We start from the raw sequence: 121896 nt of genomic DNA on the forward strand, positions 1-121896 counted from the left end.
TCAGCTAAACAGAATGTGCTTGATCGTAGCATTGTGCTGTGTAAATATCATGGTTGGTTAGATGAGATAAAGGTGGCAAGATAAATCTAAGGTCATAGTTTGTTAAAACCAAAGGGTTAGCCTCTGTCCAAGGAAAAGATCAAATGTCTTTGTGAGTAATTGATAAACTGACCAAGATAGTTGGCATATTTGTGATGTTTGCTATTGATCAAACAGATCAAATTGCTGGAGACTGGACAGTGTCAAAGTTTGAATACACTGTCTTGACTGAATAGAAAACGACTACAAGAAAGTGTGCCCCAGAGTGATAGCTAGCTAATTCAGGACAGGGTCATCTGATCAGTGACTGGACGATGAGGTCAAGCATGATGATCCTGAGACAAGTGCATGTAAACTGGGTCACTTGTGATTGTAGGCATTGTATGAATGAAAATTGTCTGTGTATTTTGCTTTAAGGAAGAACATATATTCTGGTAATTGGACTGCTCTCGGTTTTTGACATTCAGAGTAAATCTGATGGACTGGGGAAACAAGGACTAAAAGCTGACATTACATTTTCAATTTTCATGATTTTTTCAATGTACGTTCATTGAAAAAAGTTCAGCCCAAGGTATGTGACATATTCCAGCCTCTCGGTATACTGCAGCTGAAAGCCATAGAGAGTAAACTTTCCCCATGATGGCAATATGTGGCTGCCTCAAGCTTCATGCATCCTTTAGCACACAGACCGAGATTTTGGAACATGCCAGTCTGCAACATTCAATCAAGAGCAACACTGTGCAATAGAAAACCAGCTGGTTTTGGGACACCAAAGAGTGTCTTTCCCTGAGTTGAAGGTCTTTCAGATGAAGCTCTTTCCAAAACGTTGTGGCAAAGGCGCATTCCACCAGGACCTCACCTGAAGTGATAATTAGCTTCGCATCCCATTGTTGGAGGGGAATGAATGCATGAAGGACATGCTGCTATTTGCTATATACCAATTTCAAACTTCATAGAGTTATAGAGCTGTACAGCATAGAAACAGACCCTTCAGTCCAACTCATCTATGCCAACCAGATATCCTAAATTAATCTAGGTCTATTTGCCACTATTTGGCCCATATCCCTCTCAACCTTCTTATTCATGTCCCCATCCAGATGCCTTTTAAATGTAATTGTACTTCTGGCAGCTCAATCCATACATGCACCACCCTCTGCGTGAAAAACTTGCCCCCACGTCCCTTTTAAATCTTTCCCCTATTACCTTAAATCTATGCCATCGGCTTTTGGACTCCCTGACCTCGGGGAAAAGACTTTGTCTATTAAACCTATCCATGCCCCTGATGACATTATAAACCACTGTAAGGTCACCTCTCAGTCTCTGATGATCCAGGGAAAATAGACCCAGTCTATTCAGCCTCTCCCGATGGCTCTAACCCTCCAACCCTGGCAACGTCCTTGTAAATATTTTCTGAATCCTTTCAAGTTTCACAACATTCTTCCAAGAACAGTATTTCAATAGTGGCCTAACCAATGTCCTGTATAGCTGCAACATGACCTCCCAACTCCTATACTCAATGTACTGACCCATAAAGGCAAGCATATAAACTTCTTCTTCACTATCCTCTCTACCTGTGGAATCACTTTCAAGGGACTATGAGCCTGCACTCCAACGTCTCTTTGTTCAGCAACACTCCCCAGGACCTCACCGTTAAGTGTACAAGTCCTGCCCTGATTTGCCTTTCCAAAATGCAGCGCATCACATTAAATTAAACTCCACCTAAATTAAACTCCATCTGCCACTCCTTGGCCCATTAGATCAAGATCCCATTGTACTCTGAAGTAACCTTCGCTGCCCACTTCACCTCCAATTTTGGTGTCGTCTGCAGACTTATTAACCTTACCTCCTATGTTCACATCCAAATTGTTTATTTATACAGGTGACCGGAAGCAGTGGACCCAGCACCAATCCTTGTGGCCACTAGTCACAAGCCTACAGTCTGAAAAACTGCCCTCCATCACCATGTTCTGTCTCACACCCTCAAGCCAGTCCTGTATCCAAATACTTCTCCCTCTATTCCATGTGATCTAACTTGCTAGCTAGTCTACCATGAGGAACCTTGTCAAATGTCTTACTGAAATCCATATAGATCATGCCCACCCCTCTGCCCCTATCAAACCTCTTTGTTACTTCTTCATAAAACTCAATCAAATTAATGAGACACGATTTCCCATGCACAGAGCCATGTTGACTATCCCTAATCAATCCTTGTCTTTCCAAACACATTTAAATCCTGTCCCTCAGGATTCCCTCCACCAATTTGCTCACCGCCTCAAGGGTCTATAGTTTCCTGGCTTTTCCTTACTACCTTTCTTAAATAATGGCACCACATTGGCCAACCTCCAGTCTTCCAGCCCCTTGCCTGTAGCTATTGAAGATACAAATATCTGATACTAACACCACCACAATATTGAAGAGTTCAAAAAAATTACAGGTCTAAAGAGAAAATGCAGAGGTGTGGGAGTACCTGAGTAGCTCCTACAAAAATCTGTTACAGTCATGAAGGACTGAATGTAACCATTCAATGATCCCATGACTACAAGTATTGCAGCTACTTTGTCAGCTCAGTAAGTGATAGACAATAAACATGCCATCATTGAGATCATTCATAACACAAGATTTAAACAGTAATAGATATGTAGACTTCTGTCCTCAGTCATTCTGCAGAAGGCAATAGTATAATCATGCACCACTGTATGGAAGTCCTATTTTTTGACACTATCTTAGAACATGGTTCCTGGATGATGAGGAATGGTTGGTGTATGGACATTGGGCGAGGAGAGCATTGCACTTGACTCTGCATCTTCCTCATGCTCCAATAGTCCACCAACGTTTGCATACGATATGTCGCTGCCTGAGCAAGGCACTAGAGCATAGCTGACAGCCAAACATGTCTCCAGCATGTGTCAATACTTCAGAAGCACAGAAGGAAAAACACATCAGATTGAGCCCCAAACCGATGGTGAAACAGTTGAGCTAAGGAATGCGAATCCAAGGCCATGGGGAAAATGAGGCCATACATTGCATCAGACTTTTGGCTAAAGGTGGGAGGTGTGAGATACACCTGAGAAAAGAAAACAATTATCAATGTCATAAAATGCGTCTTAGCAAAAGCAGCTAAGATACATTAGAATTAGTTTTATTGTCACAGACTCAAATGAGTACGGTGACAAGTTTACAAGTTGCCGCTTACAAAGCTATCTTAGATACAATGGTAGCTAGGTACAGATTCTTTACACAGATATTTTATATGCAACTTTATAAGTAATGCTGGTGCAGCATGATATAAATTGAAAATACACATTCAGAATAGTAGCACTCAAGTCTGTGGTCCAAAATGTTATGCCATGGAATTGTATGATCCAAATTCACAACCATTACCTCCAAGCCAATGTCAATGTTTATTAAAGGAAGGCTTTGTGCGAAGCGTATATTTTTCAACTAAACAATTGGGGTTTTTCAATACAGATTGGCACTGGCAAGTTCTTTATTTGGAAACTTAGCCTTCAAGCGCCTCCTCACAGAGGGAAAGGGAGAAAAAAGCAAGTGCTGGATTGTGATTGGAACAGATAAGGCAGGTCATTTGCATACTTTTGTACAGTTCAATCAAACAGAAGCGTGTCAAACCTCTGGCATCTGGTTACCTATCCATCATCCTGGTGCCTCAAAACAAGAGATGAAACAGGTTGTGTTATAAAAATCAGCACTTCTCCAAAAATGTAAGTATTGTGTTCAATTTTTTGTTTATTTATGTGGTACTGGGGTAGGGGCGTCCAAAACTATAGGACATAGGTATAAGGTGAGAAGGGTAAGATGTAAGAGGGACCTAAGAGGCAACATTTTCACACAGAGAGTGGTGCGTGTATGGATTGAACTGCCAGAGGTGATGGAGGCTGGTACAATTACAACATTTAAAAAGCATCTGGATGGGTATATGAATAAGAAGGGTTCAGAAGGATATGGGCCAAATGCTGGCAAATAGGACTAGATTAATTTAAGATATCTGATGGACATGGGTGAGTTGGACCGAAGGGTCAGTTTCAGTACTGTACAGCTCTCTGACTCCGATGGTAGCTAATAAATTCACTCATTACACTTTATCTCACAAAAGCCCTGGTTAAATTGGCTTCTTTTAAAGTATAAATATATTTGGGCTGGGAAAAGGTATTCATGAGGTAAGGGATCCTTTTCAAAATAAACCTTGTGGTGGCCAACTGAGCGACAGGCTGTATAAAGAGGGGAGACCGCTCATTCCTCCTCACCTGGGAGAATAATTAATCTAAGGCCCTCCAGCTGGGACCAGTTCATAAAACAAAAGGATTCCATCTTATTCTAGTAAAGCTGCTCTTGGAATTTTGTTCCGTTTTTCTAAAGTACTGAAACAAAGGCAAGCTTATTTCAGCAAACCTCTTCCAGACAATTAGGTCAAATTCAAATTAGTTCCAGCTCATTGCATCACACAATAAAATGCATTAATTTCAGCCGAATGGAACCAAAATTGAACAAAATTTATTGTTTACAGCTTCAGACCATTTTCAACCTTGACACCTCACTGTTTTACCTTGAATAATTTTACTGTCTTGCAGAACTCACAATGCAAAATTCTACCAGCTTCTGCTAACCTCTCTGCAGTGGCAAAATCTTCAACTTCCTGAGGCAGCACCAAGGTCCCACCAGCTTTACTTCCAGCCTCAAGGTAAAGCCCAGCGCAGACTCCCAGCCCTGAGGAAGCCCAGCACTTCTAGCGTCAAGGTATATCCCAGTGTGGACACTCAGCCTCGAGGTAAGCCCAGCACAGACTCCCAATCTCGAGGTGAAGCCCAACACAAACCCGTCTGCCCCATCTGCTTTAATATTTTTCTCCTTTTCACTGCTTTGGAAGGATTTTATTTATTTAATTTTCTAATTTATACCTAAGATTTTGTATCTAGTCTTCTTTGTACCTAAGATGGTGCTGGAAATGGTGAATTTTTACATTTTTCTCTACACTCATGTATCCCTGTACTTGAGTCGAACAAAATTTTAATTTTAATTCTACCCTTGGTTTTCACTAACTCACATACATACAGGCTGCCACTTTTGCTCTACTCACTTCCCTACCTAGATTCCCACTTTTCCATTGCCCACCACTGGATTCTGTTTTTGTTGTTCTCTCTGTCCTGCAGAATTCCTAGCTTGCATTCACTAGCTGCTCTGATTCCCACGCTGGCACTTACACCTTTCAGCTCTCGCTCCTGCCGACTGAGACCTCACCCATTCGCTCCAATTAAAAACCAAAAGAACTGCGGATGCCGTAAATCAGGAACAAAAACAAAGTTGCTGGAAAGGCTCAGCAGGTCTGGCAGCATCTGTGGAGGAGAAAACAGAGTTAACGTTTCGGGTCAGGTGACCCAGATTGCTATTTCAGCATACCCACACAAACCTACAAAACTGATGGACAGGAAAATGCTCTCTAACCCACCAAGATCATCTATGCAGTGGTGATGCCTAAAGACCCTACATCCAGACACATTCCAAACTGAGGGGTATAATCTGATAAGAGTCATCTCGACCTGAAATGTGGGCTTGCTGTCTCTCCATGGATACTGTTTGACCTGCTGTGATCTCCAGCACTTTTTGTTTTCATTCCCATTAATTAAAATCATGGGCAATCTGATTTGCAATACCAAATCCATATTCCAGCATACTCCCAATAACCTCTCACCCCTTTTTTTAACAAGAAGCTATTCAGCACTGCCTTAAAAATATTGTGGGTCTCTGCTCACCCACCAGCTTTTCAAGAGGAGTGTTCCAAAGATTCACAATCCTCTGACAGAAAAACAACCACTTCATCTATGTTTTAACTAGGTGGCCACCTGATTTTGAAACATTAAGATGAAGCTCTAGATTCTCCATAAGGAGAAGCACTGTCTCCATAACTACCCTGCCAAGCCCTCAGGATCTAAGATTTTTCAATCCGGTCACCTCTGATTCTTCTAAACTCCAGTAGGTTTCCTCGGAGAAACAATTATTAGTTATCTTCATTTTTTTAAATCAATTTTGATCCAGGCAATGTCTCGGCACCAGCCATTTGAAGAGTTGATACAATTTAAATATTGTAATCAGTCCTAAAACTTTTTAGGTTTTGTTTCCCCTTCCACAAGCCTGTATTACTTATCCACTTCATTACTTTTTTGTGGCTGACTATGTAAACTTATCTGGTTATTTCAACATGTGTCCATTGTCGGTGTGTTTTTTACATTCACTCACAGGATGTGGGTGTTACTGGCTGAGCCAGCATTTATTGTCTATCCATTAATTAACCATTGACCCTGCTTCAGCAATGCCACAGGGTATGCACTAGTATATCTTACAACTAAAACAAGGCTGTTGTATCATATATGCAGTCAGATCAAGTGGGGGCCCCACCCGCATCCCACACTAATCTGTGCAGTCAGCCTTTAGGGAAAGACTGTGACATTTGTCTTTTAAGCTTCTTGTTTTTTTTCGGACCTATGGTTATACTGCGTATAGCTGTAATGTAACTGTTTTTTAATCATTTCTCTACTCTGTAACTAAGGATTGTACCTAGGTACTCTGTACCTAAGATGGTGCCATGTGTTGGTGACAGTGTTACGCTGTAACTTTAAATCCATATAAAAATCTTTGTACCTATACACAGTCATGAATGCAGTTCTGTTCTTTATAGTTTCATATCAAAGAAACAAACAAAACACTGGAGTTTGAACTCCAAAACAAAATGAAGACCTCTCTTTTGCAAAAATAAACTTTATTCATTGAAAAATCTCTTTGTATATACACATTGTTACAAGTGCAGTTCAGTCCTGTACAGTATCATGTCAAGTAAACAAACAAACATTTCAGCTTGAGTAAACCTTCTGAGTTCTAAGGAAGGGTCACTCAACCAAAAATGCTAAGCCTGATTTTTCTCCACAGATACTGCAAGACTTGCTGAGCTTTTCCAGCAATCTGTATTTTTGTTTCTGCTTTATGGGAGTTCTTTTCAGTTTTTAAATTTGAGTTTGACTCTATCCTAACAAACCAAAGGTCTGTCTTATGCATACAAGATTATATTTACATACATTAGGCACTTAGGAGGGTCTGATAACTGAACAGAACTAATCTTGTGACTGAAGAAGCTGGGCATAGGTACCTTTGTATCTAAGGTGGTACTGAAAGTGGCAACATAAATTTCTCACTGTACTCATTTGAGTACATGTAGCTAATTCAATAAAGCTAATTCAATACAATATGTTGCATTTTAAATGTTCACACTTGGTGAGAGAAAGAAAACCAATTATTGGTCTGGAGCTTAAAGTTTACAAATAGTTAAAAATGTAAGTTTGCAAAATTAGAGGCATAGCCTTAAAGAGGCAGATCAGATTAGCAGGTGCATATTGGCAGATGACAGGAATATGATCTGACCATTCATCCCCTTGAATCTGGTTCACCATTTTGTCTGTACCTCAATCTGTGTCACTTTGTCCTAGATCCACCCATCAGGGATAATAATATCTTCCTATCAGCCCTATTGAATCATTTGAACATTTTAATTATTTCCATCCTCAATACATATCCTAGATTTAATGGAATACAAACAAGGGTTGTGTAGCCATTGGTCATAATTTAATCATTTGAATCCAGGTGTTGTATCCTGGGCCACTCATGAGCAATTCGACGAGGGATACAGTATGCATTAAGAACTCACAAAAGTGCATCTCCTAAAACATTGTGAAGACATTCCACACTCCCATTCATAGGAACTTTTCTATCTGTTAAGTTTATGGGGAGCTCATGATCCCATCCTTAAATTTGCAACTAAAATTGCAGGCTCAAGACAGGTATTGAGGCATCACAAGGAATACCTTTTGCATTATGTCTGATTTTATTTGAAGAGAGCAACACATAATATTTTGGGAATTGACTTTCCATTTTACTCATAGCCCTTTGATTTTAAGGCAATATTTCATATTTTCTTTGTCACATCTAAGGTGACTTGCACTGAGTAATGTTCTGTTGTTGGAACGATTCCCAATCCTGACAAGTTCAGGCCTGAGTCCTGAGTTCCCTGGATCACTTAAGAATGTTGGGTCATTGCCACTTTAAGACAAAATAGTACAATTCTCTGGGTGGTTATGTGACTCATTTGGTTGAACTACTTTGATGACTGAATCACAAGTAGACACAATGCTTAAAAGTAAATTTATTTCAGGAGGATATTTTATGGTTCCATCTACTGTTATTTGTGCATGGTTATACTTATCACCAGGAATTCAGGGCAAGGCATCTAGACAAGAAGATTTAATAAGCCCTTTAATTCACTTAGCCTCTCTGTCTTTCTGTGCCACTCTCTCCTCCCTTAAAATATTCCTTAAAAGCTGTTTCTTTGACCAAGTTTTTGGTCACTTGTCCAAATATTGCCTCAGTGGGTCAGTGTCCAGATTTGTTCAGTGTGATGTGCCTTGTACTGTTTTACCGTATTAAAACCACTAGATAAGTGCAGGTTATCATTATGCCTGCTGTTTGTTTCTGATTCTGCTTTAAACAATGACTAGAATCTGTGGGAGAAGAAGCTGTTCCTATGGACTAATTAGCAACAGGAAACACCAGAAGACCTGACAATCAAAGTTAGAACGAACTTGGAAAGGGATTCATCTTAATGAATATAAGTTTTGAAGAGCTAATTATGTGGAAGGGTGGAAAAAATATATAATAATTAACATGAAGTATGAAACCTGAAAAAGAAGTGTACAAATTAGATTTCTACTCTGCCCCAATATTTTTCCAACAGTTCCTGAAGTTGCCAAGAGATACTGTAGCATTTTTTAAATTCCATCACAATTGTTGGCAATGAACAGCAATGCCAGCATTTATTGCCTGTCTCCAATTACCCTTGAGAAGGTGATAGTGAGCTGTGTTACTGAACATAACTGAGTGATCTGCTCAGCTAGTTAAAAGTCAACCACTTAGTTGAGGGTCTACAATCACATGTAGGCCCGATTTTCTTCCCGAAACATGATGAATGAAACTGATTTTTTAATGGAATTCCAGTAGTTTGTGGTTCCCATTATGAACAGATTTTTTAAAATTCAACATGTATTTAGTTGTCTGAATTTAGATTCCCCAGCCACTGTGGTCAGATTTGAACTCATCACACTGAGTCTTTGAGACCCTTTGATTGCTGGTGATAGAGCTACTTTGCTGCCATAATCTTTTCACATTTCCTGGACCGCTATTGCTCATGTGCTAGCCAAAACTGTTTGAAATACTGTTTGACTGCAGGGAGCATCACAATTAAGATATATTCTGTCATCACCCATGCACTTTCCAACAGATGTCGCAAGTTATAACAGAAGAGAACAATCAGGATTAGAATCATTCCCCTCTCAATTGCTTATGGATCACAGAAATCCCAGATTTAATCCCTTGCCTGACATATCCAGGCAAAAGTATTAGGTTCTAAGTAGAGGACAAAAAGGTGGTGAAGCAAAGACAGGTTGGCAAGAGTGCTTCAGGGGTTTGAGACAAGGCTGCTAGTTTTAGGGTGAAGAATTGGAGGAAATATTAAAGAATAGAGTTAGGGGGACTCAAGTATTCTAGTGAGTTGCAGGTTTGAAGAAGGTTACAGAGATGGACAAGGCCATCAAGGAATTGAAGATGAGGCTGGGAATGTTAAAAATCAATGACATGGATCTTCCGTGGAGCAGTGATGATCAATGGATACCCGAGTTTTTACCTGAACTGACACTAGTCCACATTCTCAAGCCTGGTCTTCCAAGCCCAGCCTCTCCAGAAACACAGAGCCAAGTCTCCCTCAGTGTTCCATCACCGCACTGAATTAGCAGGGAGAAGAGGAGCGAGACCTTAGGAAGGATGTTTTGGGCTTGGAGAGAGTTTAATACAAATTTACAAGGATGATACCTGGACTTTAGGGGTGAAGTTATGAGGAGAGATTAGACAGGTTAGACCTTTATTGTCTAGAATTTAGAAGGTTAAGGGGTGATCTAATCGAGGTCTTCAGGATATTAACAGTAAAATAAGGTAAATAAAACCAAAACATTTTCAATAGCTGAAGATTCTAGAACTGGGGGGTATAGTCTAAAAATTAGGGCCAGGCTATTAAGGAGGGATGTTGGAAAGCATTTCTAACAAAGATTAGTGGAGGTTTGGAACTGTCTTCCTCAAATGGTAGCCGATGCTACTTCATTGTTAAATTTAAATCTGAGGTAGATAAATATTAATTAAACTAAGGTATAAAGGGATGTAGATCCAAAGCAGATGGAATTGAACCAAAGATTGACCACCATCTTATTGAATGGCAGAGCAGGCTCGAGGGGCTAAGTGGCCACCTCCTGTTCCTATGTTCCCAAAATACCATACTACAGTGAAAATACCATGGTGTTATGGCAAGTTTGATTTTCCTCATCACTTGATTGATCAATTCAACAATCTTCTTCAAATAATGGTCATCTCCTTCACCAAAAACTGGGAAAAAGACTAATTTGAGGAATGTCAGCTTTTGTCAGCTGTGGTGTACAGCAAACTTGGTGAGCTTTTGCTAAGTTCGTCATATTGAATTAGACTATAGCCAACCTGCATGTGCAAACAAATCTAACTGTTTGTTAGAGTTGAGATAGTCAGATTTTTCATTAGTAATGCGTTATGGACATTGAGTAGGAGAGTGGAGTTGAGGCCAAGATGAGATCAAGCAAGATTGTATTAAATGACAGAAGAGACTTGAGGGGATGAAATGCCTTTTGCTTCTAGTTCTTGTGCTCTTACAAATAAAACAACCACCCTGTGCCTCTTGCAAACCAGTGCAAGCATTCTGGATGTTTGAGGAGAAGCTTTTGGGTCAGTGAGAATCAACCCAACAGATTGAATGAACTAAGACAGCAGAATTGTTTATTCAGTTTTCCTACTGTCCATGTGTTTATCCCCTGTTGTCTGTGTATGCATTTATAGAATTGTTTAAATGTATTAATTAATTAATGAGTAGTGTTGAAGAGCACAGAGATCTAGGGGTTCATTTACATAATTCTTTGAAGTTTGCATCACATATAGACAGGGTGGTTGAGAAGATATTTAGCACACTTGCCTTCATTTCTCAGATCTTTGAGTACAGGAGTTGGGACATTATGCTGAGGTTGTATAAGATGTTGGTGAGGCCTTTTCTGGTGTACTGTGTCCCGTTCTCATTGCCCTGTTATAGGAAAGGTATAATTAAGCTGAAGAGGGTTCAGATGAGATTTACCAGGGTTTTGCTGGGAATGGAGGGTTTGAATTATAAAGGGAGGCTGGATGGGCCAGGATGTTTTTCACTGGAGCGTATGAGGTTGAGGAGTGACATTATAGAAGTTTGGAAGATCATAAGGGGGATAGATAAGGGGGGGGAGGATTTCAAGACTAGGGGACCATATCTTTAAGGTGAGAGGAGAAAGATTTAATCAAAGATACAAGGGCAATCTTTTTACAGAGAGAGTGGCTCGTGTGTGGAATGAACTTACAGAAGAAGTGGTGGATCGAGGTACAGTTATAACATTTAAAAGAATTTTAGATATGTAAATGAATAAGAAATGTTTGGAAAGATATGGGCCAAATGCAGGCAGGTGGGACTAGTGTAGTTTGGGATTATGGTTGACATGGACTGGTAGGACCGAAGGGTCTGTTTCTGTGCAGTTTGATTCTATGTCTCTATGATGATGTAGAAGAACGTCACTGGGCACTGTGTTTTTTTTAGTCATTCACAGTATGTGGGTGTCACTGGCTAGACCAGCATTTATCGATCATCCTTAATTCTCCAAGAGGCAGTTAAGTGTCAACCACATTGCTGTGGACCTGGAGTCACATATAGGGATGACCATGTAAAAACAGCAACTTTTTTTGTGTGAAAGGACATTACTGAACTAGCTGGGTGTTTCACATGACGGCAACAGTTTTGTGATCACCATTAGACTGTCAATTCCAGATTTGCTACTGAATTCCGATTGCAACATCTGCTGTGGCAGGATTCAAATCCCCAACACATTACCTGGGACTCTGGATTAATAAACTAGTGATAATGACACGAGGCCATCACCTTCCCTGACTTCAGTGCGGTCACATGACAAGTACAAAATGGCACTGTTGCCAACACCACTGACATCATGTTACCTTTCATGGCAAAACAGGTTCTCAGTGGAAGGCGATCACGAATACATTGAAACATCCTGGAAACGTGCATTTTAAAAACAGCACTGACTTATTCAGTCACCAAAGAATTCAACAGTCAGGATCATCGGGACATGGAGAAAATAGAAGTTAGTATTCTGTTTTGCAGAATTGTTAAAGATGAACATCAAGAAAAAAAGCAACAACCTCCTGAATTTTGTTCATTTGGTCACCTCGTACTCATCAACTGGATCATTGCCTATCCACTTCCTTCATATCTCCTTAGCCCAATCTGACTTCAACCAAAAGGATTATTAGGAAAAGTTGCATATTCATGGCCAGCTCGCCAGACCTTAATAAGATCTTGTTTGGAAAAGATGGGAAAGTTCTGGAGCCAAGGCAGGAGGTTGGATATCATATAGAGTTTGGCCAATAGGATAGTGAACAGACTTGAGGGGCTGAATGACCTTCTCCTATTCCTTTGTTTTTTTGGCAGTGTTTGGTGATTCCCATGTTTAATCTTTGGCTTGTTGGGTTTAGTTGATGGCTGCAAACGAGGCTGGAACAATCCCAAATGATTGTCTCATTTTGCCAGACTTTCACAACCCCCACCCGCATTAAGATGGAATGTTCCCCTGCTCACCACCCCACTTTATCTGCACAGGGCTCCCCCATCATGGAATAACTGAGAATGGGAGATTATCCTGCAGTGCTCTTTACTCACTAACGCCTGTTGAACTACACCATATCAGAAAGTATTGGCACTCTATTGTTCTGCCTGAGATATTGTTTGGTCAATTTTAGTCTAAATGTAAATTTTAACCTCCCCAGTATCTAAAAGTCAACACAGTTTCATATCTTAAAATGGATTTGCAATTGGTCTCACTCTTTTCACTCATGAATCCAACCCCTATCACTCCCCAACAATAACAATTGGGCTAATGTTTTTATCTACAGAATATACAAAGATCAAGGGGAGGAATTGGATGAAGAAGCCTCTTGAGCCCATTTGATCTAATTATTTCAAAACTGGGACATTACTATCCTCCTATGAGATTAGATTTGCACACAGAGTAGTGAATGTCCACAGCATCGATTGTGATAACTTGAGGGGTTCACAGTTTGATAAAGGTAGGAGTGACATATCATATCAGCTCTGACTCACTGGGCAGCATTTTCACCAATGGGAAGACTATGAGTTTTCAGTTCATGTTTCAAGTGTAGTGAATAGTCCACGTCACACTCCAGTACTGCACTGAGAGACTGCGGCACTGCCAAACCTGCTACGTTTAAACCTGTTGGACAATAACCTGGCATTGTGTGATTTTTAACCTTATCCACCCTAGATGATCACAGGGACCTCCACATCATGTTTTTAATTAAGACAGGATTCCATGGGCCCCTCTTAGGTGGATATAACAGGTTACAAGACAATAATTCAAACAATAATAGGAGACATCTTCACTAAACACAAATAATCACATTGTTCTTTGTGGGATCTTGCCATGCAGAGAACTGGCTGCAACGTTTTCTAGATTTCTACACTTCAGAGGTGCTTTGTTGGCTGTTAAGTCTGTCAGGAAATCCTTGTGGCATGAAAGGTGCAATGGAAATGCAGAGTTCTTCACTATGTGCTGCTTTTATGTTGAGTCCATCTGACTGAAATAAATGGGATGTCATTAAATAAAGCATGCACAGGAATAAAGCATAAATATGATGGACATTCAAACAGAAATCTTGCTGATCAGAAGATCTACTATTTGTGATAATAGCAAGACAGCCAAGAACAATGAGGTAATTGCATTCAGTTCCATCAATCAAGCCTCACATTCTCTGATTGAATTGCTGATAAATGAGTCACCCACAGTTTTAAAATAAATAAATCTCAGGCGAATATGTGAAGCGAAAACTTCTACTAAGATCTGTTTTGTGTTTCTCTGTGGCACACATCACGATCTCAGCATGCATCAATGCTTTTTCTAGGCTTTGAAAGGGATGAAAAGCATTTAGACATTCCGTAAATCAATTTCACACTTGACTGAATAAAAATCTTGTTCTTCATCAAACACAACTGATGCCTGTCTTTAGTTTACCAAACGATGATGATGAACCTAGGCACAAACTATCAAAGGCAGAAAAGTTTAAAAGTTTAATTGTGTTCTTCCCTTCTCAATGAATTGAGGATCAAAATGTAAAGAGAAAAGATGTTTCAGTTCATATTCTAAGTTTATTGTGACTTGATGTAGTACTCTGCCTAATTTATCCTGATGTAAAGCAATCAAATCCTTTAATGTCAATTATATTGATAACTTGTTTCTCATTGTCTAATGATTTTAGTGTAATCTCTACAACATTCTTAGACCTTGCCACAGTAGGAGTTACCAACTATCGAATAGCAATTTGCCTTTCAAAAAGCAATGTTGCTCACTTGGTGTTTTGCTCAATGAACAGGGCTGGAAATGTACCTTTTGATTATTTGCTATTTGTGGGATCTTGCTGTGTAAAAATGGCTGTTATGTTTCCTACAATATAGGAGTGATTACACTTCAAAAAGTCTTTGCTTGGCTGGGAAGCTTCTTGGGCTATCCTAAGGTTGACACAGTTGCTATATAGGGAAGGCAGCGACATAGTGGTATTGTCACTGGCAAAGCAGTCCCATGTCCCAAGTTAGTGTTCTGGGGACGTGGGTTCGAATCCCACCATGACACATGGTTAAAATTTGAACTCAATAAACTAAAACTGTCTTAAGGGTGACTGTATGACTTCTGTTGATTTATCATAAAAATCCATCCAGTTCCATTGACTCTATCTACACTTCTCATTGCCTCAGAAAGACAGTCAACATAATCCCACCCCAGTTATACTCCCTTCCATCAGGAAGAAAATACAGAAGTTTAAATGCACAGATGAACAGATTCAAGAACAGCTCCTTCCCTGCTGTTGTTAGACTTCTGAATGGACCTTTGAAATTTCAAATTTATTGTTGATCTCATTCTCTGTGCATCTTCTCTGCAGCCGTAACATTACATTCCTCTCTCTGTTCTAACACCTTAATGCGCTTTGTATGGTATGATCTGCCTATACTACACACAAAACAAAACTTTTCACTGCATATAGGCACATAGAGTCATAGAAATGTACAGTATGGAAACAGACCCTTCGGCCCAACTCGTTCATGCTGATCAGATATCCACATGTAATAAATCAAATCAAATCAAATAATGGGAAGAAAATTTGCCATCCTCACCTGCTGTGACCTACATATGACTCCAGTCCCATAACATTATTGGCTCTCAACTCTAATAAATTCTGGCCTGGCCAGCAATGCAAACATCCTGTGAGTTAGCAATATTAAAACAAATGGACAGTAAATGTTCCCAACTAATCAATAATCAGCAACAACAATTGATCAACATTAATCATCAAATCAACAATAAACATCATTGATGTTGTGAAATGATGGCCTGGTTTTGAATTCAGTCTGGAAACTTATTCTCTGTCAACAGTCCCTAGTTAAATGAAATTATTCACAAAAAAACTGGTACCTTTAGAACACATAAAAATCTCACCCATAGTCTATAAACAGCTATATTTTTAGGTGTAATCCTGCAACCAATCCACAATGAACACTTACTGATTCACTTCAGACATGTGCAATCAGTTCAGCGGTGTTAGAAATTGATTATTGTTCCATGTGGACAATACCAAAGCGCACATTTCTGAAGACTTAAAAAAATCACGCAACCATAAATAATTGTAGACTGACTGTTCTGACAAATTGCATCACAAAATGGAAGGATAAATTTTCGGCTCATGGTGACCATTTTTGCATTTGATGCTTTCAGGTCAATTTCATATTTTCAGAATGATGAAATTTGCTACCTGCAAGCCTGTTTATGTTGCCTACAATACAATTTAAATGACACAAGAATCAAAATGATTGGGATGGAATTTTTGCTGGGACTTGTAATGGAATAATATGAAATGCTTTTATTCAAGATTTTTACTCTTGAAGGGCCAAAATTTCCATTAATTCCACCCCTTCTCCTAATGCACACATTTCTGTGCCTTTGCTCCATATTCCTTCACCCAACCAAAATCTACCAATGTCAGAATCAACAGCTATTTCAGAATCTAAATTCCCACCTCTTTTTGAGTTCTAATGTTCTAATTTTACACCTATATGACCTAGCTTGAATTTGATATTATTGCCCTGTGTTCTTTATTTTGGATTCCTCGACCAAGGGAAATAGTTTCACTGTACTGATGCTATCAAATTTATTATAACTTTAAACCCCTTGATTAAACCACCCATCATCCTTCTAAACTCAAGGGAATACCAGTCAGCTTTATGCTTTATTGTTCTGATGAAGCTGCACTGTAATCCATCCAAAGATGCAATGGCCAAAATTGATGGCAGTCTTCCTGATAAGGTCTGAGCAAAGCTCTGTCCAACCCGAGAAATTTCTTGTCCATTGAATTCCTGTCTTTGAGCTGAAAGTAAGCAGTTGCTTAGCTACTTGGGTTACTTTTTGTGCCTGTATTCTAACTGGGAACGATTTTTGTTTGCAGGCACTTAAATCTCTTTGATCCTCCATAGGTTCTGAGCTGTCATCTATAAGAAAATATATTTATGTGCACTGGGCATGACTATTCTGGATAGTCTTTCACTGCAGATGCAGTCCATGTGCTGTAGATAAACCCAAATGCCACTAAGTAGGGAGCTCCAGGTGACACACTGACAGTGACAGAATGACGGTATAGTTCTAAGTCACCATGATATGTGGTCGGGAGGGGTACCTGCAATTTGTGGTGTAGCCATGTGTTAGCTGCCATTGTCCTTCTTGAGATTGGAGGAGCAGGAGCTTTGGCGATCTAGTGCATTGAATCTTGTCAATGGTACACACTGCTGCCACTGTGTATGAGTGGTGGAGTGAGTGGATGTTTAAAGTGATGAATGGGTGCCTGTCAAGCAGACAACTTGATTCTGGATGGTGAAAAGCTCTTGAGTATTGTTGGAGCTGCACTTGGCCAGGCAATTGGACAGTATTTGATCACTGCTTATCCACCCAATCTGGCCAGTTAGCTCAATTGGCTGGATGGCTGATGTGTGATGCCAGCAGCGTGGGTTCAATTCCTGCATTGGCAGAGGTCACCAAGCAGGTCCCACCTTCTCAACCTTGTCCCTCACCTGATGCATGGTGACGCTCAGGTTAAACTCACTAAGTAACTCACTACTTTACCTATCCAACCAACCATGCGAAAACATGACATTGGGTGAAGCTACTACAGTATTACACTCTTTCAGAAGCGTTATGTGTACAACAAAGAAGTGGGGTTATTCATCACAGAATTTCCACCCTGACTTGCTCTTGTAACTACAGTATTTATGTGGCTGCAAACAAAAACAGAAATTGCTGGGAAAAGCCAGCAGATCTGCAGCATCTGTTAATGTTCAGGGTCCAGCGACCCTACTCCAGAACAGTACTGAAGAAGTGCCAGTCCCATGGACTCTGCCCAGCAATTTCTGTTTTTGTTTGTGATTTCCAGCATCACAGTTCTTTCAGTTTTTATTTAAATGGCTGCTCCAGTTAAGTTTCTGATCAATGATAAAGCCTTCAGAATGTTAATGGTGGGAAATTCTGCGATAACAATTGCTGAATGTCAATGCAAGTTGGTTAAACATTTTTCTCTCTTTACAGCTCAATGATCTGTAGAACCATTTCGTCTTATGTCCTTTTTGTAGCAACAATGACAAGATATGTTTCTCAATACTCCACTCTTTCTCCTCCTCCAGGCCCTTCATTCATACAAACCTCACTGTCGACTAATATTTATATTGTGTTTCTTTACATTTCATTAGTTCAAACTGAATGCCAGACACTGTTCAATTATGTGAAACCCTTTAAGCTAAATCCCTCTCCTTGACATATGTTGCTTCCCACACAAATTTACACAACCTCCACTGAGATTCTGACTAATTAATAAATGTTATAGACAGCTGAGGTGATACAATTGATTCTGTAGGATTCCATTGGTCTCTGTTGCTGAGCTAAAACAATCCCTGAAACGATTGTTTTCTGCTGCTTATTGTTAACCCAATTCTCTATCTGAGCTGCCACTTCATCAATGATTCATGAACGTTTACCTTTGTTGTACATCTTTTAGACAGGGGCATGTTAGATGTCTTCTGAAGGTCAAGACAGACAACACTAACAATATTACTTCAATAGCTTAATGCTGATGTATTGTCACAGCTCACATGGGGTGGTAGGGTGTGGGGGGTTGATGGGGGGAAGATAATGGAGATAGTGGAGACCAGAAGCTATAAATATGAGATAGTTATTAACAAATCTAAAAGCAAATTCAGGATAATCTTCAAGTAGAGAGAGGTTAGAATTTGGAACTCACTACCATAAACGGGCTGGCCTGGATGCACTCAAGGGGCAACTAGATAAACACATTAGGGAAAGAGAAACAAAATGATATGTTGATAGGGTGAGATAAAGAGAGGCAGGAGAGTGCTCATTAATTTAAATATTGTTTGTAAGTAGGACGTAATATCCTCACATCCTCCTTCAACGTTTATGACTCCAGTGCAGATTCCTGATAATCACTTCACATGGCCACTTGTTGCAGAACTGCCCCTGACAAATTAATCTCTTCAGTTTAAGAGAATCTCCAGAGGATTTAATTTGCTATTTGTCCATCATCTCACAGAAATGGAAGGATGCTGACAGCTAAGAACAGACCACAGATCCCAAATGGACCTGCCAATTCTCCAGTTTGTGTCTCTTCTCCCTTTATTGATGGTCTTCCACTCAACTGGTCTTTACGAAAATGAGGAGCTTTGAACTCAAATTACCAGTTTGTTTTAATTCAATCTTTAAAGAAATCTGTTCTTTTGGGTTTTCACATAATTGGAGATGTGACAGAAAGATTACAAAAAGCAGCTTTGGATGTGTGAGGCATTCCACCTCTCATTTCTCATCAATTTCAAACCAATCTAAAGCGTGTTGACCACAACATTCTGAGGAATGTTCTGAGGAAGGGTGACCAGACCTGAAACATTAACTCTGTTTTCTCCTCCACAGATGCTGCCAGACCTGCTGAGCTTTTCCAGCAACCTTGTTTTTGTTCTTGATCACAACAGTGTGTCATTTAAATGATGAGACAACAAGGTGTGGAGCTGGATGAACACAGCAGGCCAAGTAGCATCTTAGGAGACGGAAGGCTGACGTTTGGGCCTAGACCCTTCATCAGAAATGATGAAATGTCTAGGCCTGAAACGTCAGCTTTCCTGCTCCTAAGATACTGCTTGGGCTGCTGTGTTCATCCAGTTCTGCACCTTGTTGTCTCTGATTCTCTTGCATCTGCAGTTCCTATTATCTCTGTCATTTAAATGATTCCTGGATTTTTGATCCCATAACTTGTTTGGAAGTTTATTTCATGCATTGAACACCCTTCAAATGAAGAAAGTCTTGCTGACCTCGTTCTGAAATCTGTTCCATCTTGTAGCTGTGGTGACCTTTGTTCTGCTGTGAGAACACTTCAGGTTTTTCACTGTTTGAAACTCCAATAACTACACATTGAGCAGCTCCTGTGCTATCCCATCAGTGCTGTGCTTTGTGTGTTAAACGGTTGGCTACAGAAAGTCTGGGAATAAATCTGATGCAGAACTGTTCCTGGAACATTACCTGGTTCTGTTCCAATGACAATGAGAATTTGTAATGATAGGCCCTATGCCCAGACTGCATTCAGGATCTCACTGGGACCACTCTCAAAGTTAAGCTTTACAGAAACAGGGCATCCTCCTCACTATTCATAGAAGAAGTTTCAAAACGAGTTGCTCTCTCCAGATTAAGGAGCCTTTCACTCCATTCAAGAGGAATGCATTTGGAGCATGTTGTTTTTCCTCACAGACAACACAATACTGTATATTGTCAGAAAAGAAAAATACTGTGGAGGTTGGAAATTGGAGATAAAAACAGAAAATGTTACAACTACTTGGGACATCAAGCAGCATTTGTGAAGAGAGAAACAGAGTGATTGCTTTAGCTCAGGGTCCTTTCACCAATTTCCAACTTTCACCACCCTCCCAAATTTTAGCTTGTACCTGCACCATGGAACTTCTCATCTTGAATGTTAGTTTCTCCAATGAGCAAGTCACTTCCAATATATATATCTATGCCTCTGCCACTGTAACTATTTCCAAATTCAGGACCCTAATCACTCTTTTTGTAGTTTAGAGGTTCTGTCTTTCTATACCTGTGCACCACCAGGACTAGACAACATGAAAAAGCCCCCTGCTTCTTCTACCGATCTCCCCCTGACTGATCCTGACCCCACATTGAGCAAAATTCTGCAGATAATCGATCTAAAATGTTAACTCTATCTTTCTTTCTCCACAGACACCTGTCAGACTTGCTCAGTATTCCTACCATTTTCTTTTTTTTTGAAAAACATCTGTTGTCTAGTTTACACAGTATTTTGCTTTTGTTTTATAATTCATGTTTAAGATGTTTATTATGCAAATTGGTCACTGGCGGGCACGAACTTTAGACAGCGATTGAAGTAACAATGCTCATGGCCAACCTTGAAGGAAGCTGCCCACAAAGAGTTAATAATTCCCAAAGCAAGCAGCAGATCAATGTATCAGTGATAATGGGAACTGCAGATGCTGGAGAATCCAAGATAATAAAGTGTGAAGCTGAATGAACACAGCAGGCCAAGCAGCATCTCAGGAGCACAAAAGCTGACGTTTCGGGCCTCGACCCTTCATCAGATGAAGGGTCTAGGCCCGAAACGTCAGCTTTTGTGCTCCCGAGATGCTGCTTGGCCTGCTGTGTTCATCCAGCTTCACACTTTATTATCTTATAGCAGATCAATGTATCTGTTGTTACTAGTTTACACTGAGGCAGCTCAAAGTTCATTGCTGCAATTGCACAGAATCACATAAGCTTCACAGTGGATTTGACCAGTAGGTATGGCATCATGGAATTTTATAGCATAGAAAGTGAAGTGACTGTAATAAAGGTCAGTCAGGTGGACCTCATAGAAAATGAGTTTCCTGATTAGGGTTGTTAACCTGGTCCAATCAGACAGCTCTGGCTGACAGACATAAACAGGAATGTTAGAGGCTCTGCTCACTCTGAGAGCTGGCTCTAAGGAAATCAGACCAGTATTAAGTACTGTGCACGTGTATAATTAACGGTGACTTGGTGACAGGATATCAGCCTCTATGCAGTTATTTCAGAGCCACGCAGCTTATTGTGTTTGTCCTAATTCTTTGGTACTCGTCCCACTTTGTTCTGCTTTCTCCATTGCCCCCTATATGTCATGTCTGATATTTGTCCAGCTCCAACAGCCATCAGGCAGTGTGTTCCAGACTCTGATGAGTAAAGGTAAAGCTGCTGTAGTCCCACTGTCTCAGGGGATAGAAGGAGAGCGAGATGATTGGTGGTGATTTAACCTGAGGGTCACCACACTTCAGGTGAGGGGAGGGGCTGAGAAGGTGGGACCTTCATGGTAACAGCAGTGGGTGCAGGAATTGAACCCATGGTTTGCGGTTGCCCTGCAATGCAAACCAAGTGTCCAGCCAACTGGTCTAACCAATCCCCTCCCCCAGCCTGGAAAGCCAGCGAATGGAGAAAGATTTTCTTCTGTCAGTTAAACTCCTTCTCTAAATCTCCTTAAACCTGTGTCCTCTGGTTTTCCGCCCTCAGCAAACAGTTCTTCCTCATTCACTAAGAATCAGCAAAGGAAACAGACCCTTCGGTCCATCTCGTCCATCCTGACCAGATGTCCTAAAATTACTCTAGTCCTATTTGCCAGCATTTGGCCCATATCCCTCCAAACCCTTCCAATTCATGTACCCATTTGGATGCCTTTTGAATGTTGTAATTGTACCAGCCTCCACCACTTTGGCAGCTTATTCCATACACACACCACCCTTTGTGTGAAAAAGTTGACCTTTAGGTCCACTTGATCAAAACTCTTCAAAATCTTGAATATCTTTATCAAATTACCCTTATCTAAAAGAAATGCAGTTTCTCTGGATAACCAAAGACTTTCATCTAATAAATCACTTGCACTGAGTAATTTACAGCATACGGGAAAATTCAGTCCCAACAGGTCTATCATGTGCTGCACACCTTAAGTTTGAGAAGTGCATTTAACTACCTCAACTGTAAAATTTCCTTTAAAACTGTTTCTTACAAAGGTTTAAAACATTTAATTAATCATGGCATTAAAAAGGGAAATAAATGAACTTGGTGAAACACAGGCTGATCTGAATAAAAACAAAACAATACTGGCAGTACCCAGCATGTCCCACAGCATTTGTAAAAAGAGAAACAGAGATTAACATTTCAAGTCGATGATCTTTTATCAAAACTAAACAGAAAATTTTCTCTTATCTTTTAAGCAGCCCCACAAGAAATAAGCCCTTAAAAGACTACTTCTGAGTGCTCCATTCTGTGGAAAACATTAGTACAAGGCAAACATTTTGAACAATCTGCAAAGAAACCAATAATCTCACCCAGACAGTGACATCCCATCCAAACATTGTCACTGTGGTTCAACACACGACAGTGGAAAGTAACAGAAATCTGCAATCTCTACGAAAGCCATCTTCAAAATAAAACATTAATTTTGTTTCTTCTGCAAAGAACTGGAATACTAACTATATGGTTACTAAATTTTCTGATGGCACCAACATAGGCAGGAAAGTAGAATTCTTAAGAGTTGACAAAGGATTATCACTTGAATAAAAGCAAAAATACTGTGGTTGCTGGAAATCTGAAACAAACAGAGGATGGACTGGTCTTATGGTCTAAGACAGGAGAAACTCAGCAGGTCTGGCAGCATCCATGGAGAGAGCTACAGTTAACATTTTGTATGTCTCTTCTTCAAAACTCAGTCGTAATACAGTGCTGATGTCCCTACATCTGAGCTAGGAGGCATGGGTTCAAGGCCCACTTGCTCCGGAACAAGTTGCCCTGAAAATATATAAATTCAAGCAGTGTTGCTGTGGGGGGTTAAAAGGAGATATGTGATTGAGAAGTGACTGCAGTGTGGTTGACTCTTAACTGCCGTCTGAGCAATAAGGGATGGGCAATAAATGTTGAGCTAGCCAGGCACACTCTTGTCCTGTGAATGATAAAAGAAAAAGAAGTTAAATCTTACTAATGTTAATTACACACACAGATTAGGTACTTCAAAATGATGTATATTTAGATTATTAGCAGGTTTAAGTCTGTTCTGATCTAAATTCTTTATTGAATTGTTGATTTAATGTTGGACAGTGATGGTTTACTTAGTCAAGTCTGTGCAAACTGCAGGTGTGAAAGGATAGGTTCAATCATCTCTGTTTGTGCTGCTTGATTGTGTGATAATTACCCAGTCAGCAGCAACACACCCTTCACATTTACCAGTGGATACCTAGCCTTTCAGCAGCTGCAGAGTTCCCACCAGGCAGTTCACATTGCAGCATGTCATCAGCTTCACATTGCACGAGATCAAGGCAGAACCATATCTATCCACAGATCAGGGTCTTACTTTATCTTTGAACACTTTTAATTCCTTAGCTATGCCAGGAATTCCATACAACACACCAGTCGACTGAGCTCTGTTGAGAACTTGTTTGAGCTCCTAAAACAAAATTAACAGATCTGGGATAGTGGGAACTGCAGATGCTGGAGAATCCAAGATAACAAGGTGCAGAGCTGGATGAACACAGCATGCCAAGCAGCATCAGAGGAGCAGGAAGGCTGACGTTTCAGGCCTAGACCCTTCTTCATTTCTGAAGAAACTAACATTGGTTAGGCCATTTTCTGAATACTTCATTCAATTTTGGTCTCCCTGCTATTGGAAAGATGTGGTAAAACTTGAAAGGATTCACAGAACATTTACAAGAATGTTGCCAAAGTTGGAGGGTTTGAGCCATACGGAGAGGTTGAATAGGCTGGGGCTTTATTCCCTGGAGTGTCGGAGGCTGAGGGGAGATTTATAAAATCATGAGGGGAATGGATAGGTTAAATAGTCAAGATAGTTTCCCCAGGGTAGGGGAATCCAAATTTAGATAGCTCAGATTTAAGGTGAGAGGGGAAAATTTTAAACGAGACCCAACGGGGAACTTTTTCAGTGGGCAGTGCACACATGGAATGAGCTGCCAGAGGAAGTGGTGGACGCTGGTACAATTACAACATGTAAAAGGCATCTGGATGGGTATATGAGTAGGAAGGGTTAAGAGGGATATGGGCCAAATTCTGGCAAATGGGACTAGATTAATTTAGGATATCTGGTCAGCATGGACGAGTTGGACCGAAGGGTCTGTTTGCATGCTGTGCAACTCAATGACTCTATCAACTTTGCAGTTTAGTTTATAGTCATGAAAAAACATATGTATCTCACAACAACACTGTTTGTGGCTGTGCCTTTAACTGCCCGAGCCCTAAGCTCAGAATCTCCCTCCAGAAACGCCTCTACCTCTTTCATTTCCCCTAAGATACTTGAGACTGGGAGGATTGAGCAGTAAGTCAGCATCATTATAAGGCAGAGTGGGAAAACTGACCAGAGTGGGATTTGGCTCGGAAATAAGGATAACATTTTTCTAGTCTGCAGTCTGGTCTGACTTGAGAGTGAGCTGGTCAGAGTGGTAACAAGAGCTTTCTGATAAACCCTGAGAGGTGAGACCCAGACTGAGCTCTGTAACATACAAGGCTACAGGCCAGGTGCTGAAAAATGGGACTGACACAAGCAGGTGCTTGATGGCCAGTACATGCACAATGGGCAAAAGGGCCTCTTTCCATCCCTTAAAACTCCATGACAATAACTTCATGAAACCTTCCACTTGATTTAATTTGATTTACTTGTTGTCACATGTATTTTGTTACAAAATACAGTGAATAGTGTTGTATGGTGTTGCCACTCTATGACATCATCTTAAACCACAGAAAAAAATCCCTCCTCATGTAGTTCAGTGTCCAGGCTTGTTCAATAATCTCTCCATTTTACTGCATTAAAGGTAGCATATAAATGCAAATTACTGTTGTTTGGAGATATAGCCTTAAAATAAGCACGAGGCCATTCAGGACTGAAACTGGGTTTACATACACAGGGGAAGGGAAATCTGAAACTCCCCCTTAAAATTGCTGCTGGTTGGAGCTTTCAGAGTGAAGCAGGGTCAAGGGACTGACATACAGATCACATGTAACCTGTGAAGCAGGTTCAAGGAGCCAGGTGGTGTCCTCCAGTTCCTAACAGACATCAGGATCACCTTGTCAACTGACCTTCTGTAAAGATTACGGTCCCCTCCCCTTTAAATAAAAATGCAGCTCTTTGACAGTGGCAGACTCAAAAGATGTTGTTTATGCAGAGAACAATACAATTGATCATTTCCCATTCCCCAGTGTCAGGTTGTTGTCAAGCTTTCCTGTGCTGCGGTAATTTGAGTTATGGGACAGGCAACCTGTTTTTTAATCAGTCATAGCTGTATATTTAATGTACTTCTACTTTGCGTAATTAATTGACATACTATTCCTAATTGCACACACTCATGAAGGCTCAATTAAATTTATAGTTAGCGAAACCTATTAACTAATGTGCCAAATTATGTAAATGAATTATATTAATTAGTTAGAGGTGGTTAAAATCTTCCCATTTAATCAAAGTAAACTATGCTTTACCCAACAACTGTCCTCTCTTTAGTCTCTCTTGTAACAGCAGAAGAAATAGGAGCAGCAGTATGTTGTTCAACTCCTCCAGCCTGCTCTGCTATTCAACAGGATCATGGTTGATCCAACACCCCTCGCATCCATTTTCCTGTGTTTCCCCTGCAATTCCCCGACCAATCAAGAATCTGTTTATCTCAGTTATACACAGTGACTCTGTGGCCAGGAGTTCCAAAGTCTCACAACACTCCAAGAGATGCAATTCCTCCTCACCTCTGTTTTAAATTGTCTCACCACCTCTTACCCCACTTTATGCTGAGATTATGTTGTCTGGTCCTAGACTGTCCCATGAAGGGTAACATCCTCTCAGCCCATCAAAGCCTTTCAGAATCCTATGTTTCAATGAGATCATCTCTTATCCTTTTAAATGCCAATGGAAATATGTGGGAAATGTAAGGAAAACTGGAGTAGCCATGATTTTCCACACTTCCACCTCTTTATGCATTTATAAAGAAAGTCTGGACAGAGGAGATGAGTTTTATTGAGGTTTGTCCTAAATGCAGATTCCATAATGCAGACTCCTACGTTTTACAAGCTGTTCCTAGAGACACACACACAATCAACAACTATGCCTGGAGGACCATCAATGGTGGCTCAGTGGTTAGCACTGCTGCCTCACAGCGTCAGGGACCCGGGTTCGATTCCACCCCTGGGTAACTGTGTGAAGTGTGCACATTCTGCGTGGGTTTCCTCCCACAGTCCCAAGATGTGCAGGGTAGGTGGATTGGCCATGCTAAATTACCCGTAGTGTTCAGGGATGTGGAGATTAGGGGTTAGGTCTGGGTGGGATGCCTGTGAGTCGGTGTGGACTTGTTGGGCCAGATGGCCTGTTGCCACACTGTAGGGGATTCTGTGAATGCAGTGAAAGACTCACCTTGGTCTGCCTGAAACCTACAAGCCATTTAGTGAAAAAAGCTGAAATCAACCAAGAGTCACAGACTGGCACATTCCAAGACCCAGAGTGATGTGTTAAGGGATACACTAAAGACTGAGGTAGCTGCAGCTGCAATGGGGAAGGGCTACTATTAAAGACCCTCCTGACATTGTAAATGGAGGGGCAGGAAACTATTAAAAACCTTCATGCTGTATTTTTGACATGAAATTAATATGATAAGTATAAACTGTAATATTTCGTGAGGCACTTTAGAAAGCCTCGGAAGAATTAGAGGTTATATAATTGATACATGTATAATTCTTGAAGGCTTGACAGGAACAGAGTGACCCAGGTGTATATGCACGTAAGTCATTATAAGTGGCAGGACAAGTTGAGTAGGTAGTTAATAAAGTATACTGCAACCTGGGCTTTATGGAACACAGCAGTAAGGAGGTTATGTTGAACTTGTATAAGACACTAGTTTGGCTTCAGCTGGAGAGTTGCGTACAGTTCTGGACACCTCATTTTAGGAAGGATGTGAAGACATTGCTGACAGTACAGAACAGGGACTGTTCTCTTTGGAGAAGAGAAAGCTGAGGAGATCTGATTGAAGTACCAAAAATCATCGGCGATCTGGACAGAGTAAATGGACAGAAAATTTTCCACTTATGAAGGGATCAAGAACAAGAGAGCACAGATCTAAAGTAAATGGTATGAAAAGCAAAGGTAATGTGAGGAAAAATGTCTACAAGTAGTGAGCAAGTGCTGAAAGGAAGCAAGAACCAAAAGAACTGCAGATGCTGTAAATCAGGAACAAAAACAAAGTCGCTGGAAAAGCTCAGCAGGTCTGGCAGCATCTGTGGAGGAGAAAACAGAGTTAACGTTTCGGGTCCAGTGACCCTTCCTCAGAACTTACTTGGTTGTATGACGTGAGGCATCTCACAGAAATCAGTAAAATTCTAACAGGACTAGTCAGGAAGGAAGATCCTGATGACAAGAGAGTCCAGAACCACAATCACAGTCTAACATACAGTGTAGGCCACTTAAGACTGGAATGAAGAGAAATTTTTTCATCCAGAGATTAGTGAGCCTGTGGAATCCTATGGCACAGAAAGCAGCCATGAAAGCAGGTTCAAGGGGCCAAATGGCCTACTCCTATTTTCTATGTTTCTATGATTAGATGTGAAATGGACTCGTTGAGAGCATGGTGGATGCAAGATTCAATCAAGACATTCACAAGGGAATTAGAAGATTACATGAAAGGAAGTAGGATGATGGGGACAAGGTAGGAGAATGGCACTGAGATGCTCACTGGGACGCCTGTGTAGGCATGATGAACTGAAGGCCCTTCTCTGGCCGTGTAACAATTTTACTTTGATACTGGAAAGTGGTTTCCTCTGTTTGGGCAGTTTAATACCAGCAGCCATGGATATTGATCAGGAGATCACAGAGCACATGGAATTTCTTCAGAGGTAATTTCTAAATCTTTGAATTATACACTAATTCACATGGTTCCATTAAGGTGGCATCTGTCTTATTTTAAAACAGTAATTAACTTCTTCAAAGTAAATGAATTAAGAATGGAACACCTAATGCACTAAAAACAGCAGAGAAATTAATTAATAGTAATACTAATTAACATCCTTTGGGTAAAATCAGATCATGCGACACCAATTTAGTGAATTTCTAACATGAACAGTTGAAGCTATTAGTCTACTTTAAGGTCATTGTATCATTGACAGACTCTTAAATGTCATAATTTGGACTCGAACATTTCACATTCACCTCTGGTATTTTGAGTAGAGGTTGTGTGCTTGTTGTGTGATTTGCTGCCCTCTGTCTTTGGACTCTATATTCATGCACAATACTTATTACAAAGAGACAGAGGTCCTTGAGAAAGATAGCAAGAACTGCCGATGCTGGAGTCAGAGATAACACAGTTATGTGTGGAGCTGGATGAACACAACAGGCCAGGCAGCATCAGAGGGGCAGGAAAGTTGATGTTTCGGGTCGGGAACCTTCTTCAGAAATGGGGAGGGGGAAGGAAGCTGGGAAATAAATAGAGGGGAGGTGGAGCTGGGGAAGGTAGGTGGGATGGTGATAGGTGAGTGCAGGTAGGGAGTGGTAGGAATTGGTCAGTAGGATGTGTGGGGCAGATAGGTGGAGAGGAAGGTTACATCAGGTCAAGGAGGCATGATGGAGGATGGGTGGGGCTGGGGAAAAGTAGATGGGGTGGTGACTGGTGGTTGCAGGTAGGGGGTAGTGGGGATGGTCAGGGGGAAGGGTGGGATTGGTAGGTGGGGTGGAATGTGCACAGGTTGCGTCAGGTCAAGGAGGGTGGGGTGAGAGGGTCAGTCGGGCATTGGATGAGCCCGGGGGTGGGGAGATTTTAAAACTTGTGAATTGTACATTCAGGCCACCAAGCTGTAGGCTCCTGAAGCATCTGTGTCTTTACACGATAATCGGCAACACCTTCCTGTTGCCAACCATTTTAACTCCCCCTCCCACTCCCTGGATGACATATCCATCCTGAGCCCCTCCAGTGCCATAATGACACCACTTGGAGGCTGTGCAGCCTCTGGTAATTAAGATATTTTTTAAGAGGGTTAATTATAAAGAATAGGAATTGCTATTCCATAGCTGGTATTGCAAAAAGCACTGTCCATCTAATTCACCTTCAATCATCCTAGTCAAGTAATCCAACAATCATGGAGTTGCTGACTAATCACAATAATTAATCACTTTCTTTGAGTCGACTACAGATCCAGGCCAAGTGAGGAATCTGTCTCTTAACCATCACCCACCTCCAAACCCCCATGCTGGAGTGCTTTAGGAACCTAGAAATCACAAGTCCAAAATCACCTGTTGCTCCAAACATGCTACACTCACCATATATTCTCCAATTAAATACTAGCAAGGCTGAAGACACTGGTTTCACTCCCTGCTCCAAACTGTGTACTCAAATTACAGATTTCATCCACCTCTCAGCAACTATCTAAGGTGAAGCCAGTCATTCACAATCTCAATGCTACATTTGATTTTGGGATGAGCTTCCAACCTCATATTCATCTCCAAGACCAATTTCCACCTCTGGAACATCACCTGACCTCACCAATCACAGCTCACCTGCTGTTGAAACTCTTATTCTCACCTTCACGATCTCTAGAGCCAAACAGCCAATGTATCTCTGGCTGGTCTCCCACATTATACCCTCTAGAAATCCAAAACCCTACTCCTCACATCCTGAATCACACCAGCTTCGATTTCCCTACCATTGTGTTTTCTGACTGCTTGAGCAATGGCTTGATTTTAAAATTTTCACCTTTGTTTTAAAATCTCTTCATGGCAGTACTCATTTTAAAAAAAACAACCTGATTCAGACATCTTATCACACACTTCCAGAGCAGGTGGGATTTGAATGCAGGCCTCCTGGCTCACAGGTAATGACATTGCCATTGTACCACAACGGCCTGCCAAGGCTATGCTCCTATCGTTGTAATCTCCCCCAACTCCACAATTCTCTAAGATCATCGTGCTCCTCCAACTCCAGCCTCGTGGATTTCCTCAATTTTACATGCACCATCATTGGTGGCTTTGGCTTCAGTTGCCAAGGTCCCAAGCTCTACAATACCCTCCCTGCACCACTTTCCTCCTCATTCACTTTGTTGTAAGGCACTTCCCAAAGCCTGCACCTTTCACAAGCATCTAGTCATCTGACCCAACATCTTATAATGTGACATACTTTGTAATACAGTTCACCAGAGAAACAATTTAGGATGTTTCCAGTATCAGTTTTTATTTTGTTGACTCTCTCATCCTGCATCCCAAATATTATTTCACTGGGAGGAATCAATTAAATTTACAAATCAAGAGCCCATTATTAAGGTTGAGATTGTGGAGTACTTAGAAGTGCATGGTGCAATTGGGCTGAGTCAGCAAGGCATTGTCAAGGGGAGGTCAGGCCTAACGAATCTGCTGGAATTCTTTGAGGAGGTAACAGACAAGTTAGGCAAGGGAGAGCCAGTGGGTGTGATCCATTTGGATTTCCAAAAGGCCCTTGTCAAGATGCCAGACAGGAGGCTACTTAACGGAATAAGAGGCCGTGGAGTTAGGGGCAAGTTACTGACATGGATTGAGAGTTAGCTGACTGGCAGAAGGCAGAGAGAAAATAAATGGGGTCTTTTCCAGGATGGCAGCTGATGACCAGTGAAGTTTTGAAGTGGTCAGTGTTGGGTCCACATTATTCACATAATTTATTAGTGACCTAGGGGAAGAAACAGGATGTTGTTGCTAAGTTTGCAGATAGCACAAAGATAGGTGGAGTGTCAGGGAGTATTGAGGAAGTGGGAGACTACAGAAGGACTTGGACAGGCTAGGAGTGTGGCAGATGAAATATAATGTGGGAAAGTGTAAGGTTCTGCACTTCAGCAGGGAAAATAGAGGCACAGACTATTTTCTAAATGGGGCAGGTTTCAGAAATCTGGACCACAAAAGGACTTGGGAATCCTAGTTCAGCATTATCTTAAGGTTATTGAGCAGGTTGACTTGGCAGTTAGGAAGACAAATGCAATGTTAACATTCATTTCAAGAGGGCTAGAATACAGGAGCAGAGATGTGCTATTGAGGCTGTGTAAGGCTCTGGTCAGATCGCACTTGGAATAATGCAAGCAGTTTTGGAAAGATGAGCTGGCATTGGAAGGGGTCCAGAGGAGGTTTACAATAAAGATCCTGGGGATGAAGGGCTTGTTTTATGAGTAGCAGTTGAGAGCTCTGGCCTGTACTCAATGGACTTTGGTAGAGTTTGATTGAAACTTACAGAATACTGAGAGGTCTGGAGAGTGGACATGGGGATGGATAGACAGGGACCTTAGGGCACAACCTCAGAGTGAATGGACAACTCTTTATATCTGAGGAGGAATTTCTTCAGCCAAAGGATGGTTAATGTGTGAAACTCATTGTCACAGAAGGCTGTGGAGGCTAAGTCATTAAGTACATTTAAGGCAGAGATAGGTTCGTGATCAGTAAGATCAAGTGATATCGGGAGCAGGCAGGAGAATGGGGTTGAGAAACATATGAGCTATGATCAAATAGCAGAGCAGACTCAATGGGCCAAATGGCCTAATTCTGCTCCTATTTTTTATGGTTTTCTGTGGGGATTCCACCCAGCACCAACCTCCCCACATCCCCAAACTTCAGGTGGAGCTGTGTGTTCTGGGTCTAGTTGGTCAGGGTCCTGTTTGAAAACCTGCCATTCCATTAGCTCCTGAATCTCTCACTCCCAGTGAGAACATGCCAGTTCACATCACCAAGTCCTCCTGTCCCCTCGATCATTCGGCTTGGTCTGATACTACATTTGTTTGATGCGGACCACAAATTCCCAACCTGTTCAAGCACAGTCACTCCGAATGAACTCTCAAGTGGCAGTACAACCTCGCCACTTTGGCTCAACATTGATTTTCAATACCTCCATCAATATTTCTTTGCTTGCTGTCTCAATGAGCATCTGTTGCAACAAATCCATTTATTGTCAGTCTGCACTCTCCAATCCCCTGAACTGACTTTGTGCATCATTTTCTTTCAGGTCACAGAACCCCACAATATTTTTTAATTCCAATAATACACTTCCACATCATATTCCGTCCTACTTCCTCAATTCCGCAAATAAATTTAAATAATTTATCCGGTTTAGTTTTGGATTCTACTACCAGTATTATTTCACATCATTTGCAAATTTAGCTCTGTGCTTACAACCTCAGATTGATTCCCATGATGATGAGCAAAATAAAAGTCTTCAAATGGATCCCCCTGGTAACAGTCTCCTGCAGTTCCATTCTGGGTCCTAGCCATCAATTAGCTGCCCCCAGTTGAGGACTGATTGAGAATCTGAAATGCTAATTAACATAAATTACTCTTTGCTTTTAGAGTGTACAATACCAACAGTGATTGATTGCTTTGTAGAAGAAGCTGATGGCAGGCTTTTTTTTAGAAAATCTAATCACTACCTTTCTTTTCAGCTGTGTAGATGTAATGTGCACTGATGTGCACAGATACAGAGGGTGCTCATTACTCCTACTGTAAAGCACTCAGTTTCCACATAATTCAAACAGACTGTGACTTAATCAACCCTCTCACTAATACACAAATATAACTCCTTATGGTGAGGGTTGCGAGGGGAAGGGTGGTTCTGTTGTGGTGCAGTGGTAATGTTGCTACCTCTGGGACAGAAGGTTTGGGTTTAAATTCAGATGAGTGTAATAACATGTCTTAACAGAGTGATTTAAAAATATCTGTTAAAAACTTTGAAATCAGAGTAAAGGTCACACTGGAAAGATGCAGATAAACATTACAATCTGCAGGAAAAATGAAACATTACTCAACTCTTCCATCACCATACATCCAGGACCCTGATTAATAAAACAAGTGGCTTCACCTATAATCAGGAAGTCGAGAGATTGTGGAGAATGGTTCAAATTCCATTTCCTCTAAAAAGTTGTAATAATATTTCTGGACAGGTTAGAACCTAAGAATTAGGATCATGAGTAGGCAGTTTGGTCTTTGAGACTGCGCTACTGTTTTATATGATCATGGCTGATCTCACCTCAGCCTCAACCTACTTTCCTCCCCACTCTCCATGCTGCTTCAACTCATTTCTTATTAAAAAATCTGTCCATCTCCTATTTAAATTTACTCAATATCCTGACATCCATCACATTCTAGTGCAGTGAATTCCACTGATTCACTTTTTAAGAGAAGAAATTTCTCATCTTGATTTAAATCTGCTACCCGTTATCCTAAAGTTATGACCTCATTCTAGACTATACCACATGAAGAAACATTTCTTTACACCTACTTTATCAATGCCCTTTCACATTTCAATTAGATCTCCTCTCATATTTCTAAGTTCTATAGAGTATAGGCCTAAAACTGCTCAATCTCTCTTCATAAGACAAACCCCAGATCTTGGGAATCAATCTAGTGAACCTACTCTGAACTGCCTCCAATGCAACAACATCTCTCCTCAAGTAAGGGGACCATAAATTGTTCACAATACTCCAGATATGGTCAATTGTCTTCAAACGTATTGACACACCCCAAGGTGTTTTCCCAAATCATAATGAAACAAAATTTGACCGGAAGCCACACGAGGAGACATTAGGATGGAAGACCAAAGACCAGCTTAAAGAAATCCGTTTTACGCTGCCTATTAGAGGGAGATGCAGAGTGTGTGTGAACAATTTCCAGCAATTAGGGTCCAAACAGCCGGACAGAGCAATGAAATCAAGAGGCTGGGTTTGAAAGAAGGCAGCAAAGCGTTGGTCGCAGTAACAGATGGGAACCTAGTCAATTCACTTAAAACATGAAGCCTTTCCTTTCCTTCTATCCTGCTAACAACTCCATTGAAAACCAGGACAGAGATTGGGAGATTTCAGACTAAAAGCATTCAGAAGTTGAACTTGTGTGTGTTGAGAAACAGGAGTAATCACCATCAGTTCCAGGCAGCCTTGGTGAGGAGCTGGTACCAAAGTGGCTACATTTCTGCTGGTCTGAGCAACATGGATCTGGAAGAGACAGTTTCCTGCCCACACTTCTGACCTTCTTGAATTTATATTAACAAGTTTTCACCATTTAGAGAAAAAAAAGTAAATAGTTTCAACAGCTAAAGGCACGCAGTATTGCCTAAGCTCGGTCCTAAATGTGAAGGGAGATACAAATATATGAACAAGGAGCAGGAGTGGACCTGATGGATTGCAGTGGTTCAAGGCAGTAGCTCACCACCACCTTCTCATGGACAACAAGGGACAGACAATAAATGCTGACCCAGCTGGTAGCCCACATGCTCTATTTTTTAAAACTCCACAAAGGATTTCATTGGCTGCAAGGCACTTTGGGACCTAACCTGATGTTGTTAAAGGAGCTACAGAAATGTAACTTCTTTTGCAGGCAGTCTTCTGACTTCAGTGAGACAGCTTTGCTGAAAAAGCTGCAAAGAAGAAATGCCGCAGTGGAATAAGTTAACAAAGATGTATTTACGCTGGAATCAAATGACATTTCCATTTACATTGCCTCATCATGGTACACACTCCACCGCGGATATTAAATTAACATATTCTGAAAAGCTTTCATCTCTGAAACTTCACCATCTCAAATTACAGGTCAGGTGGTTTGCATGGCTGTATTTGTTTCAGACTGTTTCTCTAGTTAAGTATTTACAGGAGCCTTTGAATTTAGGATGATGACTGTTCCATCCATCAATCCATGAAAGAGCACAAGTTTAATTCATTAGTTGATTGCAGTTTATGGTCCACGTGTTGCACATTAGTTTGAAAGTACTCATTACAGTGTACTATGCACATTGAGTGCAATCAGAAAAGGAGGCAGCCTCTCTTATAAATATTCGTTCCAAAGTTCAGTAAAATGTACATTTACCCACAAAAAAATGCACAAACAGATACTTAAAATATATAAAATTCTCAAGAGCTTAACAGGATTATCATCAAGAGGATTTTTTACCCCCTATTTGAACTTTCCACAACCGGGGGTCACAAAGCTTGTGATGTGTAAGGCACGTAAAATGGGGGAGGTTTTGGATCCACACGACATCCAGGACAGTCATATCTGCCTATGGTGCCAACAATGTAGCTAATTTGGAACAGCAACTCTCCTCACTGCACATCATACAAGGAGAAAGGTATAGTCACACGAGAGAATGGTCATCCACATCACGATAGGCAGACGTGGAGGAATGCAGAGACGACAAGTGAATGGGTGACCATCTGCTGTAAAGAAAGGAGACAGCAGTTGGAGATGTCTAACAGCAATAAAATTTTAATGCCAATTTAGTGAGCTGGTGGTGGATGACCTGATGGAAAACCACATTACCATGCTGCCCGAGGCTGGTCTGGGAAAAGAGAGGCTGATAGGCAGTATAGTAATGGTGGTGAGTGACTCAATAGTTTGAGGGGTCGACAGTCTAGTTTGTAGCCAAGATCATGAGTCCCGTATGATCTGTTGCCTCCCAGCTGCAAGGGTTCAGGACATAACAAAATGACCGAATAATGGAATGACTTCTGGAAGGGGAGAGTGAGTTACCAGTGTTTGTGGTTCATAAGGAGAGCAACACAAAAGGAGGGATAGCTTGAAGGTCTTTCAGGATCAGTTTTGAGTTGGAATAGTTTGATCTCAGAAATACTCCCTGTGCTATGAGCTTCATCATTTAGGCAAAGGCGAATCAGAACGTGTGGCTTGAGGGGTGGTGTAGAAGGGGAGAGGCTCACATTTTTGGGACATTGGGAGGGCAAAAAAGAGAGGAGGTGAATGGGGCAAAGGAAGTGAGGAAAGGCTTCATTGAACAAAGAAATGATTGCCTTCACACAGGCAAAAAAAAGGGTACGGTTAAATAGAATACCAGTAAATTCACAGTGAACAAAATTGGGGAACTGGAAGCAGAAATTGCTCTGGGGGATATGACATAGTAGTATTCATAGAAACATGGCTAAAGCCAGAACAGTTCTGAATACTTAACAGCCCAGGTTATAAGGCTTTCAGTAGAAGCAGACTGGGAGGGGAGGAGGTGTAGCAGTCTTGGTCAAAGATAGTATCGTTGCCCTCGAATAAGATATAGTTCTTGAATTAGAATCTATATGGATGGAGGTCAGAAACAGTAAGGGAGCAACGACCTTGTTAGATATTTATTAAAGACCTCCAAATGGTGGGAAGGAAGTAGAAGAGAACATCTGTAGGCAGATTATGGAAATCTGAAGGACAAGTAGGATTGAGAGATTTGGTAATTTAAACTACCCAAGGGTAGACTGGGGAAAAGGCAGTGTTGGGCACAGAAGGGGAGAAATTCCTGCAATATGTGCAGGACAAATTTCTGGAATAGTACATCCGTAAACACAATCAATGTGATATTGTATCAGGGCAATTTCAGTTGAATTTTAATTGGAGTTTTCAATACCAAATTACGCTACACGATTCATGTCAACAAAGCTGAAATAGTTTAGCTTTTAGACTTGATGCAAATTATAATTTAACTGCCTTAAAATATAAAGTAGAAATTGCAACGGAGGTTGTTCTCATAAAAACCAATTGCTTGTGTCAAATAACAATCCACAATTTTTATAACAAGCATTAATGCAAAAACTTAAGTACCTTAAACCAAGTAGAATTCCTATAATTTTCTGAATCTATTTGCTAACCAAATAGCATCCAATGAGAATCAATATAATCTCAACATTTTATGTTCTAATTGTTGGTACACACAACTCACATACCACAATAATACTAGTAATTGAAATCAGGAGGATTATCTCAAATTCAGAAGTGAGACTAAGGCTGGAATAAGGAAGGCTAATAAGAAGCATGAGGACAGGATGGCAGGCTGTGCTAAAACAAATAGTAAAATGTCTGGAAGTGTATTCAAAGTATAAGATTAATCAAGGATAGACTGGGGTCCATGAGGAACAAGCAGGATAAGCTGTTCGCTGAAGCAAAGGATACGGCAGCGGTACTTAATACAGCCTCCGCCAGATATCCTCCTACTCAAGGACCATAACATGACCCCTCCATTGATCCACAATGTCCTCAACTTCATCTCTTGCATTTCCCACACACTGCTGTCAAACTCCCTCCCCCCCCCAACAGAAATAAGTATAGATCCTCTCATACCACCTCACCAACTTCCGTATCAAGTGCATCATCCTACACCACCTGCAATCTAACCTCACCACCAGAGATATTTCCCTCCCCACGCCTATCTCTCATAGGGACCGTTCACTCCATGATGCCCTTGTTCACTCAACACTCCCTACAAACCCCACCACACCTGGCACCTTTCCCTACAACGGCAGGAGGTGCTACACCTGCCCCTACACTTCCATTGAAGGCACCGGCCAAACTTTCCAAATCCAAAAGGGATTCACCTGTACAGCCTCCAATGTGATCTACGGTATTCGTTGCTCCTGATGTGACCTCCTTTACATCGGTGAGACCAAGCATAGACTCGGTGACTGATTCATGGAACATCTGCGCTCTGAACACTATAATCAACACCTTCCAGTTGCCAACCATTTTAACCTCCCCTCCCATTCCCTTGGTGGCATGTCCATCCTGGGTCTCCTCCAGTGGCACAATGACGCCACATGCAAACTGGAGGAACAACACCTCATATTATGCCTCAGGAGCCTACTGTCCAATGGCTTCAACACAGAATTCACCAGTTTCAAAATTTCTCCACCCCCAGTCTCATCCCATGTTCAGCCCTCCCTCTCACCCCCGCCTCCTTGACCTAACACAACCTGTCCACCTTCTTTCCCACCTACTTGCTCCACGCTTCCCACCGACCAATCCCCGCTACCCCTACCTTCATCCACCTACCTTCCCCCAGCCTCTCTCCTCCTCCCTCTATTTATTTCCCAGCTCCGTACCCCTCCCCAGTCCTGATGACAGGTGTCAACACAAAACATCAACTTTCCTGCAGCTTCACTGATACCAGCATCTGCAGTTCTTGATATCTCAGAATAGTTAATACATAGCTTGCTTTTGTCTTCATCAAATTAGAAGACACTAACATTGGCCTAGTTGAAAGGATGAGTGTTGAGCAACTGAACATTGTAGTAATAAAGAGGTGCTAAAAAGGCTGGCAGCACTCCAGCTACAGAAGTGCAGATGGGGTACATCCTAGAGATAATAGCATATGCTGCTCAAAGTTAAGGAAGCAAATTGCATAGCTATTAGCAGAGGCTTTCCATGCCTCTCTGAACACAGGACTAATCCCAGAAGTCTGGAGAATTTCAAATATGACACTCTTGGGACAAAGGATAACCCAGGAAATTACAGGCCTGTCAGCTTGACGTCAATAGTTAGAACATAGAACACCACAGCGCAGTACAGGCCCTTCGGCCCTCAATGTTGCGCCGACCTGTGAAACCAAACTGAAGGCCACCCAACCTACATTATTCCATTATTATCCATTTGTTTATCCAATGATCATTTAAATGCCCTTAAACTTGGTGAGTCTACTACTGTTGCTGGCAGGGCATTCCACACCCTACTCTCTGAGTAAAGAACCTATCTCTGACATCTGTCCTATATCTATCACCCTTCAATTTAAAGCTATGTCCCCTCATGCTAGCCATCTCCATCCGAGGAAAAAGGCTCTCACTGTCCACCCTATCTAATCCTCTGATCATCTTGTATGTCTCTATTAGGTCACCTCTTAACCTTTCTTTCTCTAACGAAAGCAGCCTCAAGCCCCTCAGCCTTCCTCACAAGACCTTCCTTCCATACCAGTCAACATCCTGGTAAGTCTCCTCTGCACCCTTTCCAATGCTTCCACATCCTTCCTATAATGCGGCGACGAGAACTATACGCAATACTCCAAGTGTGGCCGCACCAGAGTTTTGTACAGCTGCAACATGATCTTTTGGTTCTGAAACGCAATCCCTCTACAAGTAAAACCTAACACACCGTACACCTTCTTAACAACCCTATCAACCTGGGTGGCAACTTTCAGGGATCTACGCACATGGACACCGACATGTCTGCTTATCCACACTACCAAGAATCTTACCATTAGTATTCCTGTTACTCCTTCCAAAGTGAATCACCTCACACTTTTCCACATTAAACTCCATTTGCCACCTCTCAGCCCAGCTCTGCAGCTTATCTATGTCCCTCTGTAACCTGCAACATCCTTCCGCACTATCCACAACTCCACCGACTTTATTGTCATCCATAAATTTACTAACCCATCCTTCTACGGCCTCATCCAAGTCATTTATAAGAATGACAAACATCAGTGGCCCCAAAACAGATCCTTGCGGTACACCACTAGTAACTGAACTCCAAGATGAATATTTCCCATCAATCACCACCCTCTGTCTTCTTACAGCTAGCCTATTTCTGATCCAAACTGCTAAATCACCCTCAATCCCATGCCTCTGTATCTTCTGCAGTGTCCTACTGTGGGGAACCTTATCAAACACTTTACTGAAATCCATATACACCACATCAACTGCTTTACCCTCATCCACCTGTTTGGTCACCTTCTCGAAGAACTCAGTAAGGTTTGTAAAGCATGACTTAGCCTTCACAAAATCATGTTGACTATCCCTAATCAAATTATTCCTTTCTAGATGATTATAAATTCTCTCTCTCATAATCCTCTACAACACCTGACCCCACAACTGAATTAAGGCTCACAGGTCTATAATTACCAGGGTTGTCTCTGCTCCCCTTCTTGAACAAGGGGACAACATTTGCTATCCTCCAGTCTTCTGGCACTGTTCCTGTAGACAATGACAACATAAAGATCAAAGCCAAAGGCTCTGCAATCTCCTCCCTAGCTTCCCAGAGAATCCGAGGATAAATGTTGGAAAACCATTAGAGGTCATAAGACAAGAGGAGGTAAATATACACTTAGAGAAAAGTTAACACTCGGCAGTCAACGTAGTTTTGTGAAGGGCAGGTCATGTCTGGCAAAATTAATTGAATTTGTTGATGCAATTATATAGGCAGTAGATGAGGGTAGTGCTGTCAATATGATGTATTTAGAAAGCATTTGATCTGGCACCAGATGGCAGGTTGGTTAGCAACTTAGAAATGCTTGGGATCAACAGGTCCACTGCAGCACGGATTAGAAGTTGGTTATGGCTAAAAAAAAGGAAACAGAGGATAGGTACAGATGAGGACATTTCTCAGATTGGAGACGGCATGAAAGTGGTGTCTCACAGGGATCGTGTTGGGACCTCTGCTTTTTCTGTTTTACATAAATGATTTGGAGATAGGTGTTGAGGGCAAACTCTCTAAATTTGCAGATGACACTAAGCTAGGGATGATAATGAATTGCGAGGATCATGCTGAACGACTTCAGATGGACAATGACAAGTTGGCCAAATGGGCAGACACCTGGCAAATGAATTTCAATGCAAAGAAACACATGGTAATGTATTTCAGCAGAAGAAATACAGGGTCAATGGTACAAATCTGAGGGGAGTCGAGGGACAGTGGCTTCAGGGATCAGGTACACGATTCTCTGAAGGTGGACAGGCAAGTTGAAACAGTTGCTAAGAAAGGTTATGGGATCCTTGGGTTTATACATAGAGGTCTGGAGTAGAAAAGCAAGGAAGTGATGCTACATCTCTACAAATCACTGCTCAGACCACATTTACAGAGTATCCTGTTCAGTTCTGAGCATCTTATTTACAGAAGGATGTTAAAGCTCTGGAGAGAATTCAAAGGAGTTTTACTAAAATGATACCAGCAATGAAGTATTTTACATGCAAGGAATGTTTAGAGAGATTTGGAATGCACTACCTCGGAGTGTGGTGTGGGAGGCACATTCCATAGGAGGTTTCGAGAGAGAGCTGGACATATATTTGAAAGGGGTGAAGATAGAGAAATTACAGAGTGGGACTAGCTGCATGGCTTTTTCAGGAGCTGGTACAGAATCAGCCAAATGGCCTTTCTATATCGCAAAATTCCATGATTCTATAATTCTAGGGGACCAACTACTTAGGACAGAGAAGAAATTTCTTCTGAATTTCGTGAATGTTGACAGTTTTTTATCCTAAAGAGTTGTGAACACCAAGTGAATCAAGGGATGTAGGAAAAAGGCAGGAAAGAGAAGTTGAGGTACACAATCAAGATCACATTGAATGGCAGAGTAAAATTGAGGGATCGCATGACCTACCCACACTTCTATGACAAATGCTTTGTTCAATGTTATGACTGTTTCTCAAGTAGCAAGAAAGAGCAGTCACGAAACAATATAATTCTCAAAAAGATTTTACTGGAATATATAAACTGAAGGTTTTTATATACATGCATTAGACAACTCTCACCAAATCCTAATGCATGAATCTGAGCATCAAACCGGACCTTACAGTTAGAACTGCAAGATCACACAGCAGTATCTATCAGTACACATACAGACTTAAGGATGTCCACAGGCTCACTTGTAACACAACGCATTTAAGAAGTCTGAATATTGTGCAACATCAATCAGATACAAATACAGATGACGGAATCTTAGAAAATAATCTTTATTTTACATAGCTCTCTCCGTTTGCAAGACTGACCTACAAAAGACATTTATTTTGGAATGTGCAGCAAACTAACAGCCCATTTGCTGTGGCAGAACCAAATTAAACCAGGGTTGATAGAATGTGAGTCCAGCTGAACCATCCAGGTCTTCCTTCCTGGCGATTTCACAATCAACATTGGCCATAAAGGTTTTTCCATGCATGATTGGTGCAGGAACAGAGCTGCACCTTAGAATAACTGTTGGGATACCCCTCCACTGCCATTCAGAGATTTTTCATGCTTTTGTGAATCACTGCAGTCCTCTGTGCAGGATGGCATGAAGATCAAGTAGTAGTCAGTGTCGCCATGGCGCAGTGAATAAATTTCTGTAAAGTGAGCTCTGATTAACCAGCAAAAGTTTCAATGACATGTAGTTCGATACAGGGCTTGAAGACACAATTGATCACCCTTCCCCTGGTTTGATACTTATCCGCACAGACTAAAACGATTCTGGGCCTGAGCTAACTGGTCTCAACCCACACAGGCACAGCAGCACCCTCTCAACCAGGATTGCCACTTGCTCGTTGGTTATTGGTTCCAAACTTCATAGTGTGCACACGATAGAGTTCGCACAGGAACAATGGTTAAACAGAAAATTATTATAAAAAGGCCACTCAAATCTGTTAAATTTACCTCCCATTGTGAGGCAGCACCTTCAGGAGAGTAGGAAGAAAGAAGAGATAAAATAATATTGGATCTCTCAAATTGTCAGAAGGAATAAATTGCCTTGTTCTTCAAAACTCAATGACAGCAATTTTCTTCTTCCTTAGGGATGAAGTGAGTTGGGAAACGGAACTGTTGTTTCATCATCAGTATTAAGCACACAGTTGTGAGCCATTACGAACTAAACCATTGACATGAATTTCTTTCACAAGCAGGATAAAACTCCAGACATGCAGCATCAATACATTGAAACCCAGCTTCTTAAATCATCAAGAGCTGAAAAATGTCACAGAAGTTTTTGGTTATCCAGGAACTAGTGTTCAAAACTAGTCCAATCCCAGTCCAGTCTTGGGTAAAAGCATCCAAAACATCAAAATGTTGAAACTTGCTAACTACAGATAATCATGAGCAGAAAGTTATATTGATTGAATGCTCCTCTTTAAAATAAAAACTGGAAGATTGAAGAAGAAGCAAGTCATTTGTTTTAACCCAAAGTGACAACTCCCCCACCAGAAATCCAGGGGGAGAATGAATAGGCATTAATGCTGAAGTCCACTAAAAAGGTTTAAAGATGGCACCAGGAACTTCGCTGTTACATGTACAACTGGCAGTGTTGTTGATTGATTCATCTGTACAAAAAAAAAGTTACATATGCAAAACAAAATTTCAAAAAAAAATATACCACAATAGCCAGGGGATAAAGTCACTTCAATTACCAAAGTCACACAGCTTTGCGATGATACTCAGGTGGTGCAACTTCATAATCACCTGGACTAAAGAGACTCGAAGCATTCTTCACCAAGTACCTGAAGGATTAGGGATGAGAGAAAGAGTTGTTGAGTTGCTAACACAGCAATCGAACAAAATTACTGACAGGGTCAGTGACAACTTAGTTACCCCCTCTGTACTTAATGAGACCTTTCTGGAACTTCAAATATCACAGAGCTGAGTCTCAATTTCAAGGGCAGTACAATTAGAGAGGTACAGCAGGAAAACGTCTAATTACACAAGTACTACAAAAGTGCATGCATTGCATACATTTCTGGTCACTACGCTACCAGAAGGATGTGGATGTTTTGGGAAAAAACAAAGAGTAAAGGTTTACCACGACATTGCCTGGTATGGGGAATTTTGCTATGAACAAAGATTGGCTAGACTGGGTTTGGTTTCAGTGGAATGTAGGAGGTTATGGGGCAACTTAATAGAAATTTATAAGATTGTGAATAGAAGCGGAAAGCGTAAGGCTTTTTCAAGAACGAACGGGTCAATTACTAGGGGACACAGGTTCAAGGTGGGTGGGAAGTTTAAAACAAATGTGCAAGGCAAGATTGCCACACGAAGGGTGGGGTGAATGCCTGAAACATGCTGCCAGAGGTACTGGTGGAAGGAGACACACAGGCAGCATTCAAGAAACATCTGGACGAATACATGAATAGGAAGGGAATACAGGGATACGGATCCTGTAAGTGAAGACAGTTTTAGGATGGAAGGGCAAAATGTCAGTGCATGCTTGGAGGACTGAAGGGCCTGTTTCGATGTTGTACTGCTCTTTTGACTTGCATTACAAAAATTTAAATGCAAGTATGAGAAAGCCAGGTGATCCTTTGAGCCTGTTTCAAATAATATCATGGAGGTCTCAACTCCACTTTCCTGCCCTCTCCCTGAGCTTTCCTGTTCCCTGACACATTAAAAGGTCCAGCAGAATTGCTGCATGCTACACTTTAAAAACAGCCACTTCACCTTGTCTATCTAGGAATTACTGCATTTTGATTATTGGATGTGGAAAAGCAGATTCACTTTCTCAGCAAAGGAGGCTGATATTAGGTATAGACAATTGGCATCAAGCGAATCTTGAAGAGTTCAAGGGATGTCAGAGAAATCCTATCAGGGAAATCAGAAGGGCAAAGAGGGGATATGGGACAGCCTTGGCAGATAAGGTTCAAGATAATACAATAAGATTCTAGAATTAAGAGCAAAAGTGCAGCTAGGGTGAGATTAGGGCCCCTTAAAGATCAACAAGGTAGTCAGTGTGTGGAACTACAGGAGTTGGGAGAGATATTCAATGAATATTTCATGTCAGTTTTTACTGTGAAAAAATAAATGGAGGCTACAAAACTCAGGGAAATAAATACTGATATCTTGAAAAAAAGTCCACATTACAGAAGAGGAAGCACAGCAGGTCTTAAAACACAAAGGTGGATAAATCTCAATGTCCACGAGACCAAATCCTTATGTAAAGTTAGGCAAGAAATTGTGGGACCCCAGTAGAAATACCTGTATCATCCAAAAACATGGGTGAGGTACTGGAAGAGTTCAGGGTAGCTAATCTTGTGTCATTAAGAAAAGCTGTCAGCAGCAGCCTGGGAACTACAGGCATGTAAGTCTCACATGAGTGGTAGGTTGAAGGGGATTCTGACAGATAGGACTTACATGCATTTGAAGGGACAAAAGCTAATTAGGGATGGGCAACAAAGCTGTGCAAGAGGGAAATCATGTCTTTCAAACTTGATTGAGTTGTTTGAGGACGCAACTAAAAAGATTGGGGCAGTGGTAGAGGTCATCCAAGTGAACTTCAGTAAAGCCTTTGACGAGGTTCTGCACAGTAGACTAATTAGTAAAGTTAGATCACATGGGATTCAGGGAAGCCTGCCAATTGTATACAAAATTGGCCTGAAAGTAGGAGACAGATGGTGGTGGTGTACGGTTGCTTTCTGCATTGGGAGGCCAGTGACTAGCTGTGTTTTTCAGGGATTGGTACTGGGTCCACTTTTGTTTATAATTCATATAAACAATGTGGATGAGAATCTAGGAGGCATGGCTATTAAGTTTGTGGATGACAACAAAATCGGTGATATTGTTGACAGTGAGGTCATCTAAGATTACAAGGGATCGTCATAAATTGCACCAATGAATGGCAGATGGAGTTTAATTTAGATAAATGCAAGGTATCACATTTTGGTAAAACTAACTAGGGTAGGACCAATAAAGTTAATGGTAGGGCCCCGGACAGTGTTGTCATGCAGAGAGACCTATGGGTTCAGGTACATCATTCTTTGAAAGGTGCATTACATGTAGACAGAGGTTTAGAAGGTGTTTGGCACACGTGACTTCATTGCTCTGATCAGTGAGTACAAGAATTGTGGGCATCATGATGAGATTGTATAGGATGTTGGTGAGGCCACTTTTGGAGTACTGTGTACAGTTCTGGTCACCCTAATACAGGAAGATTATTATTAAATTGAAGAGGGTTCAGAAATGATTTACCATGATGTTGCTGGGAACGGAGGGTTCGAGTTATCATGATAGGCTGGGGCTTCTCTCACTGTATAGGAGATTGAGGGATGGCCTATTTAGAGGTTTATAAAATCATGAGGGACATAGATAAGGTGAATAGCCAAGGTATTTTCCGTAGGGTGAATGATGTCAAAACTAGGGGGCATATTTTTAAGCTGAGGTGAGAAAGATTTATTTGGGACCCGAGGGACAACTTTCTCCCCCCCAGAGGGTGGTTTGTGAGTGGAATGATCTGCCAGATGAAGCAGTAGATGCAGGTATAGTTAAAATATTTAAAAGACAATTAGATACGTACATGAGTAGGCAAGGTTTAGAGGGATATTAGTTTATTTGGGAAACTCAGTCAGTTTAGAACCAATGGATCAGTTGGACTGAATGGTCTGTTTCCATGCTGCGTAACTATGACTTGTATTTGGTGAAGCCAAAACTGAAGATGGTGTACTTGGATCAAGTGCAAGAAAAAAAGCTGTCAAATGACCACTGTTGCTCTATTGCATATATGTTAAAGGATGTAAAAGTTGCTGAAATAGGTTGTCACTTGAAGGTATTGAAATTTTATTATATCTCAATGGCTAATGCAGCTGAACATCTACAAGTTCTAAAAGAGTGAACAAACCTCTGAAAGCTTACAAAATGAAAACAAATGTAAAATGTGTGAAAGTTACAAAGTTTAGAAGAAATAAGGGTGGGAAAATAGTGGTGACGATAAAAAGTCAAGAGCCAGAACAGCTATCTCAAGTAGCATCTTGTCATGAGATGGTTATGGTCATAAAGAAATCCAAGCTGGAACAGTGATGATGAAAAGGTATTCTCCAAACAAGGAACTGCTTCATGGAAGGAACAGTAAAAATCTTAAGAATAATCCGAGCTGCCGTTTACAGTGTCTTGATTTCTGAGGTTGAAACGTGGTCTCATGATATCTTTTACAGAAAACACAATAGAATGAGTTACTATGCTTTGAAGGAGGATGTATGGTACAGGCTTTGCAGTCAATATGGATTTACCAAAGCATCACTGGACTTGATTGCTACATTTACTAGGGACTGAGTAACAAGTGAATAGTCTGCTAGGAAGTATTCCTCTGGCACATGGTTCTAAACGTTACTACAGTTAAATAGCTCTACCTTGATACTTTTCCCTGTGTAGTTGGTGCCTTGAAGCTACAAAGTTGAAAAATGAAACCACCTCATTTAAAAACTGAAGAGACTTCACGGTAATCCCTAACCCAATTACCTGCTCTGAAATAACAAGGTGTGGCGCTGAATACAACCTGCTCTGAAAACTGTTCTCATTCTGAAAGCTATGATAAAGTTCAATGTAGCAGCTAAGATAATCACCATTTTAAAATCAAACAACCCACAGTTATCTTTGAAGACCAATTTGCCCTATCTTTCTACTGCTAATGGGTAGATCCTTCGAAAAATTCTTGGATCTGCATTTAGATCTGTAACTTGCCTGAAAACCAAACTAATTTTTCCTTTGACTGTGCCATGTGTGTCCACAAAGTTTCATTAAATTCTACCCAGTCGTTTTTCAAAGATTGTTTACAAACAGGTCAAGAAATGGGCAGAAACATTATAACTACACTGAAAGTGAACAGAGATAATGAGATAGGATTAATGTGTATTGAGATCTAACTGTCACCCTACTGAGGTTTTAAAAGTGGCTGCAGAGACTGTGAATGCACTCTTACACCTTACATAATTTCCTCAGTTCTCAAGTGGTAACTGGACAGGAAAGTAGCAGCTCAAATGCTGCAGTTCAAGAAAGGAGGAAGACAAAACTAGGTTGTTGTTAATCTGGCATTAGTGTAGAGAAATGTTAGAATTTACTGTCAGGAATGTACCACCAGAGAATTCGGAAAACAACTATTGGGTAGAACCAACAGTTGTTTGGGAAGAATACTGTTTGTCACATTTTGTAACAGCATGAGCCGTATGATGGCTCAGTGGCTTGCACTGCTGCCTCACAGCACCAAGGGCCCAGGTTTGATTCCAGCCTTGGGTCACTGTCTGCGTGCAGTATGCACACATTCTCCCTGCGTCTGCATGGGTTTCCTCCTGGTGCTCCAGTTTTCTCCACAGTTCAAAGATGAGCCGGTCAGGTGGAGTGGCCATGCTAAATTGCCCATAGGGACGCACAGGCTAAGTGGATTTGCCATGGAAAGTGTAGGATTACAGGTACAGGGTAATGGGAGGGCTCTGGGTGGGCCACTGTTCGGAAGGTCAGAGACTCGATGGGGCAAATGGCTTGTTTCCACATTGTAGGGATTCTATGATCTGATCTGTGAACAACATTTTTGAGATTGAGACTGAAAGCACAGGTGAGACAAAGCCACTAAACGTAATATACTTCGATTTTCAGAAGACATTCTGTGTCTTGGTAGACTGTTGTTTCAGTACAAGACCATCAGACATAGGAGCAGGAGCAGGCCATTCAGTTCATTGAGTCTGCTGTCATTCAGGGCGGCACGGTGGCTCAGTGGTTAGCACTGCAGCCTCACAGCGCCAGGGACCCAGGTTCGATTCCAGCCTCGGGTAACTGCCTGTGTGGAGTTTGCACATTCTCCCGGTGTCTGCGTGGGTTTCCTCCGGGTGCTCCGGTTTCCTCCCACAGTCCAAAGATGTGCAGCCTAGGTGGATCAGCCATGCTAAATTTCCCTTAGTGTTCAGGGGTGTGTGGGTTATAGGGGGTCTGGGTGGGATGCTCCAAGGGGCGGTGTGGACTTGTTGGGCTGAAGGGCCTGTTCCACACTGTAGGGAATCTAATCAGAATCTAATCTTAACGGCTGATATGGTGTCCTCAACCCCACTTTCCTGCCTTTTCCCATAATCCTGTCTGTCTCGGTCTTGAATATACTTAACGACCCAGCTTCAACAGCCATCTGATAAAGAATTCCAATGATTCACAGGCCCCTGAAAGAAATTCCTCATCTGTCTTCAGTGTGCGACCCTTATTCTACCACATGGGGAAACAACCTTTCCGCATCTATCCTGTCGCGTTCTCTAAGAATCACGTACGATTTGGTAAGACTATTTCATGTTTCCTTATTTGAATGCATGCAGGCCTAATCTACTCAAACTCTCCTCATAAGACAGTCCCTCCATACCTGGTATCCGCCTAGTGGTCCTTCTCTCAACTGCCTCCAATGCCAGTATATCCTAAGAGGCTCAAAACTGTTCACAACTTTCAAATTATGTCCAAGTTTTAAATGACTTCATCGCCATCTTATATGCCACCCTTTCATGAGTGAAGAGTGTGAGGAGTTCAATATGCAGATCCTCTCTTTATATCTGTAGATATTATATTAATATACAGAACAGGGTTCAGAAAAGATTTACCAACATGTTGCCAGGAATGGAAGGTTTGAGTTATAAAGATAGGCTGTGACTTTTTTTTGACTGGAGGATGAGGTTGAGGAGTGACCTTACAGGTTTATAAAAATTCTGAGGGACATAGATAAGGTAAATTACAAGGGCCTTTTCCCTAGGGTGGGGAGTGGCAGTTCAAAATGAGGGGGCATAGAGAGAGAGAGAGAGAGAGAGAGAGAGAGAGAGAGAGAGAGAGAGAGAGAGAGAGAGAGAGAGGGGGGGGGGGGGGAGGGAGGGAGGGAGGGAGGGAGGGAGGGAGGGAGGGAGGGAGGGAGGGAGGGAGGGAGAGAGAGAGAGAGGGGGGGGAGAGAGAGAGAGAGAGAGAGAGAGAGAGAGATTTAAAAAAGGATAAGGAGCAACAGTTTCAGGGGTGATTTGGGTGTGGAATGAACTGCCAGAGGAAGTGGAGGATGCAAGAGACACGTGGATAAGTACTTGAGTAGGTTTGGAGGATACGGACCAAATGCAGGCAACTGAGACTAGTTTTGTTTGGGAACACGGTCAGTATGGACTAGGCAGATCAAACGGTCTGTTTCCACGCTATATGAATCTATAGCTCTATTACATGAAAGATCTCCACAAATGTCTTTGGCAATGTTCTAGGCCACATCAGCTTACTCCATTGCATCAAATTTCTAATGCTTCCCCTGCCCTCATGTCAAATCATTTGATTCTTCACTTGTTCCATTATCGCCCAATTTAGGCTTGAACAAACATCTTTGTGTTGTTCAATTTTTATTCTGTCTTCCATTCTATCACAGACTACCCATTTCACCACTTCCACACTTATTTAAAACAATTACATCTCAAAATTCTATCAGGTCTGATCAACCAGAAATGTTTTGAGTTTCCCTCCCCAGTGACGCTGTCAAATCCATCAGCGTTTTTCAATATAACATTAAGAATGAAATATCCCAAGGTACTTCAACATGACCATTATAAAAGTATGACAACAAACCGCAGAAAATTACGCTAGAACAGATTATTAGAAGTCTTGATCAAAGAGGTATGTTTTAAGAAGCATCTTAGGGGAGGAAAATTAGGGACAGAATTCCAGATATAGGGCCAAGGCAGGTCGACATGTACACCAAGAGAAAAATAATAATTGGAAGGCACAAGAGGTTAGAATTAGATGAACATAGGCTTTTGAGAGTGTTCTGGGCTTGAAGGAGTTGTCAGGGAAAAGGAGAAATGAGAGATCATGCAGGGATTTGAAAATAATGACAATTTTAAAATGAAGGTATGGCTTAACTGATAGCTAACACAGGTCGGCAGAGATGATAGGAGAACTGCAGTTGTTGCAAATTAAGACGCAGAAAGAGCTTTGGATGGCCTCAGGTTTTAGACGATAGGGAGAGACCCCGACTTGGTTGTGCATTAAACGTCTAGAGGTAATGAATGCATGGATGAGGCATTTGATGGTTTTATTTCTTAACTTTACATTAATTTCTTTGAGTACACAAAAAAATTTTAAATGATGCCTGACGTATCCCACCACTAAATTCCATTGTGATTCCTATCCCTATAGCAATTTATGATCATTGAAATTTATAGCATAAAAGCAAGTCTATCAAACGTTTTTCTGTCCTAACTGCCATGAAGATTTAACAATTCAGCTTACTTTAAGAAATCGTGCAAGTAATTCAGCAGCAAGGCGAGACTCTTCTCATCCAAAGGTGTGTACGCCAACATTGCTCCAATTCTCACTGCCGGAGAGAACCAGGACATTTAGCATTAAAGCTTAAAAACACAGCAGCCCAGCTCTACAGATAGGAGAAACTGCCAATGCTGGAGGATCTGAAGTAACAAGGTGTAGAGCTGGAAGAACACAGCAGGCCAAGCAGCATCAGAGGAGCAGGACGGCTGACATTTTGGGCCTAGACACTTCTTCAGAAATTGGGGGGGGGGGGGATAGAAGAGAAGATAGAGGGAGAGGAGGCAGACATGTCAACGAGGAGGGGGGAGTTAGGGAGGGGATAGATCAGTCCAGGGGGTGGGGCTTGAAGTAGAAGGGGGATAGGTGGAAGGACAGACAGGTTAGCGAGACGGGGACAAGCTCGGCTGGTTTTGGGATGCAGTAAAGGGGAAGGGAGATTTTGAAGCTTATGAAGTCCACATTGACACCATTGGGCTGCAGGGTTCCCAAGCCTGAGGTGCTGTTCCTACAACCTTCGGAAGGCATCGTGACCCTCTCCGGGACTCCCTTGTCCGCTCCACACTCCCCTCCAACCCCACCACACCCAGCACTTTTCCCTGCAACTGCAGGAAGTGCTACACCTGCCCCAACATCTCCCCCCTCACCCCCATCCCAGGCCCCAAGACAACTTTCCACATCAAGCAGATGTTCACCTGCACATCTGCTAATGTGGTATACTGCATCTGCTGTTCCCACTGTGGCCTCCTCTACATCGGGGAAACCAAGCGGAGGCTGGGGGACTGCTTGCAGAACACCTATGCTCAGCTCATACTAAACTGCACCTCCCAGTTGCGAACCATTTCAACTCCCCCTCCCATTCTTTAGATGACATGTCCATCCTGGGCGTCCTGCAGTGCCACAACAATGCCACTCGAAGGTTGCAGGAACAGCAACTCATATTCCGCTTGAGAACCCTGCAGCCCAACGGTATCAATGTGGACTTCACAAGCTTCAAAATCTCCCCTCCCCCTATCGCATCCCAACACCAGCCCAGCTTGTCCCTGGCTCCCGATCCAGTCCTTCCTCCCACCTATTCCCCCCCTCCTCCCCACTCAAGCCCCACCCCCATCTCCTACCTACTAGCCTCATCCCACCTCCTTGACTTGTCCCTCCTCCCTGGACTGATCTATCCCCTCCCTAACTCCCCAACTACACTCACTTCTACTGGTTCCATCCTCCGCCTCTTTGACCTACCTCCTCTCCACCTATCATCTTCTCTATCCATTTTCCATCCGCCTCCTGCTCTCTCCCTATTTATTTCAGAACCCCCTTCCCCACCCCCATTTCTGAAGAAGTGTCTAGGCTCAAAACATTCGCTTTCCTGCTCCTCTGATGCTGCGTGGCCTATGTTCATCCAGCTCTACACCTTGTTATTCAGCCCAGCTCATTTAAGATAATGTTTAAGGTCCACACAAGCCACCTTTTTGCCATTTAAACTCCAACTTCTTTAAATCGAACCAACATGCCCTTCTCCCTGGAAGCTGTTTAACTGTCGAAATATTTTGCAACATCCCGATTGCGAAAAGCACCAAAGAAATTCAAGTTCCTTCTTGAAAATTCTTTCATTGCTCCAGGAGGGGATTAGGCTGACCTGTGGTTAGTAGCTCAGCACTTGTTATGTGTTCTCAAGTAAAGACTGATGGATTAGACTGAATTAGCAGTGGGCTGTCATTATATCCTACACACAAGATCATTGAGAGTGAAAAGGATTAAAAAAACTGGAAAAGAACCAAAACCAATTTAAAGAAAATCAACTAAACTTACCAAACAGTCGAAGGAGATGCGGTGCTCCATAAATCTGTGACATGGGTGCATCAGGATGATCAGCCAATATTTCTGCATACTGTGGCCTTTCAAATTTGTACAGTAGTTGTGTTCCCAACATCACATTGAAATATTCCTTAATCCCAGCAACTACTTCATTAACTGCATATTCCCTAAGGATGAAAAGAAAAGGCGATAAGCAACCAGTAGAGACCCTTTTATCAACTTCTGTTAGGATGATTCAAGAGGTGGGAATGACACATACAGGTAAGTATCAAAACAATTCAGCTTACGAGTCAGCATTTAACATTTTCCTAATAGCATCCAGAAAACGATTACATCACATCACTCTTTGTTGACAATCATCTTAATTCTATCCATTCTAGTTAATGACTTCATCCTAGCTAGGCTTTCCTCTTTCATCAGTCTTGCTTCCACTCTCTGCAGCATTTTCTTTACAAGTGTCTGAAGATTTGTTTTTATCAAGGTCACACGCTCATACCCTCAACCGTCTTTTGCTCCCTGCTCCTAAATCATTGCAGGAGCTCACAGTAAAAATTTCAGGCATCAGTTTATATTGTACTTTGAAAGCAGATACCACTCACTTGTTATTGTCAGTGTTCCCACGTGACTTTTTGTAGTTGGCATACTCCTCCAGCACTGTGTCTACATTCTTTTTTGCAGGCAAGTGAAACAGCTTTATAACAGGAAAGATCATTTGTTAGGATATATAGCCATGTATTTAAAATTATTGAGCGTGCAAATCTTGAACAATTATAATTTATAATGAAGACATATTCTCAATTCCTAAAAAGAGAAAACTATCGATTGTGCCAAAGGTTTCCAATTATATTGCTGAAATGATTCAAAACCCAGATGATACTATCAACTGTTGTGGCTCATAGGTCATTTCTCCATTATTTATTAGATGTTTGACTATACATTTCTGGAGCGCTTTTAAATTTATTCATTTTGGGGGCTGTGGCCATCACTGGCTGGGCCAGCATTTATTACCTGTCCGTACCTGCCATTGTGAAGGTGGTGGTGAGCTGCCGCCTTGAATGGCTGCAGTCTACCTGCTGTGGGTTGACCCACAATGCTATTAGGTAGGGAATTGCAGGATTTTGACAAGTGAGGGAACAGCGATATATTTCCAAGTCAGGATGGTGAGAAGCTTGAAGAGAACTTTAAGGGCGTGGTGTTCCCATTTGTCTGCTGCCCTTGACCTTCTGGATGGAAGCAGTCATGGGTTGAGAAGGTGCTGAGGATCTCTGGTGAATTTCAGCAATGCATCTTGTAGATAGTATACACTGCTGCTACCAATCGTCGATGGTAGAGGGAGTGGATGCCTGTGAATGTGGTGCCAATCAAACAGGCTGAGTCCTGGAGTGTGTCAAGCTTCTTGAGCATTGCTGAGACTGGATTCATCTAGGCAAGTGGGCAGTATTCCATTACACTTCTGACTTGTGGGAATCTCATTGTAGTGTTCCTAGCCTCGGACCTGCTCTTGTAGCCACTGCATTTATGTTGTGAGTCCAGTTGAGATTTTGATCAACACCACCACCCAGGACGTTGATCATGGAGGATTCAGTGATGGTAATGCCACTGAATGTTGAGAGGCAGTGATTAGATTGGCTGTTATTGGTGACAGTCATAGCCAGCATTTCCATGACGCTAATGTTACTTGCCACTTATCTTCCCAAGCCAGGATATTGTCCAGATCTTGTTGCATTTGGACTAGACTGCTTCAGTATCTGAGGGGTTTCAAATTGTACCAAACGTTGCACAATCATTCCCACTTCTATCCTGATGACTTTTTGGGGAAGGGAGGGGGTGTCGTCAATGGTTAAGCAGCTGAAGATGTTGGGCCTACAGCACTACCCTGAGGAATTTCTGCAGAGATGTCCTAGAGCTGAGCTGACTGATCTCCAAAAACCACAATCATCTTCCTATGTGTCAGGTACGACTCTTAACCACTGGAGAGTTGCCCTGATACCCAATGATTCCAGTTTTGCTCAGGCTCCTTGATGCCGCATTCGGTCAAATGCAACCTTGATGTCAAGGACTGTCACTGTCACCTCACCTCTGGAATTCAGCTCTTTAGTCCAAGTTTGAACCAAGGCTGTAATGAGGTCAGGAAATAAGTTGCCCTGGTGGAATGCAAGCTAGGTGTCATTAAGCAAGTTATTGCTGAGTAGATGCTGCTTGATAGTACTGTTGATGACAACTTCCATCACTTCATAGATGATCAACGGTAGTCTGATAGACAGTATTTGGCTGGGTTAGATTCATCCTGCTTTTTACGTACAGACATAACTTGGGCAATTTTCAACATTATTACGTAAATGCCAGTGTTGTAACTGTACATGAGCGGCGTGGCTAGAGAACAGCGAGGTCTGGAGCACAAGTCTTCAGTACAATTGCCAGAATGTTATCAGGGCCTATAATCTTTGCAGAAGAGTGCCTCCAACCATTTTTTGATATCACATGGAGTAAATTGGCTGATGATTGATAGCTGTAATACTGGGGACTGCTGAATGAGGCCAAGATGGATCATCCACTCAATGTATGGCTAAAAATTGCTGTGAATGCTTCAGCCTTATCTTTTGCACTGAAGAGCTGGGCTCTTTCATCATTGAGAATGGGAGTATTTGTGGAGCCTCCTCCTCCAGTGAGTTGTTTAATTGTTCACCACGAGTAGATGTGGCAGGGACTGTAGAGCATAGATCTGATCTGTTGGTTGCGGGACTGCTTGGTTCTGTCTATCACTTGCTGCACATGCTGTTCGGCATGCAAGCAGTCCTGTTTAATGACTTCATCAGGTTGACACCTCAGTTTCAGGTATGCCTGGTGCTGTTCCTGCATGCCCTCCTGCACTCTTCACTGAGGGTTGATCTCCTGGCTTGATGGTAATGGTTGAGTCGGGGATATGCTGGGCCGCAAGGTTACATATTGTGCTGCCACTGATGGCCCACAGCACCTTATAGATGCTCAGTGTTGAGCTGTTTGATCTGTTCACAGTCTGTCCCATTTACCATGGTGGTAGTGCAACACAACACGATGGAGGTTATTTTCAAGGTGAAGGCACAAATTTGTCGTCTCCACAAGGACTGTGCGATGGTCACTCTTACCGATTTTGTCACGGACAGATGCATCTGCAGCTGGCAGATTGGTAAGGATGAGGTCCAGTATGTTTCGCTCTCTTGTTGGTTCCCTCATCACCTGCCACAGACCCAGTCTAGTAGCTATGTCCTTCGGGATCTGTCCAGCTCGATCAGTAGTACTGCTGCTGAGCACTCTTGGTTGTTTATAGTGAAGTCCCGAGTACATTTTGTGCCTTGGTCATCCTCAGTGCTTCCTCCAAGTGTTGTTCAATATGGTGACACACTGATTCATCAGCTGAGGGAAGATGTTATGTGGAAATCAGAAGGTTTCCTTGCCCATGTTTTACCTGAAGCCATGAGACTTCATGGTGCCTGGAGGCCATGGTGAAAACTTCTAGAGCAACACCCTCCAAACTGTATACCACTGTGACGCCACCTCTGCCGGGACTGACTCACTGGTGAGATAGGGCATATCCGGGGCTGGTGACGGGGTGTCTGAGACACTCTTTGAAAGGTATGATTCACTGAGTAGGACTGTGTCAGGCTGTTGCTTCATTAGTCTGAGAAACAGGTCCCCCAGTTTTGGCACCACCTCTGAGATGTTATTGAGTTGGAGTCTACAGGGTCAACAGGGCTGTTTCCATTGTTTTTTCCAGTGCCTAGGTCGAAGCTAGGTGATCTGTATAGTTTCATTTTTTTTGAGACTTTTGTAGCAATCGGTAGAACTGAATTTCAGAAGGCAATTGAGAATCAACCACATTGCTGCGGTTCTGGAGTCATATGTAGGCCAGACCAGGGGAGGATGGCAGATTTCATTCCCTAAAAGGATGTTAGTGCATTTTAGTGATTGTCGATTTATCCGACAATCGACAATGATTTAATGGTCATCAGTAGGTTCTTAGTTCCAGTTTTTTTTATTGAATTCAGATTCAACCATCTGCCATGGCAGAATTCAAATCTGGGTCCTCAAAACATCATCAGGGTCTGAATTATCAGTCTAGCGATAATACCACTTGGCCATCACCTTCCACGCATGTGAAAAATACAGTAATGCAATTACCAAAAATGCAAAACAAATGGTCACTTTTTAATAGAAAAGGTTCCAGTAAGGGTCTTTTACCAAATGCTTCAATTACATTAGTGGTGATTTAGTGCAGTAGTAAAGAAAATGCCATAGTCTAACAACTAACATGTCTCATGCTTCCAACACCTAGTCAGTGAAATTGAGCTGCAAGTCATTCAGACCACTGGCAAGGCCTCTGACCTTATCCCAGATAGAAGTAGATTATTCCTAGTGCCAACATAAGTTGAAGGCAACATTATGATTACATAGCATTCACAGTAGGGATACAAGCCATTTGGTTTTAATGCTCTACGCAAGCCTCCTCCCACTCCATTCACGTTTCTAACCATTCCTTTCTCATGCACTGTAAAGGATTTTCACAGTGAGGAAGTGTTGGTTAACTATTTTTGGATATGTTAACTTCACAATCTTTTTCAAGAACCGCACCTGATGGCAAATTCATTTCTCTGCTGTCACCAGATCTTCGGACAGCACCTTCCAAACTCGAACACTTCATCTAGAATGATACAGGCATAGATACATGGGGAACACTACCGCCTCCAAGTTCCCCTCCAAGCTACTCACCATTCTGACTTGGAAATATATCCCCATCCCTTTACTGTCGCTGGATGAAAATTCTATAATTCTCTCCCCAATGGCATTGTGGCTCAAACCACAGCAGTTCAAGAAAGCAGCCCACCACCACCTTCTCAAGGGCAACTAGGGATGGGTAAAAAAAATGCTGGACAACCAGCAACCCTCACATTCCACAAATGAATAAATTAAAAAAAAACAGTCCAGCACTACAGTCGCAGCATCTTTTTAGTACATTCTTGCAAATCACAATTCATTCCACCCCAAATGTAAATTGGTTATTATGTTGTTTGTTTTGATGTTGTTTGTTGGTGTAAAAACCATTGAAGAACTAGATTGTATTGTACTTCTTTGAAAAAACCATTGTTACAAAAAATGTCAGATCCAACATGCAAGCGACCTTCAGGATGTTGACCATTTTATAAAATCACTTTTACATTCTAATGGGTACAGGAGGCATTAAAGAATGACATTTTAACAAATGGAGACTTAATTCCCTTCAAATTACCCCTCTGAAACATCACTCTTCCAGAGGGAAATATAGTGCAGTCCTGCATTATGAACAGGATTCATTATCTTCATGAATGTAATGTGTACAACTGCCAAGAGTATGATCTCATGGGAAAGCACATCACTGGAAAGAAAAAAAAGTCATTATGAGCTTCACCTTGCCTTGTAGGGCTCAAGTAGAGGGAAAGATGTGTGCAGACCTATTAAAATTCAACAAACTGACTGGATAAATGGTTTGCATTCTGCCTTGATGCAAAAGCTGTAGCAAAGTCATGAAGCTTCTCTGCTTGTGCCAAAAACATGCTTCAACTTCAAGCATGCTCTCTGGCACTTATGAATATTTTCAATTTACCGCCATCTATTTTGTGCTTACTGCTAAATGTGTCTTTCACTGTGGGCTCCTGCTTACTTGGAATTTGGATCAAGGCTATGCAAACAATTTTCAATAAAAGGGTGACAGAGGAGATCCTCAATTAGTTTGACAATATCTGAACCCAATTCTTAAGGTGAAATGCCAACAGTGAACCCACATCACCACCAATTGCCCCACGTTAGCCATTTAAGTGTTACTTGCATTTTGTACTGGTTCAGGGGTTTCTCTGTACGCTCAACTCATGCACTCTGTACCTGCCAACATTTAAGCACTGCAGGAAACTCAAGGATTCAGGGCAAGTGCATCACAAAATAAGTGCCTTTTAAAAAAACCTATTCTCCGTAAAATTATCCTAAGAAACTTAAATCTAACCCAAGGACCAGAAAGGACACTAAAACACCTTTGAAGGCTTCAACATGTCCATAAGTAGTAAAATAGATTCATAAATAATGAAAGAGCTGAAAGAAAGCCATTTCAAGAGTCTTGAAGAATATTTCAACAATGTGGTCTATGTCTCTTTCACTGATTTTTTTTAAAAGTAATCTTACAGGACTACATACAATAGCACCCTTCAGCTTGCAGGGCCAGCAAGTACCTCTGATATTACTGGTTCAAATAGATCTTTCAATCCCCAGTATTGCCAAATTGAATGGTACAACAGTTCTACTAAAGTCATCTCCATGATTTCCAAACTTGCATTTATTTTCTTTTCATAACCGTAGGAAGTCAAAAAGTACTTTGGAGCTAATGAAGCATTTAAGTGTAATCACTGTGGCAAATGATACAAATCAGCTTTCCTTGGACTTTAGCAGTATCTCATTTCATACTGTGAGCATTTCCTATCTCTCTCTCTCTCAGTGTCAGGGCAAGGGTTTAAAATACAGACAGTTCCATACCAAGTGCGTAGAAATACAAAACAGCCATGAGGTGTTATCAATTCCTAAAAATCTCTGAACTGCATAAACTACATACTTGCCTTCAACTGGTTTTGCTGAATATTTCATTCTCAGTAGCAGAGTTCTCCCCAATGAAAAGGCAAATGATGTCCAGAGTTGCAGTATTAACTGAAATTATCATATGTAACTACAAGGCAATTGATCTCTATTAAACAACCCTGGACAATCAACCTATAATATCTAGGTGGTCAATGACAACATGGGAACATCACATCCTTTAACTGACCTCTAAGTTAGACATAATCCTAAAGGGGGTTTTTGGGGGATAGGCAAGAATGTAAAGTCTTGACTGAAGTGACAACTCTACTAAATGCCAGGGCAGGTTCGAAGTTCTGAGTGGTTTACTTCTTTTCCTAATTTGCATCTTTGTAATTTGGGATATAATTACCATTTCTCCACTGTCGATGGGTCAAAATCCTGGAATTCCCTCCCTAACAGCACTTTTGCAGCATGATACCCGATGCATTACATAATTTACTCTTGCTCTTGACTGTTAATAATTGTTTACCATGATGTCTCCGTAGAGGATGCGCATTACTTGGCGCTAGCTGGATGACTGTGTACAGAATTACTCCAAACCTCATGAGCCTGGAAGTGTTCCAAGCTTCACAGCGCAGTGAATTGTGTTGAAGTGCTATGACTGTTATGGAGAGAAATACAGCAACTAACTTCACAATCCATCAGGCAAAGCAATGCTTACAGGAGTTCAGACATAATATTACGGCTGTACAAGACATTGGTTAGGCCATGTTTGGAATACTGCATATATTTCTGGTCACTCTGCTATAGAAAGGGTGTCATTAAACTGGAAAGGGTGCAAAAGAGATTTACAAGGATGTTACCATGGCTGGCTTGAGTTAAGAGAGGAGGCTGGATAGGTTGGCACTTTTTTTTGCTGAACGTGGGAGGCCGAGGGATGACCTTACAAGGGTTTATAAAATCATGAGGGGTATGGATAAGGTGAATATCCAAGGTTTTCTTCCCCCCCAGGATAGGGCAGTCTAAAACTAGAGGGCATAGGTTTAAGGGGAGAGAGAAAAGATGTAAAGGGGACCCATGGGGAGGGGATTTTTCATATAGATGGTAGTTTGTTAATGGAACGAGCTGCCAGAGGAAGATGTAGAAGCAGGTATGATTGCAACATCTGAAAGACATTTGAATAGGCTCCAAGTCCTAAGGAAGGGTCACCAGAAGTGAAACATTAACTTTGATTTCTCTTCACAGATGCTGCCAGGCCTGCTGAACTTTTCCAGCAACTTCTGTTTTTGTGAATGGGCAGGAAATGTTTAGAGGGAGATGGACCAAAAACAGGCATTTGGGACTAGTTCATGCTGGAAAACCTGTTTGGCATGAACAAGTTGGACCTAAGAGCCTGTTTCTGACTCTAACTGGGAGATCCCATTAGCAACAGTAAGATGAACAATCAGTCAAATCTATTCTTTACGATATTGCCTAAGGATGCAATGCTGGTCAGGGCACCAGGACAGGTTTCTACCATTTGGGATGTTTACAGAACAATCAGAATGTGCAATAAATTATAGCGAAACCCACATACTATTGACAATTTTTTTTTAAAAGTCATGTTTGCTAGCCTCAAGTACCTCAGAACGCTTTATCTCTCTTACCGTGTCCATGCTATTTTAAAGATCCAAAACATTTTTTCTAGCCTACTCTCAGGGATGCACATGTATTTGGGGGTAAGATAACCAAATATTAAGCCAAGGCAGCCTCTGCTTCTTCAGACTGCCAAATATCCATCTGGTGGAAAGATATCCTTGCATACTGGCCAGCACTACATATTTACACAATATTATAAGGACAGATTTAATCAATCATTTATCCTCCCATTGATTTTGGGATCGTCCAATCGTTAAGTGGGTTGCTGTATTTGTCTACAGTAACAGCCATAGCACTTCAAAACAATTCAGTGCAACGTGAAGCTTGGAGTGTTACTCAGACTCATGAGGTGCAGAATGATCCTATACAAAGTCATCCAGCTAGTGCCACATAATGTGAATCCATTGCAGACACATCTTGTTAAATAATTTTCACAGGTCAAGTGAGACAGCAAATTATGCAATGCATAATGTGCAACATGCATCAGGCTGAAGAAAATTAAACAAAATAATGTGAAGTCAGCTGAGTTTTAACAAGTAAGCACCACAATCATTGTCCCAAAACTCAGCACATAAGTAAATCAGCTTGAAAGGCACAAGAAATGCTTTACTGCAAAATGAACATTCCTCCATGGGAGCCACACATCAACTGATTTCTGAGCAAAGTTAGATGCTAAGCTTCTCAAAACTCATTAGATGCTAAGTATATTTCTTAATTGTCTAAGAGTTAGTTGGCAATCACCCTAAAAATAGAATCTCCGAACACAGAAGGAAGCCACCCAACACATAGTACCTTTGGAACAGCTACTCCATTAGTCTTTGTTATTTGTCGACAGTCCAATAAATTTGTCATCTACTAGTTATCTAATACTTTACATACGAAGTCATTACTGAATCTACTTCAGTGCATTTCAGACCAACCGTGCAAAGGCATTGTTCCTTCATACCAATCACCTTAATCCTATGACTCCTTCTGCCACTGGGTGGAGATCTTGTGGACCAGTGGGCAGTGTTCCTACTCAGAGCCAGAAGATGTAGGTTTGAGTCCCAGTCTAAAGCTTGATAGTCACCAAAGTTCATTCTTAGTGTGGACCATCTGGTTGATCATCAACCCACAAATCCTTCCGATACGCCCGTGGCAGACAGTTAGAGCAGGAGAATTTCCAAGTCAGCCATGCTTAACCTGGAGTGGCAACCCTCAAGCTACGGCCTCTGGTCACAGTGATCAGTTTCAAGTAAAATTAGCCATGGAAAAAAACAAAGCTACGTGCTTTGTCTGTCTCATCACCATTGGATAGAGGAAAACCTCAGTGTGCTACTGGAAACAGGCTCGCTATTTACTATCAAAACCCCAATTTATGACATATCTATCAAATTTTACATTTAACCTACATTGCTGTTTCTGCTGGTAGAACTGCTGACACTACAGCCCTGGAAACACGGAAAGAAAACACATCTTAAAGGAAAACACAAAAAGAGGATAGACAACACTCCCCCATAAGCTGAGTTAACCCAGCAACAAGTTAAAAAAAATCTATTGTTGCCAAGTATTTACAGCAAAACCAGGTGATTTGATTCATGAATCTGTGTCTAATCATCTTTCGAATCCTTCTTTACCTCGTCCCATCAATATATCCTTTTAATCTCTTGTTGCCTCATCTTGTTATGTAGCTTGCCTTTAGCAACATTATTCTAGCTAATTTTACTATGGTAGAAAAGCTGAAGTATCACCATGCTTTGCAGCAACTAGATTGACTGCATACCTGTTTTTGTCGTGTGATCAGGTCCCAATCATCCACGAGCCATGGTTTCAACTCCTCTGGAATCTTAACCTTGACTTCTACTCTGTTCATAAATGTCTCCTCCTGTAGGAACCGAGAATTTAGAGTTACAGCTTCTTCGCAGATGTACAGACCAACTGAACTTGCTGCACCGTGCCGTTTAAAAAAAACACACTAGCAGTCTTAACATCTCAAGGTGAATCTATGCATAACAGTGTGAATGCTCAACTTGATAACAATTGCAGAAGGGCTCAAGAACAGGCATCCCACCTTCTCAAAGCCTCAACTAGCAACAGCTCCAAATACCACAAGGACCAACCATTCGGGGTGGAAGTTACGTCATAGGCATACAGAGTTCGACATAAGTTCATTTGGAAATGAGCATTAAGCATGTGCCACCTTAAAAAAAATCACCCTCGGAAGGCATGGGATGTAACAGAATGATAGCCAGATTAAAAATGTTGGGGCAGCATAGACTATAAAACTGGCATGAACCAACTGTAATGTACAAAATCAGTAAATAATTTGACAGCATAACATGAGAAGGACTTTTTCCTTTCTTGACTAAGTCCAGAAAAAGTGTAATGTCCTCTTAGTGGGCTATTAATGGGGAGAGGCAAAAGAATGGGGTTAAGAAACATGAGACATGATCAAATGGTGGAGCAGACATGATGGGCTGAATGGCTTAATTCTGCTCCTGCACCCAAGGTCTTATGGTCTATTTAGGCATGACGACAGGCAGGACTTCGTCAAACAAAATTTAGTGGAAATTTTCAGCTTTTTCCATTAAGTAGTAATGATGCGAAGAGTTTGAAATCTCAGAAATATCCTTCTAATCCAGCTGGATTTCAAAGCTTTTTTAATAGACTACGTACTAAATCTTAACCCATACTACTCTATGCAGAGAATCCTCATAATTTAACACTTAATCCTGCCAGCCTTGGAGTAAGTAGTAAAAGATTGTGATTTAATATTAAACTGAAGTCCACAAGTAATAGCTGTGTTGAGTACTATGAATACAGTCAAAACTTACTTCCCTGTAATACAACTTGACCATCAAACTACACATTCAACCAGATGCTGTACTTCTTTAGTTAATTTTTTTTAAACTTCTTGGGACCATTAAGCAATGTGGATCTAAATACACCTCAGTTTTTTGATAAAATACAAGTAGAATTGAACAACAATGCGATAATTAAATAATGAAAATAGCAGAAATAAAGGAATGATGTTGAGGTTTTTTGCCTAGCATGCATTATGGCTGATACAAGAACACCAACTTAAGGGAACAACTATTTACATCGCATAAGAAAAAGGTACTGATTAGTTGGCAAGTTCTGTCAGATTCGTGTTCCCATGTCAATGCCTTGACAAGGGGACTGTGACCTCCCAACATGTTCTGTTTAGAAAGGACAATGCTATACATGTAAGCTTTAACACACAGAATAAAAAAAAACTTTGCCAATGTCTTTTTCCACTAAATACTCAAGTTCCACACCATTACATGACTATACATGATGAAAAGTTAAACTAGCAGGTAATCACATAATACCAAGCAGGAACCAGGTTACTGAGACTGGAGGGTTTGAGTTATGATGAGGCGCTGGGACATTATTCACTGAAAATTAGAGGGCATAGATTTAAGGTGCAAGAAGAAAGATTTAAGACAGACTCAAGAGGTCACCTTTTCCACACAGAGGGTGGTGCACATATGGAGTAAGCTGTCAAAGGAAGAGATAAAGGTGGGTACAATCACAATATTTAGAAGCCATTTGAACAGTACATGGACGGGAGAGGCTTGGAGGGATATCAGCCAAATGCAGGCAAAAGGGACTAGTTCTGTGCAGACAATGTGGTTGACATGGACAAGTTGGCCCGAAGGATCTGCTTTCATGCTGTCTGGCTATTATTCTATTGACCGTAGCTGTCGAGAAAAATAGCCCAACTCAACAAGATTAATTGGTGCTCCTTTGTTGTAAAGGAAGGGATGGGTAAGAAATGCTGTCCAGCCAGCGATGCCCACATCCCACTAAATGAATAGAAAAAAAACAAGAAAAATTCAGAAATGTTCCAAGTACCATTTTTATTCCATCCATGAGGAAATGTCACTTTGTCCCATATTCTTTCCCTCCACTCTTGACAGCTGATTTTTCCATGGTTGCCAATTTTCAAAGGGTAATCGAGACCACAGACCTGCCACTAATAGTCCAAAGTGTCCATTGTTAAAATTAATTAATTCATGGTATTATGAAGAGGTGTGAGCCTTATATAAAGAAATACCTATAGATTCAATTATAAAAAATATCATTTTTAAAGAATTTGAACTTCAAACTAGTGGCATATGGCTGCTAGTCTATTTTTGTGGAGGGGTTTTAAAAAAATAATTTGGTCAGTCTTTTAAGATCCATGCTTTTAAACCAGTACGTCTCTCCCAGCGAGTCAACGGAAATTTGTTTACACTACAGGAGACAAAATTTAAAGCTATTACAAAAGCAGGAGCTAGGATGAATAAGTCTTTTTAAAGATAAAGTCAGCTCAAAACATTTTGGGCAGTTCACTGAAACTTTCAGATCAGGACTGTTTGATTAGAACTCTGTCGATTATCAAAAGGCTGAGGAGTCTAAGCTATTGATTCTGAGAGCAGTCAAAGGTAAAGGCCTCACAACTCGAATCTGAATACATGTAGTTCAATCAACTCAATGGATCTGATAAGAAAGGAATTTCTCTTGATTTTTGAGTACCTGTGAAATGCTGATATTTGAGAATAGATGGGATTTTGTTTTGCAGTGTCTCAAAATCTTTTGAGAAAGCTTGGTTTGTTTTACTTCATTTTCATTTCTTTTGCGTAATACATTTGTTTTATCGTTAAAAACCAAATTAGCAGCCTTGATAAGGTGTGAAGCTGGATGAACACAGCAGGCCAAGCAGCATCTCAGAAGCACAAAAGCTGACGTTTCAGGCCTAGATCCTTCAGAGAAGGGGATGAGGCGAGGGTTCTAGAATAAATAGGGAGAGAGGGGGAGGCGGACTGAAGATGGAGAGAAAAGATGATAGGTGGAGAGGAGAGTATAGGTGGGGAGGTACGGAGGGGATAGGTCAGTCCAGGGAAGACAGACAGGTCAAGGAGGTGGGATGAGGTTAGTAGGTAGGAAATGGAGGTGCGGCTTGAGTTGGGAGGAAGGGATGGGTGAGAGGAAGAACAGGTTAGGGAGGCAGAGACAGGCTGGGCTGGTTTTGGGATGCAGTGAGGGGAGGGGACGAACTGGGCTGGTTTTGGGATGTGGTGGGGCAAGGGGAGATTTTGAAGCTGGTGAAGTCCACATTGATACCATTGGGCTGCAGGGTTCCCTAGCGGAATGTAAGTTGCTGTTCCTGCAACCTTTGGGTGGCATCACTGTGGCACTGCAGGAGGCCCATGATGGACATGTCATCTAAAGAATGGGAGGGGGAGTTGAAATGGTTCGTGACTGGGAGGTGCAGTTGTTTATTGCGAACCAAGCGGAGGTGTTCTGCAAAGCTGTCCCCAAGCCTCCGCTTGGTTTCCCCAGTGTAGAGGTAGCCACACCAGGTACAGTGGATGCAGTACACCACATTGGCAGATGTGCAGGTGAACCTCTGCTTAATATGGAAAGTCATCTTGGGGCCTGGGATGGGGGTGAGGGGGCAGCCTTGCATGCTTATGTTTCTGTGAAAGACTGCTATGTTAAACAAAAATATTACCTATTAAGCTAGACTTCATTCTGGGATGTAACCTGTACAATCAGGTGGGATCATAACAATAGGATGTAGCACAGGTAGCTAGGCTAGCATTTAACGCCCATCCATAACTGCTATTGGGAAAGTTAGTAGCCATGCTAGCAGGAATCTCTGGACTGTAAATCAAAACAGAATTGCTGGCCAATCTTTGGTCCTCTCCTTTACAGAGGCTCAGAGCTCCAAGTGTATTATCAAAACCTGCCAATTTCAGTACTTCAATTATTGTTTTGGTTAATTTGCTCATGAGACCCAGACTGATTCTAAAACTTTCTGCTCCACTTTCTAAATTAGCAAATTGATTCACTATGGAACTCAGAGCTACAAGTGGCAACTGAAGGAGGGAAATGGGACCCATTTCCTAATGGAGTAATAACCATCATGAAGTAACACTTTGAAAGGATGTGTGTTAGTATCCAGAGCTCAAACACATAGGCCTTTGAAAGTTAAAATTTCAAAACAGAACAATAGAAGCTCTCTTCATTCAGAGCTACCCATAACATCTTTGTTGGCTGTAATCCTAGGAATTTCGGATCATCATCTGCAGATTCAGTTTATGCCAGCTTAAATTTTGGTTTTATTACTGGATGTTAAACACACATTCAGTTGCTGTGTTACACTCTAGTCAACTACATACACTTTCCATTGTGGGGTCCACTCTTGCCCTTTTCTTCCTGGGTGGCTGTGGTGTCTCACTAGTGCTACTTCCATCACCAGCTGTGGGGGCTGATAAAAGATCAAATTAGTTATTCACAGCAAAGCTAATTTACTGCTCTCGTGTAATCTACCATCAGCTGAAGCACTGGCTTAAAGACCTTGAATAACTGACCACTGGAAATATCCAGTACACATATTCATTACTTCAATGCGGTATTACTAAAAATCACTACATTATACAAATTGGTGCCACAACTGAGAGAATTTGTCTTGTTTGGTTCAGTCGTTTATACATTCATCATAAGTGATGTTCATCTGTGTTCGTTACTGTGCAAGATGCAGTCAGTCCTGACTGTTCTTTATTAATTGGATTTCGCATCAGTCAAGTAGCCAAAAGACTCAATTTCAAACAGTGATCAAATATTTATCATGTTTTTAGCCAAATTCTCCAAACACAAAACCAAACCATTCACAGTATCTCAAGAAATTAATGCACAGGATGCAGCCATTTGACCAATCATGCTTGTACCGGGTCTGTGAAAGCAGTTATTCTTGGCCCACATTTCTATTTCTCACCCATAACCCTGTAAATTCTTCAATCCCATTTACCTGTTCACCATCCTTTTAAAATTATTTCCATTACTTGTGCAGGTACAACATCCCTAACCAAAAGTTCCGGGGGGGTGGGGGGGGGAGAAACCTTCTTTAGTTCTTCTAGTGACCTCTAGTTATAGACCAACAAAATAGTAGGAATATAGTTCTTTTCAACATGGTCTATCAAAGCCTGAAAGAACTCAGTTGATCCTTCCATAAGCTTTAAAGGAAAAGCCAGTTTTCCCACTCAGGTTATAGTACTACAAATGGGTCAGTTGTTGTGGCACCACATATGATTACCAGAAACAATTTTATAAGAGCAATGACATGTCAATATCCAACAGGGTCTGCACCTATTACACTGCTTTTTTCTCTCCACATTGAGCTCAGTAACAACTATAAAGGAAAAAAAAAACACTTGACGATGCTCTTCCTATTTCATGAAATACGTCAACCTACCATAAAAACTGCATAAATTCTACTTAGCTGCACCTGCCCATGCTCGCCTCCAGTGCCTAACCCATACCTTAAACTCTACATTCCCATGCCAGTATCCAGCACCCAGGTCCCACCATTCACTCAAGACTTACTCCTCTAGACACCTGCCTCAAACATTCAAATCTTCTCTCCAATTCCCATTTCCCAACTGTGCTACAACTCTACCTCACCTCCTCCTGTGCAGCCGAAACATCTGTGCATACATGAGAGCAACAGCTACCTTGTGCAGGTGGATGGCTGAAAATGAACAAAATTCCCTGAATCAGAAGTCAGAATTTCACCAAAGGTGCAAACTTGTTGTTATTTCTAACCATACCTCAATGACATTTTTAAAAAAAGTATTCAATCATAGGATATGGTTATCACAAGCAAGACTAACGTTTATTGCATGCTGCCTACTGGTTGTCACAACTGTGCACACAGGCTGCTCTAGAACTAGCAAATAGGAACCCCTCTTGGAACAGGTAAGCAATTTCTGAGACAACCAAAGGAATAAGCTCTTCTGCTGGACACCCTCGTACATAGGTAATGATTTCTTCAATTGTTTGAAGGCTGCATTCAATAATAAAACTTAACTTTGGTTCAAACATTTTAAGTGTGCTTACCTTTCTGTTTATTCTTCTTTGTTTTTCTGAAAGAGAAAACGATCAAACATATAGCAAATATGATTTTTTTTTCAAAAAAGTCATTAAGGAAGCTTTCCAACAGGAAAGGGACAAATAGATTTTTGCCACATCAGTTTCAGAGAAGGCACTGACTGAACCAGACATACCCAGGACCTTACTCAGAGAATACACACACAAAAAATTAAATTTTAAGTTTCCAGTGTGATGGAGAATTAAGTTTTAAATTACATAGCCATGCTACAGAGATGGCTTGCCACCTGGTTTTTTAAAAAAGTTAATAAAGGAGAGAGCATTTATGTTGCCACAACAAACAATTTCCCTTCACTACTGATTCTCCACAGTTTCTCCACTAACTCCAATTTCACATATCCAGGGTTGATCCTCTGGCTTGACAGCAATGGGTCAGATCTTGAGATCCGGTTGGATACAATGCTGTCACTGACTATATTTGTATTGTGTGAATCAGGGGTTTGAAAAGGGCAATAAATCCAACTTAATGAAACAGTTAACTGAACTTTGCTAAAATTAGTGACTCAAAAAATCAGGAACATGCCAGAAAAGTTATACTGGGATTCAATACTAAAGTTACTTACATTTCAACATTCTTCTGTTGCATGGTGGAAGCCTTCTTGGCTGGTGCAGCACCCCTCATCTTGCCCTCTGCCCATTGCTCTCTAGTAATAAACAAATTTACAGAAAATAAAATACTTGCTAATAGCAAAAGGAACACTTCTCAAACAGCAGTGTCAATATTTTGAAAAGCCATTCATTTAGACTACATTAAAAAAAGTTTGCCATTCCTATTATCAATACCCATGTTTGCACTAATAAAAGAAACTTTGAACTTATCACTAAATTATACCCTCTCCGTAAGAAATGATTATCAGGTGGATACGAAAAATCCCAGTACGAATTCAAAGAATAGGTGTCTTTCCGAGAATCCTAGCTAATATATATATTGATAATCACCAAAATTCTGGTCATTACCAAATTGGTGTGTATAAATTGGCGGTTATGACACCCTACATTGGAAGCACTTCCGAATGAAGTTGCAAGCCCCATCTCATGAGACTGAGCACCACAGTGGCACTGAGACCCAGGTTATGTCCTTGCCTTGTTTCTCTTGGTCGCTGACCAGGGAATGGTAGATGTCAGCAATGGTGGTGGTAAGGTTGGTGGTGATGGACAGGCTTCATAAATATCTTCTGAAAATCTCAAACCCAAATCATAAACTACAAGCCTTCAAATTGAGAAAGCGTGGAGCTGGATGAACACAGCAGGCCAAGCAGCATCTTGGGCGTTTCGGGCCTAGACCCTTCATCAGAAAAAAGGGGGATAGGGAGAGGATTCTGAAATAAATAGGGAGAGGGGGGGAGGTGGACTGAAGATGGATACAGGAGAAGACAGGTGCAGAGGAGAGTATGGGTGGGGAGGTAAGGAGGGGATAGATCAGTTCAGGGAGGATGGACAGGTCAAGGGGGCAGGATGAGGTTAGTAGGGAGGAAATGGAGGTGCGGCTTCAGGTGAGAGGAAGAACAGATTAGGGAGGCGGGTACGAACTGTGCTGGTTTTGGGATGTAGTGGGGGGAGGTAGATTTTGAAGCTGGTGAAATCCACATTGATACCATTGGGCTGCATGGTTCCCATGCAGAATATGAGTTGCTGTTCCTGCAACCTATGGGTGGCATCATTATGGCACTGTAGCAGGCTCAGGTTGGACATGTCATCTAAGGAATGGGAGGGGGAGTTGAAATGGTTTGCGACTGGGAGGTGCATTTGTTTATTCCAAATCGAGCATAGGTGTTCTGCAAAGCGGTCCCCAAGCCTCCGCTTGGTTTCCCCAATGCAGAAGATTTCACCAGCTTCAAAATCTCCCCTCCCCCCACTGCATCCCAAAGCCAGCCCAGCTCATCCCTGCCTCTCTAATCTGTTCTTCCTCTCACCTATCCCCTCCTCCCACCTCAAGCCACAGCTCCATTTCCTACCTACTAACCTCATCCCACCCCCTTGATCTGTCAGTCCTCCCCAGACTGACCTATCCCCTCCCTACCTCCCCACCCATACTCTCCTCTATCCATCTTCGGTCCACCTCCCCATCTCTCCCTATTTATTTCAGAATCCTCTCCCCATCCCCCTTTTCTGATGAAGGGTCTAGGCCCGAAACGTCAGCTTTTGTGGTCCTGAGATGCTGCTTGGCCTGTGTTCATCCAGCTCTGCACCTTGTTATCTCGGATTCGCCAGCTTCTGCAGTTCCCATTATCTCTCACTAAAGAAGTTACTAGTAGGCACTTTGACAAACACAAGGTATTCAAGAAGAGTCAACATGGTTTAAAATAAAACGTTTAACCAATTTATCAGATTTCTTTGAGGAACAGGATGCATAGTGGATAGACGGCAGCCTACAGACATTGTTTTTGTATTTTCAGAAGGCACTGGATAATTTGCTTTGTCAAAAGGTTACTGCAAAAAATAAAAGTATTCATGGTGTGGGGTACATATCAGCTTGGGGATAGTGACTAGTGGCAGGAAAGTGTGGTAAATAGATGTGTGTCTGATTGGAAGCATGACACAAGTGAAGTTTACAGGAGACTGCGCTTGGACCTCAACTTAGAGGAAAAAAGTGAAAGTATGATAATTAAATTCATAAACACAAAATAGATAGGAAAGCATATTGAGAGGACATAATGAAGATGCAAAACACATTTAGATAGGTTGAACGTGAGAGCAAAAATCTGACTAATGAAGTATAATGTGAATAAATATGAATGAACTACATTTTGGCAGGAAGAATTTAAAAAGCATTATTTAAACTGAGAACAGCTGCAGAAGGATCCAGTACATGAGTCGGAAAAGTCAGTATGCAAATAGAGCGTGGAATCAAGACAGCTAATGAGATTGTACCATTTATTACAAGAGAAATCGAATATTAAAGGAAGGGTGGTAAACTTCAGCCATACATGGAATTGGTGAGACTCTGTCGCAAACACTGCATGCAGTTTTGATGTCATTATTTAAAGGAGGACGTAAATGCATTGGTGGCAGCTCAGTAATTGGTTTACTAGATTGATACTTGGAATGAGTGAATTGTTTTATGCTGGGAAAGTTCAGGTGTTTTGCCATGAGAGTCGAGGAGAGCATGGGGTGACTTAACTGAAGTGTATAAGATCATGAGTTGTTTTGACAAAGTGAACGTGGCAAGGATATTTCCTCTTAAGCAGCACTCACCCTTTTGAATAGCCATCAAGGACCTATACACTCAAATCCCATTTTCAAGTACTTGTTTTGTAGTTTTGTATCCAATGGGACTTCAGGCAATTATGTAAATACTTCTTGTTTTACTTCTACGCTTCTAACATAGTTTCAATTCTGACGGCTGCAAGACTTGGAACACACTGCCTCAGAAGGCAGGTGAAGCTGTGCAATTGAATATTTTAAAGGGGGTGGTAGATAAAAATCTTTTGGGCAAGGGAACCATTAAATGTGAGTAAGTAATTTTGTGGATTTCAAAAGTGTTACCGAATGGTAGAGCAGGCTCAAAGGGGTAAATGGCCTAAATTTACTTGTTACTTGTACGCTCACATGTGGGGAAACGGAAAGATGTTTTTCAATGCGATGCAAGATCAGAAAGCTAACCAGATCGACTAGCAGGCTGTAGACAAAATTATGCTCAACAGCAAAATACCACATAATATGACAAGGCATCTTAGTAGGATTAGGGTTGGTCATCAAGAATGCAGAAATAATTCTACAGAATAAGTTGTATATCTTAAAGTAACAACTCATCACTTCAAATAACTAGGTCAATTTTCAAAGATCGGAGAAATTTGGAGCTTTGTTGTAGTACCCTAGTGTCAGCCTTGACTCAGTCACAAACATACACATCTGAGTTGGCAGGGTGGTGGTGATGCTTGGGGCATACACAACCCCACCCACTCAAAAGGCCTGAGTGCATGTTCTATTCAGAAACTCCTAGCACAGTACTGAGGAAAAGACAAGAACAGAAGCTGCTGGAAAAGCTCCGCAGATTTGGCAGCATCTGTGAAGGAAAAAACATCAGCGTTAATGTTTTGGATCCAGTGAATCTTCTTTAGAACTATATGGAATAGAGACTGACAATTTGTTGCATTGCCATGGCAACTCCCTGACTAATCAGAACCAACATGTCTGGCTTGAATTTAATCAGCTAATTAACACAATTAGCACTTCCTGCTGCATCTCCATGCCAGCCATACAGCAGCCTTCAATTTATGTAAATTGCTGCTTCCTTTCCAAATTTTTTTCTGGTGCATCAGTCTTTATGATTGCAATAGGAAAAGCTTCGAGAGAAAGAGTTTGGCAGCATGGAACAAGGCCCTTGATTCCAACACATCCCTGCCAGCCATCGGGCACCTATCCACTCCAATCTTTTTCCAGTACTCGTTCTGTAGTTCTGTATCCCATTGTGCTTCAAGCAATTATCTAAATACTTCTTGTTATGATAGCTCCTGCCTCTAACACCCTTTCATGCAGACTTCATGGCTCTTTTTAGCAACTTTTAAGTGCTGAGGAAGCACTGTACTATCTTTCAGATGAAACATTAAACAGATTGCTCACTCAGGCAGGTGTGAAATGTGCCAAGGCTCTTGGTCAATAATCAGCATCATGAAAATGAATTAGTTTCTAATTTATCTCACTGACACATTTCCAATAACCAAGGATAGCAGTTCAAGAGGGCTGTAAAAGGCTTTAAAATAAAGCACTTGCAATTTTACAGCATCATTCATACTCAATTCATTCCAAAAGGACTGAATATTCAATGAACAACTTTTGAAATGTCTGTACTGTTGTAAAATAGGATCCATGACAATTTCACATATAGCGAACTTCCAACCAACAATGTGATAATGCCTATCAAAATAATCTGTTCTTTGTGAAATTCTATCGATATTAGCTGAGGTAAATTTGATGCTCTGCTTTGAAATAACGTATGGGATCGTTTATATCCATCTATAGGGGGCAAATGGGACCCAGCGTTTAAACATCTCCACCAGTGGGTCAGAGGTTAAAAAAGCATGATGTAAATGTGCCTACTTCCATTTTTCCCCTTCAGGTACTGTTTATGGCAAGTGGGGAGAAAAAAAATTAGTCAACCTGTGCAAAGCATGACAAAGTTGTAAAAAAATTGGAGGTGTTGACTGGCCTCTAATTGTTCTCAAGGCAGCACTATTACCAGACATAAACAGTAGTTATGGGGTATCTGTAATAAGAGAAGCAGCCCACTGAACATTAAGCTTACCACAGACTTTTTTTTAAAAAAAAAAGCAAGATCTGAAGATTTTTGAACATCAGAATGGAGTAAGAGAGACCAACTGTAAATCAGTGCTCAGTCAAAGTCGCAATGCTGAACTCCTGAACAAGCAGTGATAGTAAAAGACATTTCAACATCAAGATAAGCTTTTACTAAGATAGCACTGGAGGTCGATTAATGCACAGGAGGTCATCCTTGAAGCCATTGAGAATCAATCCCATGTGACGCAGCTGGAGTGCCCATTTTAGCAGCACGAAAATACCTTGGAACATTCTGCAGACATTTCCATGTTCTTGTATGCATTTATCATGTTAAAATGTTCATTTGTGAGAAAAAGAAACAAGTCAACTTTGCAAAGTAGACTAGCTGCTAGCTGAGGGCAGACCAATTGGTCTGTAGTGCAAAGCATCAGTCTGAATAATAAATTCACTATTATTCAGCCAGAAAGAAAGCAACACAAAACGCATTTGTTAACAAGCTGATACCCTGATGGAAACAAAGCCAATACTATGCCAAACATAAATAACATAGGTCTACACAATTTTCTTCTGCCAGAATTTCTCCCTGCTTTTCCTGCAGGCAAAACTTTAATCCAATAAACCCTGTATCAAGTGACAAAGCCAACAGTTGCAATTCTCCATTCACAAGCCCTGTTCAGTTATACTCACTGATTAGCCTTTTGTAGTTCCTTCTGCTTTTGCAGGTTTGTGTCCACATACTTCAGCACTCGACTCTCTGGAACCCATTCATCCCAACTAAAAACCGAGGGAGAAAGTAATAAGACAAGACAAAATCAACAAAAACTGAGGAATTACAACTGTAACATGTGCAAGGCTTATATATGATAGAGGAGAAAGAAGTAAAACTTAAAAAACACAGTTCACGCAATTAAGAGAAGACAGATAGTTCACTGGAATCAGTGACCAATAACCCACGATAGAAAAAACAAGAACTAATTTTGCAAAGTTTCAGTTATTATAAAGCAGAGGGAGGAAAACTGGATTATCCATTCGTTATGGGTCACAATAAAAAAAATTAAAACCAGCCAGTCTGCCCTTTAATTGACCTAAGCAAGTCACAACAGTGCATATCTCATGGCCTTATGATACAACAGAGGATTGTGCAACACTTTAAACCACCAGACTTCAGCTGAACACGTGGTTTCATTCTTACAACGAGCTGGTATTCTTAACAGAAGCAAGCCTCTGAGGAGGCATCAGAGGCAGGGAATTTTCTAGACTAAAAGCACATGACTGCATTCCCATTTTCTAAAAATCAATAATTCAGCAGTTTGACCTGTGGCCATAGTCATTCAGCTAACCAAAGAAAGTTTAATAATGCCTAAACTGCAGGGCATTTTGATGCTGGCAATCAGTATCTCACCCAAGATTAGCAGTTACAGGATTTGAAGTACAGGTTCACAAAGCTTCGCCTTATGGCTTCCACATTACCGTTACAGAAAAAGAACAAAGTAACCAATTTTAACCGAAACAAACTCAAGATATCACAAAAGAATGACTGTTTGGCATGCAAGGCTTGAAAAATATACACAAGAATGTGATATTTTTAAATGAGGAGTTAGACAATGTCTGTCATAGAGTCATCATTTTATAAGCATTCATATTTTGGATCTCCAAGTATAATTTACCCAAGAATGTTCCAGCCAATACGTTTATTCCAGTAGTTCGCTATTCAATATACTCAGCAGTCAGTGAAGCCCAAAGCCGAGTATTCACCAACTTTCTGAAACTGGCTGAGCCAACTTACAAGCTCAGATCAGCAAGCAGGAATATTTCAACTTTCCTTGGCACATTCAAATCACATCACCAAGAATTCACTCATTTCTGCTACAGATAAGAGCTCCTTTGTTTCCTCAACCTCTCAACTTCACTAACTCACTACACAATGCTCAGTTAATCTTCTATCCGCAGCAATCCTATGCTCCATACCTAACTATCACTATATTGGACATGAGCCTGATACAATCTTCTGTACCTAATATTCATTCCAATCCCTACTATAGCCAATGGCCCTCAGAATCTCACCCTGAAACACTTTCTACCCACTGTGCTTTCATTTGGTGATATCATATCATCTGCAGATACCACTGTGACCCAAATATACTTCTTGAACATGACTCAGTCCAGGGCAGCATTCCTGATTGACAGGAATAGTGAAGCCATCCCATGCAGCTCACCCCTGCCTCTGGTATGGGAATAATCAAGCCACTGGCTGCTTGCCTATGTTAATGCTGGTTCTGTCAATTCCAAGCAGAACCTGAATTCTCACAATGTGCAATTTTAGGACACTGGAAGCTCAGCATCTTTCATCCCACTGCTTGACACTTGGGACACAGTAATTTTTCAATGAAACACAGATAAGGAGTGGTGTTAATTTAATAGAAAAGCTGGCACAGAGATAAGAGCCAAGAGAGCAAGAGGAAACCTGGCAGGATTGATCAAGTTATTTAGGGCTGAGTAAACAAAAATATGCTAGCATGTGTTTGAGTCCGTGACTACAGATCATAAATTTAAGACAAAAAGGAAAAAGCTGAGATAATCGAGTGGAAAGGTTAAGCCCAAGTTGCTTAAATATTTAAATTCAAGACTGATTTTGATACAGTACAAAGAGAAACTGTTTCTTCACAGGTCAGCACAACATCAAGGGCCGAAGGGCTTGTACTGTGGTGTAATGTTCTATGTTCTAATAGCAGACCAGTTATTTAGAAAGCAAATTTAAAGTAACAAAGAATGATGTAAATTTACAGAGTTGCTGCATGTTGCAAAATAGCAGAAACACATTAAATAGTAACTTTCAAAATGGGAATCGGGGAAGGTTTGCAAGGTTATTGAGAAGAGTGGGTGGAGAGAGGGATGGCAGAGACTAATTGCTTATCTAACTATTAAACAGTTGCCATGGCACAATGGGCCAATTTATTTTCTTCTGTGCTGCATTTCCTCATGTTAAAAATTATCAGAAAATTGAACATTCAGTAGGAAATTCTCTACCAGCAAGTGGCATGAAAGAGAATGTCAATGTTTCTAATAAGCAAAAAAAAATTGATAAAGAAAAAATCTAACTGCAGGAGTATAAGGCCCGTGTATGCTCTAGAAGTTCTATAAAATAATATTTATTTTGATATGTGCATGACATTGACAAACCGTCAAGGCAAGGCAGTTGGAGATAAATGCAAACTAAAGAAAGAATCAGAATTAAGTGACCTCAGTGCACTGTGGAAAACTTGGTCAAGACAGCCAAATCCCAGATATTATCCATCATAAAGTAGAAAAAATCACTGAAGAAGAAAACTTCATATTCCCACTTTTAATATTATTGCAAATTTCACAACGTGTGGACTCAAACTAGGAGCAACAGTCATCTGCCATTCAGTAAGATCATTGTAAAAATAAATGAATTTGTGGATACAAGGGCAGATGTACAAATTCCAGCATTTGAAGCCCAACAGGTTTTTGATTTTGTACTGTAGTTACAAGTTGACATCACAATTCACGAAACTAGCACATTTATATTTTGGAAGCTTCATCCTCGAAACCTTCCGGCTACATCAAGTGCCGTCTTGGAAACAAACATTATGCACAGTATCGGCCTGGCTCAGTTAGCAGTACACTTGTCCAAATAACAGGATTCAAGCCCACTCCAGATTTAGAGCACTTGTTCAAGCCAGCATTTCATCACACCTCTGTAGACTTTCACATCACAGGTCAAAACTGGGCCCTGCCTCTTGTGGACATCCATGGGTACAATAACATCATTTGACAAGGAGTTGTTCAGCTTGCCAACGAACATTCATTCATTCTTCAAACACAAGTCATCAATAATGAGAACTGCTCAATTAGCATCTGCTGTTTGTGGGAACTTGCTTTGTGTGATGCATTCAAATGTAACTACTTGCAAAAGTAACGTGTCAATTTTAACATGCAGACATTCTGAAGGTCAAAAAAGGACATGAATTAAAATGTTTTCTTTTTGCATTTAACATTCTCCTTGGCCTTTTTAATAAGGAAATCTTCCAAACTCATCATGATAACCATGCAGATGGTTATACATGTTCTTTGCTGCGTTTAAGGTTGAATAAACAAAAGTAACTTTTAAAAAAAAAAGCCTGAAAGTTGTTACAATCTGGAATGCACTGCCTGAATGGAAGCTAGAAGCAGTTTCAATAATAACTTTCAAAGAGAAATTAGATAAATTCTGGATGTGGAAGAACTTGCAAGTGTGTGTGGAGAAATCAGGGGATAGTGGGAATAAAGGAATAGTTCTTTCAGTTACCTGGCACAGGCTTAAGTCGAATGGTCTTGCTCTGTGCTGTATCATTTTACCTCTTGCTGTGTTCAGCACAGAAATGGTGTACGATTTCCGACTACATTAAACGGTGGTATGCAAAATACAAGTATCTGCAGTGACAGCACTGATTTTAGTGGATAGTTAAAGGCAAATTGCCTAAAGCAAACTCACTGATTTCTACTGTGAATTGCTATAGTGAATAAAACAATTCAATCTGATGGCAGAATTAGATAAAGTACTCTATGGTAATGAAAAGCCATAAGCGGAATAACTTAACAATATTAATATTAATGTGACACTGCATGAGGGACAAGTCAGTCTCAAGACCATCCTTCTTCCTTAAATATACACGTAAAAATCTTTAAAAATTCATACTAGCATTAACTTGAGACATCTCATTATAGCGTGTCAAACAGTACATGACCTACATTAATATCAGTAAGCACCATCATTAACCCAGAGACAGTGTTCATGTTGATTCAGCTTTAAGCTGAGCAAAATCTTGTTCCCTCCCTTCCCAAAGATGCCAGAACTTAGGAGTCACAGATCTAGCAATTTTCTCAACCAAACAGCTATTCCTCAAGTCAGATAGCATGCACTGACCGGCTATTAGACCACGACAGATCTCACACATGGCCAGATGTTAATTTCAGCCGATGGCTGCACACGCGCACTAACCAGCCGGCAACGAGATGTTGGAATCATTCTTCTTGCTAATTCAGAGGTTAGGTTCAAAATCATGCCCAACAGACAAGACACACTGACTTGGCATAAAAAGGTCTGAATTGGGACCATTTCACACATTCTGCCTGACTCAATGCAGTATTCACATTTGGAAGCAATTTAAGAAATATTCCCCATATTTATTTATTTTAAATAATTATGCTATAGACTTTCCAACAAATTCACACCTCTATCTCTTCAAATGTTCATTTTCTGCAAAAACCAACTTTCGGGTTTATGCAGTTTCAAAACCAGATAAAATGAAAATAATTCTGTGAAGCAGCATGGAAAAATAATGACATTTTAGTTCAGTCTTAAGTAAAATAACTCTAACTAGTCTTTACAATACCTGCGATCTTGAAGGTACCACAGACCTAAGCTGTTTAAATAGGTGAAACAATAAAGAATTACATATTTGGTACTTTTTCTCATTAACCTAACCTATAGTTGTATACAAAGCATATCTTCAGGACTCAAATCTATTCCAAAATACCAACATTTACATTGCTTCCTTCAACATTGACCAATGTCACGTGCACTGTGACAAGGCAAATAACATTTGTAGTAAGAGAAACATCTTTAAGGTAAGTGCAAAATGGAGACATTGTTGCAATGTGGCTAAAGACTAAATGTTTCTAACAGCAATAATTTCTGCAGTTTATCCATGTGTTTCTTTTGTAAAATAATAATTATTTAAAAATATTGAGTTCAGCACAATTTCTTTACATGATACTTCCAAGAGTGAAAAATAAATGTCATTTTCTCTCAACATTTTTAAAAAATAAACCCACATACTTTTATTTGTGTCAATTTAACTGCCAAAACATGATTGCTTTGAGCAAGTTATAAATTTCCATTCAAAATATGCACCATGTAAGGTGGAAGTGAAGCACTGCAACCTTATAAAGGTCCTTATTAGAATGCGTTATCATCTTGATACAAAGAACATCAGTTTCTTTCAGTCCTTTTCACCTTGACAAAATTGATTCATTCTTTCTGGAGGTGTAAAGACTTACCAGGGTGCAGTTCCAGATAGCTGCAACCCTTAAATACTTACAGCACCCAAGCAACTTTTGCACGTGCCTCAACATTATGTGTGTCAGATGCCTCAGAGACTTCAATGCCAAAGGTCAAGCACGTCCTTAGTCAAAGTCTAGCTATGAACCTCCCACAGAAATAATTAGAGAATTGTCAAGAATGAAGAACAAATAAAGATTAGGAGGAACCGTTGTATTGGAGCTATTAATTTTAGTGCTTGGGTGCTTTAAATCCTGTGTGCAGCTGCAAACATGGAATAACCCAAATTGTTCTCCAACAGTTGGGGAACATCCAAGCTGCTGCACAGCCACATTGGCTTAGAGAGAGAACAGTGATACAGAACTACAATGATACCCTGCTTCAACAGCAAGCCACCAATGCACACTCCCCCACCCCGCCCCATCAAGCTCAACAAATCCCCAGACTGCTTTCATCCAAGAACTTCAAATGAGCAAAAATCCCCTACAAGTCTCCCGTGTCATTCTTTCTTCAAAAGACGAACAGAACCTGAGCCTCTTCTAGGGAATAAATCAGCACATTAAATCACTCAAAAGCGACAAGTGTCTACTCATACTTCATCCTCCTCCTCTTTGCAAAGGAGTACCTGGTCATCGAGGCCAGATCACGAACAGTAGGAGGCAAAACAGTGTCAGAAGAGTATCTGACAGATCTTATTTGTTTGAATAGCTGTTTAAAAAAAACCTTGCAGTTTTTAAGTTCTGAAAACAAATTCTGAATTTCTAAACAAAATAATTATATGGAGGCGCACAAGTGTTTTAGAGTAACACAACCGATCTTGCAGTTTGAGAAGCTGCAAACTACGTACGTCCATTGCTCAAGTATTTTGCCCACAAGCATTTAGCATTAGCTCAAATATTAGAACAACCACTGACTACCATCTGCCATTGAAGTCCTATTTCCATATTATAACCTTGATTACTTACAGCAGGTGAGATTCATACATAATTCGTCATGGCCAGCATAACACGGCAGCAGCATGACAATACTTTTAAAACTCTGTCTGATTCAGAGTTAAGTCTATTTACACTGAGCAGCAGCTGAAAAGGATCTTTCAAAATTGCTTAAATTAGCTTATCCAATTGCTCCAATTCTCTTCTGTTGATGGGTTTTTCAGCTCTCAAACAGTTGAACTTTCAACACGTTTATTGCTATGTTTTAGTCTGTTGAATGTTAATGGAAAATTACAAAGGGAATTATAGAGTGAAATTTACATGAACATTTACTACATCATTGACTTATAATCACAGAAATCAATGAAGTTTAGAAAATGTCATTAGTGCAAAACATTTTGCTGGTGTTGTTTGGGGAACAGCTGCTTAATTGAACAGGTTGATTTATTGAGAAAGATCCTGAGCAAGTGAGGACATACAGCTGTTTCTGCCTGAAATTAACAGAATGCATATGATACATTACCATCTCCAAAATGAAAATTACATCATGCAATGGATAGAAGTTATCATTTTCTTGGCAGGTGACTGCTTGCTTTAAACGTGAATGTTTCAAGAGGTGAGAACTTCAAACAGAAGTTCTCATACAGTTTCGGTGACAACACTACTGTAAACATGATGGGCAAGTGAAATCAAGCCTGCCTATTTGTTTTCACATGATCAATGATACTCAATGGTGTTGATAAACAATGCAGCAAATTCACAACATTCCTTCCCAGACTGCAGAAACATTAAAATACAAACGTGCCAGAGGAGCCAAAAAAGGTCAACTGTGGCAGACAGTAGCCTGTCTGATGGCTCCAACCCCATTAAAAATTCCAAAAAGACAAGTACATCATAAGTGGAATAACCCTACCTTGCCAGCTGATTTTACAACCCCCTCCACCAGTCTGCTTTCCCGTCCCCAGGCAGAAGGGTGCACAAAATTCCAGCTTGTGTTTATCTAACAACATTAGGAAATGTCACTACATCAACTCTCAAACCTTGGCCTTTCCTCCAGCACCAAGTAAAAGTTTCAGTAACTCATCCTACAGTTCAACATTAACTTCCTTCAACTTACAACTCATTTTAAAACTAGAATTTTGTCTTGCCTACAGAAACAGAAAACAGGAGCAGTACACCATTTGAGCTGGATCCACGATTCATTACGGTCAGTCAATCATCAGCCATGAAAGAATTCCATACTGTGGCTTTCCTGATGCCAGGTCCACAAGCATTCAGGCAAAAACTCCTGAAACAAAACCTTGATGGACTAGCCACTGGCTGGATTGTCCTTTATCGACTCTCAAATTGCCAATACTGCTGGGAGAGCAAAGAAAACACTTCAAAGACATTTCGAAATTCCCTTGAAGCATAGCAGCATTGTCTTCAAAGGCTGAGGGGAAGGGCTTGCTTCAAAATGCTCGGAATGCTGATAAAATGTCCATCAAACTGAATCCAGGGTCAGGCTCCAAAGACTTGGAGGCAGGGTGATGGCACAGAAGGAAATAAAAGGAAGCAAATCCTGTACTCCAGATTCCACCATCTCATGGCAAGTCTTCTCTGATATGAAGAAAAGCTGTGGGTCCAAAATCAGCCTGCTCAGTCACACGCAGAGCCACAGCAGAATGCTGAAAGCCTGAATAGACGTCATCCTTAAATGGAGGGGCAGGACTGATTGTAACCTTGCAGTATAAATGCTGCAAAGACATTTGGTGTTTTCACAGTGTACCATTAATATGATAAAACAAATTAAATCCCATTTTTTGTCAAGTAGTGAAGAAAAATAGCTATGCAACTCAAATTCTCCCATCACATGGCCTCTAACTACAAGTAAAATACCATCAGTGGTTTTCGTTCTTTGGAATTATTTTAATAGATTACTCCAACCATTTATGTTACCAATGTGTTGCAAAAGTACTTTTCATTTAATTCAATTGATCTCAAACTCTCAAAATTCTAGGTTCTCCTAAAGCATCTGGACAATATCCGCCTCACTCATGCACGGTGTCTAAGACTGTCAATTTTTCATATTTAATACTTACTTTTTATTCCAGCCACTATAATGTATGAAGTACTTCACTTGTTTGTCCTTTATAGCAACTTTTACACACTGCAATAGAAAAAATTAATGAAAGTTAACTAAATTAAATTCAGCACTCATTTAAATGCCACTAAGTTTGAGGGATCATTAGGAATAACATAACATACAAGAAATGTTTTGAATTATTTCAACTGATGTTGAAGTCAAAAGGTACATACATTCATCAGTAACTAACATTGTAAGAAATAAGGCCAAGTGCAAGGGATCACGTAAGGAAATTATTTCCATTCTTAACAAGTTGGCGGTGTCTCATATCTGCTTCCAAAGCTGCAACAGATCAAGTACACCCCCATGACACTCAAGGGTATGGTACTCTTTCCAACAACGTAGGAAGGACTGAATTTGGCCTTGATAGTTGCTGGCCAAAGTTTGACATCCTGACATTAAAGTCACCAAACCTTTCTATTGGGCGGCGGCGGCCCTGGATAAAACCAAGACGTGCAATGAATTTCTTAGGGATAGATAGTAAACTCCACATACAAAGCTGTACCACTAAACCCCAGGCCAGATTTTGTATATTAAACTGAACAAGCCATGGATGTGAGTTTGCTCGCTGAGCTGGAAGGTTAGTTTTCAAACATTTCGTCACCATTCTAGGTACCAAAACGTCTGAAAACTAACTTTCCAGTTCAGCGAGCAAACTCACATCCAGAACCTCAACCTGAGCTACAAATCTTCTCAAAACTCGCGAACAAGCCATATCAGAAATCACGCCAATTTAGGATTCATAGAGAAATAGACTGCATCAAACTGACACACTCTCAAAATTGCTGGTTTAAAAAAAACCAGAACACCAACACATTTCACTTTAAATAAGAAAAACTCAGCATAAACTAAAACAAACAAACGTAATTCTCAAAATATTAAACAAATTCCCATGTAATAAAAATGGTTTGGATGTGCTGAGTCACCGAAACTCAGTTACCCTAACAGTATTAACTTTAATTACCTTAAACAGAATTCAAATACTCATATGGAAGAGGAGGAGACAGAAAAATCAGTTCCTATTTTCTGAAGTTGTGTTGGACGAACACTCAAAAGGGACACAGGTCTTATTGCTAGCATTTGCCATCCTCGCAGGGAATGAAAAGAAAACCCTGCTGCTAAATCCCTATAATTGACCATAGGACTACCAGTGGAAAGTGAACAGGCTAGGATGCTAACAGGATTTGTTTTTAATAAAGGAGTGTAGGCTAATCAGAATTCTTCTTTCCATTTAATTTCAAATGGAATTGTTCAAAAGTGAACACAACATTTACATTGATTTACCTGCCATCTGCTTAGGAAATCAAAGCTTAATTTGAAAAACACTTAACTTAATCCAGATCATAAACACACAGAAGTAATCAAACCTTTTCTCTGTTCAAGTTCTGTTTATGCAAATGAAACATGAAGCAGCTAATAAAATCCACATCTATGTAATGACTGCAACTGGGTAAACAATGACACTTCTCCAAAACTGTCACTGTGAAGTGCCCTGGCAATGCAGTGAACTGTCAGACCAGTCAGTTTGCACACAAGGTTCTGAAAAGACTCCCAGTCCTTGCAAATTACCTGGCCTAAGTTGGTTTGTGTGGTGAAAGCATTACAACTGTTCTCCAGGAACCTTGAGGAAGATGAGGCACGGCCACTCCTGACTGCTATTTACAAGACAGTCAACACTTGTGAAAGAAAAGCCAGTGAGAGTCAGCACCTTCAACGGAATAAAGAACATAAGAACTAGAAACAGACACTGGCATTCAATACCTCAAGCCTACTCTGCCTTTCAATACAAGCACGGCTGATCTCATTTCAGTCTCAATTCCACTTTCCTGATCACTCTCCATAACCCTTCAAACCTTTACTAATTAAAAATCTGTCTATCTCTTCATTAAATGTGCTCAATACTCCAGCATCCACAGCATTTTGGGGTGGTGAATTCCACTGATTTACAGCTCTTTGAGAGAAGTAATTCCTCTATCTCTGTAGTAAATCTGTTACCCCTTAGGCTACAACTATGGCTTCTTGTTCTAGATTTCCCCACAAGGGCAACCATCTGCTCTACATGTTTGTCAATCCTTTTAACATCTTGTATAGCTCAACCAGATCTCCCCACTTTCTTTCAAACTCTAGACAGTATCGGCCTAAATTGCTCAATCTCTCTAATCATCAAATAGCATGGAAACAGACTCAAACAGGTTCAACTCGTCCACGCTGACCATAATCACAAACTAAATTAGTCCTACCTGCCCACACCTGGTCCATATCCCTCCAAATCTTTCCTATTCATTTACTTATCCAAATGTCTTTTAAAAGGCGTAACTGAACCTGCATCCACCACTTCTTCTGGCAGTTCATTACACTAACCACTTGGTTATAAAAAAAACTGCTCATGTCTTTAAATATTTCTCTTCATGCCTTAAAACTATGCCCCCTAATTTTGAACTCCCTCACCTTAAAGGGAAAGGCTTTTGCTATTCACCTTACCTACGTCCTTCATGATTTTATAAACCTCTAAGGTCAGCCCTCAACCTCCCATGTCCCAGTGAACAAAGTCCCAGTTCATCCAATCTCCCGTTAGAACTCAAACCCTCCACTCCTGATAACATCCTGGTAAATGTTTTCTGAATCCTCTCCAGTTTAATAATACCCTTCCTATAACAGGACGATCAGAACTGCATAAAATACTACTGAAGAGCCCTCATCAAAATCCTGTACAACCTAAACCTGATGTCCCAACCCCTAAACTCAATGGTCTGAGCGATGTAGGCAAGTGTGCTAAAAGCAAATTTCAAAGAATTACATACCTGAACTAGTAAGTCTTTCTATTCTACTCTACTACCCAGGGCCCCACCATTAATTGTACAAGTCCTCCACTTGTTTGTTTCACCAAAACACAATAGCTCACATTTATCCAAATTAAGCTCTTTCTAGCACTCCTCAGCCTATTGAGCTAATTGATCAAGATTTCCTTGTAACCTTAGATATACTTCTTCACTGTCCACTATACCAATTTTGGTGTCATTCACAAACTTATAGCCATGCCCCCCTTAGTCTCATCCAAATCATTTATATAAATGGCAAACAAAAGTAGACCAAATGACGTCACCAACCCAAGGAAACCTAACCAGATAAATAGAAAGCAGGACATAACACCAGCGCTTCGTCGGAGGCTCACTGATGATGTTACCTAGAATGGTGACGAAACGTCTGAAAACTAACCTTCCAGCTCAGCGAGCAAACTCACATCCAAAAGTAGACCCAGCACCAATCCCTGTAGAACACTAGTCACAAGCCACCACCCTAAAAAAACACAACCCTCTATCACTACTCTCTCCCCTACTGTACATCCAAGTTTGTACCCTTTGGGCAAGCTCATCCTGAATCTCATTTGATCTAACTTTACTAATTAGTCTACCACGCAGAACCTTATCAAAGGCTTTACTGAAGTCGAAATAAACATCTCCAACTTTACCCTCAATCTTCTTGGTTACTTCCTCAAAAAATTCAGTCAAGTTTGAGATACAATTTCGCTTGCACAAAACCATACTGACTATCCCTAATTATTCCTTGCCTCTCCAAAAGCATGTAAATCCTTGCTTTCAGAATGACCTCCAACAACCTATCCACCACTTTCATAAGGGATTTGGCTTATGTCTGGTATCAGTTCAGCAACTGTTTCTCTGAGAAGCCTCCAATGCAACCACATCCGTCTTCAAGTAAGGCACTGATGATAAATGGTGCAAATTGGTCAGGCAGTCATCAAAAACAGAAAATGAACGTTATCATTTTGGGTGTACTACCAGACATGACCAAACTGTCTCTCAAGGTTCATGAGGTATCAGCCACATTATCAGCCAAACTTGAGGTGGGGTTGCTAAAGCCCAGGCTACTGAAACAACCAAGACTTGTATTTTCAACTTGCAGGTGATATGTTGTTGAGCAGCACACAAGCTGAAAGACCCAAATAACCTTTCTGTCTTTGATAACAAAAATGTGGAGACATGATGAAAACAGTACAGAACATAAGTGGGCAAAGAGAGATTTAATAACAGAAGGGGCGATAAACCAGGGACCATGATGATTAAAACAGAAAATTGTGGAAGTGCTTTATTACATATTACTTAGCGCTTGGGCAGAGAACAGATCCTCACCAGAATCTCTCAGACTAGAAAATATCAGTAAAATCTCCTTTAACCAGTTTGATCCAGACAACATGGAGAAGAAAAGGACTGTGGGCTTTCATCTCTTATGAACAAGCTTTTATCATCTGTTATTGCATAGATGATGCTTACAAGACTACATTTATTGTACATCCCCAAACTAAATGGCTTGTCAGGACCTTCCAAAGAAGAAATTTGAAAAAAAAGAAAAAGACAGACAGACAGACTTTTGTCAGATATGGGTACTTATAGGATTATGGAAACAAACCAATAAAGTCATGCTATGTATCAGACAAACAGGCTCAAAACTGTTAAATATTATCCTGTTCTGATGTTTATAATTTAAATCTATACAGTGGGGGCTGCATTTATGTGTGAGCAGGGTGGGAGGGACAGTTTCCTTTCTGAGCAACAATGAATTGGTTGCATTTCTAAAACAATCTGGCTGAAATTCACTATAATTCTGTCACTATTTTCTTCCACAGAATGATATACAGAAGGATGCAGTCGACAAACTCTTTCTCCTTATTTAACGGTTTTATTTAATTTACCCATGACTTTTAACTCTTCTTTCATTTCAGATGTGAAAAGTCTGATGCTTATTTCCAGATTCAGTTCAGACTTGCAACTTATTTTCATAGCAACCTGGTTTCTTTTCCAGTATATAATGATTCTTTTATCATCCCAGAAGCTCCTTAAGCTTGGTTCTCACTCCTGTTCTGTTCCTTTGCATCAGTTTCCTCTGAACACATTGGAGGACATTAAATAACTTACTTTATCTTTTAGGTACATGCACAGCATTCACCTCAAACCCCTTCCAGCATAAATGAAGACAATTATCGTCTCCAAATGCATAGTTCTTTATTGTTCCATATTTCAAATCTTCAAAAACAGGTTTAAGTCTCTCAAGTCAGTAATTGCCATTTTTACATTTGGTGTTTCTACCCTTAATTTCCTTCATCTACTGTGAAATTTGGCCTCATCACTGCTTCTTGCATTAAAAAGAACTCCCTCAAATAAGAGAGCATAACTTCAAAGGGCTTTGTTTCCTTGTAGGTCCTGATTTTACACAACAAAAATCATTATCAAGTTTTCATGCTAATAAAGCCCAAAATCTAGCCAGCAAATTCAAATGTGGACATGCTATTCCAGCACCTTGTTCTGCTGTCTTGTCTGGAGTGCAAAACTTGACTGATTAGTATTGCTGTCCTACCACTAGCTTACTGCTCCACCTCAAATGATAACAGTTCTTATCTATCTCTCTCTTTAAATAATATTTGTTCAGAGTATATCCATGACAATAATCATTCCTTTGAATTGCAAATTCGTGTTCTCCATACTCAGTTGAAATTAAGACTAGCACAAGTTTCCAAAACTAAGCTTTTTCTAGAATACAAAAATCAGAATCCTTCTGCCCTCATGCGACTCATCCATAGAATCAACCAACCAGTAATTCGAGTTTGCCTTTACCTTTGTTCGGATCATAAAATTTGAGTGCACTCAGCAATAGAGAGATCTTTACTCAGGTTTCTCAATAAAAATAGTTCCACAGGCAGTAAAGCGAGAAAATGCTACACGTGCTGCCTAACAGATAAAATGGTAAATATAAGCAAGCCATTTTCAGTTCTGATGAATCCATTAAATGTTATTTAATCGCTTGCCTAAATACAATGAATCTCTATTTTCAGTAACTTTGTTTTCATTCTCTCTAACACAGCATATTGATCAAATGGTGTAATATATTTCAGATTAGATTTTAAGAGCTGTTTTCATTGAACAGAAGAGATAGATATTTTTATGATCGAGAGAACAGACCAAATATAATTTGGTCATTAAAGTAAAATAAAGAAAGTTCCATTCAACCAAGCAGAAAAACTCTTCAGAATGAGAACATTTCTGGAGCACATACCTTTGCCTCATAAAGCAATGGCCCATGGAAACACAAGACTCGTTCACCTGGTAAAATAAAGAAAAGTGAGTCATATAGCATTCAATCTCAAACACAATTACACCGCAGTATTCATAATTATTTTACTCCAACCTTTTTGGAAAAAATGAACTTTATATTGTAAATTTATTTAAATGAGCCAGAAATGACAATATTAAGGCTTTTCCACCTCTCCAGTTCCATGAAGAGTTATTTGAACTTGAAACATTAATTCTATTTCTTTCTCCAAAGGTGCTGTCTGAGTCTCTAGCACCTTGTTTTTAATTGTACACTTTTAATTAAAATCATGCAAATAACTTTGCCTGTACTACCTTAATCCTCAATAAGTACAACCTTGAATTACTATGAATTGAGCGCATTTTACAGGAACACAGTGATTGCTGGTAGTTGAACACATTCTATTACCATTGCAGTGAGGGCAATAATGGGTGGGGAGCGTATCTGTACATTGCACCAGCTAAAAACTTTAAATTAGCGTCTCCTAGTTCCAGGCTGCCCCTCAAGATGGAATACTGTCCTTGCATCCAACCTGACAAGCTCCCCCCCCCCCCCCCCCCCAATCTTCTTTTTCAGTAAGATCACCAGGAATTCTTAAACTCCAATGCTTACGCATGCATGCAACTTGCTCAATCTTTCCTCCAGGCAACACCTCATCCAAGGAAACTTAACAGAGTTTAATGAGTTTTCACTGAACTGTTTGCAATACAAGCATAATTAACACACTTAAACACCAACAACCAAAGTCAAACTCTAGTGGGGGCCGGAGTGTAGCATTACAAAGTCAAACTTAATATGGCAAATTAAACTAGCAGGACGTTTGAATCATTTCAATAGAGCACTGATTCATTCCAAAGCTGAGTGCATTGAAAGAAAAAAATCATACACCACTTTGTATAACCTCAGGATGTCTCAAAATGCTTTAGAGAAAATGAAGTACTTTATGTCGTGCTGTTATTATTGTAATACAAGAGGTACAGCAGTTAAATTGCATATATCTACATTGCGCAACCAATGATTAACTGCCAGATCATCTGATTTCTTTTTAAAGTAATGCTGGTGCAGGGTTGTATATTGATCAGGAAATGACATTCTCCATTGTTCAAGTAGCAGCATTGTTCAAGAATGCTGAACCAGTGGTCACTCAAAAGCACCATAACAGGCTCAATGCAGTTGCCACTGATGCACACCACCAACTGCAAACATCTTCCAGCTAATGAGCTAATCAAGAGGGCAGGAAGTGAGGGAGAATGAAAGATGAGGTGAGGATTTAGAAGAAAAATTAATTTGATTCAGCACACCAGACTTTCAGTTCAGAATTAAAGATGAAGCTTGACTGTCTTTCCCTTATACACAAATACAGCAGAGATCATTTGTCTTAAGTAATGAAAACTATCATCTATTCACACATGTATCTACGTAAGCTCCCCATCTGTAAGTAATCCTTGACTGTTTGTGCTGACTCAGTGAGAGTGATATCCACGTCAGAACGTCACAGCTGCACTCAGATGCCATTTTAAAATGAGATGTTAAACCAAGATCCCATCTGTGCTGTCAGTTTATTATTTTCAAGAGGAATTCTCCCACTATCCTCAATCAATGTCACTAATGGTTCATGTGTTTGTGGATTCTTGATGTATACAAATTTGAATCTGAATGGTTACAGCAGAGGAATCAGCCAAGCAGCCCACAATACCTGTGTTGCCTCCCTGTACAAATAATAACATAGCCAGTATTGTCTCCACACCGGTCTGCTCTTCAAGTACAATCATAGGAACATCAGTAGATCATTTGGCCCTTCAGGTTTACTTAAATAGTTGATAGTGAAACCGTAACTGGTGAGATTTGAATTCAATGAACAAGCTAGCCTAATGACCATCAAAAGTCAATTGTCATAAAAATCCATCAGTATACTGATGTCCATCAGGCAAGGCAATCCGCCACCCTTACCCTGTCTGGTTAAAAGATCTGGATGTGAGTTTGCTCGCTGAGCTGGAAGGTTAGTTTTCAGACGTTTCGTCACCATGTTAAAAGATGCCTCAAGACCATAAGCAATGTTAATGCCACCTGGGCAATTAGAGATGGGCAATAATCACTTACCTTTCTAGTCATGTTCACATCCCAAAAAACTTCTAAAAAGATTCCCACCATTCAATAAAATCTGGCTGTGGTCTCAGGTCCACCTACCTGCTTGCTCCCAAAAGCCTTTAATTCACTTGTCTATTGAAAAATCTAACTCAGCATTAAATCAATTTAAAGAATCAGCCCTCTGACACCTTCTGAGAAAGAGAATTTCACAGACTAACAAAAGTCAGTTTTTTTTTCTCTTTCTCCCCATTGCTGTCTTAAAACGCAGACATCTTACTGTTAAAACGAGTCCCCTAGTTTTAGTCTCCGCAACAAGAGGGGATATCCTCTTGCTATCCAATCTATGCAGTCCACTCATATGTATTTCAATAAGATCACCTCATTCTTCTAAACTCTAATTAATAAAAGCATAATCTGTTCAACCTTTCTTTATAAAATAAGCCTTTCACCCCAGGAATGAGTCAAGTGAACCTTTTCTGAACCACTTCTGAAGCAAGTATATGTTTTCTCAAAATCAGGCAGAGTACTCCACATATGGCTTCATCTGCTATACTAGCACACCCTTCTGCAATTCATCTACCATTCAAACCCCCAAATCCTTCTGCACCACTGAGACCGACAAGTTCTGTTCATTGAAGTAGTTTTTGTCTTTCTTGTCTTCTTGTCCATTACAACTCCCTTTGAGAATTAAAACTGAATCCAATCTTTACACTCTCTCAGGTAGTTCATTCCAATTCCTTAGCACACATGAAAGAGATATATTTATGTCATCTTAGATTCTTTTTGCTACTCACCTTATATTGGTGCCCTCTGATTTTTTTCTGCCAATGTGAACAGTTTCTCTCTCCTGAAATGGGGAGGTAATGGCCTAATGGTATTATCACTGGACAGTTAACTGCGAGACCCAGATAATGTTCTGGGTACATGCTCCAATCCCGCCATGACAGATGGTGGAATTTGAATTCAATTTTTTAAAAATCTGAAATTAAGAGTCTAATGGGGACCATGAATCCATTGTCGATTGTTGGAAAATTTTTACTAATGTCCTTTAGGGAAGGAAACTGCCATCCTTACCGGATCTGGTCTACATGTGACTCCAGACCCACAGCAATGTGGCTGAGTCTCAACCACCCTTTGGGCAATAAATGCTGCCTAGCCAGTGACACCCTCATCCCATGAATGAATAAAGAAAAAACAACTCGATTTTGAGCACCTCTATCAAATCTCCACCTAATTTTTTATTCTACAAGAATAGTCCTATCTTCCACACTATCAATACAGGTGAAATCTTTCATCCTTGGAACCATCCACATGAATTATTTCTACACCCTCATTAATGCCATCCCATCCTTTGCAGAGTTTGACACTGAGCCAAATAACAGACAAACTGAAACTAAATCAGTATTGCATAAAAAATAATCATAACTTGTTTTTATACACTACATATTCATTTTTACAATGTCCAGCATCCCAATTATGTTTAAAACCACTTTGTCAACATGCTCTGCCAACTTCTGGTCCCGCACTCATTTAGGAAAACATGGTAGCCAATGACAATAGTAACCACACTTCAAAAGCAAAGCAATGGCTGTTAAGCCAGTGAGGAATCTACATCAATATAACTGGCCCATTTCAACCTCTCATTTTCTTGTCCCATTTTTCTTCACGGCAACTCCTTCCCTCAATAAAAATTCCTATGCATGCAGTTCTAACAACTTCTCATAAACCAATCACAATGTTACCCTTCTGGAGTGGTAGTTCTATTATACTTCAGTTTTCCCTCTGCCTTTATGTACTTGACTCGCGTACAATCCAAACTACTACACATTTAGTTGTAAACAGCTAAAACCAAATAATGTTAAGATGTGATTAAAAAAGATGAACCTGATGCATCAGCCCTACCTACCTCTCTCCACAGATGCTGAATGATTCCAGCATATTCTGTTTTACCTAGACAGCAAATTCACCAGCACCTGAAAAAAAAGAAATACAGGCTGTTTCAGATGGAGACTCCGTGTCAGAACAGTTCTGACAAAGAGTCTACACCCAAAATATGAAGCTATCTTTGCAGCTGCTAATGAGCTTGCTACGTAATTCCAAAGTTTACCTTTTTTTCAATCTTATGTCTGTATTTGCCAATGCAGACACAAGTGGTGTAAAGTAGAAACACAATCCAGACTTGTATATTGCCTTACAACCACTTCCCATCTGGCAGTCATACAACACAAGAGTATAATTTTATGTCTTCTTGCTTATATTTTAATCAGGTCACGAGTAAGGTAGGACAGTTTCACTAAATACGTAGAAGTCCTCGAATTCCAGATTTCCTTCCAGGGAGAAACCATGGTCGAAGCAAAGATAGAAAGGTGCAAAGTCTCTTTTGCCACAAGAAGAAATAGACGGTTTCAGCAAATAAAGCAACGTTAAGCACGTTTAGCCAGACTAACTTACATACCTCCTCCTCACGGATGTGGAAAAGGGCACGGCCAATGAAGCAATTCCTTTGACAACCCCTTGGAAAGTGCATTGCAATAAATGGTTCGTTGCATTCTGCACATAGAGCAAGTCGTTGCAAAGTTGTCAGCACAAATGTAAACTTGCTCCATTGAAACCAAAGACAAAAATGGCACAAATCTGACTTTCGCTGAAAACGTTGGGGGGGTGCGGTGGTGTAGGTGGGAATAAGGAGAGGAAGAGGATTACGGGGAAACAACACACATACATGCAAATTGGCGGAGGAAACATTCTGCGCGATTATACTCTGCACAAATAAGTGTACAAAGGGTAAGGAACGAGTACAATGTGCTTACATCTAGCAGTCTAACCAGCTGCAAAATCTCCATTGAGGCGCCTGCAAAGCCCCTCGTACCAAGGGAGGCTGCCCTCCAAGCATGCGCACTGAGGAGTGGGTGGGGGAAGGGAAGGAGCCGGGCCCCGGCGCCATTTTTCCCCTCCGCCTCCTCCCAATCGCCGTATCCCCGCGGGGGGCTCACCTTCCTGAAATTTGGGTCTAGGGTCCGGTTTCGGAGCCATCAAGTCAAACCGTCTCTCCGTGCTAAATCCGAGCGCCTGTGCTGCCCCTCTGTCCCCGCACCATAATCGCGGCCCGGTCTGCTCTCGCACGGGCGCCGAGCAACACGACGTACCGGGTTGGAGGGGGGCGGGTCGTCATCGGGGCGACGTGACCCGTCGTCGAAACACGTCACGCCCCGGCCAAGGTGCTCTCATTGCGCACGCGCGGCTGTCCGGTGGGGCTCTGGGAGTTGTAGTTTGAAATTGGCATACAGGGAGCGTGCTAGAGGAAGTTTAAGACGTGAATTGGTGTTCTTGTTTGTATTTCCGACCTTCAGACCTCACAGCTCTTTGTTTTATTATACTGGGTTAACTCAGCAGGTTTGACAGCATCTGTGAAAAGAGAAAAAGAGTCAAAGTTTTGAGTCGAGGGAGTTGAGTTGAAGGGTGCTTCTGCATTTCTGACAGCAAGTTCACCAGGACAAAACAAAACAGAAAAACAGCAATCAAGTTTCTCCAGCAATTACTGCTCTGTATGTTTCTGTACTCTGTCACTGTTCTGGGTGAGAGTAGAAGTGTGGGACATTGGGTTCAACACAGCTTGCGGCCTTGTCAACTAAATTGTGGGGTGTGGAATTCCTCTGTTGAGGAAAAAGGAAGGCACTTCAGAGCCTGCACCCCCAGAAGTTGGAACAGAGTGACAGAGTTGCAGAATCTAAGAATGGAATAGACTCTTTAGAAGAAGCAGGGCATGAGGAGGTTAGTCAAGTAACTGTGGGTGTGATGGATATTGGTGGTCAATCTACCCCTGAAATAGAAATGAAAATGCCAAGGAAGAGGAGACTCAGATGGACCAAGTGAACAAGAGAAGCCTCTTCACTATACACCACACACATGGCTATGCAATACCAGAAGGTGTAACATTTACCTTTTCATCATCTCAGTCCCCCAGATCCCAAACTCATCATCCTGGAGATGCAAAGATTTAGCGATACATTTTTCAATCTCCTCTATTCACAATACAGTTTCCTTCACATCAGAAAAACTAAACGCAAACTGGGTGATTGTTTTGTGGTGTACCTTACACTATGTGTAGGAATGACCCTTGATCTGCAAGTTGCTTGCCATTTCAATTTACGTTCTTGCTCTCTTGTGCACATTTCTATCCTAGGCCTGCTGCAGTGTCCCAGAGAAGCAAGTTGCAGGAGCAACATCTTATTTTCTGTTGAGACGTTTTACAGATTTCAGGACTCAATGCTGAGTTCAGTGGAGTTCAGAACATGAACACTGTCAGAGAGTAGTACAGCACGAAACCAAAATCTGGATATCCTAAAATCCAGTACCATTTGGCCCATATCCCTCTAAACCCTTCCTATTCATGTACCCATCTGGATGCCTTTTAAAAGTTGCAATTGTACCAGCTTCCACCCTCTGCATGTAAAAGTTATCCCTTAGGTCCCTTTTAAATCTTTCCTGTCTCACCTTAAGCCCTTACCCGCTAGTTTTGACTTCTTACCCTGGAAAAAAGACCCTGGCTATCACCCTATCTATGTCCCTCATGACTTTATAAAGCTTTTTCATGTAATGAAACATCCCAGATGCTTTGCAGAGACTATGCAAAACACAAAGTGACACCAAGTTGCATAAGGAGATAGTAGGTCAGTGCAGTTAAGAGGGTAAACATGAGTGCCTCAAAGGAGACAAGCAAGACAGAGAGGTGACAGGAGAGGTTTACAATTCTTGGGGCCTAAGCAATTGAATGCACTTAAGCAGTGGTAATTATAATTGGAAATGTGTAAGATGGCAGTTTCAGAGGAATTCAAGTATTTTGAAGTGTTGGAAGGGCAATGGGAAGGTTTTATAAACAGGGATGAAAGTTTTAAAACCAAGACATTTCTTGATGAGGGGACAATGTAAATTACAGGGAATGGGATGAACTGCAGGTGAGGATCTGAAGCAGTGTGTTACATGTCCTTAAGTTTACAAATTACAGTGTTGAAGACCTGCAAAATGTGCATTGGAATAGTCAAGTTTAGAGGTTTCAAAATTCAGGTTTTCAGTGATTAAGTCAGATTACAGCATCATGACTGCAGATGCTGCAAACCTGGAGGCCATTTAGCCCATTGTGTGTACATTAGCTCCCTGGAGAAACTATTCCCAAATAATATCACTTGTTTCATCTTTAAACATAGCCCTGTAAATACTTTGATCTATTTCTCCGATTCTCTTTTGGATCTATGACATGGACTTAAGCATGTCAAGAAGGCAGCACACTACCATCATCTCGCGAGCAATTAGTAATGGACAATAAATGCCAGCCACCCAGTGATTCACACATCCCATGAAAGAATAAATAAAAATCTTATCCCACAAGCCTTTCATTTCAATGCATTTCAAATTGCAACTGTGTAACACAAAATGTTGCTTATTGTCATCTAGTCAATCACCTTACTGCTGCTGTTCTCTGGTTCCTGATACTTCTCCCAAAGGAAAAGTAAAAGCAAAGGAAAAATGGCTACAATTGTAGAGGACTGTAGGGTTATTGTCTTATTAGAGTTGAATGGTGGTGGTTTAATCTGAGGGTCACCACACCACAGGCAAGGAGCGAGGTTGAGAAGGCAGGATTTTCATGTTAATCTCAGCTGTGCAGGAATTGAACCCATTCTGTTCATATTTGAATTGCAAACAATCATCCAAATGTACTACTTTATTCACTCCTGTCAAATTCTTCATGACTTTGAACATTTCCATGAAATCTCTCTTACTCTATTATGCTCTAAGGTGCTTTTCCATATCTGATCTTAAGATAATAGATGAAATGAACATCAGCCAGGAGTTACATTTCCTGGCTGATAATAGTGACCTCCTGCTGGGAAAGTGTAGCTTTGTGCACATCCCGTGAAGGAAGTGTTGGAGTTTGCTTTAATGCCATAGGCAGGGAAATAATCTGCAGGCAGTCCTGGCTCAATCTTGAAAAATGAACATAACACATGAACATATTGAATTAACAGACGGGAAAAATACTTCTAGCCAATGAAGCTGATTCAAAATTGTGTGACTGGAGGTGTTACGTCCGCTTGAATTACCCTTCTTTAATATCTTACAAGAAAGACAGCATCTTTAAAAATGCAGCACTTCTTCAAGTTTATAATGCAGTGTCAGGCTAGAAACAGATGCTCAATCATGTGTGAAATCTGAGCTGAGAACAACTCTGAGTGTAGCTTCCAACCAGAATATTTTAAGTATTGGTTAAAAAAAACACATTGCATTGAAGCTTTTCATCATTCACTCATCAGCATATTTATAAGACTGTCAACATGCAGGTGAACAACAATTCTATACTATGTCAGATAAAGCATGCTGATTGGCTAGCAAGTGGATGCCAATTGATTGAAGTGTTACCATCGAGAATGCACAAGTTCAATGATGACTGACAATCAGTGTTGAGCTTTGTATGAATTTAAAACTGGTATGTTGAATCTGATTAGTCAAGATAGTGCCTTGAAGATTGCATCTGAGAGTAACAGTCATCTGTTTTGTTGCATTGAAACAAGTGCCCTTTGTGTTTTCCTGTCTGCAAAGAAAAGGTGTATTAATAGATGTAACCTTCTTAATGCAGAGATCTGCCACACTGTAAGGCCAACTGACAATCTTGTCACTGCAAGGCAAAAAAAACAGACCTCCCTTCCCCCTCCCCATTTCTGAAGAAGGGTCCCAACCTGAAATGTTAGCTTTCCTGCTCCAGCTCCAACCTATGTTATCCTTAACATTTGTAAATGGTGGCTCAGTGGTTAGCACTGCTGCCTAACAGGACCTGGGTTCATTTCCTGCCATGGGTGACTGTCTGTGTGGGGTTTGCGCATTCTTCCTGTGTCTGCATGGGTTTCCTCCAGGTACTCTGGTTGCCTCCCACTGTCCAAATATGTGCAGCCTAGGTGGATTGGCCATGCTAAATTGTCTGTGATGTTCAGGGGTATGTAGATTAGGAGGGTGGGATGCTGTCAGGGTCAGTGTTGACTTGTTGGGCTTAAGGGCCTGTTTCCACACTGTAGGGATCCTATGATTAACAAAGTGTGTCTTTTATCAAGAATACTCAAGTTATATACCAGTAAATAATGAGGAGAATTTTAATTTCTATTATAATATTTATATTGCATTAAATGGCGTCCACAAACATCCTGCCTGCCAGGCCAACAGCATGCATTCATCATATCAACTGTGGATGCTGCATGTGATCAGTTTTATTTTAAGTTTAGGATAATGCGCTCTCAACAAACATTTCTCATCTTGGAGACAGTAAAGACTGCAGATGCTGGAAGCTAGACTCAATAAATGTGAATCTGGAAAAGCACAGCAGGTCAGACAGCATCTGATTTTGAATTCTGTATGAGCGGCTGTGTGCTTTTTCAGCTCCGCATTTCTCATTTTGACAAGTTTGCAAGATAAATGAAGGATCCTACTTGACAGGAGGATAAAAGCAGATTTAGCTGTAATTATCCAAATGGACTTGTTTAAATTCTATGGATTAGATATTTCAAGGCCATAGGAAAGAACAAAAAAAACACAACTAATTGGAAAGGTCTTTCAAGAAGCTAGCACAGGCAGATTGAGCCAAATTGCGTCATGTGCTGTATGATTCTATGTTCATTAAGACAGGATAGGGTAGCCCATTTCCCTCATCTAAATTACAATGACCTCCTTCGCAGGTAGCAATTGTATCTGTACTAGATCTTTGAATGAGCAACACATTCAGTGCTACATTTGCACATTTTATAATACTGCACATTCTTATTTTGCAAATTACCATCTTACCTTCTTTGTTAATACTTCAGTTAATTCTGCCTTCATCGCATTCTCAGGCAGTTCATTCTAAGCATTAATTACTCACCGGATGGAAGTTTTTCTCATACCACTTCTTCTACCAATTACATTCAATCTGTGCCATCTTATTCTCAATCCTTCTATGAGTAGGAACAATTTCCCCTTGTATGTTATGTCCAGTCCTCCTCAAGATTTTGAACATCTCTATCAGATCTCCTCTCATATGGACCATATTTATCTATCCAGCAAAATCCTAAGGTACCCTTGTATTTTATTTATTATTGATTCCAGGGTTGTCAACTTCATTACACTATCAGGATCAGGAGCAGACAATTTGGCCCATTGAGCAAGTGCTGCTGTTCGATGAAATCATGATACATCTGTACCTGTAAGGACAGGTAGTTAGGATAAGGTGAAAGGGGCTGCTCTATAATGGAAGTATTGAAGACCTAAGTCAGGAACCTAGAATGTGGAATTACTTTGGACAGGTGTGAGAAATGTTAAAGATAAGAAGTCACATGCCAAGGCAAGAAGTTACAGCCCTCTCAGCAAGACAGAGTATAAAGGAAGTACTAATGGAAGCTTCTCATAAAGGTGTAACAATAATCATGGGGAATCTACATATAGGGTGAAAAAAAAGTCAGATGGGGAAAAAAAGCCGAGATCAGGGGCTCACAGAATGCTTTAATGATATTTTGTCAGATCAACTTATTCTGGAAATAACCACAGAACAAACTATTTTATACATAGTGTTGTTCAACAAGATGAATGATCAATTACAGTGAAGCAATCATAATATGATCAATAGGACTATGTGTTGCACACTTTAATAACATACAATTCTGTTACTTTTCAGAGCTATGAGGTGGATACTTTTTGAGTAAGATTGGCACGAGGCTTCTTTGAATGTTATTTTTAAGTCACCATTTCACAGACCTACAAGATAAAAGGCTGAAATGCCTAGAAGCCTGCACACAAGAAATATTTCTCTCCATTCTCTGTGTAAGTGAAAAAATTGAAAAAAATCTCTAGATGCTTCAGAGCAATAATTCCAATGCAAGAAAAGACTTCAGCCCACTCGCTGGCTATTACATTTGAAGATTGACTATCACTCTGTGGGCAGCATTGTGTCGTCAACATTCAAAATCAAAAGAACTGTGAGAAACAACTCATTCTACCTCATGATGTGCTCTTAGATCTCCAGAATTTATAGTCTGTATTTTTCCACTGATAATGTGTAAAACCATTTGTTTTTTTAAAAACCTGATTCTTGAATGAACGTGTGTGTATTTGGGCTTTTAAAGGGAAATAGCTTATGTTGCATAATAATATATTCATAATTCATTTTTGCCATTTGTTAAGCAATGAGTTTGTTTACAATAAATAGAGTTATTTACCTCTTAAAGACAAAACCGGGTGTAAATTGCTTCTGTTCTGAATTGCACTTCATCAAGTAAATTGATCATCTGCATGGTTTAATTACAGACTTACACATTTGTATCGGTTTCTGGAATTATGGGGCTCGATTATCGGTGCACTCTTTCTAATTGGATCATAACACTTGAGTTCTAGTGGGTGATTTGCAAAAGCTTAACATGCAGGTATAACAAATGACTGGTAAATTTAATAGAATGTTGTTGCTTATTGCAAGGAGAGTCTCATACAAAAGTAAGGAGGTTGTGCTTTAGTTAAATAGTGCATTGGTGGGAACACATCCATTATGGTTTATCTTATTTAAGTGAAGATATAGATGCATTGGAAGCAGTTCAGACATGACTGAATAGACAAATACATGGAAAAAGTGAGTTATCTTATGAGGAAAGTTTGGACTGGCTAGGCTTGCATCTGTAATTTACAGATTAAAAGGCGACTTGATTGAAACATATAAAATCTTGAGGGATCTTGAAAAGGTGGATGAGGAAAGGATGTTTTCTTTCATGAGGGAAGTCTAGAGCCAGGGATTACTGTTTAAAAATAAAGGGTCACCCATATCAAGGTGGAGATGGGGAGAATTTATTACTCAAAAGCCAATGATGTGTCTTTAGAACATCCTCCTTGACACAGTGCAAGCCCAGAATTTGAATAATCTTAAGAATATTCTTAAAGTAGGGTGAAAGGTTATGAGGGAAAGGCAAGAATGTGGCATGATCAGCAGCCATGATTTTATTGAATGAAGGAGCAGGCTTGAGGAACAAAATGGCCTCCCTTTCTCCTAACTTGAATCTTTGTGTATATTCTTACAGTCATCATGAGATACAGCACAGAAACAGACCCTTTGGTCCAACTCATCCATTGCCAACAGATATCCTGAATTAATGTAGTCCCATTTACCAACATTTGGCACATATCCATCTAAATTCTTCCCATTCATATATCCATGAAAATGCCTTTTAAATCTTGTAATTGTACCAGCCTCCACCACTTCCTCTAGCAGCTCATTCCATACATGCACCACCCTTTGTCTCTTAGGTCTCAGGTATTTCATCTCTCACCTTAAACCAATGCACTCTTGTTTAGGACTCCCTTTCCCTGGGTGAAAAAAAAGCCTTGTCTATTTAATGTATCCCTGCCCCTAATGATTTTATAAATCTCTATAAGTTCACCCCTCAGCTTCCGATAGCCCCAGCCTATTCAGCATCTCCCTATAGCTCGAACCCTCCAACCCTGGCAACATCCTTGTAAATCTTTTCTGAATACTTTCAAGTTTCACAACATCCTTCCTATAGCAGGGCGACCTGAACTGCACACAGTATTCCTATATTAGCCCAATGAATGTCCTGTACAGCTGCAACATGACCTCTCAACCCCTATACTCAATGTGCCAATTAATACAGGCAAGCATACCAATTGCCTTCTTCACTATTCTGTAAACCTATGACTTCACTTTCAAAAAGTAATGGACCTGCACTCCAAGGTCTCTTTGTTCAGCAACGCTCGGTAGGATCTTCCCATTCAGTGTTTAAGTCCTGCCCTGGTTTGCCTTTCCAAAATGCAGCACCTCACATTTATCTAAATTAAACTCCATCTGCCACTCATCAGTCCGTTGGCAAATCTAATCAAGGTCCCATTGTACCCTGAGGTAACCAGCTTTGCCATGCACTACACCTCCAATTTTTGTGTCATCTGTAAATTTACTAATCATTATGTTCACATTCAAATAATTTATTTAGAGTTATTTACATCTACTTAGCTCCTTAGGCTTTGAAATATTTGGCTAACAGAGATTTAAGGCTCACAGATTTGAAATAATTGATCTAGCATCTACTGCTTTTAATTGGAGTCTTAAACCTCCGCAAACCTTTGAAATATTGTTTTATCACATCACTTGCCTTAGTCTGATTTGTTGTGGCTCTTTGAACTGAATGTTCTACATATTCTCTCTTTCAAAATCCTTAAACTCTCAGTGAAATCACCCCTTAGTGTTCACTAAGATAATAAAATGTGAGGCTGGATGAACACAGCAGGCCCAGCAGCATCTCAGGAGCACAAAAGAGCTGACGTTTCGGGCCTAAACCCTTCATCAGAGAGGGGGATGGGGAGAGGGTTGTGGAATAAATAAGGGAGAGAGGAGGAGGCGGACCGAAGATGGAGAGAAAAGAAGATAGGTGGAGAGGAGAGTATAGGTGGGGAGGTAGGGAGGGGATAGGTCAGTCCAGGGAAGACGGACAGGTCAAGGAGGTGGGATGAGGTTAGTAGGTAGGAGATGGAGGTGCGGCTTGAGGTGGGAGGAAGGGATGGGTGAGAGGAAGAACAGGTTAGGGAGGCAGAGACAGTTTGGACCGGTTTTGGGATGCAGTGGGTGGAGGGGAAGAGCTGGGCTAGTTGTGTGGTGAAGTGGGGGGAGGGGACGAACTGGGCTGGTTTTGGGATGCGGTGGGGGAAGGGGAGATTTTGAAGCTGGTGAAGTCCACATTGATACCATTGGGCTGCAGGGTTCCCAAGCGGAATAGGAGTTGCTGCTCCTGCAACCTTCGGGTGGCATCATTGTGGCACTGCAGGACGCCCATGTTGGACATGTCATCTAAAGAATGGGAGGGGGAGTGGAAATGGTTTGCGACTGGGAGGTGCAGTTGTTTATTGCGAACCGAGCAGAGGTGTTCTGCAAAGCGGTCCCCAAGCCTCCGCTTGGTTTCCCCAATGTAGAGGAAGCCACACCGGGTACAATGGATACAGTATACCACATTGGCAGATGTGCAGGTGAACCTCTGCTTAATATGGAAAGTCATCTTGGGGCCTGGGATAGGGGTGAGGGAGGAGGTGAGGGGGCAAGTGTAGCATTTCCTGCGGTTGCAGGGGAAGGTGCCGGGTGTGATGGGGTTGGAGGGCAGTGTGGAGCGAACAAGGGAGTCACACCGGGTGTGGTGGGGTTCCCATTATTACTGATACAATTTTCAACTTAGTGTTCAGTTTGCACAGTATGATCGAAGTATAAAGCTAAAGTCGCCATAGCCCTTCGGGACCATAGATAGCTGGTGTCAATTTACCCTGGGGCTCTCCGCCCCTCATACGTTCAGAAAAGTAAGCTGGCCACCCACCAGGCTCAGAGAATGTATCAGTGGAATAATTGATTAAAGAATTCCTTGTTCACAGAAATGACCATTTACCTATCAAACACCTTCCCCCCAAATTCCCCATTTTACATTCGGCTCCCGCAGTTATTGTGAAATTAAAAAACAACACAATTGAATCGACGGTATGTCCCCAACCGGTCGAAACTGACAGTCAAGACTGGAAAATTCAAAAGACCATTTGAAAGAAAAACGTCAAATCTGAACAACGAAACGGTGGAAAATGTCAAAAGGAATACAACAAAGACACCTGGAAACAGATTATCACATAAACGGTCATGATAGCACCAGTGTCGGCTAAAGCGAAACAGACAGGTTCGTAACTATTAAACTGTTTAAGCTGGAGGAAATCTTGGGCAATGAAAGAGATTATTTTGTCTGCATTTATACAGTTAACGAAGAAATTAAAAACTAAAGCACAAAAACCTACGCCCAACGTGGGGCTCGAACCCACGACCCTGGGATTAAGAGTCCCATGCTCTACCGACTGAGCTAGCCGGGCTACTAAGAGCGAGAGGCATTCATTGTGAATCTCTGCCTGGCTCGCAAATATTTCCTATTTATCTAATTTGCTTTCTGTGAATATTTATTTCACTTCACTAGCATTGCTGCGAAAGGGGAGTCTGTTTCATTTCACTTATGTCCAGTTTCTGAGCTTGCTGTGTTCGCAATTCCGGCTGCCGACCCACGTGACGCGAAATGTAACAATGCGTTGTAGCAATCGAATGTAACGGGGGCTGCGCGCGCAGATGGCGGCGGTAGACGGAAATTTGAGAAATGGCTTTCTGAGAACGTAACCGCAAAGTTCTGGCGGATTCCGAGTTCCACACGAGACTCGTAAACATAAGGCTGTCACCGCTGTGTGGGACCAGCATCTGTAACAATGTGTAAGGGCAATATGCTCATGTATAGAGCCAGTACAGACACGATGGGCCAAATTGCCTTCCCAGTGTAATGTAACACGTGTATTCCTCCAGCACTTAAAAAAATTCAGATCACTAGCATCCACAATACTTTGTTTATACATTGAACGAAGCGAGAACTTTAGGGAAGGAGATTTCTCGTTTCTGATCCTTTAAAGATTGAAGGAAAGTCCGACATTCTGGTATTACCCACACAAAGCCCCGCAAACAGGAAGATGTTGGTATAACTATCTAATTTCACCCTCAATTGAAGGCCTTCCACACCCTTTTTTAAAAGAAAAATCGATATTTATTTCAAAGACTTCAGTCCAATTAAATTAAGATAATTAAGTGTGAAGCTGGATGAACACAGCAGGCCAAGCAGCATCTCGAGAGCACAAAAGCTGACGTTTCAGACCGAGACCACCTGATGAAGGGTCTAGGCCCAAAACGTCAGCTTTTGTGCTCCTGAGATGCTGCTTGGCCTGCTGTGTTCATCCAGCTTCACACTTTATTATCTTGGATTCTCCAGCATCTGCAGTTCCCATTATCTCAGTCCAATTAAATTCCTCTTTTTATAGCCCGCAGCATGGCAGCAGAGTTATACTCATTTATAGAGAGTCTCCACACCCTTGGGTGTTAATGGGTATTCATTCTATAAGTGGATATTTGGAGATTTCTTCTGGTGTCCCTCCTTAGCTAGGAGGGGGTTCATGTCCCACCTGTTGTAGAAGTCTGCATCTTCACATGAATTAAGTAAATAATCGGGTTATTTGGCATACCCAGGATTCCGCAAACAGGATTAAATGAAACAAAGATGACAAAGTATGAAGCTGGATGAACACAGAAGGCCAAGCAGCATCTTAGGAGCACAAAAGCTGACGTTTCGGGCCCAGACCCTTCAGAAAAGGGGGATGGGGAGAGGATTCTGAAATAAATAGGGAGAGAGGGGGAGGCAGATCTAAGATAGATAGAGAAGATAGGTGGAGAGGAGAGTATGGGTGGGGAGGTAGGGAGGGGATGGGTCAGTTCGGGGAGGACAGACAGGTCAAGGGGGCGGGATGAGGTTAGTAGGCAGGAAATGGAGGTGCGGCTTAAGATGGGAGGAGGGGGATAGGTGAGAGGAAGAACAGGTTAGGCAGACAGGGACAAGCTGGGCTGGTTTTGGGATGGGGGAATGGGGAGATTTTAAAGCTGGTGAAATCCACATTGATACCATTGGGCTGCCGGGTTCCCAAGCGGAATATGAGTTGCTGTTCCTGCAACCTATGGGTGGCATCATTATGGCACTGCAGGAGGCCCAGGATAGACATGGCGTCTAAGGAATGGGAGGGTGGGCATTGAAATGGTTCGCGACTGGGAGGTGCAGTTGTTTACTGTGAACCAAGCGTAGGTGTTCTGCAAAACAGTCCCAAGCCTCCGCTTGGTTTCCCCAATGTAGAGGAAGCCACACTGTGTACAGCAGATGCAGTCGTTCACTTCATTTACATTGTTGGCCAGGTCTCGCTGCCTTTCTTTCCACTCAGTAGAGTGCAGTGTAGTAATTTCTTGCTAATTATTGAGTTCCAATGGTTATTCATGTAGACATAGCTGCAACCATTCTGCATTGATGTTATGGACAGGGACTAGGTTATTTACAGTTAATTGAATTAAAATGCTTTAGAAATATTTTGGGAGAAATGATTATGATGAGCTTCCAGCTCAGGAAGGACCACATTTTAATTTTGAACTAAGGGTGTTAACATTGAGGAAATTATTTCTTTACCTGTCCTGTCGTTTTATTTGTCTGACCACTTATCTCCTTCCCTCTCTTTTGTAACCATGGTCAGTCTACAACACTCTTTGCTCTTTAGTCAGATGTCTATGGGCTCAGGATCTTATATAATTTTGCTTCATATCATGTGAGTGTTGCTGGTTGGGCCAGCATTTTTTTGCTTAACTGCTCCCTGACCTGACTTGGCACCAGATCTACAAACATCCACTTCCTCCATCACAGCAAGGTGTACCATCTACAAGATGCACTGCAGAAATCCACCAAAGATCCTTAGACAGCACCTTCCAAACCTGCAATGATTACCATTGAGATGGACAAAGGCAGCAGAGGCATGGGTACACCACCTCCTGCAATGTCCCACCTAAACTACTCACCATTCTGATTTGGAAATATATCATCATCTCTTCAGTGTCGCCCACAAACTTGAATGACTTATTTCTAAAAAAAAACAAGCCATCCAGTTCAAGGGCAACTAGGGATGTGTAACAAACACTGATCTTGCCAACAACACCTGCATCCTGTTAAAGAATAAGGAGAACATGGATAAAGTTGAAGAATTGATGATGTCGAGGTGCCGATGTTGGACTGGGGTCAACAAGGACAGAAATCACATGACACCAGGTTACAGACCAACAGGTTTATTTAAAAACACAAGCTTTAGGAGTCTTACTCCTTCTTCAAATGTTAGTGAGAGAGGTAGTATCACACACAGAAGTTATAAGTAAAAAGTAAAGGGTCACACCACTGATGAGGATGTATTAAACATTCCTAAGATGCTGTTAAACCTTTAATCAGTTAGGTTTTAATTGATTAAAATCTATATGTAAATCCCCAAATTCCTTTCAAGTCAATGTCCCGAGAGAATGAAAGGTTTTATCAGTGACATTTTAGGTCAGACAATGCATGTTAGATGTGAGGCCTTGTTTAGAATCGGTTTGTGTTTTGGTTTGGAGTCAAACTGGTTTTATTAATAAAGTAGGAATTTATAAAACACCACATTGATTGACTGTTTATAAATTTTGTACTTTTTGAACAAAATAGACTGTATTTGCAAATAAAAATTCACTCTATAGATTTGTGTGTTGTGTGTGTGTGTATGTGTGTTTCTGAGTGTGTCTGGGTGGAGAGAGACAGTGTGTGTGCATGTATGTGTGTGAGGGGGAATAAAAGAGAGAGAGAAAGAGTGTGTGTGAGGGTGAGAGAGTGCATGTGTGTGCATGCTTGAGAGACAGTGTGAATGAGAAAGGATCTGTGTATGTGTGTGTGCGCGTGTGTCCGCGCGTGTGTGTATGTGAGTGTACAGTGTGGTGAGGTCACCTGTGGTACGACATGAACCCAAGATCCCGGTTCAGCAGTCCTTTTGGGTACAGAGCTTGACTATCAGCCTCTGCTGGAAGCTCTGTTGTTGTGTATCCTGAAGTCTACCTTGGAGGACATTTACCCAAAGATCCAAGACCGAATGTCATTGACTGCTGAAGTGTTCCCCCACTGGGAGGGAACATTCCTGTCTGGTGATTGTTGTGTGGTGTCCATTCATCTGTTGTCATAGCATTTGCACGGTTTCGCCAAGAAACCATGCCTCGGGACATCCTGCCTGCAGTGTCTGAGATAGGCATTGTTGGCTAAGTCACATGAGCTGCCCATCGTGCTTCCTCCATCCCCAGCTCGACAGCTCGTACTCATCATTCCCCCTCCAAACATAATAAAGATAGGGTCCCCCTTGTCCTCACTTTCCACCCATCAGCCTCCACATCCAATATATTTGAAGAACAAGACTGTATCTTCCGCCTGGGTACCCTACAACCTGGAGGACTCATTATTGAGTTCTCCAGTTTCAAATGTTCTTCCCACCCAGCCCAGCACCTCCTTCTGGCCCCAGCTCCTCCCTTCCATTCCATCTACTGACCCTCTCTTTCAGCCACTAACTGGATTCACCTGTCCCATCGACATGCCAGGCTGTACCTACCACCAGTGTGCACCTGTCATCACCATTCCACCTCCACCCCTCTCACTCCTCTTTACCTGCAGCTCTCCCTGCACCTACATCCAGTCCAGAAGAAGGGTAATACCCAAAACGTTGACTGCTCCTTTCCTCCAGATGCTTCCTGGCCTGCTGTGTTCTTCCAGCCTCCTATTTGTCTCCCTCACATGAGTATCTGCCTTCCAGTGGTGGATGGTGTTCCCACAAGTGATGGTAGAGGCCATGTCTACGATCTGACATGTCTTGCAGAGGTTACCATCACAGGGTTGTGTAGGGCTGTGGTCGATCTTGTCCTGAGGGCTGGGTAGTTTACTGCGAACAAATGGTCTATTTAAGGTTTGGCAGTTGTTGGCAGTTTGTGATGCTGGAGGAGACCGTGTAATTGGATGTTGCTCCGCCAGGGGGCTCTGAACGGCCAGCTTTCAATCCCAGTCTGCGGTACTGCCTCCTGGAAAATAAATCGCCTGGCACATAAAGTGGAAAAAGGTATACTTTCTTGAAAGTTCGCGTCAACGAAAGCAAAATCTATTCACATTGTTGGAAAGAGTCAAAGAATCCCAACTGACGTGCACTCTGGCTCAAAAATCAAACATTTTGAAATCTAAAAACTTGGTTATATTGAGGTTGACAAACCCAGAATTCTATCAGAGTGAAGATGCTGAAAATGATTTCCTTATCCTCTTGAAATTGCAGCTCGCAGAGTGGGTACAGCACAGCAGTGGAAAGGGTTTGGAGGCGGGGGTGGGGTCAGTCATCAGTTGTTTTATTTTAGTCTTTAATATTGAAAAGAGAATTGTCACAATCGGGTTTTTTTTGGCGCATTCTCAATGAAAAGGTGTGTCATGAATTTACATGACACACGCACGCTTTAACGCACATCGGAAACCGCGACTGAATGTAAATGGACGGAAATGTACAAGTCCTTAAATATTCCGCAGTTACTTTCTTAAAGTCGACAACGAATTCCAAAGGAAATCGCTCAGCTTCTCAAAATCCCTACAGTTAATCCCACAGCCGTTTCCAATATGTTGGCGAGCCAGTTGCTTAACGGGAGAAATACCAAACAGGAATGAGAAAAAAGATTGAATAGTCCCAGAGATTTTTATACAGCACGGAAAGAAGTCATTCGCGCCTCCCCACAACCCAACATGTCAGCACCGGGCATCGGACACCCAGCTCCTCTGATCCCACTCATTGCCATTCAGACCAACGCCCGCAGAAGCTAAGATCGCCTCCATTCCAATGAAACTCGGAAGCAGCGGATGGTCAATGCCCAGCTGCTCTAAAAGTTCAAGCGAGAGAATCTCCCCTCTCCACACTGTGTGTTTAAATCGCAGAATCAATCCGATCCCACTGCTCCCGGACATGCTGGGTTCCTTAATGCCCACTGCCAGATAAAAACTCATTAAATCATTCCAAACAGAAGGCGGAGAAACGATCCATGTTCGATACTGGAACGGCAGATGTGGGGGGGGGGGGGGGGGGGGGGGTGGAGGGTAGGGAATCAGTTGAGCTCGAGCTTTGTGAGTCTGCTGTGAAGTTCTGTCCCTTTCTGGCTGCCTCAAGTACACGGTTATTCCCTGAACCCAACGCCTGAGCGGGAGCAGAGGCCACACTCACACACACAATTACACACTCACACACTTACACACACAGACACACATACACACATTTGCGCACACACACAATTACACACGCACACCTACACACACACACACACACACACACACACACACACTTACGCACACACACCATAACACACACACAGCTAAAGATTACATGGAGTTTTCCTAGAGGCTGCACTTGGACACAGTGCCCTCACGCCGCCCGTTACATGGGGAGGCTGACCGACAGCGCTCTCCCTCCATGCCGCGCAGAGGGATTCCCACCGGGAGCTCGGCTTTGAAAGGGCCGGAGAAGGGTCGGATGGCACAAGCGTGGCTCAAGCCGGGCGAAGATATCTTCCAGAAGATCTTTCTCATGGACTGACGGAAATCTCTCCTCAGTAAGCAGTACAGCACCGGATTCAGGCAACTGTTGGTGTGCGCCAAGCAGACAGTGACTGGGAACACATAGGCGTGTAAAGTATAGTAGGTTTTGTCCCAAGGCACTGCATTGAGTTTAACCAGGACGCCCCAGAGGGTGATAACGTGATTGGGAAGCCAGCACAGAAAGAAAGCTAGCATGAGCACGGTGATGGACCTGGTGACTCGGGACTTTCTCCTGGGATTGCTGGTGCTGACGTGGTGCTGAGCCAGGATTCGGAGCAGGAGAAAATAACAGACCGACAGGGTGATCATGGGCAGGACAAACGCTAGCGTGATCTTCTGGATATGGTACAACGCAAGCCAGTACTGGCCGTCGTCAGGAAAATTGAGCAGGCACAGTTTCTCGCCGTCCAAGGGCATGGTTCTGGCAAACACAGCGGTGGGCAGAGTGGCCACACTGGCCGCCAGCCAAAGCAGCAAGCTGATCCATCTGACCGAACACTGCAGCCGGCTCCTCCGGGACCTGAGAGCCGAGGCCACCGACCAATAGCGGGCCATGGCCATGGCGGTGAGGAAGAAGACGCTGGCATACATGTTCATTACGGTGATCGACAGGATGATCTTACACATGGCGTCCCCGAAGGGCCAGCTAAAGTCCAGAGCCGTGTCCACCGCCCAGAACGGCAAGGTCAGCACAAACTGGAAGTCGGTCACCGCTAAGTTGAGGATGAAGAAGTTGATGGTGGAATTCTTGCGCCCTTGCTTCACCCTCATCAGGAAGAAGACCAGCAAGTTGCCCACCAAGCCAACGGCACACACGATGGAGTAGGTGATGGAGATGCTGATTCTCAAAGCCGGAGAGCCATTCCCAGAGATCTCAATGTCAAACAGATTGGAATTCCGTGGCCCCAGCATCATGCTTGAGTTGGAAATCATTGCAACAGTAGCATTGGACCCGGCTTCATCCATCACGTTGTACTCTGGCCGTAGTAGCGTGTCCCTGCAGATATCATGCCGTCGCTGGGAAAGTTCCCCAACTGAAGCCACACCCAGCCCCTCTACTCCCCCAGCTATCAGCCTCTGGTGTGAGTTGGGTTGACTCAGATTGAACCTCCCTCTGGGTTGAGGACGATGCTCCAAGGTAGTGCGCCCCAATACGGAAGCAGCTGGCCCCGGGCTGTCTCCTGCTTTCTTTGCTTCGAAGACAAGAAGCAGCCGCGGTTTGAATGAACCAACATGCCTGGCCCGCCCCCTCCTGCTTCCTATTGGCCTCCCTCCCCGGACGCCCCTCCTGCTCCAATGGTTGATGAACGTATCAATCAAAAGGACGGGCAATGGAAGGTGGGCAGCTTGGCCCCGCCCCGGGTGCGCCTGCGTACTGCCGCTGTCCAAGGTGCTGAAGCAGAAGGTGCCTTTGATCGGGAAAATGTGAAAGGACAAATTCAGCAGATCGCATCGTGCCTCGGTTGGATGTAGCCTATGTATTAATTCTCACTCAACAGTACAGTGGGCTGGCCTGTAGTAACAGCCATTAGCGAGATCAGTATAATTGTGAGACGAGTTGAAAGGTAGCTCAGTCTAGAGATGAAAGTGTAAACATCTTGAGAATACCCGATCTTCATCCCTCTGTCACTGCTTGTTGTACCTTCAGGCGCTCTGCAATCCACCTTCTCCACAAACCCCTCCAACATTTTGTCCCGCGTTTACTCCTTCCTAAAGCCATGCTGTCTTTTCAAGACCAAAGTCCTCCTTCTGAGGAAGGGACACCAGACCCGAAACGTTAACTCTGTATTTCCCTTCACAGATGCTGCCAGACCTGCTGAGCTTTTCCAGCAACTTTGTTTTTGTTCCTCCCTGTTTGGCTAGTTTTTTAATCCTCCCGTCCACTTTTTGGGATATTTTATTCTGTTGAATGCGTTATATAAATGTTTTGTTGTTGACATCTGATTCCCAGGCTTAAGGATGGAACCAAGAAATGTAACTGCTTCATGTTTGTGAATGGACTACGTGTGGTGGATAAGATTGGTGAGTACGGGAGGCAGCTAATACAGACCGAGGTCAAACAAGAAGGGACCACCTTTTTCATATTCCTGGTTACAAAGGAAAAATAATAGGGCAAGGAAGGAGGAGAGGTGGCAATATTTATTAAGGAGGACATTGCAATACTAGAGGGAGAGGACGTCCCAGAGAGGCCAAGGACAGAGATATCAAAGTGTGGAGCTGGATGAACACAGCAGGCCAAACAGCATCTCAGGAGCACAAAAGCTGACGTTTCGGGGACAGAATCTGTTTGCCTGAAATAAAAATAGGTGCAATCACATTGCTCATTGTTATCTGTGGCCCACCAACTAGAGGGGAACATGTAAAGAGAAGACAAGTAAGGAAACTACCGAAAAGTGCAAGATTACAGAGTAGTTATAGTGGGCGACTTTAATTAACAGGAGACAGTCTGCAACGGCAGTAACATAGATAGCAGAGGAGCGAGTGTTCCTCAAGTGTGTTCAAGCAATTTTTTTAGAGCAGTACATTTCCAGTCCAATAAGAAATGAAGCACTGCCAGACCAATTTCTTGGAAATGAGGTGAACCAAGTGTTAGTGGAAGAACTCTAGGGACAATGATCATTGCATAATAAAGTTTAGGCTGGCAATGGGAAAGGGTGACGAGCAATTCAGAAGAAACATAATTAACTGGGAGCAAGACAATTTCAATGGAATAGCAGTAAATCTGGCAGAGATTGAAGGATCAGCAATCTGCAACACAACTATGGGCTGCCTTTAAATAAGAGAGGGTTCAAGTCCGTTCAAGATATATTCCCACAAAGGAAAACAGCAAGGCAAACAAATCCAGAGGTCCCTGAATGGAAAAGAGAGAGAGATCAAGATGGAGCAGAAAATGTGTTCTCATAACAGATATTAGGTGAATGTAACAATTGTGAACCAGGCTGAAGGTAGAAGAGGGGAATTGAAAAGCAGGTGAATTCCTCCTTCACAGGATGAGCAAAGATGGACAGAATTAAGCTCCTTCTTCTCTGTAACCATCTGTGAACCTTACCTTAAGTCCCAATGTCATGGCTGGCTGTGGTTGGTATTACTAGGTCTAGGTGTATTCTCAATTAGGACTTTCACTATCAGTGATACTGGACTCAGATATTTTTAAGTTAGTCTGCTCAGATATGCCATGATGTACTTATGGAGTAGATATGATATAAATCTGTGTCTTCAGGCTCAGAGGTAGTGACTCTACAACTTCACCATGAGAGTCCTCTTTCCCAGAATCATTATCACACCCACTTCCTTCTCTATTATCAAATAGCTGGAGTAAAAGTTTTAAGTAGGGAATTTTCCTTTTGACTTAAATGATCAGGGAGATTCAGTATGTCGATGATTGTTTTTTACCTGCTCTAACAAAAAAATTCCAACCTATGGTAAAATGCACTTTCCATTGCCACCAAGATATTTGTACTTCAAATCAGTGGCTAAAAGTCTGAGCTTATCGCTCAGTCATATGCTTTGCAGTATTAGACAAAATAAAACTTGTCTGAAGAACAGGTACAAATGGTTTCATGTTCGTATATATCATTTTCAATTTTTATTAATTCATGGAAAATTAGCAAGATCAGCATTTGTTTCCATTTCTCACTTCCCTTAAACTATGGGCTTGCTAAGCCATATCAGATGGCACTTCAAAGTCAACCACACTGCCACAGGTCTGGAATCACATGTAGACCAGGGTGGATAAGGATGGCAGACTTTTCTTCCCTGAAAGTGAATAGAAAATCAGATAGACTTCCATAACAACCAATGACATTTGTCACAACACTATTAGCTTTTGACTTTATTCATTGCCTTCAAATTCCATTTGCTGCAACACTTGTCCAATTTACTAATCCAGGAGCAATTGCACTGTGCACCCACTCTCCCTAATCTGAACACTGATGGGATGGAGATGATGTTTTATTTTGCCTCTTGTAGATTTAACTTCTGAATTTGTAACTACACTAGATGACATAAGGTGAGATAAAATGACAATTAAAAAGGCCACAGTCTGCAACTTAAAGCACCAAAATAAGTTAGAATATTTTTGTCGTGGGCATTGTGGCAAAATTTGGGGGAAAATGTAGCATGAGCAAAAGGAAATCTGTCAATCTGTAAGAATATATGGAAACACAATGGAACATAGATGCTGCAAGAAAGAATATTAGTGCAACAATAAAAGTGAAGATTAGGTTGTAGACATGCTCATCGAGCCGTGGGTTTGTTTGCAATGTTCTGTCACCCTGTGAGGTAAGATTGTTAGTGCACCTCCAGTGAAGTGTTGGTGTTCTGCCCTGCTTGTTCTTTATATGCCTCAGTTTTCTGGGGTGTTTGGTACCACTTTCGGTTCTGTTTCTCTGTGGTTTGTACCCAGAGTCTAATTCACTGTGTTTGACGATGGATTCTGGTTGAATACCAAGCCTCCAGGAATTCCTTGGCGTGTCTCTGTTTGGCTTGTGCAATTATGGATGTGTTGTCCCAGTCCAATTTGTGTCCCTCATTGTCCATGTGTAGTGAGACAAGTGAGAATTGGTTGTGTCTCTTGGTGACTAGCTGGTGTTCGTGTTTCAGTGTTGTCAGTGTTCTTCTGGTTTGGCCCATGTGATGTTTCTCACAGTCCTTGAATGGTATCTTGTACATTACACTGGTTTTGCTAGTTTTAGGTATCTTTTCAGAAACTTTAAAAGTGAAGACTTTAACCGGTTAAACTTAGGTTGCAATTAATTTTATGTTAATTTAGTAGTAAGCATAATGAAGATATGTACCACATTTTCTTTTAGAGTTAGCAGATTGCCTTATAGAAAAAAATCCATCAATAATCTTATTATTTTGTATAAGTCTTTATTCCTTCCTGGAATATGGAGATCATTGGTGCGACCAGCATTTATTTCCCATCCCTAACTGCTTGAACTTAATGGTTTGCTCAGGCATTTTAGAGTGCAGTTGATTGCTATCAATCTGAAGCCATGTGTAGACCAAACTCAGCAAGGATAGGAGATTTTCTTCCCTGAAGGATATTAGCAAGCCAGATGGATTTTTACAACAAGTTATGGTGGATGTCATTGTCATTGTTACTGCGGCTATCTTTACATTCCAGGTTTGTCAATTAAATCTAAACTCCACCCGTTCTTTAAATTCTGACTTCCATAATGAGATTTGAAATGTTTTCCTTAGATTGTCAACAAATAAACCACGTCCTGTCCCCTGAAGCCTGTTCACCATCTACGTGGTCCATGTCAGGAGACACCATCCAGGACAAAGCAACCACTTGATTAACAGCGCATCCACAATCTTCAACATTCATTCTTGCAGCACCAAAGTGGTGTTCAGTAGCAGCAATGTGTACTATTTACAGGGTTCACTGTAGCAACTCACAAAGGTTCCTTAAGCAACATCTACAAAACCCATATTCTCTACAACCGAGAAGGACAAGAGCAGCAAATGCATGAGAACAGTGCCACAAGTAAGTTGCCTCCAAACCAGGTCCCATCTTGGTTTGGACGTAGGTCAATGTTCCTTCCCTGTCACTGTGCCAAAATCCTGGAATGTCTTTCCTAATGGCACTACATGTGTCACTACACCTAAATGACAGCAGCAGTTCAAGAACTACAACTTACTCTAGTGGAATTCAGAACGAGCAACATAAGTGCACCAGTGACACTCACACACCATGAGTGAATAAAAATGAATTAATTGTGCCTCTGGATTATGCGTTCAACAACATTATCACAAAGCCACCATGTCTTTCCCTTAATTTATTCGCAATGTCGCCAGTGTCACCCTGCAGCAAATAAAGCAGGAAGCAAGAAGTAAGTGGATTCAGAGATTGTGGGAACTGCCGATGCTGGAGAATCTGAGATAACAAGGCATTGAGTTGGTTGAACGTGGCAGGCCGAGCAGCATCAGAGGAGCAGGGTCCTGAAGAAAGGTCCCGACCCAAAACATCAGCCTTCCTGCTCCTCTGATGCTGCTTGGCCTGCAGTGTTCATCCAACTCAATACCTTGTTATCTTAGCAAGAAGTAAGCGCTTTGTTAAAAATCAGCCCGTGGCTGAGAAACATGTTTGTTTGAACATCCCCGTGAACAGAGAAGGATTTCAATTTCAGTGAATGGTGCATCATTTGTATATTACTAATAATGGATATCATTTTCATTTGAATTACAATTCAGATTTTGACTTTTGAATCTGCTCTGAGCTGATAACAGTTAATAAATGATTCAGTAAAAATCCTAGAACTCCATCCCGACCAGCATTGTGGATCTACACATGGTTCAACGGTACAAAACACCACCACCTTCTCAAGGACATGTAAGGACAGACAATAAATGCCAGCCAGCAAGCAATGGCTGAATCCCATGCATGTTTAAACAAAAAAATTGAAACGTATGAAGTTGAGAAAGGTTTCAGTTAGCTGTTGTTAATAAAAATCCTAAAACTTTAAAGATGTTTGAATATCAAAGAATAACTGGCTGCCTTGAGCTCAAACATTCTGAACAATACAATATATAAGAAGATTGTGGCATAACATGCAGTGAGCATAATGGAAATAATATTCTGTTTATACATAACATCTCTGGGGGCATTTGTGAAGAGAAATAAAAGACTGAAATTATCAGGGACTTATTTTCCGCTTATCTCTGTAATCTCCTCTAGCCCCATAACATTTTAAAATCTCCGCACTCTTTTTGTTCTGATCTCCTGTGTAATTTCTTTTGGTCCACCACTGGCACTATACCTTAAGCTACCTTGGGTATTAAGATCTATATTCGCCCCCAAACCTATCTGCTCTGCTTCCTCCTCCTTTAGTTTACTTCTTTAGAGTTATTTCATTAAGCAAAGTTTTGCTTACCTATCTTAATGCCAAATTTTGCCACAAACATAGCTAGGAAATACTTTGGGATCAATTTTTATTAGAGTCATATAGTCAGAGACATGTACAGCATGGACACAAACCATCTATCCAACTCATCCATGCCAACCAGATAGCCTAAGTTAATCTAGTCCCATTTGCCTGCATTTGGCCCATATCCCTCCAAACCCTTCCTATTCATATATCCATCGAGATGTGTTTTACATGTTATAATTGAGCCAGCCTCCACCACTTCTTCTGGCAGTTTATTCCATGCATGCAACAACCTCAGTGTGAAAAAGCTACCCCTTAGGTCCTTTCTAAACCTTTCACCTCTCACCTTAAACCTATGCCCTCTAGTTTTGGACTCCCCCACTCTAGGAAAAAGACCTTGACTATTCACCATATCCATGCCCTTCATGATTTTGTAAGCCCCTATAAGGAACACCCCCTGCCTCTGTCGCTCCAGGGAGAAAAGCCCCAGCCTACTCACTGCCTCCTTATAGCTCAAATCCTCTAACCATGGCAACTTGCTTGTAAATCTTTTCTGAACTCTTTCAGGTTTAACATCATCCTTTCTTTTACAGGAAGACCAGAAGTGAATACAGTATTTCAAAAATAGCCTAACCAATGTCCTATACAGCCACAATATGATTTCCCAACTCCGATACTCAATGCACTGACCAATAAAGGCAAGCATACCAAACGCTATTTCACTACCCTATCTAACTGCAATTCCAATTTCAAGGAATTATAAACCTGTTTTCAAATAAGTCCCTCAGAATTTTTAGCTTCAAAAGGACAGTGTTTTATTTTCGTTCTTTCAAGGGATGTGGACATTGCTGCAAAGGCCAGACTTCATTGCTCATTGTGAATCATACATTGAACACAATGGTTTACTAGGCCAGTTCAAAGGGAGCGCGTCAACATTATTGCTGTTACAGGTAAATAAATCACAGCCAAACCATGTAAAGATGATCTGAAGAGCCTTAGAAAAGTAAATTAGTTCTAGTAACAGTCTAATATTAAATTTCACAATTACCTTTGCTGTTAGCTAGCTTTCAGCTCCAGATTTTTTATGAATTATTTCAACATGGAGAGATTTGAGTCAGTGTTCCTATAGCAATGACTTGGGCCTCTCGATACTGGTGACATCGACACTGCATGAATATCTGCCCATTGACATTCTGCTATTTAAAACTTTGAATACTGTGGCTACATTATTTCTTCCTCATGCTCTTAGGATTTTCATTATTTTTACATGCTTACTGATGTTCTTCCTTCATATCAATATAAAGTACTTTACAGCTAGAAATTTTTTTATGCACATTAATAGATATGTGTCATTAGTAGTTAAGAAGCTTGAAAGATGATTGCATTCCTGCCACACAAATGGGTTTGCGTTATCTTGTAAGTTATTTAAATAATTTATGGGCCAGCATCTTTTAGCTATCAATATAATTAAACTGCAATTTTCCATCTCATAAGACAATGGGTTGCTCTGTGTATGTTACACATTGCCTTGTGTGCCTCAGGAGCTTCACCCCTCACATGGTAATATCTGGTGAATTCACTACAGAAAGTGACAGTGGTCTGAGGGGCATCGGTACACAAATAAACATAGAAGAATAAGATGGATTTAGAGGGTGAACATAATTTTAAAAACCACTAAATATGGCAATGATTTAGCCTTTTGACTTAATGCTAACATCTGGAATGGAAACTGCACTCTGGATGGTCCTGGTGACTGGAGACAGAGGTTCCAACTTGGAGTTCTGTGACAATATCCTGCAGATAGCTACATATGATATAGTCCCCAACTCCTCAATACATGGGCTGTGAAAGCCACCTGCCAATGAGGACTACCCCACACTATCAACTGGTATAGAGATGGTTACAGATATAGGAATACTATTCACTGCTTTGTCAAACTGTTAATCAGGCCGTAAATCCCTCCACTCCTTTACAATGTTTCTCCAGATGGAAGTACAACAATGGCATGAAACATCGTATTGACTTGAGGGTTTTCTGGTGATAGTATAATTTATATCTCAGGATGAATTCACTGATCCAACCAAAAGTTATATTGGAAAGTTGACTGATTCCAAGCATTATCTCTTCAATGTGCATATCACAATTTTTGTTTTGTTGTGTCTTCAAGTACAACTTCCCCACTGAATTTGCAGGATTGCAAAATTTGTTGTAAAGACTGAGGGATTTGTGGAAACTAGTTTCAAATGTCATTGACTATGGCACAGAGGAATTGCGCCCAAGTGAACCACCAGTTACCTTCCTCCTAAAGGAGGCAACTAAACCTTATAATCCAACACGCAACAGAATTCCTCTTCATGTGCATTCTACAGGAATGTTACCTTTCATTAAATCCATGAGGCCTGTGAAATAAAATGCTATTGGCTCAGATTCTACTCACACCTTGCCAGCTGACTGCTATAAAAGTGGAATGTTTTGCCACATGCAGAACTACATTCCATGAACAGAGGCTTTAAACCTTCTAAGCAGACATTCAAAAAGTGGACTGAGTGCTCGGGAATGATTGCATGCTGTAATTTAATCAAGGGGTTCAGATATTTTTGTGTAATAATGGATATTTGGCAGCAAATGCCAGGTAGTAATCTGGTCATGTTTAACATCACATCTACCCTAATCCAATCAATGTTTATGCATTATCTTTCTTTAACACAGTCAAATTATTCCTGATGTATGCCTGTTCCACATGTCCACTTGCTTTGAGGAGGTGGGGGATAGGGTATATTTCTTCTACACTGTAGTCCAGTTGTAGTCCACTAGTTCTGGGCCTAGGTGTAAAGTTACCAAACATAAGGGAAGATTCTTTGGTAGCTACCAGGTGTGAGCTTCATTATTCCAGTGAGAACCAAAGTCCAATAGGCCTGGGTGTCTGTTATATATCCGTTGGGAATTATATAAAGGGAAGACTGGGAGAAAAGTAGAAGGTCAATCCTGCATGTATGATAATATCATAACCTGTAGCAATAGTTGTGTCATTTCTAAAAGATATTAGAACCCTAAGGTTGCGTGATTGCCAGCTGAACATGTTATTTTCTATAACAATCACTCTACAAAATATCTCACAACCACTCTTTAAGGCTATTTGCTGGACTGTGATTTCAGGGGAGACATCTATTACCTCAGTCTGACCTTAGTTCTTCATTGTATTCATTGGTTGCACTATTATCCGGCATAAGAGGTGAGAGGAAAATTTAGAGAAAAGGTGAACTTCAAAGACATTAGAATAAAGGATGCAGGCAAGCACTTTGGGGCAATAGAGTATATTAGACTGGTTCATCTATCCAAGAAGTGAAACCTACCTAATTCTATCTCAGAGATGTGTCCAGCTTTGTGACTCAGTTTGCTGTAAGAAATCTCAAATCTTAAATATAAAATATAAATCAATGTTGCAATTAATTTGTATGCATCTCAGTTTCTGCTACTCATGCATCATGCCTCTCTTTAAAGAAATCAATCTCTCAAACACATCACAGTTTTTTTCTTTCCCTAACATATCCATCTTGATAAAATCCAGATTATTCCGTCTCTGGATAAACAAACTCTTCCCAACAACAATGATTCATAAAATAGTACAACCCAGAGAGAGTCATTTGGCCAATCAAATTAGTTCTGTCTCTTCTGAACAGCTATCCAGGACGGAGAGTGTGCATTGGCTGGGTAAGAAGGTGTAAGTCTTTAATTTATTCAAACCTAATTTAGTTTATAGTTGGAATTAAACAGAAATCTGCAGTTTAATTCCTGGAAGTGCTGGTTTGGGCAGTTTATTTTTTCCCTCAAACAGTTGCAATGAAAGAGCAGATTATGTAAGAGGCAGCTGAAACTGGACTCTCATTAAGTGTGTGTAGAGCTGGATGAACACAGCAGGCCAAGCAGCATCTTAGGAACACAAGATGCTGCTTGGGCTGCTGTGTTCATCCAGCTCTACACTATGTTATCTCGGACTCTCCAGCATCTGCAGTTCCCATTACCTCTCGTTAAGTGTCTCAGGTTGAAGTGTCTAGGCCAAAAATGTCAGCCTTCCTGCTCCTCTGATGCTGCTTGGCCTGCTGTGTTCATCCATCTCTACACCTTGTTATCTCAGGTTGACACTTGTTTGTTGGGAGCATAGAGAAGGAGCAAATTTAGTTTGACTTAGTAGTTGAGAGCTGGAATTGAGTGCCTCAGGGAGTTAAGCAGACAAAGGGAAAGTGTTGTTTGGTTGCTGCCTAAACAAAGCAGCTGAATGGTGAGTAGAGATAGTCGGAACTGCAGCTGCTGGAGAATCTGACATAACAAGGTATAGAGCTGGAAGAACACAGCAGGCCAAGCAGCATCAGTGGAGCAGGAAAGCTGATATTTTGGGTTGCGACCCTTCAGAAATGGGGGAGGGGAAGGCGATTCTGAAATAAATAGAGAGAGGGGGGAGGTGGATGGAAGATGGATAAAGGAGTAGATAGGTGGAGAGGAGACAGGCAGGTCAAAGGGCTGGGGATGGAGCCAGTAAAGGGGAGTGTAGATGGGGAGCCAGCGTGGGGGTAGGTCAGTCCAGGGAAGATGGACAGGTCAA

The 121896-nt window shown here is 41.3% G+C and overlaps 2 protein-coding genes and 1 non-coding gene across 7 annotated transcripts; all 3 read right to left on the reverse strand.

Annotated features, from left to right (window-relative positions):
* Nucleotides 1-34877: 34877 nt before the first annotated feature.
* On the reverse strand, nt 34878-94548 carry morf4l1 (mortality factor 4 like 1). 5 transcript variants are annotated; one of them, XM_048562812.2, is made up of 13 exons: nt 94366-94548; nt 89249-89295; nt 83139-83206; nt 74749-74835; nt 69387-69467; nt 68773-68798; nt 67056-67144; nt 62648-62749; nt 53274-53365; nt 52669-52841; nt 50830-50914; nt 43260-43349; nt 41825-43172 (listed from the first exon to the last, which is right to left on the reverse strand). In XM_048562812.2, exons 1-12 carry the CDS (start codon nt 94403-94405, stop codon nt 43265-43267), a joined length of 975 nt encoding a protein of 324 aa, XP_048418769.1. In that variant the 5' UTR covers nt 94406-94548; the 3' UTR covers nt 41825-43172; nt 43260-43264. The 5 variants fall into 5 exon arrangements, with proteins under 5 accessions (XP_048418770.1, XP_048418769.1, XP_059495168.1 ...); XM_048562813.2 differs by lacking the exons at nt 41825-43172; nt 43260-43349 and adding an exon at nt 34878-35573; XM_059639185.1 differs by having other exon boundaries at nt 41825-43349; nt 62648-62747; nt 67060-67144.
* A 9654-nt stretch (nt 94549-104202) lies between these two features.
* trnak-cuu (transfer RNA lysine (anticodon CUU)) lies at nt 104203-104275 on the reverse strand. The gene has a single exon. It is a non-coding gene; the product is annotated as a tRNA-Lys (tRNA).
* A 5945-nt stretch (nt 104276-110220) lies between these two features.
* rxfp3.3a3 (relaxin family peptide receptor 3.3a3) lies at nt 110221-111591 on the reverse strand. Its single transcript, XM_048562588.1, has one exon. It carries the CDS (start codon nt 111385-111387, stop codon nt 110221-110223), a length of 1167 nt encoding a protein of 388 aa, XP_048418545.1. The 5' UTR covers nt 111388-111591.
* Between the last annotated feature and the right edge of the window lie 10305 nt (nt 111592-121896).

Source organism: Stegostoma tigrinum, chromosome 33, assembly GCF_030684315.1.
Source record: "Stegostoma tigrinum isolate sSteTig4 chromosome 33, sSteTig4.hap1, whole genome shotgun sequence".
Taxonomy (NCBI): Eukaryota; Metazoa; Chordata; class Chondrichthyes; order Orectolobiformes; family Stegostomatidae; genus Stegostoma; species Stegostoma tigrinum.

What these genes read in the sequence shown, in the direction of transcription:
- morf4l1 (XM_048562812.2), bottom strand. Translation starts at nt 94,405, where the DNA reads ATGGCTCCGAAACCGGACCCTAGACCCAAATTTCAGGAAG. An exon ending in TATAGTGGCTGGAATAAAAA is followed by an intron (nt 74,836 to 83,138) that starts GTAAGTATTAAA and finishes CTCGGTTTTTAG; the next exon opens with TTGGGATGAATGGGTTCCAG. An exon ending in TACTTGCACGATTTCTTAAA is followed by an intron (nt 43,350 to 50,829) that starts GTAAGCTGAATT and finishes CTAATCCTTCAG; the next exon opens with GTACTTGGTGAAGAATGCTT.
- rxfp3.3a3 (XM_048562588.1), bottom strand. Translation starts at nt 111,387, where the DNA reads ATGGATGAAGCCGGGTCCAATGCTACTGTTGCAATGATTTCCAACTCA.